This window comes from Salvia hispanica, chromosome 2 (genome assembly GCF_029641045.1).
Source record: "Salvia hispanica isolate PSC_SH4W2 chromosome 2, Shi_PSC_v1, whole genome shotgun sequence".
NCBI lineage: Eukaryota > Viridiplantae > Streptophyta > Magnoliopsida > Lamiales > Lamiaceae > Salvia > Salvia hispanica.
In genome coordinates this window covers 62031973-62168545 of record NC_142693.1, presented here as the reverse complement: position 1 = coordinate 62168545, position 136573 = coordinate 62031973, and the positions used below count along the sequence as shown (strand labels likewise).

At 34.2% G+C, this 136573-nt stretch overlaps 12 protein-coding genes, 3 long non-coding RNA genes, 1 other non-coding gene and 1 pseudogene across 37 annotated transcripts; 8 read left to right on the top strand and 9 right to left on the bottom strand.

Moving 5' to 3' along the window:
- Nucleotides 1–4253: 4253 nt before the first annotated feature.
- Nucleotides 4254–7226, bottom strand: LOC125212852 (homeobox protein knotted-1-like 2). Its single transcript, XM_048113130.2, has 5 exons — nt 6569–7226; nt 6338–6463; nt 6007–6124; nt 4733–4989; nt 4254–4656 (listed from the first exon to the last, which is right to left on the bottom strand). The coding sequence occupies exons 1-5, from the start codon at nt 6896–6898 to the stop codon at nt 4447–4449; spliced, it is 1041 nt and encodes a 346-aa protein (XP_047969087.1). The 5' UTR covers nt 6899–7226; the 3' UTR covers nt 4254–4446.
- A 9545-nt stretch (nt 7227–16771) lies between these two features.
- Nucleotides 16772–18908, top strand: LOC125190683 (uncharacterized). The gene is made up of 3 exons (XR_007170952.2): nt 16772–16934; nt 17075–18445; nt 18523–18908. It is a non-coding gene; the product is annotated as an uncharacterized LOC125190683 (long non-coding RNA).
- Nucleotides 18909–22251: 3343 nt separating this feature from the next.
- Nucleotides 22252–23332, top strand: LOC125200945 (EPIDERMAL PATTERNING FACTOR-like protein 2). The gene is made up of 3 exons (XM_048098829.2): nt 22252–22539; nt 22662–22687; nt 22868–23332. The coding sequence occupies exons 1-3, from the start codon at nt 22470–22472 to the stop codon at nt 23126–23128; spliced, it is 357 nt and encodes a 118-aa protein (XP_047954786.1). The 5' UTR covers nt 22252–22469; the 3' UTR covers nt 23129–23332.
- Nucleotides 23333–24857: 1525 nt separating this feature from the next.
- Nucleotides 24858–27180, bottom strand: LOC125217953 (ergosterol biosynthetic protein 28-like). Its single transcript, XM_048119537.2, has 3 exons — nt 26912–27180; nt 25644–25850; nt 24858–25138 (listed from the first exon to the last, which is right to left on the bottom strand). The coding sequence occupies exons 1-3, from the start codon at nt 27024–27026 to the stop codon at nt 25071–25073; spliced, it is 390 nt and encodes a 129-aa protein (XP_047975494.1). The 5' UTR covers nt 27027–27180; the 3' UTR covers nt 24858–25070.
- A 648-nt stretch (nt 27181–27828) lies between these two features.
- LOC125201086 (protein NLP6-like) lies at nt 27829–31842 on the top strand. Of its 2 annotated transcripts, XM_048099003.2 has the most exons (6): nt 27829–28548; nt 28659–28709; nt 28788–29984; nt 30055–30120; nt 30220–31120; nt 31217–31842. In XM_048099003.2, the coding sequence occupies exons 1-6, from the start codon at nt 27910–27912 to the stop codon at nt 31648–31650; spliced, it is 3288 nt and encodes a 1095-aa protein (XP_047954960.1). In that variant the 5' UTR covers nt 27829–27909; the 3' UTR covers nt 31651–31842. The 2 variants fall into 2 exon arrangements, with proteins under 2 accessions (XP_047954960.1, XP_088921581.1); XM_089065455.1 differs by lacking the exon at nt 30055–30120.
- A 518-nt stretch (nt 31843–32360) lies between these two features.
- LOC125204198 (uncharacterized) lies at nt 32361–35121 on the bottom strand. Its single transcript, XM_089065262.1, has 5 exons — nt 35006–35121; nt 34564–34603; nt 34307–34451; nt 33122–33328; nt 32361–32581 (listed from the first exon to the last, which is right to left on the bottom strand). Exons 1-5 carry the CDS (start codon nt 35119–35121, stop codon nt 32466–32468), a joined length of 624 nt encoding a protein of 207 aa, XP_088921388.1. The 3' UTR covers nt 32361–32465.
- Nucleotides 35122–35612: 491 nt separating this feature from the next.
- LOC148932864 (peroxidase 64-like) lies at nt 35613–36712 on the top strand. The gene is made up of 4 exons (XM_089065261.1): nt 35613–35678; nt 35761–35949; nt 35999–36113; nt 36555–36712. The coding sequence occupies exons 1-4, from the start codon at nt 35613–35615 to the stop codon at nt 36710–36712; spliced, it is 528 nt and encodes a 175-aa protein (XP_088921387.1).
- Nucleotides 36713–37192: 480 nt separating this feature from the next.
- Nucleotides 37193–41814, bottom strand: LOC125198503 (uncharacterized). Of its 16 annotated transcripts, none has more exons than XR_016135664.1 (8): nt 41537–41814; nt 40330–40385; nt 40176–40243; nt 39604–39738; nt 39442–39476; nt 38757–38840; nt 38490–38597; nt 37193–37768 (listed from the first exon to the last, which is right to left on the bottom strand). It is a non-coding gene; the product is annotated as an uncharacterized LOC125198503 (long non-coding RNA). The 16 variants fall into 16 exon arrangements; XR_016135665.1 differs by having other exon boundaries at nt 40176–40203; nt 41537–41812; XR_016135666.1 differs by having other exon boundaries at nt 39604–39701; nt 40176–40203; nt 41537–41810.
- Nucleotides 41815–42502: 688 nt separating this feature from the next.
- Nucleotides 42503–43473, bottom strand: LOC148932863 (uncharacterized; the record flags this gene model as incomplete). Its single annotated transcript, XM_089065260.1, has 2 exons — nt 42503–42952; nt 43252–43473. Coding segments are annotated over 2 exons (426 nt in total), but the record flags the coding sequence as incomplete, so codon positions are not given.
- Nucleotides 43474–61642: 18169 nt separating this feature from the next.
- LOC148932862 (uncharacterized) lies at nt 61643–65534 on the top strand (annotated as a pseudogene).
- A 7322-nt stretch (nt 65535–72856) lies between these two features.
- Nucleotides 72857–76390, top strand: LOC148932861 (uncharacterized). 3 transcript variants are annotated; one of them, XM_089065456.1, is made up of 6 exons: nt 72857–73562; nt 73646–73696; nt 73776–74972; nt 75045–75110; nt 75394–76036; nt 76127–76390. In XM_089065456.1, the coding sequence occupies exons 1-6, from the start codon at nt 72948–72950 to the stop codon at nt 76243–76245; spliced, it is 2691 nt and encodes an 896-aa protein (XP_088921582.1). In that variant the 5' UTR covers nt 72857–72947; the 3' UTR covers nt 76246–76390. The 3 variants fall into 3 exon arrangements, with proteins under 3 accessions (XP_088921582.1, XP_088921583.1, XP_088921584.1); XM_089065457.1 differs by lacking the exon at nt 75045–75110; XM_089065458.1 differs by lacking the exon at nt 76127–76390 and having other exon boundaries at nt 75204–75696.
- A 10638-nt stretch (nt 76391–87028) lies between these two features.
- LOC148932860 (protein NLP6-like) lies at nt 87029–92107 on the top strand. Its single transcript, XM_089063970.1, has 7 exons — nt 87029–87725; nt 87809–87859; nt 87939–89135; nt 89464–89529; nt 89639–90494; nt 90587–90988; nt 91730–92107. Exons 1-7 carry the CDS (start codon nt 87087–87089, stop codon nt 91951–91953), a joined length of 3435 nt encoding a protein of 1144 aa, XP_088920096.1. The 5' UTR covers nt 87029–87086; the 3' UTR covers nt 91954–92107.
- Nucleotides 92108–97463: 5356 nt separating this feature from the next.
- On the top strand, nt 97464–100928 carry LOC148932859 (uncharacterized). 2 transcript variants are annotated; one of them, XM_089065925.1, is made up of 6 exons: nt 97465–98186; nt 98281–98331; nt 98405–99598; nt 99671–99736; nt 99827–100696; nt 100788–100928. In XM_089065925.1, exons 1-5 carry the CDS (start codon nt 97548–97550, stop codon nt 100670–100672), a joined length of 2796 nt encoding a protein of 931 aa, XP_088922051.1. In that variant the 5' UTR covers nt 97465–97547; the 3' UTR covers nt 100673–100696; nt 100788–100928. The 2 variants fall into 2 exon arrangements, with proteins under 2 accessions (XP_088922052.1, XP_088922051.1); XM_089065926.1 differs by lacking the exon at nt 99671–99736 and having other exon boundaries at nt 97464–98186.
- Nucleotides 100929–105033: 4105 nt separating this feature from the next.
- LOC125201421 (uncharacterized) lies at nt 105034–107249 on the bottom strand. The gene is made up of 2 exons (XM_048099516.2): nt 106479–107249; nt 105034–106200 (listed from the first exon to the last, which is right to left on the bottom strand). Exons 1-2 carry the CDS (start codon nt 107105–107107, stop codon nt 105456–105458), a joined length of 1374 nt encoding a protein of 457 aa, XP_047955473.1. The 5' UTR covers nt 107108–107249; the 3' UTR covers nt 105034–105455.
- Nucleotides 107250–112039: 4790 nt separating this feature from the next.
- Nucleotides 112040–115804, bottom strand: LOC125200955 (auxin-responsive protein IAA8-like). 3 transcript variants are annotated; one of them, XM_048098805.2, is made up of 7 exons: nt 115647–115804; nt 114560–115017; nt 114322–114488; nt 113920–114146; nt 113687–113828; nt 112886–112947; nt 112040–112370 (listed from the first exon to the last, which is right to left on the bottom strand). In XM_048098805.2, exons 2-7 carry the CDS (start codon nt 114941–114943, stop codon nt 112333–112335), a joined length of 1020 nt encoding a protein of 339 aa, XP_047954762.1. In that variant the 5' UTR covers nt 114944–115017; nt 115647–115804; the 3' UTR covers nt 112040–112332. The 3 variants fall into 3 exon arrangements, with proteins under 3 accessions (XP_047954762.1, XP_047954764.1, XP_047954763.1); XM_048098807.2 differs by having other exon boundaries at nt 114560–114982; XM_048098806.2 differs by having other exon boundaries at nt 114560–115010; nt 115647–115802.
- A 7046-nt stretch (nt 115805–122850) lies between these two features.
- On the bottom strand, nt 122851–122938 carry TRNAM-CAU (transfer RNA methionine (anticodon CAU)). The gene is given in 2 exon segments: nt 122851–122886; nt 122901–122938. It is a non-coding gene; the product is annotated as a tRNA-Met (tRNA).
- Nucleotides 122939–126628: 3690 nt separating this feature from the next.
- On the bottom strand, nt 126629–130391 carry LOC125202348 (uncharacterized). Its single transcript, XR_007173082.2, has 3 exons — nt 130250–130391; nt 130130–130167; nt 126629–126979 (listed from the first exon to the last, which is right to left on the bottom strand). It is a non-coding gene; the product is annotated as an uncharacterized LOC125202348 (long non-coding RNA).
- Between the last annotated feature and the right edge of the window lie 6182 nt (nt 130392–136573).

The window sequence follows — 136573 nt, the reverse complement described above, 5'->3', positions numbered from 1 at the left end:
AAAAAGTTCAAAAATCAAACAAATCAAAATATGAATTATTGTGGAAAGTCAAAATTGAAATCGCAAGTATAGGACTAGAAGCTAGTAGAATAAAAGAGAATGATGTGTATGGCTACTTCCAAAAAAGATGGATTAATGATATAATATGGATATTTATAACTCTCTTTTTTTTCTCATGAAAGGATAGAGTGACAATCTTGTATACATTCATGAACCATAGCTAAGGTGTCCAGCTCAGCCAAACTCTGGAATAACAATCTCATAATTGACCTTTTTATTATTTTGGCTTTTTCCTTCTATTTCGTGGGAACTCTAAATATTAATAGTAGTAATATATAACACATGGATATTATACATATTTATTTATAAAATACTTGAAATAGGTGGCGATGACGGACGGTCCTCACAAACTCATCAAAAGGCTAACATCATATCCAATCCTAATCTTAGAAAAGAGAGCAAAACGATATAGACAACCATTAGAACATGGGGCAGAAAGAAAATGGGTAAAAAACATTATAAGCAAACAAGACCTTAAGATCAAATCATAAAACAAACACAATAGAACTAGAGACATAACATGCACTTTATACATATACTATTAAATATCAAGAACTTGAAGTAAAATCAGTATAATAAGATATTTCTCTTTTTCTAACATTATTCTCTCTTTTATTTTCCTATTTTTCCACTTTAACTATTTATTTTTATTTTTATAAAACGAGTGCTCAAATGTAACTGAGACTGCTTAAGTAGGACGGATGGAGAATTAAATATTAAGAACTTGAAGTGAAATCAGTATGATAAGATATTTCTCCTGTAATTAGTAGGCCAGAGTTCCAAACAAATAGAGATATTGATTGATTTGCTTTTGTTTGTGTGACAAGTGTGTGCATCTATAACTTTAAATGGTACTGTAGTATCTTTTTTTCCGCTAAAAATGATCAAATCTAAATGAAAGCAAAGAAGATAGTAACAATACAAGTAAATGCATGGAAATATAAGCAACAATAAAAAAAAATAATGACATAAACCTAAAGTAAAAATCAAATAGTTTATAAAAACCCGACTATATATATATATATATATATATGAAAAGCAACGAGGAGCATCACACATCCCGGTGTCATCTGCTAACCTATCCCGAACACAAAGATAACGTGACTCTAACAAGTACTCCACTTAAAAACTATTTAAAGACAAGACTTGCTAACTGAAATTGGATTTTTCCAAAATTAGGAGATGTGGTTTTTTTGGAAAGTTCCTATTGTAGCACTGGATATTGATTATGATGATAATAGTTTAATAGGCCATTTTTTTCCTCCAAAGATGGCAAAAGATTAGTAGAAAGCAATTTTCACATTTATGATAAGAACTTTCCCCAAAGAAATTTGATGTTGATGGGTATCTGCCGGCGCCATTAATTGTCGAACAGGAGAGTAATCAATTGTTGACTCATCATTTAATTGCTAACTACAACTAATTTAAAATCATAGGATTTTAGAAAACTTATGGGCTACAATTTGTCGCGTGTAATTTTCGTTTTTATTAATTAAATAAAAAAAGATAAAAAAAGACTTACCAAATTAGGGTTTTGGATGAAAATGTCAATATAGTATTTCGAAAATATCAACACAATACTTTAAAAATGTTAACACATTACTTATATTGACATTCTACATTTATTATATTGACATATTTTATATATAATGTTGATATTTGTGTTGTACAAAAAATTAAAAAAATTTGAATTTTTTTTTCAAATTTTGGCGTCGGAACATATGCAAGTGAGATCTCGTTAGAATCCTCATGAAATTATCTTTAATTTGATATATGTTTTCCGGAAAAATAATTTAAATCGAGAAAGTTATAGCGTTTCAAAGTTGTAGGATATTTTTCAAAAGTTAGTTACAACTAATTTTTTTTAAATTGACCTTAATACCCTTGTTGACATTTTTTATTGGTCGTATTGACATTTCAGATTGATGATATAGGCCATTAATTTGAATATCTAATGATTATTATTTAGTTATAGTTAGCAATTAAGTGTTGAATTAGCAATATAACACTCGCCACAATTAGTACATCTCTTTGAACAACTTGACTAATTTGGACAAAGAAATTTATTTTACTTGAAAAAATAACAAATTTGTGCATATGGCTAGTTGATTTTTAATTTTGTAGTATAACCTAAGTTAGTTAACCTTAAAAATACAATTTTAGGTTTCTAATAGAAAATCTTATATCAATGTTTATATTTATTTAAATTTCATTTTTGTCACAATAGTGTATCTAGCGGAAATAATCATGTCAGGTACAAAGTTATTTCTAATTTATGGTTACATATAGACAGGTCATTAATTAGTTAAGTTTTTAGTCAGAAGGTTATAATCTCATAGGTCAAATATATAATTAATATATAATTGAATAAAAAAAATTATTATATATATACTCTATAACGTGTTTGGTTTCTTAGATTAATTAATTAATTAATAATAATAATAATAATAATAATAATAATAATGTACTATATTAGTATGACTTTAATTAAAATATTCTAGTACTAAATAATTCAAATTTATTAAGTATATACTCTACAACGTGTTCGATTTGTTAACTTAAATAACAATTATAATAGTATGAGATAAGTCATAATTAAATCCAGAAAAAAAATATTTGGTTGACTTTGCAACTTTAATATGATTTGAAACATGTTTAATTTGCAATAAAATTATTTAGTGTCAAGTTAATACTATATATTTACTTGTACACCCTAAAAAATTCTCTCTGTTCCTAGTTGATTGAAATATTTTGTTTAGCATCGAGTTTAAGAATAATGTGTTCAATAGATGGTGAATAAAGTAAGAGATAATAACGTTAAAAATATGAAGAGATAATAAAGACTATGCCGAAAATCGCAAAGACCACATATCGTAGATGATGTCTAATTAATTTAAGTATTGGATCCAATTTTACAGACCAAACATGAGCGAAGTTATCTTTGGACATTTACTACAAACCAAATTCCACTTACTAATAGTTGGGCCTGCATAGGTTGTTTTACTTGTTGAATTAGCATACGCATTTATATTGGGCCTCCAAAGCAAGTCTGAATCTTTTCAATTTGGACTATTTTATGATTGGGCTTGCATAAGAGAACCATTCAATTTGGATTATTTTATGGAGTAGCACAAGCATTTCAGGGAATAAATAACAAAAACATACTGTTACTACTTAATAAAGATCAATACATAAACAAAAGTAAATGCCTTATTCAATTTGGAAGGTGCATGTTTAATTTCCAATAGGCAAATCTTTGTGTGTTGAAAATGTCCTATACAGGTATTATGCGGCATTCATACTCATACCCATTCCAACCAAAACGTAAAAATTTCTAATTTCAATAGGCAAATCTTGGTATATTACTGGTATACTGCGCATTCATACCCATACTCAAACCTAAAACTATGAATTTTAACCATTTTTAATCATGATGATATATTCAAATTTTCTATTTGTAATATGTTAATGATCTGGTTACTCAAAGACGTGGTTGAGTTATTTGATAAATGTGTTAGAGAAAAACCTTAAAATTAAGGACTTGTCTGGTACTCCCTCCGTTCCATAGTAATGAAGTCATTTTGCTATTTTGGTACGTTCTATAGTGATGGAGTCATTTTGTTTTTGTAAAAACATATTTCTTTTCACTTACTTTATTATCTCTTACTTTGTTCTCTCTTCATCTCTCTGCATTTTTTCTTTCTTACTTTATTCTTCCTTTACTTAACACACTTAACACGATTTTTCTTAATCTTCGTGCCTGAAAGAAATGCCTCCACTACTATAGAACGGAGTAAGTACTTGCAAAATCCATGATTTTCCTCTTGATTTGTCCTAAATTTATTAATTACAATTAATATTTAATTATCACACATTCGATTCCAAAGGAATTAACTCGAATTTTCCCTATGTCACCGTTTATTGGTAGAGTTTTTTTTTTTTTTTTTTTTATCGAAACAAAGTCCTTATATATAATGTCTCAACTCACATTTCACTGAAATAATAATCTGATCTGTGAAAGCATATTCAAATTATATAAAATTTTGTCACAAGCTTTGCAAATATCATCTCAATTCAATTATTTGCCAAAAACTTTATCTAAGGCTTCATATAAAACACCCTCAAAAGCGAAAGCAACACCTAGCTAGGGTTTTTCAAACACATAATTTCACCAAATAAAGAATATAGTCAAATAAACAAATAAAACTTATTATATGCACACCAATCTCATAGAATAACACAACTAGCAATCCAATAACAACAATATAAATACAAGATTCAGCTGTCAAAACACCACCAATCACCAAAATCAGCAGCAGCAGCAGCTCTCATTCAAAACACAACCAACACCACAAGGCAGAGGAAGCCGAGACGAAAACAACGTCGTCACGGCCCCAATCTGTAAGGCCCATCACCCATGTAATGGCCCTCCATGTAAAGCCCCGGCCCAGCCTGGGGGTGCTGCAGCCCATCCATCACCATGAACTGCATATCCTCGGACGGCTTCCAATGCCTTTTCCTCTGGTTGATGAACCAGTTGTTTATCTGCTTCTGGTCAAGCCCTGTCGTCTCCGCCAGCGCCAGCTTCTCCGACTCCTGCACCAATACTCATATTCAACACGACGATGATGATGATGACAATGATCATGATTCATGAAAACGATATGTGTACCGAAGGATAAGGCCACTTGTAGTGAAGCTCCCACCAGCTGAGGAGCTTCTGCCTCGCGTCTTTGGGGAGTTTCCCTTTCTTCTTCTTCTTCGAGAGCTCCTGCTTGAGGCTGCTCAGGTAGCCGCTGTACTTTTTCAGGAGATGGTTCTTCAGCTCCCGGTCCTCGGCTCTTGGATCGATCTTAGCTACTTCTGTTGACTCTCCCGCGCTGTGGTCGTGCTCTTCTTCGGACGAGGCGCCACCCTCGTATTTTTCCTCTTTTGGTAAAAAGCAACGAACACTGGTGTTAGAAGTTAGAATGTTGGAGTAGATTTTATACACTCAATAACCATAACCGAACAAGTTAAATTTGATAGTATTTTGTAAGCTAATACACATAACAATATAACATTGTTACTCTTCCAATTGATACTAAAATGAAGGGAAAAATCATTTCCATCGTTTCAAATTAAACCGATACAATACTTTTGAACGAAATATAAAAGAATCTATCTAAATTGCCAAGAATATAAATACCAATTAAAAACAAATAAGAACAGACTAGGTGTTGCTTATATTCGTTGATTTTGATTTTGTTTTCGGGCTTTGCCCGCTTTTCATACCAAAAAAAACAAATAAGAACATAAAAATTGCCAAAAGAGAAAACCAAAGATTTCCAATAAGGAATACTTTTCCCCTTCTCAACGATTGTACATACTATAAACAGAACGGATGTGCATCGATTTCACCTTGGTTTGCAATTTATTTATTTTTCCAAAAGTTGTCATTCTCAATTTAGTAATCCAACTTTGTATAGAGTTTACATAATTTGGCAATTAGTGATTAAAAAAAAAGTGATGAAACAACAGACTAAATCATAAAATATGGGAAAGAAAATCAAATGATATTGTTATCTTCTTATAGTATGCCCTCGTGATTAGGGTTTCATCTTTTACTACTCCATGCTCAAAAGAGTGTACTAATATCGAAATAAATAAAGTTTGGAGCATTTGGGCACTAGTGACAAAGCGTTGGAAAATGATTGTATCAGTCAAAGTTTTTGTTCTCTAGGAAAATATAGTCAGTAATAAATGAAATGAAAGGTGTAATTCCTTGCACACAGAGGAGAGAGAAAGAGAGTCAAACACAATTCGGATAGTGCCCCAGTTTCAACTGCCAGTTTTTCACTGCAGGCAATATTATCACTGGATATCTTATCCGTTAGTAGTACTAATTAAACTCCACTAATCATCTATATTCTCACCCTCACCAAAATCTATAGAGAGAGAAAATACCAGAATTTTTAGTGAGAAGGCTGAGCTGCTTCTCAATCCGTCGCATGAACTCCATGGCTTCATGAATCGGCTTCGTCAACTCCTCTCTATACTTCACTAACATATCATAATATGCTTCCTACAAATCCAATCAAACATTCAAACTCAATCTCTTAATTTTGAATTTTTTATCCTGAAAATCATAAAATTTGGTCAAATTCTGGTTCCTACACCTTTAAAAATCGGCTAGAAAAACCACGAGTGAATAAAGTTCATTATTTTTTAGATTGATTTTTAATGTTGCGAGACGAAGCAGAATTTGATAATTTGCCGTTTATATAGAGATATTCACCATGAACTGGTCGAGTTCCGGATCCTTGGAAACATCTCTCCCGGCCGCCACCGCGGCTCGCTGGCTGGCCTCAAACTCCTGCCGCACTGCCGCGAGCCGCGCCACCACATCCGGCGGCGCTCCAACCTGTATAAATTTTAGTTTTAAGACTTGAAAAATAATGCATGTAAATTGAAAATGAAAATTAAAAAACAAGTACATATATATCTCTTCTCTCTAAAAATATCTAACCTTTTGGCAGTCCATGTAAGCATCCAAGAGGCTCGAATACTGAGGGTGAGCGATAATTTTAGCCTTGATAGACTCCGCTTCGCCGGAATCGTGATTCTCCAGCCTCCGATCGTGGCGGCGGCGGTGGTCCTCCGCCGCCGCCGGAGCGTAGTGAAACCGATTTCGCGATTCAGTTTTGACCGTTGGATGCTGATGCTGCGGTTCCGATTGATCGTAGCAATCCGGCGATTGGATGTGGAAGGCGTTCCTTCCATACACTGAGGAGTCTCCGTACACAAAATTGCACCTCGAATTCGAGCTTCCGCTCATCTCATGATTGTATTCCTCCATTGGAGGAGAATTGGAGATCGGAAAATTCGAAATCGAGAAGAAGATGGAAATTGAAACCCTAGGTAGAATCTGGCTAGGATTGTAAAATTGTGATCAAATCAAGTGAATCGGAGGTGTTTTTTGTGTTGTGAGAGTGGAGGAGAAGAAGAGTGGTGTGGCAGCATGGAGATGGAGTGCGGCGGAGGGAGGGCGGAGGTGCGGTGGTTGACAAGACGGAGATTTGTTGAGTGAAATTGGGAGAATTATTGGAAAGGAAAGATGACAGTACCGCTTTGACAAGAAGCGATTGACAACTGAAGCAATTCTTTTTTTTGTTTTCTTTTCCTTGTTTCCCACTTACTTAGTTTCATAATTCTAATAAATAGGGATTAATTAACACTAAGTAAATATTCATAAGCATGATGTTGCAAATTGTTAGTATACCTTGAACTCCGTATGGTATGCCGCTAGTCGAACGTGGGTCAAGGGGGGCGACGCCCCCTTGCCTGGAGTCCGGGGGCGGACATGTGTCTTTTTTAGGTCTTAATTTTGTATTGGGTCTCACCAGTTGTCTGTGTGACTATTTATATAGAAGTTGGGTGCATAACTCAATACTCTGAAAACAATCTGAATACAATATGTTCCCCATTTCCGCCCGTGGACGTAGCCAACGCAACGTTAGTGAACCACGTAAATTCTGTGTATATTTACATTTCTGTTTGTCTCGATTATACAATTGCTCTATTGTGTCACAACGCGAATCGTTGGACACGATATGCTTATACTATGCAAGAGTGTAAAAGCATGTCACTTACCGCTACCTATGTCGCTCAATTAGCATTGCGTGTGTAGCACATGTGTGGGGTGTTACGTCTAAGTGTGAAAAGTCCTATTTATAAAAACACTACTTTAAAATCTGAATTTTTGAAGTTAAAACTTATTTTTACCAGCCATTGGAGTCCAATTGACACTCTTCCACTTTACATTTTTTTTTTGTTATCTTATTTTCATTAATAAATAACTTTATTAATCAATTTCATTTTTACAATGCTAAACAAAGAATTTTTAGTGTTCATAAACTATCAGTTCGTTAACTGAAAAAATGTATGAATTGTGTGTGTGAAAATAAAATAGTGGAAAAGCCGTTGTGAATTAAGTGAACTTCAGTCAAATTCATTATCACCTGGATAAATTAATTGGATAATTGGTAGAAATATTAGTTGATTTAATTTATACTAGTAGTAGTTAATGGTACAAAAAGTTTTCAGTTGACGTGTACATTGATTAGACTGATTAAAAATATAAAGAAATCGTATTGTTTGGATTGGATAAATAAGAATGTTTTCAACTATATAAAATAAAGAGATAAAGATTGAGTATGACAAAAGTTCTGTTGGTTATAATCTGTTCTACTTTAGTTTTTTAATTAAGATTCCGCGTAATACCAATATGATGCTTAATTAAAGTTTAAACTAATCTGTCTATCCCTCATGTAAAAGGAGTAAAATGTAGGTATATAATTACTATAATAATTTTATTAATATGCGGACCCATTGAAGCAAGAGGTGACATTTCCTATCATTTCATTGCTCCCTTTTATCAGCTTTAATTTCCCTCTCTTCACTTCTATGTCAATACAACGCATTTCCAACTGCTAATCTTGCATTGAGATATGACACCCCCATGTTTTCTTGTCACTCTCACTCAGTCTCTCTCTCTTCGCACAACCGTAGCCGCCGGTATATATACGTTTTAACATTACATGACCGACTTGTATTTTAAAGCAAAATTGATAACAAAAAATGATAGAGAGGAAAAAAAGTGATTGAATGTATCATTGTATTGTAAGTGGAGACGATCCACACGCAAGTCCATTTAACTTTCATTTGCTTATTTCAAAGCATACACTGTGTCAAACGACGACGACATTTATTATGTCTGATCTCACAAATTCAGTTTCCTATATTCGCACTGCTAGTCAAATTTTTTATTCTTTATGAAACACATCAATATATCAATGAAGAATTGATCTTGGATTAGATTTATTTAAGTTTTTGAGCGTTTGACAAACTAAATTCCTTCTATATATAGATTTACTTGCTTCCTCTTTAAATTACAATGGACATAGTATATATGATGTTCACATTACCCTGAGATTTTGATAATTGTTACTCTGTTCATACGTCACTTCACGAACTATAAAAATTAATTTGCTCTTTAAGATTTTCAGACATGCACAATAAATGGAATGAATAATTAGCTAGGGAAAATAAAGAACTGCGTAAAAGCAACGTATATGTATGAAACAAGTTTTAAATCTACTGCCATCAACGTCAATTGATTCAATTGCCTAATAAATTAAATATCTCTCCATCACAATAAATAGTGTTCTATTATAAGCTAATGAAGATAGGATACAGTAAAATAGAAGAAAATTTATATGTATCATCGATTAAATTTGAGATGAAATTATGTAGTATTAGAGCGAGTTTTTCAATTGTGAGATGAAACTTTAACTAACCGAGCAGTATATAAGAGCGGAAATAAAGGGAAAATTCATTGACCAACATTATGTTTGAGCGTCGAATTTCCAACCGAATCAGGTGAAAAATCCAACTCATTCAATGTTCTTAAGTGGTTTGAGGGAAAAATGATAGTACAAAGAAAATACTACTGGTATCATTATCTTTGTAAAAGAATAATTAATATCATCTATTACAAAACTCATCAGCAACTTGATCACTTCTGATCAATTGATTATAAATTAAATGGAATCTCATGTATTTATATCAATATAAGTGTGAAAGTGTTAACTCAGTTTGATACCAGCGGCATGCTCGTCCTTCCGTGTCGCTGGCAAGGACACGTTCGTCCGTTCCAGCGGCACGACGCTGCTCTTAAATAAGAGCACGTCCGTGCCGCTGAGCAGCCTTACGTGGCGGCACGCGATTGGCAACGGCAATTTCATTTTTTTTTTGTAATTTTTTTTAAATTCGAATTTAATTTTAAAAAATCATTTTTAAATAATAAAAAAAATATTTTCCCACTTCTCAATAAATTATACTCCCTCCATTCCATAGTAATGGAGGCAAAACTTTTCGGCACAGAGATTAAGAAAAATTGTGTTAGATGAGTTAAGTAAAGAGAGAATAAAGTGGAAAATGAAAAAGGTAGAGAGATGAAGAGAGAAAAAAAGTAAGAGAGAGTGAAGTAGGTGTAGAAAAATGTGTTGACTTTTACTAAAAAGGGAAACGACTCTATTACTATGGAATGGAAGGAAATAGAAAAACGCCCCTATTACTATGGAACGGAGGGAGTATCCGTTTTCTACACACTTTTAATTTATTTTCAATTTGATTTCCCCAAAACTGACATTTTAATAATGTATTTTTATTTTTTAGGATTTTAATTATGTAATTTTTATTTTTTAGGATTTAATTATGTAATTTTTATATTTTAATATATTTTTATATTTTTATATTGTAGAAATGTTTTTAGTAATTGAAGTATTTAAATTGAATAATAGAATAGGGGATCCTTGAGCTTGTCCTTGCGGAAGAGCACGAATGTGGGTGTTGTGCTCTTGTCTAAGGACAAAGAGTAAAAGTGGGTTCAGGCCCACCTCTGTGCTCTTATTTAAGAGCTCTTATTTAAGAGAACGGATGAGGATGTTCTAACTGAATTGATTATTAATATTGATTGATTATTAATATTGAAATGATAGTTTAATTTAATTTTTCTTGTATCACGTGTTATGTGAATTTTTTTTTTAATTGTGCAGTGATTTTTCCTCTCTACACAAGTCGAATTCTATATTTAAAATATGAATCTAAGTCAAGGAGACAATTAGTGGCTAATCCAACAGTAAAATGAGTAATCCCTAACAAAATAACACAAAGTATAATTAATTAAAAGCATCTAGCAAGAATCCAACAAGACAGATGGCTAATCCTACAGTAAAATCTTACGTGGTTTAGCATCTTTCACATAATTAATCCAATTATTTATTTAATTGGTCCAGCTGCTGAGCATTATTAATTGGCTAATCCAATCCTAACCCTTTTTTTAGTTCAAGTAATGATGAATACTTTATTATTACTTGAACAGGAAAGGCAGTTAAGTCTACAGGAGAATTGACTAAAAATAGGAAGATAGTAGTATTAATTAATTAGGAGATATATCCCTTTCTAGGTTTTGACATGATATCAAGGTTAATATGATTAATTAATATGCTTCATGTCGTTGATTTTCTTTTCATTTTCATCTTTAATGGTTTTACTTTTGTTTTTCCTGCCGATAAAATTCTACTAATATGCACAATTTTATTCGTATTAAACGTATGAGAAATTTGCCTAAAATTGTGAAATTTGCTCATTTTACTTTAATGGTTTTCCTTTTGTTTTTCCTGCCTAAAAAATTGTGAAATTTTCAAATTTTAAAATCAACTGAAAAAACTACAGTACATATGAATTTTGGATTTTAATGTATACTAGTAGAATGATAGAGTCACAGATAAGAGCATTAAGCAATTTTGTAACTATGGACATACATTAAATTATGGTGTTATTCGGCGGCTATGAATAATAGTTTAATTATCTAAAATTAAATTGTAAATGTATTTTTTTGTTAGAGTAATAAGCTAATATAACTAATTATTATAAAATTATTCCTTTAAAATTAAATTATATAATTTGATTTTATAAATCAAACATAGTACATGCATAATACTATAATCTTACAAAACTAAGGTCACCTAAATTATACATTTAACTTTGCTCATGAGAAGGAGTCGTCATTGTACAGTCGTCATTATCATAAAAAAATAAATAAAATAGTGAGTGGTGCAGGGAGTGAGAGAGTAGAGGTGGGAGTGGGCCCCACCTATCTGGAGTCGAGCGCGCGAAAACAGCGCGGGAGCTGTCCCCCAACATACGTACAACTCCTTTACCATCTTAATAATATTTAACTTCGAAACACTATTGTGATTACCTCATAAAGTGAGAATTTATTAAATCAAATGATTTTTTAATTTATGCAATACTAGTACTTTTATGATGGAGAAATTGGAGTTCTAATCAAATTAGAGATTAATATTATGAATAAGGGGTTAATTAGGTTCTCAAGTGAAACAATACGTACGTATCTATTAATAGATGTACAAATGAGATATCGAACAATTCATATATAGTTGTTAATTGAAAGGTGATTAATATTATTTCTTTTGCCTGGTATCAAGAGTTTTGGTTTATCATTTTAGTTTATTTTAATTTGTTTAATATTACGAACATCAATTTACTTTTATTATTAATAGTATATTAATAGCAAGTGAAGTTCACATTTCATTAACTTATAAAAGTATTATATGCATTTTATTGTAAAATTAATCTACTATACGAAAATGAGATTCTAATTTCATTATTATTTTTTTACTTATTATTTTTTATGTTTATTAAAATATGTGTGAACTTACTAAATACCTACAATCATAGATAGTGAAAATATAGTACTACTCCACTATATTTGATCACTTAGTGCAAATTAAAAAATATTTATACAAGTAAATGGTCATGAATTTAGCATATGGACACAATATAAATTATATATTCTGCAATTGTATCAAATCAAAAAAGTTATTACAACTGTTGATTTGATGGTGGTGGACCCCCACTCATTTTGTGAGTTCCAATAGATATTCATTGGACATGGGTAAATATTTTAAAACTTTGAAATTGAATAGGTGAAGTTTAGTTAGATAAACATAGTATTCTCTTTTTAAGAAATTAAATTTAAGAGATATTGTTTTATCATTTGTATATTAAGTGGAGAAAAAAAATAATAATACTATATTTATATAAATATGAGAGATTTTTTTTTTAAAGAAAATATAATATCTTTTGTAGTGCAAATTAGAAAGAATAGTGTAACATTTATTATGAGACGGAGGAAATAGATAATTAAATAGAGATATTTTATAAAAATAAAATAACTCATTTTAGTTGGGACATTTCAAAAAGAAATATGAGTTGCTTACGATAAGATGGAGGGAGTAATATTTTGTTATACTCCATTCATTATTTAATATTGTTCCCACAATTGAAAAGTAAATATTTGGGATGTACTCCCTCCGTTCCCTAATAATTGGCACCGATTAACTTGATACATTTTAAGAACTATTGTGGAAAGTAGGTGGAAAAAGTTAGTACAACGTAAATTCTATTTTATATGTATATCAATTTTATAATAAAATATGAGTTTAATGAGTCAGTGGAATGTATGTTCAATTACTAAATGTAGTGAAATGTAAGGATAACCTTAATTGGGGATGAACGAAAGAAGAAAATTAGCGCCGATTAACATGGTGCGTAGGCAGTATTAAAATGAAGGATAATGCTATGTAGCCACATTATGGCCATCCACACAATGGTATAATGGTATTTAAACATTATTAAAATATTAGAAAAATTAAGCCTAGTTGTTAGTGCCAACTAGTGCATAAGTTTACATAATAGCCCTTTCCCTATAAAGCTCTATATTTTCCATTAATGTCCGACCCTTTATTCTTCCACCTTCCGGACCAAATTCTATAAACTAATGTGATTAGTTTGATTAAGATCGATAATTTATATAGTTTGAGTTAATGATGATTTATAGATTCAGATATAATTTATACGATTGATAATAGTAATAATGTTAATAATAATAGTGATATTAACAATATTAATTATTACTATTATCATTAGATTGTATCACTCCTTTAAATTACTCTATTATTTTATAAAATATAATAGGATTATTATACTTTTATATTTTAATATTATTAAATGTAGTATGTTATACTTATAGTTTTGCAAATTAATATATGTAGTACTAATTATTATTTTTATGTATATTAAATAATAAGTATAATATGTTTAAATTGTTATATTTTAATGTTATTAATCGACTGAATAGATACTTAGAGGTTTTATTTGTTATCCAGTTCAATTGAATTGAACAATTTATGATTTCTAAACACGAGGTATAACTTAAAGCTACAGTGCACACCAATAAATTAATTTATTATAATTATTCCTAAACATAAATGTTTAAAAATTATTTTCTAATGTCAAGAATATTTATAATGTAACTTCAAAACTTAACTCACATAAATAAATAAAAGTACATATATATATATATATATATAAATTGGAACTCCTAGTTATTTAATTGAATTGAATATCAATTGAATGAAATTTACTAGTATAAACTAAATTACAAACTTATTAGATTAAAAATAGAGTATTAATTTTCCCATCAAAATAAATATAATAAATTAAAAAGTTAGTACTAAAAATAGTAAATAAATATTCATTTTCAAGATTATATTTCGAGATTAAATATATATTTTGTTTGGTTCTTGAGATTAAATCCCACAACTCAATCCTAGATGAATAATCATGTGATAACTAGTAATGGTCACTCCCCCTTCTAACTAAAATAATCTCACAATTCAATCCTAGATAAACATCTCATGCTTATTTTGTCTAACAAACCAAACAACCACGATGTATATTATGTACTACTATTATATTAAGTTCTCCAATCATCCAACCAAATGTAAAATTAATTAATATTCCAATTATACAAATAAATCAAAATCAACTAACTCCAAGATTATTATCAATTAGAAAAATATAAATAAGATGCAATTGTTTAACGAACGACAATATAACACTACAACGGTATATAGTTAGTATTTATATTACATGCGCTAATTAGTATAAAAATACAAAATAAACAACGCTAAACATGTATCGAACGAGAGTATGGAGCTCGCATAAGGTTTGTAGCTTATTCCGATTGTATACTATATATATTTAGTACACAAATTAATGATTATTGTATAACTATAAAATCATATTATTATAATTCATATTTTTAAAAGTAATTGATAAAATCAAAATATGATAGTGCCCTAATCATATGAAATTTGTAAATTAATAGTAGTATTATTTTAAACAATTAAATGTTATAACAATAATTATTATTATTTGTTAATCTTTTTGATATTGTCTTATTGATTTTATTACAGTGTCGTAACAGTATTTAAAATTATCCTTAACAAGTGTTAACTATGTATTTTACTTATATCATATACTTATATTATACTCCCTTAGTCCCATAAAAATAAGGGTAATAGGTATGACACGAGAATTAAGACAAAATTAGTAAAGTAAGAGAGATAAAAAGAATGATATAGTAAAGTAAGAGAGAGGAGAGAATCATAGTTAAAGTAGCGTTAGTGGATAGTGAGACTTACATTATTAAATTGATATAATTTTCTAAAAATGGAATGCACATATTTTTTCAGGACGAACGAAAATGAAAAGTGCATATATTTTTATGGGACAGATGAAATATTTTATTAGTATTATTATTTAATTATTAGTGTAAAACATGACACTACACTATAGCATGTACGTATATATAGTAATAAAATTTAAATATTTAATTATAATATCTATGCTATAATACTGTTAATTCTTATTATAAAAATCTGGAAATAAGAAGAAAGTATACGTATATCTCACAATATTATTTATTGATGAATTAACACAAAGGGTAGAATAGTCCTGAAAATTTTAATACTTTCAAAGTGCATTAAATTTGATGAAAGGGAGCTCAAGTTTCTGTTAAAAATTAGATTATGGCTGGCCATAATGTGACCATTTATATTACAAAAGGAGCGAGTAATACTGTATTCGAATGTATTCTGATTTCAAGATTTATTGATGATGCATTATCCATCTTTTGGAGAATTAATTCTACAAAGAAATAATTAAATCTTTGAAATATAATCTTAAGCTTATGAGCCACATATGTCAAATTCGAGATTATCTGGTTGAGAAGTTAAAAGGAATTCCATTATAAAGATTATGTTCCGCTTTTACCTAACATATCCTCACAACAAACCTAACTTCAAATCATACGCAAACGCATAATAATATGCTTAATATCAACTAAAACATCTTAGTATCTTACTGTGCCCATGGAGGGATGCATAAATTTATTTTAGTAGAAGCTACATATTTAAAAAATTTGAGTTAAGACTTCGATATAGTACTTAATATTTTTTCTACGTTTCGTTATGATAATATATGCTTTTGTACAATGATTCATACTAATATTAAAAATTAGATAATGTTTTAGAATTATAAAAAAGATTTTGTTGGGATGATATGGACTTATAGGTGTGTCTATTATGCGTTCTTGATCTCGTTTGCCATCATACTTGCTTTATGGTTGCTATCTTGATCTAGAGTTCTTCGTCAAGTTGTTTGATTCCGTGGTGCTCATTTTGGTTTATTTGGAGTTAGCTCGAAGTATAATATTTTTCAGATATTTCTTAATTTTTAGCTTTTAATTTCTTGGTTTTGTACTTGAAAACTGAAGTTAGTGCATACGACTATATTACTATTGCTTATTATTAACGAGTTATATTATCACTTTTCTAAATAAACTACATTAGTTATACTGAGCTAACTATAGATATTTCATGATTTTTGGTATTATAACTTTCATTTACTGAAAATAATCTAATTAATTAAATTTAAAAAGTAGTATGATTTTTGGTATTATAACTTTCATTTACTGAAAATAATCTAATTAATTAAATTTAAAAAGTAGTACTAAAAAATATGGAGTAGATACTAAAATATTATTAAAGAAATCTATATATGGACTAATATAGAAGTTGATAAATATAAAAATAAGTAGAATTAATTTGTGTAGTAAAAATAAATACAAAATTACTTAACAAAATAAACCTTACACGCAATTTATTTCTAGTAATTTTATTAAAAACACTCCATTTCTGGAGGTCGATCATAACCTTTTTGCCTTTGAGAATTTGTTTAACTAATAACAATATCCAATATAATCAATAAATAAATTTAATAGGTTTCAAATAATTGCAAAGAATTGTCAATTTTCTGTTACAAAGGATGATATAGAGGCTGCGGGATAGCAAAAAATCACGAAATTAGAGATGGATTATGGTCAACGGAATTCTTGGAAGGTTTGATGTTATAGAGAATGTTTAGTCAGTTGTAGTTAAATTGTTTGATGAAATGACTGTTTTGATTTTGCTATGTTTATGCTTTCAGAGTAATGATTTTTTGGCTAATCTAACACGATTGTTGCTTCAAATCTGTGCAGTGCTCAAAAACTGGAGATATGCAGTGAGGCAATTTGTGAAGGCTTTTCCTAGTGAAGACGTAGTGCATTGTGAGTGTGAATGTTGTTTAATATCGCTTTTTCTTTTGTTTGATGTTATTACTAATTTGTTGCGATTGTTGCTCATTATCATCAAACAAGCTGCAAATTCTTGATCATGTTAGCTGGTTATAGTTTAGTTTTGATGTCGAAGGCCTCAAAGCTTAGTGAATGTGGTAAATTATGTGTCTTGACTCTTGATTTTGTAGTTAACAATGCCTCAATGTGTAAGTACTAGTCTCTGTGGTAACATAGTGTTTAACTCTATTGCTCGAGCATGGAAAAACGCACATTTTTATAATGCTTATGGGATTATATAATTCTGTACTAGATAGACCTTAATTAATCAAAATTCTGAAGCTATGTTTATTTTATTCTTTCAAACAAAACTTGTTTTGCTGTCATGGCTAGAAAGTAGATGAATGAAGCCAAAGGTTTTAAATGTTATCAGAAATGTTTCAAATCAAGTTGCTATATCTAGGCTGTGAATCCAATTCTACAATGTTGACACTCGGTGGAGTTGATGCTATAGGAAAGAGATTAACCGATGTGGTCTGTTTGTATCCTACGAAAGAGTCTTTTTTCATTATATATCGTAATCTCCTCATGAATCATCAATATATGATCAACTTAGTTCTTGTTTTCACCTTTTATCCATCAAGCATACGTGACTAGTTCACTAGAGCCTTCACTAGATCAAAATCTCCTTTAGAAATACAGCTTAAATCATCGTTTTAATGACTGAATATCAAGGTGATTTCTGTTGTTGTTCGTCATTCAAATCTTGAGAAGACGTGAGCTTAGAAAATCCCCTTTAGAAGAGAAACAAGAGGGATAATAGGTGGACTTAAACCTATGAATTTCGTGACCTCCGCAACACCTCATCTTTGAGCTAGAGGTCGCAGACAGGTTGTTCTCGTTAGGTGTCTTCTCTTTCTCTCAGAATGGATTTATTGCAATTTTCTTGGACCGTCTTATGCATCAGTTGGCCTCGAAAATTTGCTGGATTGCTTTCGACAATGTGTACTTGATATATGCATGATCTAAATTATGCATCTCTTGTGTAGATTTATCTTCTCTTTCTGAGAAATTCTATTGCATATCACATGCCTTGTACTTGATCATTTGATCGGTCATTTAGATTGCTTCTATGCTCGAATCGTTTGCTTTCTCCAAGCGGTTGCATGCTTGAGAAATACTGCGCAGGACAGGGAAGCACTTATTCTTGAAGGACAACAACAACGGGAGTCCTCCTCCTCTTCTGCTTCAGATGACCAATGATTCTGAATTCTGATGATCAAGTTCATGTCACTTGTGAGTCGCCTTTTCTTCCAAGTGTTGAATTCTTATATAAAACTACTGAAACTCCGTGATCCTTGATGTCGTTCCAGATTTGCATTGCAGTCGTTCATAAGGCGCGTGGCCTATGCAACCACCAGTTTTGATCGTATCCTTGTTTTATTCTAACCATCATGATCTCTTTAAGTATATCATTTTTTCTCAGATTGGTTGCAACCATGACAGGTTTTACATAGGTTTCAGTACAAGTATACAAGGGCCTCTCGCCTACACCACGATTCAGGCAAGTAATCGGACAATATCACGTGATCGTGTAACATATGGAGTATTGTTTTCTCGAGCCAACGAGGAATGAGTTACTAAAGTAATGGTGATTTTTGCCTGCTAATGTGATATATACAACATATGATTGTCCACTTCCAGTTTAACAACTACTGTTAATTTTGTTGAAAAGGTAATTTCTTATGTGAGAATTAAATTAATCTATTGCTCTGTAGACGATCTAAGATATGTCAAGCTCGCTCCTTGTTAAAATTTAGAGGCATGAATTGTAGTATCTAACTCAGTCTAAACATATCCTTCATTTATTGGGGACATCTACCTAGAGATAGTTTAGTGTAAAAAAATTCTAACTAGAGTAAGTTAATCCAAAGTGTAAAATTTGATCCCCAATAAGGTTCTCATACTATCAAACTTCATGATTTTTAACGATCTTTAAAATTAATAAAATATGCCAAACTTTGTAATTTTTAGAATAAGTTTTATAGCTTGTCCAACTTTTACAATGTTTACCCTTTCACTATTTCATATAGTACTACTTAATATAGTTTGTCCTTACTACTTTCTACTTCCTCCGTCCTATAAAAAATGTCACACTTGAGGGACGACACGAGATTTTAGGAAGTTTTGTTTTGTGTGTTAAATGGAGATAGAAAATATAATTTTTATATTTATGTGAGAGAGAACTTTTTTCAAAAAGGAAAATATGACATCTTTTGTAGGTACAAACTAAAAAGGAAAGTGTGACATCTTTTATAGGACGGAGGGAGTATTAATTTTAGTACTCCCTCCGTTCTATAGTAATGGAGGCAAAGTTTTTCGGCACGGAGATTAAAAAAAATTGTGTTAGGTGAGTTAAGTAAAGAGAGAATAAAGTGAAAAATGAAAAAGGTAGAGAGATGAAGAGAGAAAAAAGTACTCCCTCCGTCCTGCTTAAGATGACACGTTTTCCTTTTTAGTTTGTCCCAACTAAGATGACACATTTCCTTTTTTGGTAACTTTCTCTCTCCAATTAATACACTCAATCACTTTTTCTCACTCCTATTAAAATATCCATCTTTCTTTATTTCTCTACTTTAATACTTACACTCACCTTCTCTCTCTCCAATTAAACAATTTAACCAATAACTCCTAAAACCCCGTGCCGGCTAAGCAATGTGTCATCTTAGCCGGGACGGAGGGAGTAATAAAGAGTAAAGTAGGTGTGGAAAAATATGTTACTCCACTTTTTACTACAAAGAGAAATGACTCTATTACTATGGAACGGACGGAAATAGAAAAACGTCCCTATTACTACGGAAAGGAGGGAAAAATATAAGGAGTACTTTTAACTTTTAAGTGAGTCGCTAGTTCCCGAAAAATGTCGTAATAGAATTAATGTGTGGACATATGGGAAATTGGGCTTAGACATATAGGGTTTATGATGATAAAAATTAAAAATAACATCTCTCTGTCTTTTCGTTTTCTTTTATTGTCTTTAAGGATTTGCAAGTACAATTTCAATGCTTTTACACCTAATCCATTGAAATAACTTTTACACTTGGATATATAAATTTTTCTAGTTATGACTTATGAGTAGGATATGATTAGTGTACATCGACACATTACTTGTCACATACAATTACCTATTCTATCTATTGAATGCTGACATACGCATATGGGGTTTTCAGTTGGAAATGTACATAATTATTGTGTAGTTTCATCATCGTTGCGTCCACTCTGATCACCTATATCTCCCACATGACATAATTAGTTATCGATAAATAAAAAAACATTTTTGCTAAAACGATAAAATTTCTAGTATTTGAGGTATCTCCCTTGCATATTTTACAACCAAAAGTAGTGTATTGTCTAGCTATAATATGGACACTATTCATAAAATATTTCCTCTCAATTCATGAAAATGTGCGATATTAAACAGTTGTTTTTTTATTTATACTACCGTTGAAAACAAATACGGAGTATATTTTTATTTTAATTGATAATAATATGGTTGAATAAATTTAACACTGTAGTAGTATTCATCTTTATTTATTTTATTGTTCAAACATTGACGTTTATATGATAATGATCAAATCCATAATTAAAGCTTAACTTGAACGCGATCTGTTAAAGTGATTATCAATCTGAATATGAATATGAACTGCTATTTTCAAACTAGAACACAATTTGCACATGACACAATATAATTTGGATTAACACGACACGATAACAACACAATAAAAATATGGATCCAATTTACGGGATTAAAACCTGATTTTTGAATCTAATTTACACAATTAAAATTTAGACAATTTATTTATGATTTACATTAATCTAATTAATAAAATTTAATGTATAATCATTTATAAAGAATAATACTGTATTGAGAGGAAGGAGATTACACTAGAGATGCGTAAATTTGCAAATAAATCGAATAAAAATGTTCAAGTATTGAAGTATGGGAACTTTAAATAATTGTAGGATTAGTTTGTGACGAAAGCAATGAATAATGGCGTGGATTTGGAGAGTTGCATTGCCCCTACCTACACACTACATTTGCAGGCTACACCTATATTTATATCAACACTCTTTCATAAATTAATTAATTAATTAAAAGAAAATAAATGCAATAATAGTACAAATAAGCAATAGGTACAAAAATCTGATGAAAAACCAATTTCAACAGTGTTACATACGCTGATACGAGGGAGACAGAATGAAGAGTTAGAATCAATGGAAAATGAAAGCGAATAATATATAGTCCCACCGCACCTTACCCTGCACTAATACTCACTCACATGTCCCTTTCTCATATCAATTTCTTTAAATTATTATACACTATATTTAAAGCCTAAATTGTCAAATATGTGAACTTTATTTTTATAATGTTTGAATTTGTTCACAATTATCTCACTATATTATCGATGTTTTTCCGTGTCGTTTTCTACATAACGTTTAGCTCATATGCGGAGATGTCCACTAATGAATTTTACGGATGTTATAATTTTATCAAAAAAATTGTTTTGAGATACTTGCTAACAAATTTGAGTTTTATAATTTATTTTTGTTTAATTTTGATTGTAGAGACAAAAAGTTATTTTTTTTTTAATTGGAGGCTATTTAAATACTTAACGGAGAGTAATTCAAGTCATGTCTCAATTAACTCTAGAACCTAGCTAAATCCCCAAATCAAGCCAAGCACAATTACCATCTCACTTTCAATTTCCTAAAACATACCCCATCGATTCCACAACGGAGTCATTTTGACATTTTAATTACGTCCCTATAGTAGTAAAGTAATATTCTTTTAGTAAAAGTCAACGCATTTCTTCTCACTTATTTCACTTTATCTTCATCTCTCTATCTTTTTTTTTTCCCATTTTATCCTTCTTTTACCTAATTTACTTAACACAATTTTTTTTTAAAATTGCATGACGAAAGAAATACCTCCATTGCAATAGAATGGAAGGAGTACACCGTAAATACTCACCCTAATCCGTACATCACAAATAAATTTCAGAAAAGCCCCAAATATAATAAAGCTATGGTTGCTTAACCCTTTCTTTGTTCCATTACATGTACACATCCGTTCACTTTTCTGCACAAACACAGACACACCACTCTCTCTCATCTCATCCTCACATAATCTGGGCTCATTAATCGAGGAACAAATCTCACATATCGTCTTTCCCTTTTCCACCCTTTTTCTCAACTCCCTTTTTCACAATTTCAAAACCATGGCTTCTTTTTCTCTCTAGAGCTTTTCTCTTCATCAACAATGGCCTGCATGAATTCCATCCCAATAATCCTTCTTGCTTCTGCATTTCTCCTCATCTTCATTGCTCATGGTATATTTGTATATATATGTATAGTTTTTACATATTCACATTCTTCACTTTTAATCTTTTATCATACAAAATCAAGAAAAAGTTTTATTGACTTATCTCTCTCTCTTTGCATGTTTAATCAGGTAGACAATTCCCCAATAATGACATGGTAAGATTTATACATATACTACTACATTAGTTCTATTTCGTTACGGGATTTTATATAGTGTTATTTTATATAGTGTTATTTAGTGTAATTAATGAATAAAGAAAATGGAAAATGTGTCATTTTGAGTGAATTTTTTGCATTTAGCTCTAATAATTTTGATTTCTTGTTGGATAAATTCAGGTGAAAAATGAAGAAATTGGAGCAAGAATGATGAGGGGAGTGATAGGATCAAGGCCACCAAGATGTGAAAACAGATGTAGGAATTGTGGGAAGTGTGAGGCAGTGCAAGTTCCAATTGCACCAGCTAAGAAATTCTTGGATTCACAAATATTTGGGAAAATTGCAGCAAATACAGTTGAATATTCAAGAGGGGATGGTGTCTCAGGGTACAAGCCAATGTGTTGGAAGTGTAAATGTGGGAATTTCATCTTTAACCCATAGGTTTTTTCCCCATACTACCACATTAATTATTGATTTTTTTTGGCATGATAATTTCTTTTTTTGCAACCTGTGAAGTGTAATGAATCCTTGTGTACAGAGGGAATGTTGTGTTGTGCTTGGTTATGATATGTGATGACTCAATTTTTGCCATGGTATTTGTAATTTGTTTTATCCTTTGATTTTATTTTTGATGGAATACACATTACTGAATTTTAGGGGAGGCTATAGCTATGATTTATTAATCAAGTTAGTGATTAGAGCGTGTTTCAATAGAGCATTTGAGTTAATTTTCTTTTACTACTATATAGTTTGATGTACGATAATTTATATACCACTCCTATGTAAATATCTTGGATAACAGGATATATATCACAGTCAGTCTTCTAATAATGAGTAAGTACTATATTAACAATCAGAAAATTCTAATGTACTGTATTTAATCCCATTATAATCTGCAACTACTACAATTTTTGAAAGTAGAAGTACAATTTTTTGTATAAATGCAACTACAATTTTTGTGACTATATAACACACTGAATGCTACAATTCTACAATCATTTGTATTTTGTTGAATTTGTAGAGGAATGACTATGGACATATTTCACTAAAAAAAGGATAAAAGAAAGAGAGGTAACAGGGTTTGACAATTCCAAAGCAAAAAAAGAGAATTAATTACGAGAGCAGAGCACTGTTGATTTCTGTAGGTTCTGCTTTTCGTATTTTACAAGATTTTCAGTCCCCAAATCCAAAATATTGTAGTGGAGGTTTTGAGTCTCAAATCCAAAAAACCACACAAAAAAACTGTTTATGTTTAATTCCACCAATAAATAAAGGAGATATGGGGAGCCACTCCACATCATGGGAAAATGAGTTATGGAAAAGACATTGAACCAAACGTGTATACTGCCACAACAAATATTTTACATTTACAAATCAAAACTCATTAAAAATCACTGTATTGCAACTATTTCGTACTCACTCCGTCCCGTCTAAGATGACACATTTCTTGGCCGGCACGAGATTTTAGGAGTTATTGATTAATGTGTTTAATTGGAGAGAGAAAGGGTAGGTGTAAGTATTAAAATAGAGAGAGAAAAAGAGAAGAATATTTTAATAGGAGTGGGAAAAAGTGGTTGGATGTATTAATTAGAAAGAGAAAGTTTCCAAAAAAGGAAATGTGTCATCTCAATTGGGACAAACAAAAAGGAAAACGTGTTATCTTAAATGGGACGGAGAAAGTATAGTATTTGTATGCCAATTTTTAACAAATCGTTTGGTAAAAGTAAGATGAGATATTCAATATAGAAGCATGTGAATTCCGATTTTCACGCAACTTTATAGTATTGCATGAATTTCTTCTGAAAATTTTTAAAGTATAGTGTAGCATATCATTGTCACTGTTTCAATTGAGTAGCTAGCTATAAAATATTCTTTCTAAATCCATATACTATAAAAAGAAGTTCACTACAGTATTCCTATTTAATATCCAATGGTTACATACTTCACATTTGATTACCCATTGATAATGTTAATCACCACATCAATTGACATATGTGAATTATTCAGCATATGTGAATTAAGTTAACAATAAAAAAATTTATTTGGTACGTGTGAATTCTAAGAAAATGTAAATTAATAGTAATAAATTCTAAGGAGTTTTATTTCAGCTTGTATTTCATTTTTTATTGTTATTAAAATTTAATGATTAAGCAATTTGTAAGAGCATTAATTAAATAAAATTTCCTTAGATTAATCAACAGAAAATCAGATACAGTAAGGAGCTGATTTGTGCAGAGAGTCATGGACAAAATACAAAGAAGAACAGCTCAAAAATTGTTACAGATAGGATGATGAACATCACTACAATTGGTATGCAATGTTTTCGAAAGAATAATTAGATTACCTTTGCCCACACGAAGCATTGAAGAATCAACGATCTATCTCACTGAGGCTTAGCCTTGGCTGGTTGATGTGAACTCCACTGCAACAACATCAAAACAATCGATGTTCCTGAGGAAAAGAGAACATAATGAGTTAGGTCGTTGTGTAAACAGACATCAATATCATACGAACAAATTGGACTTAGAATACATGAATGTGCCTGTGATGTTGGTGTCAACCCAGAAAAGCAAGACTGGAATATCAAAGATAGTCGTAGATATCTTATTTGTAACTAAAAGTTATACGAATCCCTATATAAGATTAATAGGAGTAGGCAATTGTGTTCCAAATAAGAATGAAAGACGAGTTGATAACAGCCACAACTGCATATCCTAATTGGCAATTACATTAGAACCATCACGCCTCTGGTTTTGCCATTTTAAATAAATCCAAAATACTTCTTATAGTGTCCTGTGATAGGCATGTTCCGGATTTTCATTTCTATTTTCATATGGAACTAAATATAAACAAACGCAAGAGGAAAGCTTATGGCATGATCTCTAAACAAGAGTGATGATAAATCTTGATCTTTAGTTAATGGTGTATACATCAAGTTACAAACAGGGAGCATTACCAGCAAAGATGCCAACAGTTGTTAGATTTCCAATAGCCATTGTGTGGTAAATCAGATACTCCGACAGGAAATGGCCGAATGCGTAGATGAAGGATAGGAATGTGGCCAAATATAGAGGCTTGTTATCGAGGTTGAATGCACAGAGATAGCAAAGAGTGCAAGTCAAGAGTGTCCAAACTCCAAAAGTGCGGCCATGAACTTCAGTCACTACAATGCCATAGAAAAGATGGTCAAAGTTATGATAAGAGATGATCAAGACACAATTTTGGAAAATCAAGCAACAAAATCTTGTTTTAAATGCCAACGATGGCAGAGAAAACATATACACATAGGAAAAAATAAATGTATCCACATTGTATGTAGATCTGCATAGAAATAACATGTGTAGTTAAACATAACTTCATTTTGATCAAAAGCAATGAAATGTAGGAAAACTTGAATTTTGGAGACAATAGAGCTAGGCGAAAAAGAAAGACCATGGTTTAGGAGAACTAACCTATTTTTGTTACATAGACAAGTACTAGTTGTTAACCGTTTATAGGCACAAAGTTAACTGGTGAAGTGGCGATGGAAACACGAATTAACACAAACCATTTGGTGTCTCAGGAATCTCTTAATAGGATGATTCTATTCTTCTACAAACTAGTATTTCTCAACCAGATCTTGACTTAGTTCATTGATGATTATCTTTAAACATATGTTTGAAATCTTCACTCCCTCTGTTTATATTTCAGGTTATAGTTTCAATTAACTCTAAAGAAAAAGGAAACCACAAAAACCAGATATTGCTCTCTCAAATTTAGCATAAACTTTAAAAGAAAATATTGCTAAAGCGTTGTTCATCAATACATACACTGAAATGTAGATCCACTGTGCTAAACTCTAAATCAGATAGTATTAGCCAACATCATATAGTTCCAACTTCCAAGTGCAATCCTCAGCTAAAATTCAAAAAATAAAATACTGACAGAACAGAGTCCCAAATCTCCACCATTGTATTTTACACAGATTTATTCACAATAAAATCGCTACAAAAAATCATGAAAGTGCGATCTAGAAATAACACAGATCCTTTTAATTATGAACAATGCAGCATGTATAGAATAGGAGGAATATCACGACAACTTCATATCTACTTCAATAAAATCAAATCGAATCCAATTAGCAAACAATAGTGAGTGCTGTGAATTTCCATTGATCAATGAATTGATCGATTGCATTAATCACTGATGAATAATGGAAAAGCAAGGAAGGAAGCATAATAATACTGGTGGTATTGGAGTAAACGGCGAGGCGAAGAGCCCAAATATCGAAGAATCCGAACCACACCGAAACTAATCGGAGAGTGCCCACGAAAATCAGCCACCACCCTACCAACTTCATCTCTCTCACTCAGCTGCTTTTTTTGGAGTGAGAGATTCAATGTCTGTGATTCACAGAAAAAACACACTTCAGCCACCGCAATGCATAAAACGGCGTCGTCCTGTTTTGTTTCTTCCGCAATTTCCACCGAGCAAAGCTCAAGTTAGAGAGAAAGCATCTTTTTTCGAATAAAAAGGCTTTACTAATATAATAACCACAATTCAAAACTTTTATACTAAAAAAAAATGCGAATAAAACTAAAAAAATCTAATTAGAAGTCCAAATTATATGACTATATGATTTGAAATATAATGTTTTAAGCATTTTTGTACATTAAACACTTATTTAAAGTTTCTTAAAAAGACTTAAAAATATTAATCTGGACTAAATTGAAAATCCGTGTCTATTGGGCTTTGTCAAGCCCAATAGTAAAGAGACATGGAGTTGATGTAACATAAAGCAACCAAATTTTATGGACTTTAGCTGGAATTGTTTTTTGAAATGTGTGCAAAGATAGTATCACGAATAGTATCATGTAATCATACTATAATATAAAAGAATAGATTTATAAAATATTTTGAAAAATAAAAAATGCAAAAGGCCAATTTCAGGAAAAAAAATTGACTAGGATAAATTAGTGCAATGCATGCTTGAATTTTTTTCGGTTGAGTAGATTTATCAAACTGATAAACAATAGCATTTGAATAGGCTACACGTTATATTTCCTGAAATAATAATAACAATAACAATAATAATATATGAGTAGACATATAGGCGGAGTATGATAGTTGACTGATAAGTATGGATTTAATAATTCAACTCCCACCCAATTGTTTAAAGCATTACAGATATTTACAACCATTTTTCACTTTCAAAACACTTTCTCTCAATCATTGAGTTTGAGATGGATGATGAACGCAGAGGTGTGTTGTCAATCTTAAGCGGCGGAGACGATTGGTTTGCCTGGTATTCTTCAATAACAGATTTCAAGCCGAATTTGGGAGAAGAGGATTTGATACATGAGGAATTAGCAGGAGGATGGGTTTTGTATGAGACACCATTAAGCCAACTCAAGATCATGTCTCTGCTCAGATTCATTGCATCTTCAAGAAATTGGATGGTACACTTCCATTGTTTGATGCAATTTTGGAGAGTCGTGAAAGTGGAAGGGAGCCATCACCATCTCTCTTGTTCACACCTTCCTTTTTATGTTACAAGTCTCAACAAGGGATTATGTAGGCTCCGGAAGCTATGTATCAATCAGGAGTATGTTGCCGGAGGAGATGATGAGAAGCAGCTTGGAGGCGTGGGATGGGTGTACCGGAACAGGCTACCCGAATCCACACCGGATCTAAGACTATACTCCACCCATGAATTTCCGATGCGGGATGAAGCTGCTCGCTGCGGTTTCAGAGCTTACATGGCACTGCCTCTATTTGATTCCCACACATTTCAATTCTACGGTGTGTTGGAGATCTTTCAAAGATATAATTCTCTTCATAAGATGAATCATTTGCTATCTGTGCTGGATGGAGCACTGCAGGTACCTTATTTCCTTCAACCAATTAATTATAACATGTTAGCGTCTTACTTGCCAATTGAGTTGCGCTTTATCGTCATTTATAACATGTTAATTCAATACTCATGCATCAGTTCGCAGGGTTGAGATCCAATCACAAATCCATTGCTATTACAAAAGAAATGGTAAACATAGTACTGATTGATTAAAATGAACAATTTCAGTGACTGCAGTTTCTCATTTCGTAACCTTCATATAAGCAGAGGCAGCCTGGAAGTGAAATATCACAGGTACTTGAATTGGTTATGGCGACAATCCCGCGAATATATCTGGCACAAGTTTGGATCCCTTGTAACAAGCAGTGTGTTAACATATTCACCAACTTATGTTGCATGGAGATGGTATCCTTCATAGATTCTCAAACTAAGATATTCAATTCGTGGTCTGATATTGATGTTGATATGCATGACTATCTTGAAGCTTGTGAATTTCACAATCTTCAAATAGATCTTCACAGTTTCCATTCAACTTTATGTGGTCTCACCATATCTGAAAATTCAACGGCCCACTATGTCCAACGGGCTAGGATGTCCCATTTTATTGCAGTTTCTCATAAGAGCAATGACAATAACTTGTATTGCGTCATTCAATTTTTTCTTCGAGCAAAGTATACACGAGATGATCATTCTCTACACTTGCTCTTAAGGATACTAGAGATCAATCTCAAGAGTGTGAGTGTAATGTTTGTCTCTGGAAAACAACTTCTAGAGGAATATGTAAGGCCGAATGCAATTGAATGCGAGTCAATCGATACTTTCAGTTTGATCAAGTCTTACAAGCAAAACTTTTTGGAGTTAGATGTGACAACATACTTGAAGACGATCGACTCATGTTACCTAAAACCTTCCTCTACGGGTACGGACAAAGGATGGATTTTTTGCTTGCCAGCTGAACAAAGCGTATGCGAAGAACATGTTGAAAGTAACTCGTGGTTGGTCAAGATGAAGATGGAAGGTTTAATGGAGAAAATAGCAACAAAATCTTCGAAACACAATAATTGGATAGTCCAATTTTGGGCGCCCAAAATGGAGAATGGTAGGTGTTGTCTGAAAACTTTATATCAACCTTATGCTGTTAGCTATCTTGCAAAGGGTGTAGCTTCCTTTAGGAAACAATGTATGGAAAATTACTATTTTGTTGATGACGAAGCCAAACAAGATGAACTCGGACCCCCTGGACGTGTCTTCAGATTCAAACATCCTGAAATTAGTCCCGATCTCTTCTACTACACTAGAGAAGAATTTCCAATGAGAAACTTTGCTATGGTTTGTTGCAATCGAGGATACTTGGTTTTACCCGTATTTGAGAATGAAGGTATAGGAAATCACAAGATTGTGGGTGTGCTAGAGTTCCTAGGATTTTATCATTCTGACCTTCCAATCATCGAAAAACTAATGAAGGTACTATCTCTTGTCATTTTTGAATTATTATTATTTAGTCTTTGTGAAAACAATGTACCTGCCAATGCAGGCAACAAAACTATGCTCGACTCACATAGACTACCACCCGAGATTCTTAGCAAATGAACCTGCCAATGTATGCTTTAATAGTACAATTTAAGCTTTGCAAATCTGTCACCAACATGTATGTATGCATGTCTTTATTCGAGTTAATTTGTTCTTTTTTTTTAATCAGATTTTCAATGGCACGGAAAAAGCTTTGCGAGAAATCCGTAATGTCCTTATCCTAATCAACGTCATTCCCCAACTCTATATGACAAATGTTTGGGTCCCTACGAGAGATTGTGGTGGTACTACTAATAGTAACAGGAGTTGCATGGAGCTGACATTTTCTACTAATGATTTCATGAAATCTATGGCTACAAATTCAGTTCACGGGATTCATGTTCAAGCCAGAAAAGGAATGATTGGGATGGTATTGGCATCGGAAAACAAATCATGTTTTTGTCCAAATTTAAGTGAGTTTAGCATAGTTGACCACCCCATGTCACACTATGACATGAGGGATCGACGTGATGTTTGTTTTGCAATTTGTTTGCAAAGTTCAGATACCGGTAACCTTGTTTATGTTATGGAGTTTTTTCTCTACCAAGGTCCTGCAACACGTATGGATGTTGGGTCCTTCTTGAGCCTTCTATTGCCAATAATAAAGCATGCATTAAGATCATTTAAGCTGGCATGTGGGAAACATCTAGGAGAAGAGCTGGTGGTTGAAGTTATTGAATTTTCTGATGCAAACAAACTTGATTCCTCTGAATTAGAGCCAGCATGTGTGTATCCAATCATATTTAAAAGTGTGCAGTACAATCTAAAAGGATGCCATCACACTGAAGTACAACTACCGAATGAGTATCATCATATCGAAGAAGAACAACATGCAGAAGAATGCAATGAAGAACAACAAAATGTGTACCATCATGCCGAAGAAGAACAACACGCCAACGAATGCCCCGTTGAAGATTCATATTTCAATGCACGAGAAAGAGAGAAGCGAAAAAACTCTCTCAATCTTAGCACTGAGGTTCTCGAATCACATTTTGGGAAGAAGCTAAAAGATGTTGCAAAAGAGCTTGGTGGTCAGTATATAGTATAACCTATATATGGTTTAGTCTGTTATGAAACAAAATGTTGATTATCTACTTACGTGAATGAGTATTAACTTGTTCTTACAGTTGGAAGGTCAACAATAAAGCGTGCGTGCAGGGAACATGGCATTCGGAGGTGGCCAAATAGGATACAACACAAGAAAAATCCAACCCTTATTGGAGAACAAAGTGCTGCAGATTCAGAGCAAGACATGTTGCCATCAACCGACAACTTGCATCCATTGGATAATGTGACACAAACAAACACGGGAAAGGTGATTGTAAAGGTGAAGTATAAAGAAGATATAATAAAATTTGAGTTGTCTCTATCATTATTAGGATTGGCAAAGCTTAGTGAAGAAGTGGCGAAGAGTCTAAATCTGGAGATGGGTAGTTTCAAGTTGAAATACATGGATGAAGATGGTGATGAGATTTTAATAAGCAGAGATGTTGATTTGCAACTCTGTCCAAAGACTCGAACGACAAAAGGCGAGACACTCATCCAACTGTTGGTTCGATGACTAAGCTCTACTTTTTTCTTTCAATCCATTTATGAACAAGCGTCTTTGTAAGTTTCTGGACTGATTTGGCTTACACATTCTGCTCTGTCAAAACTTTGTTTGTATCTTTCTCTTTATAGGATCTACAGTATTTTACAATCTATTACTCGAACAGATCTTGAATTAGTTCATTAACGATTATCTTTATACATATGTGTATCGGTTTCTAATCTTCAAATAAATGTTCTTCCTCTGTTCAAATAAATGTTCTTCCTCCTATGCTATACATGCTGCATTGTTCATAATTAAAAGGATCTGTGTTATTTCTAGATCGCACTTTCATGATTTTTTGTAGCGATTTTATTGTGAATAAATCTGTGTAAAATACAACGGTGGAGATTTGTTTTATCAGTATTTTGTTTTCGAATTTTAGCTGAGGATTGCACTTGGAAATATACGCTGTTGGCTATATCTGATTTAGAGGTTAGCATAGCCGATCTACATTGGTTAATTTTTCCTTTTAAAGTTTATGCAGAATTTGAGATTCCTATTTCTCTTGAGCTGATAGCAATTTATATCCTAAAATTCAACAGAGGGAGAACACTTTATTTGAAGATTTGGAATCCACACATATGTGTAAAGAGAATCTTCAATGAACTGATTCAAGATCTGGTCGAGTAGAGTAGTAGAGTTTAGAATAGATCCTCTGAGGAGATTCATGAGCTATTAAATGGTTTCGTGTTAATTCGTGTTTCCATCACCAGTTAATTCGCCTTTGTTCCAACAAACGGTTTACAACTACTTGTCCAAAAGTTGTTACAGATAAGGATGAATAATTAGATTACCTTTGCCCACACGAAGCATTGAAGAATCAATGATCTATCTGACTGAGGCTTAGCCTTGGCTGGTTGATGTGAATTCCACTGCAACAGCATCAAAATAATTGATGTTCCTGAAGAAAAGAGGACGCAATAAGTGAACTCGCGTAAACAGGAGTCAATATCCTATTTGCATGGTGGAAATGAAAAAGTCGGACTTAGAATACACGAATGTGCCTGTGATGTTGGCGTCCACCCAGAAAACAAGACTGGACTATGACCGTTTTTCGTCTAACAATGCTGAAACCTCAAAGATAATCATAGATAACTTATTTGTTACTAAAAGTTTAAGAAGCTCTGTATGAGATTAATAGGAGTAGGCAAAGGTATTCTCTAGTCTGTCTGAGTTCCATAAAAAAAAATGAAAGACGAGTTGACAACAGCCAAAACTGCATATCCTAGTCGCATACGAACCATCATGCATCTGGTTCTAACAATTTAAATGAATCCACGAATGTTTCTTATAGTGCCCCGTGTGATAGGCATGTTCCAGATTTTCATTTCTATTTTCATATCGAACTAAATGAGTATAAACAATCATGGTCTCTAAAACAAGAGTGATGATAAATCTTGATTTTCAGTTAACAATAGTATTTATCAGCAGGGGGCATTACCAGTAAAGATGCCAACAGTTGTCAGATTTCCCATAGCCATTGTGTGGTAAATCAGATACTCCGACAGGAAATGGCCGAACGCATAGATGAATGATAGAAATGTGGCCAAATACAGAGGCTTGTTATCGAGGTTGAACGCACAGAGATAGCAAAGAGTGCAAGTCAACAATGTCCAAACTCCAAACGTGCGCCCATGAACATCAGTCACTACAATGCCATACAAAAGATGTCAAAGTTACGATAATAGATGATATCAAAACACAATTGTAGGAAAAATCAAGTAAAGGAATCTTGTGTTAAATGCCAACAATGGTAGAAAAAACATACGCATATGTTATTTCTAAACTCGGTTACTAAATGACATAACATGTGTAGTTAAACATAACTTCATGTGGATCAAAAGCAATGAAATGTAACAAAACTTGAATCTTAGAGGAAATAAAGCCACGTCATAAAAAGGATGGTCGTGGTCTAGGAGAAAACTCGCCTACTTTGGTTACATAGACAAGTAGTTGTAGACCTTCTGTGGGTACAAAGGCGAGTTAACTGGTGATGGAAACACGGATTAACACGAAACCATTCCGTATCTCTGGAATGTGTTCATAGGATTTATTCTATCGTCTATAACACGGACCAGATCTTGAATTAGTTAATTGACGATTATCTTTTCACATATGTGTGTGAATTCCAAATTTTCAAAGAAATGTTCTCCCTCTGTTTACATTTTGGAATTAAACAAGATATTGTTCTCTCAAATTTTGCTTAAACTTTCAAAAACAAAAATTACTAAAACCTTGTTCAGCAATACTTACACTCAAATGTAAATCCAATATCCTAAACTCAAAATCAGATATGACCAACTGCCAATAGCGGTAATTCCAATTGCAATCCTCAGCTAAAATTCAAAAACAAAATACTGATAAAAACAGAGTCCCAAATCTCCACCATTGTATTTAACACAGATTTATTCACAATTAAATCGCTACAAAAAATCATGAAAGTGCGATGTAGAAATAACACAGATCCTTTTAATTATGAACAATGCAGCATGCATGTATAGCATAGGAGGAATACCACGACAACTTCAAATCTACTTCAATAAAATCAAATCGAATCCAATTAGCAAACAATAGTGAGTGCTGTGAATTTCCATTGATCAATGATTTGATCGATTGCATTAATCACTGATGAATAAAGGAAAAGCAAGGAAGGAAGCATAGTGGTGGTTTTGGAGTAAACAGCGAGGCGAAGAGCCTAAATATCGAAGAATTCGAACCACACCGAAACTAATCGGAGAGTGCCCACCAGCATCAGCCACCACCCTATTAATCTGTCATCCCACACACATAGAAGCAAGCATCAATATTGCTCAAAAGTTATATTTGTTTCCTCAAAATCGACTTCATAAACATCACAAATGAAAGCATGAAAATGGTTCATACTACAACAGATGATGTCCTGTTATTCGTCAGCATCGAATATCTAAAAAGCACAGACCTACTTATGTAAGAGCTCAGACCTTCTTATGTAATAAGAGCTCATCGAAGCATCATAACAAAAACGATCAAAATGGAAGTTCTTCAACAACATATGCAACTAACTAACAAAGCAATCATGAATTTCAACAAGATACTGAACAAGAAGGAATCCACTAGTTCAACGCCTTTTTCGCATATGACATAACAATTCATCAGAGGCCGAAGAGAAAACAAATATCTAAAAAGCACGACCTAAGAGCTCAACAAGGCATTATAACATAAAGACTTATGTAAGAACTAACAAAGCATCAAGGTGAAACCAGTTTTTAATACCATGAACCGAAAGGGCTACTCGTTCAACGCCTTCTTGGCAGCGTTCTCTTCTGCTTTCATCTTCTTCTCCTACCTTCTCTTCTTGTAATCATCCAACATCTTGGGCATCTCTTCCATCAGTCGAGCAGTATTGGCTCGCTTCTCAGCAGCCAACCTAGCAACCTTGTGACCTTTCCTCTTCATCTTCATCTCCTTCCTTTCTGAATCAAATTCCCAATCACCTCCAGCAAGGAGGACCTCTTTGCGGATCTGAGCTCGGCGGCGTGCACTGATAGCTAGTAACTAACCAAAATTCCTCTTAATTCCATGTGCCTCACATTGAACTACTTATCAAGTCACACTTAATTATAGCAATTAATCCAAGTTCCAACTACATTATTTCATTCTCAAGCATAATGGCTTGCAATATAAAGCTTACTATAAATAATATTCTTATCTTCCCTTAACCACTACCTTACACCTCCTGTCCCCCTCTATTGGAGGGATGGGGGGTGTCCTTACAAATACTTACTCAAGGTCAAAGAATTGTATAAACAAAAAAATGGCTTCCTTGATCACTATTCTTCTCATAATTTCATCTATTTTCATGAGCTCTTCAAATTCAATGAGTATGGACTACTATATATAAGCAAACATGCCCGGAGGCGGAGGCGGTGATCTCCAAGATTGTGAATAAGGGCATGATCAATGACAAGACTGTGCCATCAGCTCTACTTAGAATGCACTTCCATGACTGTTTCATTAGGGTATAAATAAATAAATTTCTTTTTTTTTTTCATTCTTGATAGAATTGTTATACATGTGTGTCACTTTGTGTATGTTTTGAAGGGTTGTGATGCTTCTGTGCTGCTGAATATAAGTGGGAAAGAGAAGGCTGAAAAATATGGTGCTCCAAATATTTCATTGCATGCATTTTATGTGACTGATAATGCAAAGGAGGAATTGGAGAGGATGTGCCCTGGTGTGGTCTCTTGTGCTGACATTTTGGCTCTTGCTGCTAGGGATGCTGTTGCACTTGTAAGTTCATTTAAGTTATTGTGATGTGGTGCTTCATCTTAATTATTAGGGAATTTTGTCGAAAACCATGAAATTTGGTTATGGGAGGCCCGTTGCGATTTCCGCCAACTATAGATCAAAAAGTTGTACCGCTTTACTTATTCAAGGTTGTTTCACGGTGTCAGGTTCGTCATGGCCATCAAAAAAATATTTTTTCCTATTAGTTGGGTAAAACTTCGATGACATTTATATCCTACCGTGAACACCAACGTCATTAACTAATCTAGCTCCTTGAGATAAATTTAGGAATTTAGATTGCGATGTTATTCAGTAATTTCGGAAAATTTTTTTAAGTAATTTAGGAAGTTATATTATGTAATTTATGACTTTGACTTATGTAAGTATGTGAATTTAAATTATGAAAATTTTAGTCATTTTATTTTGAGTTTATGATTATCATGTGTTTAGATGTGACGGCTTCCATTGTTGGAAGATATGACAACCCAAAAATAGAGTTGCAATATCTTTTTCTCCATCATTTTACTAGCAAAAATAGAGTTTTTTAATAATAAGTTCTCATGTTTAGTCTGACCATATACTATACCATGCATAACATATTTATGCAGGAGGGCACACACTTGGATTCTCCCACTGCTCATCCTTCCAGAACAGGATCCACAACTTCGACAGCTTAAACGACGTCGACCCAACAATGGACTTGCCCCATGCACAACAAGGTCAGGAGCGCCGGAGCCAACATGGATTCTACACCAATTGTATTTGACAATGCTTACTAGTTACTACAAACTGCTTCTTCAAGGAAAGAGCCTTTTCTCTTCCGACCAAGCGCTGCTCACAACTTCTAAAACCAAAATACAGTTGTTGTTATATCACTACAAAAAACACGCTAATTACCAACGGAAATATCCGTGGGTAAAATCAATTTATCCGTTGGAAAACAGCATTACCAAGGGATTACCAAGGGATAGTAGCCATAAGTAAAAGCGACGACGCTAATTTTTTTACCAAGGGATATTATCCCTTGGTAAAATTTCCAACGGCAAATCCCTCGGTAAATCTAGCTCAGGGTTTAGGGAATTTCCAACGGCAGTTATCCGTTGGTAATTGCTGATTATGGTTTAGAGAATTACCTACGGCAAGTGACCGTTGGTAATCTGCAGAAATTTTTTCCATTTCACATTTCATCATGCCTGTACAATATCGTTTTTCTAGCAATATAATTAAATCAATAACCAATAAATAATGACCACCAAAATGAGAATTAGGATAGATAAACCTCAGAATTCTTCGTCAAAACATAACAAATACTGTACGAATCAAAAAGAAACATAGAGTATAAAGTTTAGAAGTTAGTTTGTGAGACACCAATTCTAAGTAGTAGCAGTAGCATCATCATCATCATCAACAACAGGATTTTGACTTGATTGTTGGAGTTCCTTTAGTTAGTTTGTGAGACATCAATTCTAACTAGTAGCATCATCATCATCATCTGCAGCAGGAGTGTGACTTGATTGTTGGGGTTCCTTAGACATGAACCGCTTCATCATCTCTTTCAGCTCCAGCCCTTGCTTAGGAAATTCTTGCTGCATTTTGGCCATCACTTCTTGTTGCATTTGATCTCGCATCTGGTCTAGAATGGAAGGATCCAAGCCAACTGAGGGGTTTTTGTCAAGTTGTTACATATGAGGCGTTTTGCAAAGTTCCCTGCCCCTATCATCCTCTTTTTCTTGTCTAGCTTGCCTCCAAGAACATCATCTATGAAAATCTTGCTCAAATTTGGATTGTCACCCTTTGTTGCAGCAATAGCTTTCACTTTAGCCTAAATAATAACAAATTTATACATGTAAAATTAGCATTCGAGGAATATCAAACTTACACTTGATATTAGTTTAAGAACAAAACTATACGTGTAAATCTCATGACTTGAACATCGGCCCTTCGCTACTAATCAGATGTTTAAACTAACACAACGTCAACCATAAGAGGAGTATTCACTTAACCTCACCAAAATAATTCATCTGTTTACAATCTGCCAATTCTACACTTAACTTTTCATTTGATTTCAAATCTTGACATGCAAATTTAGTTTTTAATATCTTTGCATGTTCGTATGTCCTTGCTCATGAAGAAGCCCCTTTCTGTCTAATTATTATGATTGTGAGTAAAAAAATGGGCTTAATTGTGGATTTTGTAAATTAAAATGTTGCATTCATCTCTGTTATTGGACAGCTGATACCACCAGATTTTTGCATTAGTCCATCACTAATCCCATCACTAATTGCAACTTTATATTATCCTTTCCTTTTATATTTGCAGATAAGAAAATCGCAAAACAAAAGAGGCAAAAATAGCAGAGTGCCGTGAAGCTCAATTTCAGCAATTCAATGAAAAAAAAGGCTAAACTTTTGTCAAGAAAATTGCTAAATATAGGAAAAGATAAATCAGATGGCAGCAAAACGAAAAACCTATTGATAGTAAATTGAATCTACCACATATCTCAGTTACAATAGAATATAGCAAGTTCTGGTTGTAGAACTTACATCAATATCAGCAGCCCTTTTATATGTGTAACTCCCGTCCTCGTAAGTGTGTAGTGAGTGGAACGATTCATACATACAATCCCTCACTGAGACACCTCTCTCGGCTGCCTATTAAAGAAGAATTAAATAAAACATGAGTTAATTTAACATCATGAGTTAATCATGAGTTACTGATTACTGCCTATTAAATAGCACAAAATCAACATATCCAGTCACTTCTTCACAACATGTTCCATGATAACTAAAATAAAAATAAAAGAGATTTACATTTAGATCTTATATCTTCACTTCAGCTTTAATCTGTAAATCTCCTAAATTTGCTCCTCAAATAAAATCTCAAGCACAGATCTCCTGCAAAGTTAATACACGCAATAAACTTTCAAACGACAATATACTTTGATATCCACAAATCTCCACAGTTAATCCTACAATAAACGGTTGATACAGGTATTTTCTCTACAACAATATCTCAAGCAATAGGAACGCTAGGAAGATTAGAAAAGAGAAGAACCAAAAAAGAGTCAGTCTTATTCATCTTCTATACACACTCAATTCCAATTCCAGTTCCAAGTCACTGTTACACAAAAAGGTAAACACCACACCATTCTTATAATTCCTTTGTATCAAACTAGAACATTATAAATAAGACAGTTTTGCAAACAACAGCAGTCTAAGGATTAAAGTCTTGAACGTACCTAGCATATGTTGTAATTCTTGAACAAAAATCAACAAATAATCCTGACTTCTTTTTTATTCTTTCAACTCAAATTAGAAAAGGTAAGAAAGAAGAAAGAAGAATGAGCACTTAGCATTTGACAAATTTGACCAATAAAACCAATAATCAGGTACATTTGACAAGCATCACCAAAATCTCAAGTTATGACAAATAGGTAATAGACAAAGTGTTATAACACAATTAGCATTACAAGTTACATAGAATATTATATTTTACCTATTCTAGCAGCTTTCCAGAAAACCCCTTGAAATCTGCCATAACAAAAACAAAATCAGAATGGAAAGAGACTCATGTTTATGGAGATCATGAAATAAGAGTGATCACATACAGGGGTCTGAAAGATTGAGAACCAAATAAAAAATAATAAGAAAAATTTACCTAGAGTCTAATCTAAAACACCAAAACCAAAAGAAGTCATAGAATGGACCATCTCTATTTGATCAAGCAGCTGGCTTTTTCTCCTTCTTCATTCTTCACTGCATCAAAGAGTTCAAATAATAAAAGCAAGAATATCTGCTAACATAATTAAAGTTAATGATTAGCAGCAACAAATAATCAGTAGTACAGAAACTAGAAAAGACCAACTCTGCTATCAAGTTTATTTAGTTTACAGGGGAATGGTGGTCTGTTAAACTCATATTTCTGTGTGATATCTTTGTGAATACTACGAAATTGTCTTATAAAGCCAAATATAGAAAATTCTTTTTCTAAACCAATTCATTTCCTTATAAAGCTAGGGACAACATGGTTTAGAGTTCTAGAATAACAGTCAAAGATTTGTGTTAATAATAGTCAAAGAAGAGAGCTAAAAAGGATATTAATGGGGTGAGAGTCAGACAGATGAACAGGCATTGGGTGTTTATAAGCATTTAGAGCAGTGGATGAGTATATATTTTGCCGTTGAACAAAGTGATGAGAAAGAAGCAAACATCTGAAACAACTACTACTACCTTTGCATCTTGTTAGTTTTTATTTGACCTGTGCAATAACTAAATCAGAAGAGGCGACACAGTTTTATCTGTGCAATAGCTAAATCAGAAAGGGAGAAGTAAATCTATTCAACCATGGTTTTAGCCAAAAAAAAGAGCCTAGATTTTACTTTACCTAGAAAAATAATTGTCCCATCATCTTAGTTTAGGAACAGAGTTACATAGGTGAACCTGTAACAAATTACTCAGAGATTCAACTAGATTCAATGCTGTAACAAATTACTCAGATTCAACTAGATTCAATGCACCTAACTTTTACACACACGTACAAATGTTGGTGTGTGTGTGATTGATACTCCAAATTTCCATCTCCACAAATGAATCCAACAAAGTCCAATTATAAGTCATGAATAATCCTCAAATACATTTATTCAAAAAAGAAAAACATGTGACCAAATGATCAATAGACACCAGTCCTAATCATACAAGACAGGGAAAACAAAACTACAACAATGCCAATCAGTTTGCATCCAACATTCATCTTAATCTTTAATCTACGAGCAAAAGCAATGCAAACAAGGGCATTCTGCCGAACATGCATTCTACTGCCAACTGAGAAATGTTTGTGAACAACACAAGCTTCTAATGCAATGTATACTTGATAGTTCATAACTTGGTTCTCATGTATCATGTAGTTTGGATTAAATTTTGCACTTTTTGGCAGATTTTAAACCCCAATCGAACTAAGAGAAAGCCTTCAGAATTACACTAAAAAGTTAATAGTGCTAAGATCAGCCATGATTAGTTGATTACAGTGAGCTCAGTATAAATAGTGAAGGCATAAGACATAAGAAGGTTGAGCTAAATTGCCACATTCCCTTTCCTCAATATGTAACCGATACATCAAATTAAATGCCCTAGCTTCTACACTAAACTGTAAAACAAGATTTAATTAGGATATTTTGTTTCCTACTTTCATTAACATCATCATAATCATCATAGCCATATAAAAATTGCAACAATTAAATCACATCAAACTAAATATTAGTGCAAGCACACTCAATCAGAGTTGGAGCTACACTCAATCCTTCCATTCTAAATCAAAAAAGAAACATGTAGTTCATAGTTTGACCCAAAATCAACACTAATTCTCAACTAAAAATCAAATGCATCAAACTATATGGTAATTGCATAGTTGAATATAGAGAATGGGAAAATGCACGCCAACACTCATGGACGAAAATTGAACCAACACTCGTGGACGAAAATTGAAACAAATAAAGTGCGGGGAAATTAACAGACTGATGTGGAGGAAAATTGAACTCCATACGAAAATGTGGAAAATTCCTAAAACAAACCACACAAAAGAAGAGATAAATCACCGCTACAGAATCAGTGTGGGGGAAAAACGACAGCTCCCTCTCCTTTCTCCTTCCTCGCAGTTGTGGCTTGTGGCTTCAGAATCACCTCTACAGAATCACCTCGCAACTTCCACGGACTGAGGAGATTACGAGCTGAACGGTCGAATCGAGCTAGGGTTTGGAGAATTTCAAATAGCTGAACGGTGAATCGATCAATTTGTGAGATTAGAGGAAGGGTTTATTTTTTGGTGATGAAGTGGAATCACTTATGGAATAAAAATTGTTTAAAAATCCAAGAATATAATTGTGTAAAAAGCGGATAAATTTTCCCACGGATGTTGGCCGTCGGAAATTAATTATAATCGCAGCTTTAAGTTTCCAACGGATATTGGCCCTCGGTAAATGATTTATAAAATAATTATTTTTAAAAAATAATAGCTTTACCCACGGAAAATTCCGTTGGTAAAATAAACTGACATAGTCCGTGACGAAAACGTTGGAAATAACGTCGGGAAAATAACCAACGGTAAATCCCTTGGTAATCCATTGGTAAATTCCGATGGAAATTATGTGGTTGGTAAATCCCTTGGTAATTAGCGTTTTTTTTTGTAGTGTATGAGTAACTCTAATAAATAGCCCTCCACCAACTATGATCTAACTTCACCAAAATAGATTTCAATTTACACATCAATGCTCATTCAATCTCACTATGAATTTAAATGATTCGTTAAAAATTATTCGTGGAAATTTGCCTCTTATTTGTTGGACTAAGGAGCCCGATAGGAAAGCGAATTAATCCATAACAGTGAAAAATGCTCAAACTAAAAAATCACAAGAGTAGTAAGCATATGTGTCGACTTTGTAGTAAACAGCAAATCCAAGTGACACTTACATGGAAAACGATACAAACTACTCAAACCGAGATCCGAAGACTACAAGTAGCAAGAAAAAGAAAATCCATGAAGGAAGACAAAAGCTATACCAAAATTCTAAAATTATCTACTTTAATCGATATAGTACAAGTGAAATGAGTCCAACAATAACTGACGGATCAAAACAACAAAATGAAATGTGTGATCAAGGTCTAGGCTGACACACATGATTCATATATCTACTTACATATTCTATAATCTACAGTACTTGATATTTATATATACTACTCTCTTTTATCCAAAGTAGTAATACATAAAACTAGCTAATCCTAGCCCAACTATTGACATTCATATAAACTATTCACTTAACCATCTCTCTTACAAGAAGCCTTTTGGATCTATCTATGTCCAAGAAACACAAACAAATCTGTCTCTCCAACTCCTCCAACTGTTCCACTAAGCAAGACTCATGCACTTGAAACTCCCTCACCACTTCCCTCAACGTCTCCTTCCTCCCTTTCCTAACACAAACTGTTGAAAAGTAAAATGCAGAAAATAAAAGACGCTAAAAGCTTTGAAGACTACATTGTATTAGGCTTGAATTATTATTGTTGATACATAGTACATCTCTATTTATAGGACTAGAAAAGTAATGCACCTAGGAACAATACAATTGGAACTATAACACTATTAATGTCATGTTCCTTGAAAATCTAAAGTGACTCTTTCCAATATTCTTGAGACTCTAATAGTCTATTTACAACACAAACATCCGCAACAAACCTCCTATGCTCAATCTCATCCTCAAGCCTCTTCACAATCCCTCCAGCCGTTTCTCGTCGCAGCTCCGCTCAAGCCGCCTCATCTTCTTAATGCACCGAATCCCATCAGAACCAGACTGGCAAGAGATTTCTTGATGGTCAAAGTTTGCCTCTTGAGCTTTTTGCACGTGTGTGTCAGACCTTGGAACATGGCCACGTGGCATTCGCGTAAATCAAGGAATGAATTAGTATAGTACTTATCAATTTCAGAATAAATTTGGAACGATAAAGAGTTCAACAAGCATAAAATATGATAAATTGTTTGTTATTTCTTTAAAAATCATTCATATAATTAGTTAAAGATATGTAGACATCTAATTATAACATAAACCATGAAACTCTTAAAAAGTGAACATATTAAGCTAGTTGTTAGAAAAAAAATAGGATGAACTTATTTAATAAGTAAAGGACTAACCGTTATTTGCAAATGGTATTTTGAGCTTACAACATATGATCTTTCTCATCTTAATCCGACAAACAAATGATCCTAACAAATTAATGGATAAGAAAATTTATTTTCCAAAAGAAGAAGGCCAATTTATAGTTTTCTTGGTTTAGTTGGCAACTAAAATCCTACACCCACAATTATAGTCTTTCACATGTTTTGTGTGCATTCCTTCCACGTTAACATTGTGTACGTGTAAGATATACAGAAGCTTCGGTAACATTATAACGGTTTGAATTTAAAATTTGAAGATATATTTTGAGCCAAAAATCAAGGAAATATTTAGAAGAATCAAATCAAAAAATACTCATTAGAATAATGATCCAATAGAACATGCACGGTAGAGCCTCAGGGCGCGAGGTGGAATCGCGATCCTAGTGTAGGATTGCTATGGGAGACCCGTTGCGATTTCCGCCAACTATAGATCAAAAGGTTGTACCGCTTTACTTATTCAAGGTTGTTTCACGGTGTGAGGCTCGTCGCGATGACCATTGTCATTAACTAATCTTAGGAAGTTAATATTATGTAATTTATGACTTTAACTTATGTAATATGGGAATTTAAATTATGAAAATTTTAGTCATTTTATTTTGAGTTTATGATTATCACGTGTTTAGATGTGACGGCTTCGATTGTTGGAAGATATGACAACCCAAAAATAGAGTTGCAATATCTTTTTCTCCATCATTTTACTAGCAAAAATATTCCGATGTTTTATAAGTAGTAAAAAACATTTTGATATTTATAGTACTTTATCTAAAAAAAATCTAAAAGTGTGCTTATTTTAATAAACAGACAAAAATAATAAAAAAATAGTTTAAATCTTAATTTCTAGAATAAATCTAGAAAATTTAAAAAAAGCTAGAAAATAAGCTAAAATGCCAAGGTGAGAGAAACACCAAAAGAGAATGAGGAATCATAAGCCTTGTGTGTTACCTTTAGGGTATGACCATATATAGAACCAAATACTTCCTTCGTCCCATTTTAGGAGTCTCATATAAGTATGATACGAATTTTGAAATATATAAAGAAAAGTTGGTGGTAAAGATAGTGTAATACTAATCCTATTTTATATAAGTGAAAAAAGGTTAGTGGAATAAAATGTAAGTGAAAAAAGGTTAGTGGAATGTGGGCCTATTAACATTTATGGAATATTTCAATCGGAATTTCTAAAGTGGGATATCTAACAATAATAAACCGAGACTTCTAAAGTAGGACGGAGGAAGTACTCATTAGCTATCTTCTTGTGTACGTGAATCACGGTATATGTTACAGGCAACTAGAAACATAGCCCCGATAAATATTTGGTCAGATAGATGATTATATGCTACGTGCATTCAGTTTAATTCGATTATATAAATAAAATCTACAAAATGTCAAAATTTATGTATTTAGATTTTGTAAATTAATAGGCAAATCTGTTATGGTCATGAATTTTGACGCAGATTGCCTAACAAATTGATAAAATAGTTTGGTAAAAAGAGTTAAAAAAAACATAAGAAAGGAAATAAAAAAAAAGGTTGAAAAGTAAAATAAATAAGAAAAGAAAGAGAGCTAACCGTTTGTTAATTCTTTTGCCCTGTTTTCTCTTCAACCGTTATATATTGATCCTCTCACACATTCACGCCAGAGACGAAGCCAGAAACTTTACGTTGGGGGGCCCGAGGCTTAGGTATTTTTTAGTACTGGCATTGTCGAAATTTTTTTTAGCATCAGCAATGGAGAATTGCAAAAGATATAGTAGATGAATAATGAGAGGAAAAAAAAGAGAATGCATAATAGAAATTAGAATTATGCTAGTACTATATGTGCTTATTATCGTTATAAAACAAGGTGCAAGTAAATTAGAGTAATATAAAACTAAAAGTTGGATATATGCAAATAAAATAGCAATTAGAGTAAAACTATTAGACATAAAAGTGTAAGAAAATAAAATAAGGATATTTTTTTTTATTTATAGGTAGAAGGATTTGAACTTGGAAAAAAAAAATATACTCTGTAATTAAGAAACTAAAACAAATTCTTGGAAGTAAAAGTGTAAAAATAATGATTTGTTACTTAATGAATTGAATTTTGGGAACATTAAACAAACTCCTAGATATAAGAGTGTAAGAAAATAAAGCAAACAAAAAAAATTGAATTTTAGGCTAAGGGGGGTGACTTGGGAGCATAAAATTGCAAGTAAATTGTGCAAAGGATAAAAAAAGGAACAATCTGCTGGCTTGGGGATTCTAACTCGAGTAGTGCAAAAACAATGACTTGAGCTGAAACCAACTGGGCTACTCACAATCTTTGTTAAACTTTTAAACATTTTTGTACTTTTAATACATATTAATTTTTCTTAAAAAAAGAATTTTAATAATATTAATCTGGACTGAAAATCCGTGTCCAATGGGCTTTGTTAAGCCCAATAATAAAAAGACATGGAGTTGATGTCACATAAAGCAACCAAATTTTATGGACTTAAAACTAGCTGGAAATTTTTTTTTCCTGAAATGTGTTCGAAGATAGTATAGCGAATAGCATAAGTACTCCATCCGTCCCACTTTAAAAATCCCGATTGAGTTTAGCATGAGTTTTAAAAAATATAAAGGAAAGTTGGTGAAAAAAAAAGTGGAATGTGGATCTAATTTTTTATATTAGTTTTATAATAAAATATGAGTGGATAAAGATTAGTGGAATATGAGGCCTCATACCATTTATATAATATTCCAACCGGAACTCCTAAAGTGGAACATTAAAAAATGGTAAATCGGGACTCCTAAATTGGGACGGAGGGAGTACTATAGTAAACGATTAGATTTACAAAATATTTGAAAAATAAAAAAATGCACAAGGCCATTTTTGGAAAAAAAAATGTTTAGGATAAATTATTGCTTGAAATTTTTTTCGGTTGAGTAGATTTATCAAACAACTACTTGGCTACTCCTATTTAAGTTTCGAACAGATTAACACAGTACTATCATTCGAATAGGCTACGCGTTATATTTTCGGTATCAATTCCTAAAATAACAATATAGATAGAGTTTGGTTTCCTAAATAAAATAATATCAAGATATAATCTAAAATTAAATAATGAAATTAATTTAGTTGGGAAAGGTAGACTACGACTGATTATCATGATTATCCATTTAGGATTGAGTTGTGAGATTCATTCTCACGACACACCGATATAATTTGGCACACCGATAACCTCGTTTTGTTATCATTGTACAAGTATTCTATTTTGGAAACCATTTACTTTCCTCCGATCCTACAAGAACAACAATTTGACTATGACTGTCACTTTGCATCAGTCATCAGACAAAGAAAAACAACGGAATTCTGTTTTGTATAAATGATTCAAGTAAAGCAAGGACAACATGATAGTTGACAGATAAGTATGGATTTAATAATTGTTTAAAGCATTACACCTATCTTCCATTTGGGATTAAAAGATTCTAATAGTTTATTCATTTTATTCATTATTTGCATTGTTAAAAGGTCTCATGTCAGTTTTCAAAAATAGGCACGATCATCGTGCCTAACACGGGATAACATAGGATACTACCACGATTCCTTATTTAATTCTATTGTAAGATTTCAGATTTGCTCTCATAAATTTTTGTTTGTTGTATTCAAAGATATTAATATACACACTCGTTTGAGACTAATTTTTTGTTCACATTTACTCCAGATATTTACAAATTTGTTATGCATGACCCACCATTTTTCACTTTCCACGTGCTATAAATTGAGGGAACATCTTTTTTAATACATCAACTATCTTAAATGATCAAATTTAATCCGTAACATATCATAATATCTTTTGAAGTCCATCAACTATAAGTTAATATCAAATAACTTATGTGGGAAATTGTTATTAATATTCTATTACTATTAATTATTTATGTTTAGTTTTACTTATTTGTAGGAGTAATATTTTAAATCATTGTACTATATTTAATATTAATGGTGAAATAACTTATGTTTAGGGTTTAGGGTTTAGGGTTTAAAGGAGTATCAAAACAGAAATGATCAAATAACTTATGTGGGAAATCATGAATTAGGGTTCTAATTCCTTAAACATGATTTATTTGTGTTCTTGAATGCAATTTGATTTGTTTAACATGTAGATAATTAATCCCATAATCGGTCAAATAGATCTGTATATCTGATTTATTTGTGTATGCGTCTTCCGCTGTGCAAGGGACTCCAATCCCCAGCAATTGGTATCAGAGCCAATTTTTGGCTCTGATTATGTGGATTAATTTCATGTTATGTGAATTGTATGATCAGATGTGTTTTCGTTGCTCGTTATTTTTTTTAAAATATGCAAAGTTCGAGAACCCTAGATCGAAGAATGCAATCGATCTTCGGCGTTGGAAGTTTCCGCCGGTTTATGCGACAGCAACAATCACCCAAAATACTTTTTGTTAATGGGTGAATTCAATTATATCCATGTAATCATGACATGGATATAATTGAATTCACCCATTAACAAAAAGTATTTTGGGTGATTGTTGCTGTCGCATAAACCGGCGGAAACTTCTTCCAACGCCGAAGATCGATTGCATTCTTCGATCTAGGGTTCTCGAACTTTGCATATTATAAAAAAAATAACGAGCAACGAAAACACATCTGATCATACAATTCACATAACATGAAATTAATCCACATAATCAGAGCCAAAAATTGGCTCTGATATCAATTGCTGGGGATTGGAGCCCCTTGCACAGCGGAAGACATGCATACACAAATAAATCAGATATACAGATCTATTTGACCGATTATGGGATTAATTATCTACATGTTAAACCAATCAAATTGCATTCAAGAACACAAATAAATCATGTTTAAGGAATTAGAACCCTAATTCATGATTTCCCACGGTTTAGAATTACCGATCTGATTCTCCAAAGAATTGTCGATTGCTTGCGCCTTCTCCACGAGATGATCTTCGTACTCAACCATAAATCTTCTAATCTGTATTCCGAACTCAGATTATAACCTTTGGGTGGGCAAAGCTTGTCAGAATCGAAAAGGGCTTGATTAGAAAGAAGACAGAATATCAGTTTTGTCAAAAACCGATTTTTCGTCCACTCCCAGAGGGGAGCACGAAAATTAATGATTAAAATTCAATTAAGTCTCCTTTCTAATCTCCTTTTATATTGAGTTAAGGTGGGCCAGATTAGGGATCCATGGAGGTTGGACTTGGGCCAAACCTGTTGGACTTTTACTAATTAAATTGAGCCCCAATTTAATATAAGTCCAAACAGAATATTATTATCATCCACTATAGTATAATAATATTGACTGCCCGTCCAATCCCAAATTACGAGTAATCCGGGCTTTTACCTCTTTAATTTATTATTTCTTGTGTTTAAGATATAAATATCCATTAATTAATTTAAGTCTGCTATTTGACTTTAATTAATTAATATCTTTTTCCAAGAGTTGTCTAGTTCAAAATCTTTATTTATTATTCTGGAATAAATTCCAACCGGCCGGGTTTCTGAATATTAAAACCTTTTCCGAACACCTCTTGAGGATATTATCAAACTGGACTCACCCAGCACACGATTCATTGCAATAACAATACTAGCACCTCTAGACATTGATCACCACTAGCTACGCAAGATATCAAGATTCTTGGATTGCGAAAAATCCGCACCATTTGATAAATCAAAGTAGTGCATAATCAATATCGTATGCTCAATGTTATGTCAACAATGATTAAGAAATAACAATCACCGAGACTTCGTCTTTCGGTAAATAGCAAGAAAGACTTATCTCATCCGTTAGCAGTGCTATACCACACTAGTGTCGTTTATTTCCTAAGGTAAGGAAATATGCGGACTGACACTGCAACCTTTCACGATAGGTAGCCAAAGCCTATCTAGGTTGTGAAATTCTATTTCTCTTCTACAAAGAACCAACTGCGTCACCTTCTGTGAACGTCGTTCACGACCAGTCTACTATGTAGAAGAATTAGACTTATTTGTGTCTTATACATTTAAATGTTTGAGAAACATCTTGTAAATGCACAAGCAAACATCAATTCAATAAAATTACTACTTCTCGCCTTGGGTTAAAAGTGGATTGTAGAATTTATTGTATCCAAGCAATTCTATCCGTGCAACATGCTCGAAATATGCTTTTAAGTATACCAATCCTAACAATATATTAATAATAATAGTATAAGAAACTATTAAACTTAATTCCAAATAAATTAGAAGAAAGAAAAAAGTGGATGAATAAAGAAAGAAACATACCTCAATGAAAATGAGAGGATAAATAAGTTGAATTGTCTTTCATGGCCTTAAGATTACTTTGGTTATGAAAATATTAGAAATAGAAAAAAGTAGTTGAATTAATATTAACTTATAGTTAATGGATCTCAAAAAATATTATAAAATGTTATGAATCAAATTTGCTCATTTAGAATAGTTGATCTATTAAAAAAGATACTTCCCTCTTATAAATTTATTACGCATGACCGACCATTTTTCAGTTTCTAACACACTATACCTAATAAAAGGGGCATTCTTCTCACTTGCAATATAATTTGCTTAATATATCTACTATCATCATACATTATGGAAAAAGGAATCCAAAGTGCATGACATTTAAAATTAGGAAAAAGTTACAATCTAGACTACTTCTTCCATCCATAAATAGGAGTCTCATTTTTTCATTTTATTTGTTTACAAATAAGAGTTTCGTTTCACTTTTACCATAACTAGTAATAGAGACTCACATTCCACTAACTCATTGCACTCACATTTCATTTAAGACTAATAGTGAGACCTATTACCCGCTAACTTTTTTTCACTCACTTTTTTTTAACATTTTATTAAAACCCGTGTCGTTAGGAAATGAGACTCCTAATGGCGGACGAATGGAGTATGTCATATTAGCAAATTTATTCTAACCATTGATATTATTATTTACTATACAATAGAAATACACCAACTTTATGAAACCCGGCAAAAATACAAGGTTGCTTGATTAAAACCAACTCAACTGTTTTTCACAATGCAAATCCGTGTACTCATAGCCAAATAGACCCACAACAACTGAAAATCTACAATCAATATTCATCAAAGATGAATATCATAAACCTAACTACTCTCTCCGTCCATGAAAGTTCGTCCCGGTTTGACCGGGCACGGGTATTAAGAAATGTAATGGAAAGTGAGTTGAAAAAGTTAGTGGATTGTGGGTCCTACTTTTAAAGTATTAGTTTTATAATAAAATGTGAGTAAGAATGAGTTAGTGGAATATGAGGTCCACTACCAAAAATGGTAAAAGTAAAATGAGGCAAATTTTGGGAGACGGACGGAAATGGAAAACTGAGATAAATTTTCGTGGACGGAGGGAGTAATATTTATCATACAAATTTGAAGAAACAACACCAACAAGAATGGTAAAAAAAAAAAAGCCTCACACTATGCAAAAAACACAACCGATCTACTCATTTTATATATTTTTTTATATCTAAACAAATTCTTGAAAAACTAAAAGTAATTAGTAATCAATAGTTATAGTAATTATTAATTAGACTATAAAGATATAGAACTATAATGCCTCTTTCATATAATGTTGCTAAAAAGACTTTTCAACTATTTCATGATCTTTTTATCTTTTGGTATTTTTTACCGATGAGACATTTTTATACTTTTGCAAATTGCAACTATTATTATCTCTCCGTTTTTTATATTGTTGGATAATTCAAAGACTAAATTTGTAGTTCTTTTAGTTGTATATATACAAAAATGTCCATTAGATCGAAAAAAGTCAAAGAAATAGTAGTAAATAATAGTATTACATTAAATGTTAAACCCGGCTGAGAATAATTTTAAAGATTGGAGTCTTGGAGATCGTGTTTGGTATTACTACATAGTTTTTCAACTAATTTTATCGTAGTTCTATACAACGGAGTATTATTTTCGTCTTATGCTACTCGCACTCTTTTCTTTTTAGACATGTTTCAAACTACTTGCAGTAAAAATTAGAGTATTTAACTAAGAAATTAGAGTTAACTAGTTTTACCACTTGTGCTATGCACGGGCCATAAAACTTGTAAAAAATTCTAAGATAAATGAAATTAAAAAATATAGATGATAAATATTGTATAATTGTGCTTGCAGGCAGGCAGAGAATAAATGTCTAATTAAAAAGCACATTGTAAATATCATGACAAATTTTACTATATATCTATTTCCAATGAACAAATAATTTTTTTGAATTTTAAACGCAAATATGAGTGGAATAAATAAAATATATTACAGAACGAAGATGAGATAATGATGATTATATACATACATTTTCTTTATAAATAGTAAAATAAGTTCATTAAAAAAAACACAAATATTCATAAATAGGAACTTACACAAAATCAACAATTCAATACTTCATAAGTTTTAAAAAACTTCTTTATAAACAATGTTAACAGTAGAATCACCATTGCTTTCATCTTCTTCATCTTTACACACCAAAATCTTCAAACCTTCACGACTTGTGACTCTTGATATAACAACGTACAATTGTCCATCAAGAGCATCATCACTTATAACAATAGGACTTTCAAAGGATCCACACACATCAGCTACGAAATATAGAGCAAAATTAGTAAAAAAAATAGTACACAATATATAATTAGAGTATTACTTTCCAAATTAAAAGAATACAGATAATTTAATAACCATAATTTAATTACACGAATTACCCAATCTTTAATTTATGACCTAAAAAAAAGTGCGAATATCATAGAAAGGAGGGAATACTACTCACTGCATCCCACTTTAGGTGTCCCATTTGAATTCGACATGAATTTTAAGAAATGTAAAAACTAGTAATTAGAAAATGATAGTAAAATATGAGTCTCACTTTATATATTACTCCCTCCGTCCCAGATAATTTAGGACACTTTGACCCGACACGGGTTTTAAGAAATCTAATGGAAAATGAGTTGAAAAAGTTGGTGGAATGTGGGTCCTACTTTTAAAGTATTAGTTTTATAATAAAGTCTGAGTAGGAATGAGTTAGTGGGATGTGGGGACCACTACCAAAAATGGTAAAAGTGAAATGAGACAAATTATGTGGAACGACTCGAATTATCTGGGATGAAGGAAGTAGTTTCATATAAAATATCAGTTAAATGAGTTTTAGTGGAATGTGAGTCCTATTACTATTTATAAAATATTCTAACTTAGACTCTTAAAATGTGATAATACAAATTTGAAGAAACAACACCAACAAGAATGGTTAAAAAAGCCTCACACTAAACAAAAAACACATCGGATCTACTCATTTTATATTTTTTTCTATCTAAACTAATTCTAGAAAAACTAAAAGTAATTAGTAAACATTAGTTATAGTATATCCTAATTAGACTAAAAAGATTAGAACTATAATGCCTCTTTCATATAATGTTGCTACACAATAAAAGGACTTTTCAACTATTTCATGATCTTTTTATCTTTTTGGTATTTGTTTTATGAGTAAAGGTCAAAATTGGTCCTAAACATATAGCCAGAATACGAATTTGGTCTAAAACATTAACTTTTTGAAAATCGGGTCCAAAACATTTGAAATCGTTATCGAAGTGGTCCTAAACATTTGAAATCGTTGTCGAAGTAGTCATTTTCCGTCAAAAACTAACTGGCAAAGCCTAATTAATGATTTTTTAAACTTAATTAATATACTAATGTATAATTAATTAAACAAAATTAAATATTAAATTAATAAAATGCTAAGAAATTTCAAAATCGACTATTTCTCCCTCTTTTTCCTTCTCTTCCACCTCTTCTTCGTTCTTCCAAAATTGGAATCTCTCTCTTCTTCTCTCCGGCGCTCAACCTCGTCGCGTCTTTCTCTCTCTGCTCGCTCCTCCACAAATCGTCGTCATCGTGTGTTTCTCCGCATTGCTGCTGTCCGAGATCAAAACCGTCGTCGTCCACCATTGTTGTCGCCATCAACCCCAATTTCTTTCGGTCTTCCTCATCTCTCTCTCTCAATTTTCTTTCTAGACGGTCCGGCGTTGTTATCACCGCCGACTTGGCCGTTGTTGCTGGAAGATGGTTTCGCTTCCGTCGCCTCTGCCTACTCGTTGTCAGTTGAGAGAAAGACGCGACGACGTTGAGCGCTAGAGAGAAGAAGAGAGAGATTCCGATTTAGGAAGAACGAAGGAGATATGGAAGATAAGGAAAAAGAGGGAGAAATAGTCGATTTTGAAATTTCTTAGCATTTTATTAATTTTATATTTAATTTTGTTTAATTAATTATGCATTAGAATATTAATTAAGTTTTAAAAAATCATTAATTAGGCGTTGACCGATAGGTTTTAACGGAAAAGGACCACTTCGACAACGATTTCAAATGTTTAGGACCACTTCGATAATGATTTCAAGTGTTTTGGACCCGATTTTCAAAAAGTGAATATTTTGGACCAAATTCGTATTCTGATTATATATTTAGGATCAATTTTGACCTTTACTCTTTTTTTATCGATGAGACATTTTTATACTTTTGCAACTATTATTATCTCTCCGTTTTTTATATTATTGGATAATTGTATATATACAAAAATGTCCATTATATCGAAAAAAGTCAAAGAAATAGCAGACAATAACTTACAATAAGAGCATCCACAATGGCGGCTAGCGCATCGGCTAGCCGATTAGCATCGCTAGCCGGTCGGCTAGCCGAACAGTTAGAGGGAAAGGCTCAAGGAGGCCTGCGAATACTTCGCCCAAAATATTGATTCCCAAAGATGATTTTCTCCACTTTGAGTCTCTCTATAAATAGGCGATTACAATGTTAAAATAAAGGAACAGAATAACAAATTTGACTAATGAATAAAGACTTCTTGACTGCCGAGATTTGATGCTAATGCAACAACTTTACTCCTCCATTTCCTCACTTTCAGTTTCTTAACCTCTTCCTCAATATCCTCAGTTTCAGTTGGGTAAACCACCCTCCTGCTTCCACGTGTATAAACCTTCCACACTCCTTCGTTACCAATTGCTCCGTCGGACAAAGAAGCCTTGCCCCCAAGGCGGAAGTAAGGAAACTGTCCGCGTACGTCAGCCACGTCCATCCATGTGGCCTCATCTTCTCCCAGACCTTCCCATTTAATCAGAAAACCTGCTCCACGGTCATGCCATCACGAGCTGTTGACCGGCGATCGAGAACTGCCTCAGGTAAGAATGGAGGATCAGCCTCCAAAAGACCATCTGGAAGGGACTGTTCTGGTACTGCTGAGCCAATTGCCTTCTTCAAAAGGGAGACATGAAACACTGGGTGGATGCGACAGCCATTGGGAAGCTTCAATCGGTAAGCCGTCTTGCCCACCCGCGCCTCAATCGCAAAAGGACCAAAATATCGTGGAGCCAGCTTTCTGTTAGTGGAAGTAAACAAGGTCGAGTGGTCGACTGTCTGTAAGGTCTGAATTTCAAGAACACCGAGTCGCCTACTGTATATTCAACATCCCTTCGATGTCGATTAGCTGCCATGGTCATACGGTGCTGGGCGCGCTGTAGATGGTGTTTCAAAAGGGCAAGAGCCTCGTCCCTGGAGCGAAGGCTGTCGACAATGGCCTGTGAACGAATCTCGCCAGGTAGGAAGTTGTGAAGAGTCGGCGGCGGACGACCATAAACAACCTCAAAAGGGGTCGTGCCCGACGCAGAGTGTGCACTCGTATTGTAACTATATTCAGCCCATGCCAGCCAACGGTTCCAATTTTTTGGATGATCGGAAGTGAAACAGCGTAAGTAAGTCTGTAAACAGCGATTTAGTACCTCCGTTTGGCCGTCCGTTTCTGGGTGATATGCTGAGCTCATCTTGAGTTTGGTTCTCGTAGCTCGAAACAACTCCTGCCAAAACGAACTCAGGAAAATTGGGTCACGGTCCGAAACGATGGATCTTGGAATGCCATGAAGCCGCACTATCTCTTTAGTGAACAGGTCTGCGATCTGTTTTGCTGAAAATGGGTGGCGGAGTCCAATAAAATGGGCGTATTTGGACAAACGGTCCACCACCACGAAGATGCAGTCCATCCCACCCGCCTTGGGAAGACCGGAGAGAAAATCCATACTAATATCTTCCCAAATTCGCTCCGGAATAGGGAGGGGTACCAGCAGCCCTGCAGGTGACTTCGTATCAGACTTATGGCGTTGGCATGTTGCGCAAGCTGCCACAAAATTGGTGACCTGCTTCATCATTCCCGGCCAGTAGACGTTGTTGGCGAGGCGTCTATAGGTGCGGTATGCGCCAGCGTGACCTCCACTTGGTGTGAGATGAAATTCAGCTAGGAGCTTAGGAATCCAAGAAGAATGGCTTGGTATCACGATGCGGCCTTTGTAAAACAGAACGCCATGGATTAGTTCGTAATGGGCTGCTGCCGGCCGATCTCCCTCAAGGTCAGCCTTGATTTTCGCCAAGAAGGGATCAGCTGATATTGTGGCTTGCATCTCGGACCAGGCCGGCCAGGTTGGTCGTGATAAGGCGGAGAGTTCGAAAGTCTCCTCGTCTCTGCGAGACAGCGCGTCAGCAGCTCGATTAAGCCTCCCGTCTTTGTACAATATGGAGAAATCATAGCCAAGAAGTTTGACTGCCCAATTCTGTTGTGCCGGAGTGGTAAGAGGTTGTGCCAATAAGTGCTTCAAACTTCGCTGGTCGGTGCGAACCACAAAACTGCGCCCCAATAAATATGGACGCCAATGGTGGATGGCCAGAACTAGAGCCATCAACTCCTTCTCATAAGCTGATTTAGCGAGCCAACGACTAGACAAGGTTTTGCTGAAATAAGCGACCGGCTGTTGGTCCTGCTTGAGAACGGCGCCGAGACCATGGCCAGATGCATCACACTCGATGACGAATTCCTTCAAGAAATCAGGCATACGAAGGAGGGGGGCAGAAGTTAGGGTTGCCTTCAGATCAGAGAACGCCCTCTCAGCCTCAACAGGCCAAACCAACGCCTTTTTCTGGGCTCCTATCACATATTTCTTCAAAAGTGCAGTTAGGGGAGCTGCAATCTTGCCATAGTCTTTAATAAAACGCCGGTAATAGCCAGTGAGGCCTAAGAATCCACGCACCCCCTTAAGAGTTGTTGGAGTCGGCCAGCGCAGCACTGCTGAAATTTTTGAAGGATCCATTTGAACTCCTTCGAAGGAAACTATATGGCCGAGATATTTCACGCTGTCACGCCCTAGCAAACACTTCTTTGGGTTGACCACCAGCGCGTGCTCCTGTAGTAAATAGAAGACATGTCGAAGGTGACGAAGATGGGCTGACCAAGAATCGCTGTAGACGAGAACATCGTCAAAAAACACCAAAACAAACTTGTGCAAAAATGAGCGGAATATGTCGTTCATGAGTCCTTGAAATATGGCGGGAGCATTGGTGAGGCCAAAAGGCATCACAAGGAACTCGTAGTGGCCCGAGTGAGTGCGAAAAGCAGTCTTGTGAACATCAGCAACAGCGACGGGGATTTGGTGATATCCCGCTTTGAGATCAAGCTTGCTAAACGAACGCGCTCCATGTAATTCATCTAATAATTCTTGAATCACTGGAATAGGGTATCTGTCGGGCACCGTGTGTTTATTCAGCTCGCGATAGTCCACGCAAAAACGCCACGAGCCATCCTTCTTACGGACGAGGAGGACTGGGCTCCAGTAGGGGCTCGTACTTGGCTGGATGACCCCTGACGCCAGCATTTCAGCGACGAGCTTCTCCATCTCATCCTTCTGCAGGTGATTATAACGATAAGGCCGCACCAAGACTGGCTGGGACCCCGGCTGGAGAGGAATTTGGTGGTCAATCCGGCGCACCGGAGGCAGTGCCGTCGTTGCACAGCTGACAGTGGGGAACGCTGCAATGATATTCCGAAGCTGGTGCTGTGCTGTGGCTGAGAGTGTCTTGCTGAGGCCGAAACTTGCGGTATCTGCATTGCTTTCCAAGGACCGCAGACCCAGCAAGAGTCGTCATCCGTGATAGAATTGATGTCGTGCGAGGATCAGGCCCGTCGAGTTAGAGTAGGATCTCCTTGAATAGTAAGCAATCGGCCCTCCACCGAAAATGTCATCCGCAAGGTCTGCCAATTTGCAGTCACATCCCCCAACGCTGCTAGCCATGTTATTCCCAGAATGACATCCACATTTCGAAGGGGAAAAACGTAACAAGACAGACTAAAATCTTTAGAAGCCATAGTTAAAACCAAGTCGTAGTATATCTCGGCCGCCTGCACTCTAGAACCATCGCCCAACATCACCGAGTAAGGTAAAGTCCGCATGACTATCAGCTTGAGGGCGAAAACAACTTGGTCTGAAATAAAACAATGGCTCGCGCCGCTATCAACCATTATCTTTCCTTGGTGTGGACCGATGGATCCAAATAGCTTCAAGGTGTGTGACGTGTCAAGCCCATTTAAAGATAACTCAGAGAGCTGCAATTCAGTCTCCTCAGCCTGGTCATCGGACTCGTCGGAGCAAAGGTCGTCCCCCTCACCCACCAATACATTCAGCGTCTTTGGAGGGCACCTGTGAGTAGGTCCAAACTTCAGACCACACTTGAAACAAGTCCCTGCAGCAAGGTGCTTCTTGTATTCCTCTGAAGACATAGTCCTAAAACGGCGCGCCGGAGATCGAGAGGACCCCCCTGTTGATTGTGAAGAAAAGGACTGTGAATATCCTTTTGAGAATGATCTCCCCTGACCTGTCACAGCCGCAGGCGCAGGTTTGGGGCATGGATCTGCCGGTAGATTCCCCGCTGCTTGGTCAATGTCCAGGGCTAGCTGAACCGCATCAGCATAGTCGGCGATCTTGGCCGCCTTCATCTGCAAACGAACCTCCGGTCGAGGGCCTGCCAAGAAAAATCCCAAGTATTGATGGTAAGCCAGATCCGGAACCTGCGCAAGGTGAGATTCGAAGGTTGCTACGAACTCCGCAAGGGTCCCCGTGTGGCGTCCTGCTGCGAATGCCTCATATTCGTCGCGAGCTCCATTGTTCCCAAATCGTTTCAGAAGTTCACGGATAAACTCCGCCCACGAGAGCGTAGGGCAGCGCTTAATCAGCAGCTGGTACCAAGGCAGAGCCTTCCCTGCCAACACCACCATAGCCACCTTCACCCGGTTCTCCGATGGTGTTTTCTGGACCAAAAAATACTGCGCCGCTCTGGCTAGCCAAGCCATTGCGTCTGAGCCATCAAATGTGGGCATAGTTAAAGACCCGCTACCCTCTGTAGTAGCTGTGTTGGGCTCGAGATTTTCGCCGGAGCCTTCAACAGTGGGCCCTGTCTTTGGGCCAGATTTGTTGTTGGAATGGTTCGCCCGTAATTCCTTAACCAGTAGGTCGAGTTGAGACTGGATCACCTTGACCTGTACGGTCAGATCAGCAATCGACTCATTGGCCGAGTCGACCCCTTTCTCCAAGTCTCCGGTCGCCTTCTTTAACCTATCCAGTCGCGAGTCCGTGCTTCGAGTTGCAACCATTGTCACCGCACCAATTTGTTAGAGGGAAAGGCTCAAGGAGGCCTGCGAATACTTCGCCCAAAATATTGATTCCCAAAGATGATTTTCTCCAATTTGAGTCTCTCTATAAATAAAGGAACAGAGTAACAAATTTGACTAATGAATAAAGACTTCTTGACTGCCGAGATTTGATGCTGATGCAACAACTTTACTCCTCCATTTCCTCACTTTCAGTTTGCTTAACCTCTTCCTCAATATCCTCAGTTTCAGTTGGGTAAACCACCCTCCTGCTTCCACGTGTATAAACCTTCCACACTCCTTCGTTTTGACGAACCATTTGACCGGCCAGCGGCATTTCGCTGAAAAAACAGGCGAGCGCACGCCGATTTCCAGGCGCTGGCCGCCATTGTGGCGTGCCGATCAGCGAGCGATCGGCCAGCGCCATTTTTTATTTTTTATTTTTTGAAAATTTTTGAAACACTATATATACGTGATTTTAGTTTCATTTTCATTTGCACCACTTTCTTTTAACGAGTTTTCTCTCTCTAAATTTTTGTACAAGAGCAACATCGCGAAATGAGTAACACGGGTGGTAGCAGTGATTAGTGGTGGTAGTGATAGGGATGCTGAGGAGCAAGAACGGCTAATGAACGAGGCTATGGAGGCCTACATGAACCGCGAGATAGAGCGGTACATGCAAAGGGTCGAACAGCAGGCGGTACCTCGCCCTAGACCCGTTGTCCACCGCCAAATAGTGATTGATCGAGATCACGTAGCTGCACATCAGCGGCTATATGACGACTACTTCTCAGAGAACCCACGGTTTGGGGCCAACCTGTTCAGGCGGCATTTTAGGATGCGCAGGGAGCTGTTTATGCATATCGTTGACGCTTTGGAGCGTCGATATATGTGCTTCTGCTTCAGGCACGATGCGGCTGGCAGACCCGGCCACACCCCTATTCAAAAGTGCACGGCGGCAATTAGGCAGTTGGCCTACGGAGGCGCGACAGACATGTGGGATGAGTACCTCCACATCGGTGAGACGACTGCCCTGGAATGTCTGATGTTTTTCTGTCAGGGCATGATTGAAATATTCCGTGATCAGTACCTTCGAAGCCCTACCCCTAACAATGTCAGGATCTGATGCAGATGCACGGAGAGCAGCATGGGTTCCCCGGGATGTTAGGCAGCATAGATTGTATGCATTGGGAGTGGAAGAACTGTCCGACTGCCTCGAAGGGGGCCTACACGACCGGCTACAAGGGAAAGAATCCCACGATGATCCTAAAGACTGTAGCTGATTACCGGCTGAGGATCCGACATGCGTATTTTGGGGTAGCCAGGTCGAACAATGACATCAGCGTCCTCAACTCGTCGCCCCTCTTCAACGAGCAGTGTCAGGGCATTGGTTCGACGATCAGTTTTGTAGCCAACGACAACCGGCATGATATGGGCTACTACTTGGCGGATGGGATATACCCTAGGTGGCCCGTCTTTGTGAAGACGATCAGGCACGCAAATGATGACAAGAAGGCCTTCTTTGCGGAACGGCAGGAGTTGGCGCGCAAGGACGTGGAGCGCGCATTTGGTGTGCTCCAGTCTCGATGGGCGGCAATTAGGGGTCCAACGCGATTGTGGCATGTCAACTGCATTGCCGATATAATGTACGTCTGCATTATCATGCACAACATGATCGTCGAAGATGAAGGTGTACAACTGACTAATTGGGCCAATGACGATACTGATACAGCCGGTCCAAGCCACAGAATGGCCACCCCTAATGTACGACGTGGGGTACCTCACGATGAAGCCGACCGCCTCCAGGCACATGCCGACATGCGCCAAGTGGAAGCTCATATTCAATTCCAAAAGGATTTAATTGAAGAGTTGTGGGCACGGAAGACTGCACGATGATAGTTTTTTTCTTTATTATGTACTCCCTCCGTCCCACAAAAGATGTCACACTTTCCTTTTTAGTTTGTCCCACAAAAGATGTCACATTTCCCTTTTTGGAAAAAGTTCTTCATTTCCCTTTTTGGAAAAAGTTCTTTCTCACATGAATATAAAAATTATATTTTCTCTCTCCATTTAACACACAAAATAAAACCTCCTAAAATCTCGTGCCGTCCCACAAGTGTGACATCTTTTGTGGGACGGAGGGAGTAATTTTTTTTTGAATGAATGTACTTTTTTTAAAATGAAATTAATGAATTTTTCCGTATATGTCTCGTAAATTAATTCCGTAATTTATCGTAAATTTAATTCCGTAAATGTAGTTGAATTGAATTATTTTATTACGGCTAGCCTGTGGCTAGCCTTAGGCTAGCCTATTTGCTTAAAATGATGATGTGGCAGGTGTAATTTTAGTGCTGATGACGTGGCAGAGAGGGAGAGTGGCTAGCCTGTGGCGGACCTATTGCCATTGTGGATGCTCTAATAATTAAGCTAAAGAGTAGAATTATAGCTTAATTGGTGGAGTACTACTTTATAGCTTATTGATGTTGCAAAGACACCACCAAAGTCAAAGTCACCTTCCATGGTAGAATTAATCGCTGCAAAACAATTTCCCTCAATCATTGAGTTTGAGATGGATGATGAACGCAGAGGTGTGTTGTCAATCTTAAGCGAAGGAGACGGATGGTCTGACTTGTATTCTTCAATAACAGATTTCAAGCAGAATTTCGGAGATGAGGTTGTGCTACATGAGGAATATGAAAGTGGATGCGTTTTGTATGAGAACCCATTAAGCCAACTCAAAATCATGTTTCTGCTCAGATTCATTGCATCTTCAAGCAAGTGGATGGTACACTCCCAATCTTTGATGCAATTTTGGAGAGTCGTGAAAGTGGAAGAGAGCCATCACTACCTCTCTTGTTCACACCATCCTTTTTATGCTAGAATTCTCAACAAGGGATTATGTAGGCTGAGGAAGCTATGTATCGATCAGCAGTATGTTGCCAGAGGAGATGACGGGCAGCAGCGTGGAGGAGTGGGACGAGTGTATCGGAACATGCTACCGGAATCCACACCGGATCTGAGACTATACTCCACCAATGATTTTCCGATACGGGATGAAGCTGTTCACTGCAGTTTCAGAGCTTACATGGGACTGCCTCTATTTGATTCCCACACATATTAATACTATGGTGTGTTGGATATCTTTCAAAGATATAATTCTCTTGAACCGATGAATCATTTACTATCTCTGCTAGATGGAGCACTGCAGATACTTTTAATTATAAGATTTGCTAACTGAGTTGCGATTTATCATCATTTATAACATGTTAAATCATTACTCAAACTAAACGGGCATACATCAGTTCGCAGGGTTGAGATCCAATCACAAATCCATTGCTATTACAAAAGAAATGGTAAACATAGTAGTGTACAATTAAAAATGAACTATTTCAGCCTCCGTAGTTTCTCATTTCGTAACCTTGATATTAGCAGAGGCAGCCTAGAAGTGAAATATCAGAGGTACTTGAATTGGCATGAAGACAATCCCGCAAATATATTTGGCACAAGTTTGGATCGCTTGTAACAAGTATTGTGTTAACATCACCAACTTATGCTGCATGGAGATGGTATCCTTCATAGATTCTCAAACTAAGATATTCAATTCGTTGTTTGATATCGATAATGATATGCGTGACTATCTTCAAGCTTTTGAGTTCCACAAACTTCAAATAGATCTTCACAATTTCCATTCAACTTTATGTGGTCTCACTATATATGAAAATTTGATGGCTCGCTATGTCCAACGGGCTAGGATGTCTCATCGTATTGCAGTTTCTCATCAGAGCAATAACAATAACTACGTCATTCAAATTTTTCTTCGACCAAAGTATACACGAGATGATCATTCTCTACGCTTGCTCTTAAGGATATTGGAATTTAAATTCAAGAGTGTGAGTGTAATGTTTGTATCTGGAAAATCACTTCTAGAGGAATGTGTAAGGCCTGATGTAATTGAATGCGAGTCAATTGATAGTTTCAGTTTGTCAAAGTCTTACAAGCAAAACCTTTTGGAGTTGGACATGACAACATACTTGAAGACGGTCGACTCATGTTGCCTAAAACCTTCCTCTGTGAGTACAGACAAAGGATGGGTATTTTGCTTGCCAGTTGAACAAAGCGTATGCGAAGAACATGTTGAAAGTAACTTGTCGTTGGTCAAGGAGAAGATGGAAGGTTTAATGGAGAAAATAGCAACACAATCTTGGAAATACAATAATTGGATAGTCCAATTTTGGGTGCCCAAAATGGAGAATGATAGGTGTTGTCTGAAAACTTCAGATCAACCTTATGCTGTTGGCTGTCTTACAGAGGGTGTAGCTTCCTTTAGGAAATAATGTATGGAAAATTACTATTTTGTTGACGACAAAGCCAAACAAGATGAACTCGGACCCCCGGGCGTGTCTTCAGATTCAAACATCCTGAAATGAAATTAGCCCTGACCTCTTCTACTACACTAGAGAAGAATTTCCAATAAGAAACTTTGTTATGCTTTGTTGCAATCGTGGATATTTGGTTTTGCCTGTATTTGAGAATGAAGGTATAGCAAATCACACGATTGTGGGTGTGCTAGAGTTCCGAGGATTTATCATTCTGACGTTTTATCAAAGAACTAATGTAGGTATCATCTCTTGCCATTTTTTATTTGTTATTATATGGAGTACTAAAATTGTTGTGAAAACAATGTACCTGTCAATGCAGGCAACAAAACTATGCTCGACTCACATACACTACCACCCGAGATTCTTAGCAAATGAACCTGTCAATGTCAATGTATGCTATAATATAATAGCTTGTAATTCTGTCACTAACATGTTTGTATGCATGTCTTTATTCGAGTTAATTTGTTTTATCTGAATCAGATTTTCAATGGCACGGAAAAAGCTTTGACCGAAATCGATCATGTCCTTAACATAATCAAACCCATTCCCCAACTCCATATGGCAAACGTTTGGGTCCCTAAGGGAGATTGTGGTAGTACTACTAATAGTAATAGTAGTTGCATGAAGCTGACATTGTCTACTAATTATTTGATGAAATCCATGGCTACAAATTCAGTTCACCATATTCATGTTCAAGCTAGAAAAGGGATGATTGGGATGGTATTGGCATCTGAAAACAAATCATGTTTTTGTCCAAATTCAAGTGAGTTTAGCATAGTTGACCAACCCACGTCACACTATGACATGCTTGATCGACGTGATGTTTGTTTTATAATTTGTTTGCAAAGTTCAGATACTACTTGATCAGAAAGTCACATGTACTAATGATTTACTCCCTCCATCCCCGAATAAGAGTTACTAATTTCCATTTTGGTTCGTCCCCAATTAAGAGTAGCACTTCATATTTACCATAAATGGTAAGTAGGTCTCACATTCCTCTAACTTATTTCACTCACTTTTATTATAAAACCAATATAAAAAAGTGGGTCCACATTCCACTAACCTTTTCAACCAATTTTTCTATACATTTTTTAAAACTCGTGCACAGTCGAAGTGTTACTCCTAATGGGGGACGGAGGGAGTAAATGCTTTCCGTACTGTAAACAAGTGAGTGTGTTCACTATAGGTGAGATATGCGGAGATTCGTGAAAGCGGAGTGGAGACTAAACTGCTTTTTGATGGGGATGGGGGTGCAGTGGACGGACTAGCTATTGAACCTGGAAGCCCTCACATTTTTTATACATGTAACTCGGATGGGGTTCAGCATGTTAGTGTTCGTTTCTAGTTTTCACTTAAACATATGCTACAATAACATTCTACAATTCTTTCTTTACACTGATATTATTTCATTTGTCAGTATACTCCTTCAAACTCTTCAAAATGCATTTTGGAGGGGTTGAATTTTTTTGATCGAAATGGATCAACCTTCCATCAAACTGGAAAAAATTTGAAATCTAGATATATTATTCGGTACAAATATATAATCATTTTTTGGCATTTTTGTTTCATTTGCAGATGCTCTCATTCGAATCCTTTAAGGCGCTGTTTTTTTTTTTTGTCTGATTTAGGACGTGCACTCTATCAAATATACCCAAAATCCATTGCATCATTCGTTTTATTTGATGGGTCAGTTCTATTTAACACACTTTGATATTATGATAGAAATTCATATAGTATCTTCTTAAAATCAATTAGTGAAATGTGAAGTAGCTCAAAAAATATATTCTTGTAGATATTTCATATTTGTTTGTTTCATTTGTCATATATTATTGATTGTATTCTACTACTGATAAGCTAAATTAATATCTATTGTGCAGTTTGACCTGAGAACTCAAAAAGCTACTACACTTTTTATTTGTGAGCCTATTGCCATCGATGTACCTTATCCTTATTCAATAGCTCTAAATGCAATCACCATTGATCCGAGAAATCCAAATATGGTTGCAACTAGAGGAGATGATCCATTTGCTTGAGTTTATGACATTCGTAAATATAAACGCGATGGAATAGAACTGTTCAAATGGATTGCGAAAGTAAAAATTGTTTTACTTTCGCTTTCAAATGGATCCAATTAAGGGCAAATTGCGAAAGTAAAAATTAAGTGTTGAAATAGAACTGTTCAAATGGATTGGGATTGCGCCGTCGGTAGGCTTTTTTGCTGAATTATACGTATATTCAATGGGACCCACCACATATTCCCATTTATTAGCCGGTTAGTTAAATGTTACTACCCCTGTCCACCAGAATTTTGATATATTTCTTAAATAGGAAATATCACATTCTCTGTTTTTTTCTTTCTCTAATTTTATTTTCTTCGTTTTACTCACAAAATAATTCTATATAAAATTCAGTGTCGAATTAAAAATACCCCATTTAGAATGGGACGAAGGAAGTACGAGTGAGTAAGTTTGAGCTTATTTATTATTGTATCGTATAAATATATAACTATATAGTACTACTAGTATTTTATTAATTTATCAAAATACTCCATTCGAGATAAGGACACTTTCCTTTCTTAGTACTTCTCTTATAAAATTATATCTTATTTCTTATGGAAACTTCTCACAAACTAATTACTCATATATATGTTAATATATTTACAACTTAAGTATGATTAGAGTATAAAATTATATCTTATTTCTTATGGAAACTTCTCACAAACTAATTACTCATATATATGTTAATATATTTACAACTTAAGTATGATTAGAGTATACTACTAAACAATAAAGATAATTTAGATCCTACTATCTAGTAATACATTTGAATTTACCATTCTCCTTTATCTATTTTACTGGATCAATCATACATTAATTCTCGTACTTAGGTGTCCTTAATTTTTTTTAGAACAGAGGGAGTATGAAGTAAATGGGGCAAATCGTAAATTTGATCAAGATCAATCTCATCACTTACAGAAATAGCAAATCATATAACAACTTTGAGTCTTTGACATATTATCTCACTAATTAGGTTTGGGGAAAAATTATGTAAAACTTTAGCTTAGTCTTATATTTTATATATTTATACTAAGTCAATAGTTTTTGTGAGTGATATGCAAATCTAAAAAAATAATATATATGTATATTCAAATTAATCTAAATTAATACCCCTTCTGTCCTACAAGAATATGGAATGTTTCATTCATAGTCTGTCCTACGAGAATATGTATTTTCTAAATTTGAAAACTTTTTTCTCTTAATGAGATGAAACATTTTCTCTACTAACAATTATTTTACCAATTGTGTATTAAAATATGTGTTCAACTAAAAGTGCATATTCTTGTAAGATGAATGGAGTATGACAATTGAAAAAAAATGCCAAGAGTTCATAAAATTGGCTATTTTAGAATGTAATGAAAGTGATGAGAATTTGATCAAAGTTCATCTCCGAATATATAATGCCACAATGAGGAATAATTAACTTGACATTTATCTCATCATTGTACAATCTTTCAAATAATGATACCGAGTATATCATTAATCTATAATACCATAGTAAATGCATCTAAATATATTCCACGTAGCAATATGTACTACGATGTACTACTATCTCACAAAGAAAACGAAATGGAACAGAATGAATATCTTGATTCTTGAAAATCATGCATAGTATTAAGTCCTTGACGGTGCTGTAGATAAATATTTAATGCTAATCACCAAAATAGTAAATTAAACGAATTCTGTCATCATGCCCTCCCCATGTTCGCTTCACATGGATTTTGACTTATTGTTTAATAACACGTCTTTTGCTGAGTAAATGTATTTTTTTTTCTCCTTTTCATATCACTATTTGCTTTATATAAAATAAATGCCAAATTTTTCTTCTATATTTGATAAAAAGAATTTGATCGGCTAAATGTTTTGGCTTAAGACAAAAATTCACGAAGATCGTATCAACACAATCCAGCAGAGATAGTAAACGATTCATCTTATGAAAAGAATTACATCCTTGAAAGATCTCCAACACACCGTAGAATTGAAATGTGTGGGAATCAAATAGAGGCAGTGCCATGTAAGCTCTGAAACCGCAGCGAGTAGCTTCATCCCGCATCGGAAATTCATGGGTGGAGTATAGTCTTAGATCCGGTGTGGATTCGGGTAGCCTGTTCCGGTACACCCATCCCACGCCTCCAAGCTGCTTCTCATCATCTCCTCCGGCAACATACTGCTGATCGATACATAGCTTCCTGAGCTTACATAATCCCTTGCTGAGTGTTTTAACATAAAAAGGTTGGTGTGAACAAGAGAGATGGTGATGGCTCCCTTCCACTTTCACGACTCTCCAAAATTGTATCAAACAATGGAAGAACTCCAGCCAATTGCTTGGCAATGCAATGAATCTGAGCAGAGATACGATTTTGCGTTGGCGTAATAGTTCCTCATACAAAACCCATCCTCCTGCTAATTCCTCATGTATCAAAGCCTCACCCCCCAAATTCTGCTTGAAATCTGTTATTGAAGAATACCGGTCAAACCATTCGTCTCCTCCTCTGCGTTCATTATCCATCTCAAACTCAATGATTGAGAGAAAGTATTTTGCTGCGATTAATTCTACCAAGGAAGGTGACCCGTGACTATGACCGTGACTTTGGTTGTGTCTTTGTCAACATCAATAATTCAGACTAACGATTGTACTATTATTTGTTGTTAACATTACTTTTATTTACAAATTACTCCCTCCGTTCCCTCATAGTTGAGGCAGAACTTTTCGGCACGGAGTTTAAGAAATGAATGTTGAGTGTGTTAAATAAATAGATAAAAAAGTAAGAGAGAGAAAAGGTAGAGAGAATAAAGTAAAAAGTGAATAAAGTGAGAGAATAAAGTAAGAGAGAGTAAAGTAAGAGAGAGGAAAAAATTACTATAAATGGAAATGACTCAACTATGAGGGAACTTCCCGAAATGGAAAAATGACTCAACTATGAAGGAACGGAGGGAGTATTTGGTTTTTCAATTTTAGCTGAGGATTGCAATTGGAATTACCGCTATTGGCAGTTGGTAATATCTGATTTAGAGTTTAGGATATTGGATCTACATTTCAGTATAAGTATTGCTGAACAAGGTTTTAGTAATTTTTATTTTTGAAAGTTTAAGCAAAATTTGAGATAGCAATATCTGGTTTTCTATTTCTTTTGAGTTAATATCAGTTTATTTCCTGAAATGTAAACATAGGGAGAACATTTCTTTGAAAATTTGGAATCCACACACATGTGAAATGATAATCGTCAATTAACTAATTCAAGATCTGGTCAGTGTGATAGACGAGAGAATAAAAGACATTCCAGAGCTGAAATACAAGCTGAAATTAAACTCCTTAGAATTTATTATATTAATTTACATTTTCTTAGAATTCACACGTGCCTATTAAAATTTTTTATTGTTAACATAACTTAATTCACATATGCTGAATAATTCACATATGTCAAATTCATGTGATAATTAACATTATCAATGGGTAATCAATGTGAAGTATGTAACCATTGGATATTAAATAGGAATACTGGAGTGAACTTTTATACTCCGTCACGCTTAAAATGACACGTTTTCATTTTTTATTTGTCCAAACTAAGATGTTCTCTTTTTGGAAACTTTCCATCTCCAATTAATACACCTAATCACTTTTTCTCATTCCTATCAAAATATTCATTTTTCTTTCTCTCTGTATTTTAATATTTACACTCACCCTTTCTCTCTCCAATTAAACACTTTAACCAAGTAACTCCTAAAATCTCGTGCCGGGTAAGAAATGTGTCATCATAGCCGGGATGGAGGGAGTAGTAGTTTATATGGAAAGAATATTTTATAGCTAGCAACAAAGTATAACTACTCAATTGAACGGTGACAATGCTTTAAAGTTGCGTTGAAAATCGGAATTCACATATGCTTCCATATTGAGTATCTCATCATAGCTTTCACCAAACGATTTGTTTACAAATTAGAATTATCATAAAATGTTTCGCGGATATATTAACGCAGGAAACTAGATAAACAACATAGTCCTCAATATGTTTCGCGGAGTATAATTTATTCCTAATTTTTAATCTTGTACAAGATTTCCAGTTTAAACAGTTGCATTCTATACGTATCACTATTTTTTCATACATATAAATACTCAACGCAAGAAATTGACAAACAACAAAGTAGCAATATATACTGTTGAAATTGAATGAGTATTGATTCGTAAATGTAAAATATAATTGTTGTGGCAGTATACACGTTTGGTTCAATGTCTTTTCCACAACTCATTTTCCCAAGATGTGGAGACCCCAAAAACTAGATATTGCTCTCTCAAATCATGCATAAACTTTCAAATATAAAAATTGCTTATATGATTAGATAGATTAAATAAAATGTTTTAAACATTTTTGTATAGTGGTAATATTAAATTTGCTAATACTATGAAATAAAAAAAAAAAAAAAAATCTATTGGGCTTAATAAAGCCCAATGCTAAAAAGACATGGAGTTGTTGTACTCTGTCTGACCCATAAATTTTATGAATACATAGCTGGCAAAAGTTAACGAATATAAAAGCTTAGGTTTACAAAATATATAGAGAAAATAAAAAAAATACACAAGGCCAATTTCCGGAAAATTTTCCTAGGATAAATTAGTGCAAGAATATTTTCGATTCGGTAGATTTATTAATATATTCCTTCCGTCCCTAAAGAATATACACTTTGAATTCGACACGCATTTTATTGCAAAATTGGTAAAGTTAGAGAGATGCAGAGAGAAAAAGTAATTAAAGTATTGTTAATAAGGAATAAATCCCACCTCACAAAATAGAAAAAAGTTTCAAATTAGAAAGTATGTATTTTTATGGGACAGACTAAAAAAATATTGAGTATGGAACAAATGGTATACTAGTAACAACAAGTTCAATGTGATTGTCACTTTACATCAGACAAACAAAAACAATTTAATTAAATTTTGTAAATGATTCAATTAAAGCAAAGACAATATGATAGTTGACTGATAAGTATGGATTTAAAATTTAAACTCCCACCTAATTGTTTAAAGCATTACAGCTATCTTCCATTTGGAATTAATAGTGTCTAATTGTCTAATTCATTTTTCATTCATTATTTGCATAGTTAAACAGGCCTCAGTTTGAACAAAATATGCACGCCAATCCATCATCGTACCCAACACGGGATAACACAGGAATACCACTACGGTCCTATATGTAATCCTATTGTAAGATTTCAGATTCGCTCTCATAAATTTTCGTATGGAGTATTCAAATAAATTAATATACACTCGTTTGAGACCAATTTTTATTCACATTTTCTCCAGATATTTACAAATTTATTATGCATGACCCACCATTTTTCACTTTCAACACACTATACCTAATAAAATGGGCATTCTTCTCCACTTGCAATATAATTTGCTTAATATACCTACTATGTAAACATGTGTACTTTGTCTCTATAGACTCACATCATCATCATACATTATGGAATTTAATTTTAACCGAAGAATACAAAAAAGGAATCCAAAGTGCATGACATTTAAAATTAGGAAAAAGTTACAATCTGGAGTACTCCCTCCGTCCGTGAATAGAAATCTCATTTATCTATTTTAATCCGTCTAAAAATAGGAGTTTCAGTTCACTTTTACCTTAAATGATAGTACTCCGTAATAGGGTCTCACATTTAACTAACTTATTTCTCTCACATTTCATTTAAAACTAATATATATATAAGTGAGACTCATTACCCGCTAACTTTAGTCTACCCACTTTTTTTAACATTTTATTAAAACCTGTGTCATTAGGAATGAGACTCCTAATGACGGGTGAAAGGAGTGTATCATAATTATAGCAAATTTATTCTAAACCATTTATTTACGATATAATAGAAATACACCAACTTTATGAAACCTGGCAAAAAATACAAAGTCGCTTGATTTCCATCGAATGGAAATCTTGCAGAAATCTTGCAAATCCCAAGTTGAGTAAAACCAACTCAACTGTTTTCCACAATGCAAATCCATGAACTCATCCATCAAAAACTCATAGCCAAATAGGCCCACAACTGCTGAAAGTCTACAATCAAGATTCATCTCATCAAAGATGAATATCATAAACCTAACTAAAACTAACAAAACATTGTATGAAGAGTTATCATACAAATTTGAAGAAACAACACCAACAAGAATGGTAAAAAAAAGCCTCACACTAAACAAAAAACACAGCGGATCTACTCATTTTATATTTTTTTCTATCCTATTTAGACTATAAAGATATAGAACTATAATGCCACTTTCATATAATGTTGCTAAAAGGACTTTTTAACTATTTCATGATCTTTTTATCGTTTTGGTATTTTTTTATCGATGAGACATTTTCATACTTTTGCAACTATTATTATCTCTCCAACTATTATTATCTCTCCGTTTTTTATATTATTATTGGATAATTCAAAGACTAAATTTGTACTAGTTCTTTTAATTGTATATATACAAAAATGTCTATTAGATCGAAAAAAGTCAAAGAAATAGTAGAAAATGACTTACAATAATAATATTACATTAAATGCTAAACCCGTCTGAGAATAATTTTAAAGATTGGAGATCGTGTTTGGTATTGTTACATAGTTTTTCAACTAAATTTGTACTAGTTCTCTCTGATAATTAATACTACAATGGAGTACTATTTCCATAATATGCTACTCCCATTTTTCTTTTTCGCAATGTTGCAAACTGGAGTAGTAGTAAGAATTAGAGTAATTAATTAAGATATTAGAGTTAATTAAGTATTTTTCTTATTACACCTAAAAAATAATACTAGTAATTTAATTACACTGATTACCCCGTCTTTAATTTACGACCTAAAAAGAAAAGTGTGAATACCATAGAAGAATACTATTCCCAGTATCCCACTTTAGGCGTCTCATTTGAATTTGACACAAATTTTAAGAAATGTAAAGAACAATAATTGAAAAGGGATAGTAAAATATGAGTCTCACAGTCTCACTTTTATATACGAAGTATTAGTTTTATATAAAATGTGAGCGAAATGAGGTTAGTGGAGTATGAGGACGATTTCCATTTATGGAATATTTTAACTGAGATTCTTAAAGTGGGATAGACTAAAATAGAAAACCAGAACTGTAAAAGTGGGATGGAGGGAGTATTTAAAAGGAGCGTGATGAGATAATGCATATGTAGCATATAAACTGAAAAAATGAAACCCCGAGTCAAAAATAATTTGTAAATAAAAGTACTCCATTGTTCACAACAAATAATACAATCGTTATTTTATTGGTTCACACTACTTTATAGTTTGAATTATTGTTGTTGCAAAGACACCACCAAAGTGAAAGTCACCTTCCTTGGTAGAATTAATCGCAGCAAAACAGTTTACCTCAATCATTGAGTTTGAGATGGATGATGTATGCAGAGGTGCGTTGTCAATCTTAATCGGAGGAGACGAATGGCGTGACCCATATTCTTCAATAACAGATTTCAAGCAGAAATTGGGTGAAGAAGCTTTGATACATGAGGAATTAGCAGGAGGATGGGTTTTGTATGAGAAACTACCAAGCCAACTCAAAATCATATCTCTGCTCAGATTCATTGCATCGCCAAGCAATTGGATGGTGCACTCCCATTGTTTGATGCAATTTTGGAGCGTGAAAGTGGAAGGGACCCATCACTACCTCTCTTGTTCACACCATCCTTTTTATGTTAGAAATCTCAACAAGGGATTATGTAGGTTCAGGAATCTATGTACCGATCAGCAGTATGTTGCCGGAGGAGGCGTGGGACGGGTGTACCGGAACAGGCTACCCGAATCCACACCGGATCTAAGACTATACTCCACCCATGAATTTCCGATGCGGGATGAAGCTGCTCGCTGCGGTTTCAGAGCTTACATGGCACTGCCTCTATTTGATTCCCACACATATGAATACTATGGTGTGTTGGAGGTCATTCAAGAATATAATTCTCTTCATATGACGAATCATTTACTATCTCTACTGGATGGAGCACTGCAGGTACCTTTAATTATAAGATGATATCTTCTTACTTGACAACTAAGTTGCGCTTTATCGTCATTTATAACATTTTAATTCATCAGTTCGCAGGATTGAGATCCAATCACAAATCCATTGCTATTACAAAAGAAATGGTAAACATAATAGTGTTCGATTAAAAATTAACTATTTCAGCGACGCTAGTTTCTTATTTCATAACCTTAATATATGCAGAGGCAGCCTGGAAGTGAGATATCAGAGGTACTTGAATTGGCTATGGCAACAATCCCACGAATACATCTGGCACAAGTTTGGATCCCTTGTGACAAGCAATGTGTAGACATCTCCACCAACTTATGCTGCATGGAGATGGTATCCTTCATAGATTCTCAAACTAAGTTATTCAATTCGTGGTTTGATATTGATGATGATATGTATGACTATCTTCTAGCATGTAAATTTCACAAGCTTCAAATAGATCTTCACAGTTGCCATTCAACTTTATGTGGTCTCACTATATCTGAAAATTCGATGGCTCACTATGTCCAACGGGCAAGGATGTCTCATTGTATTGCAGTTTCTCATAAGAGAAATGACAATAACTTGCATTACGTCATTCAGTTTTTTCTTCGACCAAAGTGTACAGGCGACGATCATTCTCTAAACTTGCTGTCAAGGATACTGGAGATCAATCTCAAGAGTATGAGAGTAATGTTTGTATCTAGAAAATCACTTCTAGAGGAATATGTAAGGCCTGATGCAATTGAATGCGAGTCAATTGATAGTTTCAGTTTGATCAAGTCTTACAAGCAAAATTTTTTGGAGTTGGACATGACAACATACTTGAAGACGGTCGACTCATGTTGCCTAAAACCTTCCTCTGCGGGTACCAACAAAGGATGGGTTTTTTGCTTGTCAGCTGAACAAAGTGTATGCGAAGAACATGTTGAAAGTAACTCGTGGTTGGTCAAGATGAAGATGGAAGGTTTAATGGAGAAAATAGCAATAAAATCTTCGAAGCGCAATAATTGGATAGTCCAATTTTGGGCTCCCAAAACGGAGAATGATAGGTGTTGTCTAAAAACTTCGGATCAACCTTATGCTGTTGGCTGTCTTACAAAGGGTTTAGCTTCCTTTAGGAAACAATGTATGGAAAATTACTATTTTGTTGATGACAAAGCCAAACAAGATGAACTCGGACCCCCTGGACGTGTCTTCAGATTCAAACATCCTGAAATTAGCCCTGACCTCTTCTACTACACTAGAGAAGAATTTCCGATAAGAAACTATGCTATGCTTTGTTGCAATCGTGGATACTTGGCTTTGCCCGTATTTGATGATGAAGGCACAGGAAATCACAAGATTGTGGGCGTGCTTGAGTTCCTAGGATTTTATTATTCTGACCTTCCAGTCATCGGAAAACTAATGGAGGTACCATCTCTTGCCATTTTTGACTTGTTATTATCTAAAATCGTTGTGAAAACAATGTACCTGTCAATGCAGGCAACAAAACTATGCTCGACTCACATAGACTACCACTCGGGATTCTTAGCAACTGAACATGTCAATGTATGCTTTAATAAAATTTTAGCCTTGCAAATCTGTCACCAACATGCTTGTATGCATGTCTTTATTCGAGTTAATTTGTTTTATTTGAATCAGATTTTTAATGGCGCTGAAAACGCTTTGAGTGAAATCCATAATGTCCTCATCCTAATCAACGTCATTCCCCAACTCCATATGGCAAATGTTTGGGTCTCTACGGGAGATTGTGGTAGCACTACTAATAGTAATAGGAGTTGCATGGAGCTGAAATTGTCTAATAATTATTTCGTGAAATCTATGCCTACAGATCCCCGTTCACCGGATTCGTGTTCAAGCCAGAAAAGGGATGATTGGGATGGTATTGGCATCTGAAAACCAATCATGTTTTTGTCCAAATTCAAGTGAGTTTAGCATAGTTGACCAGCCAACGTTACACTATGACATGCTTGATCGACGTGATGTTTGTTTCGCAATTTGTTTGCACAATTCAGATACCGGTAACCTTGTTTATGTTATAGAGTTCTTTTTCTACCAAGGTCCTGCAACACATATGTATGTTGGGTCCTTCTTGAGCCTTTTATTGCCAATAATAAAGGATAAATTGAGATCATTTAAGCTGGCATGTGGAAAGCAATTAGGAGAACAGCTGGTGGTTGAAGTTATTGAATTTTCTGATGCGAACAAATTTGATTCCTCTGAATTAGAGCCTGCATGTGTGTATCCAGTCATATTTAAAAGTGTGCAATACAATCAAAGGGAGTACCAAGTACAACCACCGAATGTGTATCATAATATTGAAGAAGACCAACACGCCAAAGACTGTCCCGTTGATTATTCATATTTCAATACACGAGAAAGAGAGAAGAGAAAAAACTCCCTCAATCTTAGCGCTGAGGTTCTCGAATCACATTATGGGAAGAAGCTAAGCATTGTTGCAAAAGAACTCGGAGGTGAGTATATATAAACTATGGTTCAATCTTCTCTGAAAACTAAATGTTGATTATCTACTTACATGAATGAGTATTAACTTGTTCTTACAGTTGGAAGGTCAACAATAAAGCGTGTGCGTGCAGGGAACATGGCATTCAGAGGTGGCCAAATAGAATACTACACAAGAAAAATCCATCCATTTTTGAAGAACAAAGTGCTGCACATTTAGAGCAAGACATGTTGCCGTCAACCGACAAAGTTCTTCCATTGGATAATGTGACACAAATAAACACAGGAAGGGTGATTGTTAAGGTGAAGTGTAAAGAAGATATAATAAAATTTGAGTTGTCTCTATCATTATTAGGATTGGCAAAGCTTAGTGAAGAAGTGGCGACGAGTCTAAATTTGGAGATGGGTAGTTTCAAGTTGAAATATGTGGATGAAGATGGCGATGAGATTTTATTATCCAGAGATGTCGATTTGCATCTCTGTCCAAAGACTCGAACGACAAAAGGCGAGACACTCATCCAACTGTTGGTTCGATGACAATACTAGCTCCACTTTTTTCTTTCAATTCAGTTATGAACAAACGTCTTTGTATGTTTCTGGACTGATTTGGCCTACACATTCTGCTCTGTCAAAACTTTGATTGTATCTTTCTCTTCATAGGAACAGATCTTGAATTAGTGTTTCAATTTGAACAGATCTTCAAATAAATGTTCTTCCTTCTATGCTATACATGCTGCATTGTTCATAATTAAAGGGATCGTGTTATTTCTAGATCGCACTTTCTTGATTTTTTGTAGAGATTTTGTACAATGGTGGAGATTTGGGGGTTGGGACTCTGTCTTTATCAGTATTTTGTTTTTATGAGCATGAGGAATCTCACGAGAACTTCATCTCTACTTTAATCACATTGAATCAAATCAAATCGAATCCAATGCTAATGGATAACAAACAATAGTGAGTGCTATGAATCTCAATTGAACAATCATTTCATCGATTGCATTAATGAATGAAATGGAAGAAAGTGGAATTAAAAAGGCAAGGAAGGAAGCATAGTGGTGGTTTTTGGAGTAAACGGCGAGGCGAAGAGCCCAAATATCAAAGAATCCGAACCACATCGAAACTGATCGGAGAGTTCCCAAGATCATCAGCCACCGCAGTGCATCAAACGGCGTCGTCCTGTTTTGTTTCTTCCGCAATTCCCACCGAGCAAAGCATAGTTTCTTGTTTTGTTTATTGATCATCTCATATTTTTATTGAATCAAGATTCTTCCAATGCAATCTAGTGGAACAACAATATGATAACCAGTGAAGATAATAGCTTTTCTTCGGATTTGTTGGTGCTCTTGTGTTAAATAAAGCTTGTAAATCTAACCTATTGATGCATTCACTTTCAGAATGAATGATACTATTGTTGTAGTTGTACCCTTGTGAATTTTTTAGATCATTTTGAAAACTCTACTGCTAACCATCTCTGTTGATTGTTCATTATGAATTAGGTTTACCTTATATAGAGAATAACTAGCCTATAAATATGTAACTATGCATTATACCGTTCAGTGAATAAGAATGAATCCTTTCTACTGAATTTAACACAAAGTTATGCAGGAGGGCACACACTTGGATTCTCCCACTGCTCATCCTTCCAGAACAGGATCCACAACTTCGACAGCTCAAACGACGTCGACCCAACAATGGACTTGCCCCATGCACAACAAGGTCAGGAGCGCCGGAGCCAACATGGACTCTACACCAACTGTATTTGACAATGTTTACTACAAACCGCTTCTTCAAGGAAAGGGCCTTTTCTCTTCCGACCAAGCGTTGCTCACAACTTCTAAAACCAAAGGTTTGGTCAGAAAATATGCAGCCTCTCGGCAACACTTATTTTGAGGCATTTTCCAAGTCCATGATCAAGATGAGCTCCATTAGTAGTGGTGGTGGGACTTAAGATAAGGTTGAATTGCAGAGTTCCTAATTGATTTATACTGATCAGGATGTTTCGTTTGTTATGCTATGTTACTGTTGTATAGATTGGCTTTGTCGGTATAGATGCTTGATATGTACTGATGAAATGCGATTGTGATTTGTAAATGCATCATGAAAAGATATTGGGCGTTTATTTCTTTTGAATTTGTTATATGAGTAATACTAGTAATAAATAGCCCCCCACCATAACTTCACCAAAATAGATTTCAATTTACACATCAATGCTCATTCAATCTCACTATGAATTTCAATGATTCGTTAAAAATTATTCGTGGAAATTTGCCTCTTATTTGTTGGACTAAGGAGGCCAATAGGAAAGTGAATTAATCCATAACAGTGAAAAATGCTCAAACCAAAAAATAACAAGACTAGTAAGCATATGTGTCGACTTTGTAGTAAACTGCAAATCCAAGTGACACTTACATGGAAAACGATACAAACTCCTCAAACCGAGATCCGAAGACTACAAGTAGCAAGAAAAAGAAAATCCATGAAGGAAGACAAAAGCTAAACCAAAATTCTAAAATTATCTACTTTAATCGATATAGTAAAAGTGAAATGAGTCCAACAATAACTGACCGATCAAAACAACAAAAGGAAATGTGTGATCAAGGTCTAGGCATCAACAAACATGATTCATATAATCTACAGTACTTGATATTTATATATACTACTGTCTTTTATCCAAAGTAGTAATTCATAAAACTAGCTAATCCTAGCCCAACTATTGACATTCATGTAAACTATTCACTTAACCATCTCTCTTACAAGAAGCCTTTTGGATCTATCTATGTCCAAGAAACACAAACAAATCTGTCTCTCTACAAAGCAAGACTCATGCACTTGAAACTCCCTCACCACTTCCCTCAACGTCTCCTTCCTCCCTTTCCTAACACAAACATCCGCAACAAACCTCCTATGCTCAATCTCATCCCCAAGCCTCTTCACAATCATCCTCACCACTTCCCTCAACGAGTCAACGTCTCCTTCCTCCTTCACATTTGGCTTTGTGGTTAAGCTATTTCCATACTCTTCTTTTCGATTTTAACCTAAAAAACCATACATTTCAAAGTTCTAAATACATACATACATACTCCATTTAAAACATAAATTACGGACTACAAGAATGAATTAGTATAGTATACTTATCAATTTCAGAATAAATTTGGAACGATAAAGAGTTCGACAAGCATAAAATATGATAAATTGTTTGTTACTATTTCTTTAAAAATCATCCATATAATTAGTTAAAGATATGTACACATCTAATTATAACATAAATATAAAACTCTTAAAAACTGAACATATTAAGCTAGTTGTTAGAAAAAAAAAATAGGATGAACTTATTGAATAATTAAGTAAAGGACTAACCGTTTTTTGCCAATGGTATTTTGAGCTTACAACATATGATCTTTCTCATCTTAATCCGACAAATGATCCTAACAAATTAATGGATAAGAAAATTTATTTTCCAAAAGAAGAAGCCCAATTTATAGTTTTCTTGGTTTAGTTAGAGTTTACTCCCTCTGTCCCCTATTAGGAGTCACTCTTTGACCGGACACGGGTTTTAAAAAATGTAAAGAAAAGTTGGTTGAAAAAGTTAGTGGAATGTGAGACCCATTTTTTTATATTGATTTTATAATAAAATGTGAGTGAATTGAGATAGTAGAATGTGAGACCTACTTACTATTTATGGTAAAAATGAAGTGTGACTCTTAATTGGGGACGGACCGAAATGGAAAAGTGTGACTCTTAATGGGGGACGGAGGGAGTATAAGAAAGAGAGACGTGAAGTATTTATGAACCAGGAATTAGTTGGCAACTACAATGCTACACTACACCCACAATTATAGTCTTTTACTACATGTTTTGTGTGTATTCCTTCCTCGTTAACATTGTGTACGTGTAAGATATAGAGAAGCTTCGGTAACATTATAAAGGTTTGAATTTAAACTTTGAAGATATATTTTGAGCCAAAAATCAAGGAAATGTTTAGAAGAATCAAATCAAAAAATACTTATTAGTATATTTTTTATGTATAGTTATCATAGTTAGTTTGATAATTAGAATAATGATCCAATAGAACATGCACAGTAGACCCTCATGGCGCGAGGTGGAATCGCGATCCTAGTGTAGGATTGCTATAACTATAGATCAAAAAGTTGTACCGCTTTACTTATTCAAGGTTGTTTCACGGTGTGAGGCAGCTGCGATGGCCATCAAAAAAAATATTTTTTTCCTATTAGTTGGATAAAACTTCGATGACATTTATATCCTACCGTGAACACCGTCGTCATTAACTAATCTAGCTCCTTGAGATAAATTTAGGAATTAGATTGCGATGTTATTCAGTAATTTTGGGATTTTTATTAAGTAATTTAGGAAGTTATATTATGTAATTTATGACTCTGACTTATGTAATATGGGAATTTAAATTATGAAAATTTTAGTCATTTTATTTTGAGTTTATGATTATCATGTGTTTAGATGTGACGGCTTCCATTGTTGGAAGATATGACAACCCAAAAATAGAGTTGCAATATCTTTTTCTCCATCTTTTACTAGCAAAAATATTCCGATGTTTTATAAGTAGTAAACAATATTTTTATATTTATAGTACTTTAGTTAAAAAAAAATTCTTAAAGTGTGCTAACTTTAGTAAACAGACAAAAATAATAATAAAAAAAAACTGTTTAAATCTTAATTTCCAGTATAAATCTAGAAAAATTGACAAAAGCGTGAAAATAAGCTAAAATGCCAAGGTGAGAGAAACACCAAAAGAGTACGAGGAATCATAGGCATTGTGAGTTACCTTTAGGGTATGACATAGAACCAAATTCTTTATCCGTCCCATTTTAGGAGTCTCATTCAAGTATGATACGAATTTTGAAATATATAAAGAAAAGTTGGTGATAAAGATAGTGCAATGCGAATCTTGAGGTGTGTTATATTGCTAACTATTTAAGTTGTTAACTCTATCATCAATGCAGTGTATTAAAAATGTCAACATGGTGACATTAAAATGTCAACACATGCATAATATCAAACCATTATATTTAAGTTCAACAAAATTATGTGTTGACATTTTTAATACACTGCGTTGATGAGTTAACAAGTTAGCAACTTAAGAAAGTTAGCAATTGATCACACCCTAGCGAATCCTATTTTTATATACTGTGTTAGTTTTGTAATAAAATGTGAGTGAAAAAGGTTAGTGGAATGTAGGCCTACTAACATTTATGGAATTCAATCGAAATTTCTAAAGTGGGATATCCAAAAATAATAAACCGAGACTTTTAAAGTGGAACGAAGGAAGTTCTCATCAGTTGTCTTCTTGTGTACGTGAATCGCGGTACATGTTAAAGGCGCTAGAAACATAGCCCCGACAAAATTTGGCCACGTTGATGAATAGATGCTACGTACATTCAGTTTAATTCGATTATATAAATAAAATCTATAAAATCTCAAAATTTATGTATTTAGATTTTGTGAATTAATAGGCAAATCTGTTATGGTCATGAATTTTGACGCAGATTGCCTAACAAATTGATAAAATAGTTTGGTAAAAAGAGTTTTAAAAAAATAAGAAAGGAAATAAAAAAAAGGTTGAAAAGTAAAATAAATAAGAAAAGAAAGAGAGCTAACCGTTTGTTAATTCTTTCGCCCCTCTTTTCTCTTCAATCGTTATATATTGATCCTCTCACACATTCACGCATTTAGTTTTCACTTTGAAAATTCCAAATTTCTTAATTCTTATATGCCTATTTGAATCGAAATATTGAAACTTTTAAGCATTTGTACATTTAATACATCTTAACTTTTCTTAAAAAAAGAATTTTAAAAATATTAATCTGGACTGAATTGGAAATTCGTGTCCACTGGGCTTTATTAAGCCCAATAGTAAAAAGACATGGAATTGATGTCACATAAAGCAACCAAATTTTATGGACTTAAAACTAGCAGGAAATTTTTTTTTCTGAAATGTGTTCGAAGATAGTATAGCGAATAATATCAAGTAATATAGTAACCGATTAGATTTACAAAATATTTGAAACATAAAAAAATGCACAAAGGCCATTTTTGGAAAAAAAATGTTTAGGATAAATTATTGCAATGCATGCTTGAATTTTTTTCGGTTGAGTAGATTTATTGAAGCAAAAGGCGAGTCTGTCGCCTCGGCGGCCCTCACACTCCAGCCCGACATCATATGAGGGGTGTAAGTCAGGGTAGGCCTTAACTCACTGGCTCCCAGAAGTCCATCTCCCAAGGTCTCGCACTATGCATGAGAAATGGAAGCAACTACACGACAGCAGTGAGATTTGAACCCAGGCTCATTGAAGCAAGATCTGCCCCTCCGTTGCCAACTGCGCTACGCCCCTGCAGGCTGTTAAGTAGATTTATCAAACAACTACTTGGCTACTCCTATTTAAGTTTCGAACAGATAAACAATACAACTATCATTCGAATAGGCTACGCATTATATTTTTCGGTTTCAGTTCCTAAAATAACAATATAGGTGTGGTTCGATTTTCTAAATAAAATAATATCATGATTATCTATTTAGGATTGAGTTGAAAGATTCATTCCCATAGCCAAACATATTAGTGTACATATTTAATCACAAGATGTAATTTGGCACAGCGAATAACCTCGTAGTGTTATCATTATACAATAATTCTATTTTGGAAACCATTTACTTTCCTCTGATCCTACAAATGGCATTCCACATTCAACAACAATTTGAATATGAATGTCACTTTGCATCAGTTATCAGACAAAGAAAAACAAAAGCAAGGACAACGTGATAGTTGACAGATAATCATGGATTTAATAATTGTTTAAAGCATTACAGCTATCTTCCAACTTTATGAAACCAGGAAAAATTACAAAGTTCGCTTGATTAAAACCAACTCATCTCTTTTTCACAATGCAAATCCATGAAAAAACAAACACAACGGATCTACTCATTTTATATTTTTTTTCTATCTAAACTAATTCTTGAAAAACTAAAAGTAATTACTAAACAATAATTGTAGTAATTAGACTCTAAAGATATAGAACTATAATACCTCTTTCATATAATGTTGCTAAAATGACTTTTCAACTATTTCATGATCTTTTTATCTTTTTGGTCTTTTTTTTATCGATGAGACATTTTTAAACTTTTGCAACTATTATTATCTCTTTTTCACAATGCAAATCCATGAACTCATCTACCAAAAACTCATAGCCAAATTGACCCACAACAACTGAAAATCTACAGTTAAGATTCATCAAAGATGAATATCATACAAATTTGAAGAAACAACACCAACAAGAACAGTAAAAAAAAGCCTCACACTGAACAAAAAACACAGCGGATCTAATCATTTTATATTTTTTTCTATCTAAACTAATTCTTGAAAAACTAAAAGTAATTAGTAAACAATAATTATAGTAGTCTATCCTAATTAGACTATAAAGATAAAGAACTATAATGCCTCATTCATATAATGTCGCTAAAAGGACTTTTCAATTATTTCATAATCCTATTTATCTTTTTGGTATTTTTTTTAACCGATGAAACACTTTTATACTTTTGCAACTATTATTATCTCTCCATTTTTTATATTATTGGATAATTCAAAGACTAAATTTGTTAGTTCTTTTAATAGTATATATACAAAAATGTCCACTAGATCGAAAAAAGTCAAAGAAAGAGTAGAAAAAGACTTACAATAAGTATTACTACCTCCGTTCCAAGATAAATGACTTAGTATTCCTTTTTGGGGTGTTCCACTATAAGTGACCTATTTTCATTTTTAGCAAAAAGTCATCTCTCTTACTTTATTCTCCACCTACTTATTCTCTCTTCTCTCCTCTACTTTTCCCTCTCTCATACTTTACTCTCTCCACCTTAACTTATTTAAATATCATTCCTTAAATCTCGTGCTCAAAAGAAGTAAGTCACTTATCTTGGGACGGATAGAGTACTACAATAAATGTTAAACCCATCTGAGAATAATATCAAAGATTGGAGATCGTGTTTGGTATTATTACATAGTTTTTCAACTAAATTTGTCGTAGTTCTCTCTGATATTTAAAACAATGGAGTACTATTTCCGTCCTATTCTATATGCTATTCGCACTTTTCTTCTGTCCTATACTAGCATTTTTCTTTTTGTGCCATGTTCCAAACAACTTATAGTAGGAATTAGAGTATTTAATTAAGATATTAGAGTTAATTACGTATTTTACTTATTACACCTAAAAAAAATAATTTAATTACACTAATTATTCAATCTTTAATTTACGACCTAAAAAGAAAAGTATGAATATCATAGAAAGTAGGGAATACTATTCTCTTAATCTAGGGGTGGCAAAATGGGTAGCGGGTAATGGGTAATTTCATCTCGACCGGCTATCCGCCGGGTATTGGGTACCCGCTACCCAACGATAACGGGAAACGGGGCGGGATCGGGTAGTGTGTTTTAGAGTTTTGCGGGTAGCGGGTATACCCACTACCGGTGCGGGTATACCCGTTAGTCCCGATATTACCCGTCGTTATTAGTATTAGCCATATTCTATCTTTTAATACTTCCTCCGTTCCATATTAATAAAGGTGTTTAAATAGTTAAAGTAGAGAAAAAAAGTAAATAGTTAGATAGTATTTACTTAATAGTCATATACGCACTCATTTCGAAAAATTAAAAATAAATAGTTAGAAAGGAGAAAAAATAAAGTTAGAGAGATAATTATGTAGAGAAGAGTATTTCTATTATTATATTTCCAAAATGAGGGAAGAAATTGAAATGCTTCTATTAAGGGGGAATAATGAAAGTACTTTATATAATCAAGAGTTCTTTTAAAACATTTTCATATTCCAACGAACATACAATTGAAAACTCACCGGAATTAGCTATAAAGTGTCCCCTCACTTTTATTCTCAATCTATTAAACATTACCATCGATATTAATAAAGTAAATTAGGGAATGTTGACGGTTATTATGGTTTTCAAATTTTTTATTAGGATTTTGGTTGGTACGGGATATCCGACACGGGTATCGGGTAATCCCGGTATGCCGCGGGGCGAGTATTGGGACAATAAATTTGGCTAAAATGGGTACGGGTACCCTACTTGTCGGGTGCGGGCACCCACGGTTAACCCGTTTCGCCACCCCTATCTGCATCCCACTGTAGGCCAATGTTTTAAAAATCGGATCGGCCGGTGAACCGGTGAGGCTACTGGTTCACGGTACAACTGGTCCGACCGGTTCAATCACTGGTCGAACCGTTTTACCTTGCAAAAATAAAATTAAATATGATCTTACAAAATATATTAAATTTAGTGAGTAATATATTACAATTAATATTAACATATAACAAAAATATATATTAAACATTTTAAGTATATTAAATATTAAGAGTATTTAAAGTAAGTGAATGGTAAAATATAAATATTTATTAAATATATAAAATTTTAATTAATGTAGCCAAAAAAAAGTACATATTTTACTTATAATAAATAGATAAAATTCATATTATCTCAAAACATTTATATGGTTAAATAATATTATAGACAATATATAAAACTAAATATCAATTTTTAGTTAATTTGGATAAATATACACTATAATAGTATTGTTAGTTATTACATAAAATTAAACTTGAATTATTAGTAAATATGGAGTAATAAACTATATTAATAATATATACTCCATATTACATCAATAAAAATAAAATTTAGTGGCTTATAATTAAAATTAAACATATCATAACTAAAAATTATTTTAGAGTATAAAACTAAACACAAATTATTAATTTGTGTGGACAAAAAATTATAGAGTTAATATATAACAATAATTAATGTTCACAATATTTCATTCAAGACCATGTGGTGGAGTGGTTGAAGTGTTGGTTTCTTACCTAGAGGTCTAGGGTTCAATTCCCTCAATTATCATATTTTGAACAAGCTTTTAAATATAAAAACCGGTTCCCGGTTACCGGTTCAACCGGTCCGACCGGCCGGTTCCGGCGGTTCAAGGCAGCTCAGCACACGAACGGTTTTAGGGGCCGAACCGGACTGGACCAGCTGCCGGTTCGCAGTCCGACCGGTTGAACCGGCCGGTCCGGTCCGGTTTTTAAAACACTGCTGTAGGCGTCTCATATGAATTCGACACAAATTTTAAGAAATATAGTAAAGAATAGTAATTGAAAAAAGACACTCCCTCCGTTTTTTAAAAGTAACAACTATTTCCATTTTGGATCGTGCCTTTAAAATAGAAATTTTAAAATCTTTCTATTAAAGGACATGGACTCACAATTCACTAACCCTACTTTCACTACTTTTTCTCTTCATCTCTCTTACTTAACTCATTTTTTTCTTTTCATCTCTCTTATTTTACCAATTCTTTTCACTTATTTTACCAATTGTGCATTAAAATCCGTGTCGTTTCAAATGTTTCTAATTTTTTTTAATACAGAGGGAGTAGTAGCATATAAGTCCTACTTATATATAAAATCTGAGTGGAATGAGATTAGTGGAATGTGAGGTCTGTTACTATTTATGGAATATTTTAACTGAGTTTTAAAGTGGGATAGACTAAAATGAAAAATCGGAACTTTTAAAGTAGGATGAAGGGAGTATTTAATAAGGGTGTGATGAAATGCATATGTGGCATATAAAATGAAAAAATGACACCCAAAAATAATTTGTAAATAAAAGTACTCCATTGTTAACAACAAATAATACAATCGTCATTTTATTGGTTCATACTACTCTCCCTTTGTCCCAAGGAAGATGATCCCTTTCTAGAGTGGCACGGGATTTTAGGTAGCTTTATATTGTGTGTTAAGTAGAGAGAATAAAGTAAGAGAGTAAATAAAATAGACATAAATGTATTTACATTTTTAGTAATTAGTCATCTTGACTGGGGCATGTCAAAAGGGAAAGTTGGTCATCTTGAATATTAGGACAGAGGAAGTACTTTATAGCCTGAATTATTGATGTTGCAAAGACACCAACAAAGTCAAAGTCACCTTCCTTTGTAGAATTAATCGCAACAAAACACTTTCCCTCAATCATTGAGTTTGAGATGGATGATGAACACAAAGGTGTGTTGTCAATCTTAAACGGAAAAGACGAATGGCTTGACGAGTATTCTTCAATAACAGATTTCAAGCAGAATTTGGGTGACGAGGCTATGCTACATGAGGAATTAGCAGGAGGATGGGTTTTGTATGAGAAACCATTAAGCCAACTCAAAATCATATCTCTGTTCAGATTCATTGCATCTTCAAGCGATTGGATGGTGTACTTCCATTGTTTGATGCAATTTTGGAGAGTCGTGAAAGTGGAAGGGAGCCATGACTACCTCTCTTGTTCACACCACCCTTTTTATGTTAGAAATCTCAACAAGGGATTATGTAGGTTCAGGAAGCTATGTATCGATCAGCAGTATGTTGCCGGAGGAGATGACGAGCAGCAGCTTGGAGGCGTGGGACGGGTGCACCGGAACAGGCTACCCGAATCCACACCCGATCTGAGACTATACTCCACCCATGAATTTTCGATGCAGGATGAAGCTGCTCGCTGCGGTTTCAAAGCTTACATGGCACTGCCTCTATTTGATTCCCACACTTATCAATACTACGGTGTGTTGGAGATCTTTCAAGGATATAATTCTCTTCGTATGACGAATCATTTACTATCTCGGCTGGATGGAGCACTGCAGGTACCTTTATCTATAAGATGATATCTTCTTACTTGCCAACTGAATTGCGCTTTATCGTCATTTATAACATTTTAATTCATTAGTTCGCAGGATTGAGATCCAATCACAAATCCATTGCTATTACAAAAGAAACGGTAAACATAATAGTTTTACATTAAAAATGAACTATTTCAGCGACTGTAGTTTCTCATTTCGTAACCTTAATGTATGCAGAGGCAGTCTGGAAGTGAAATATCAGAGGTACTTGAATTAGCTATGGCAACAATCCCGCGAATACATCTGGCCCAAGTTTGGATCCCCTGTAACAAGCAATGTGTTAGCATCTCCACCAACTTATGCTGTATGGAGATGGTATCCTTCATAGATTCTGAAACTAAGATATTCAATTCGTGGTATGATATTGATAAGGATATGGATGACTATCTTTTAGCATGTAAATTTCACAAGCTTCAAATAGATCTTCACACTTGCCATTCAACTTTATGTGGTCTCACTATATCTAAAAATTCGATGGCTCACTATGTCCAGCGGGCTAGGATGTCTCATTGTATTGCAGTTTCTCATAAGAGCAACGACAATAACTTGTACTACGTCATTCAATTTTTTCTTCAACCAAAGTATATACGCGATGATCATTCTCTACACTTGTTGCTAAGGCTACTGGAGATCAGTCTCAAGAGTGTGAGTGTAATGTTTGTATCTGGAAAATCACTTCAGGAGGAATATGTAAGGCCTGATGCAATTGAATGCGAGTCAATTGATAGTTTCAGTTTGATCAAGTCTTACAAGCAAAACTTTTTGGAGTTGGACATGACAACATACATGAAGATGGTCGACTCATGTTGCCTAAAACCTTCCTTTGCTGATACCAACAAAGGATGGGTTTTTTACTTGCCAACTGAACAAAGCGTATGCGAAGAACATGTTGACAGTAACTCGTGGTTGTTCAAGATGAAGCTGGATGGTTTAATGGAGAAAATAGCAACAAAATATTCGAAACACAATAATTGGATAGTCCAATTTTGGGCTCCCAAAATGGAGAATGATAGGTGTTGTCTGAAAACTTCAGATGAACCTTATGTTGTTGGCTGTCTTACAAAGGGTGTAGCTTCCTTTAGGAAACAATGTATGGAACATTACTATTTTGTTGACGATGAAGCCAAACAAGATGAACTCGGACCCCCTGGACGTGTCTTCAGATTCAAAAATCCTGAAATTAGCCCCGACCTCTTCTACTACACTAGAAAAGAATTTCCAATAAGAAACTTTGCTATGCTTTGTTGCAATCGTGGATACTTGGCTTTGCCCGTATTTGAGGATGAAGGCACGGGAAATCACAAGATTGTGGGTGTGCTAGAGTTACTAGGGTTTTATTATTTTGACTTTTCAGTCATCATAGAACTAATGGAGGTACCATCTCTTGCCATTTTTTACTTGTTATTATATACTCCCTCCGTCCCAGATAATTCGTTCCAGTTTTCCATTTCAGTCCGTCCCACATAATTTGTCCCACTTCACTTTTACCATTTTTGGTAGTGGACCCCATATTCCACTAACTCATTCCTACTCACATTATATTATAAAACTAATATATAAAGATAGGACCCAATCTCCACTAACTTTTTCAACCAACTTTCCATTACAATTCTTAAAACCCGTGTCCAGTCAAAGTGACCCGAATTATCCCAACGGAGGGAGTACTAAAAGTGTTGTGAAAACAATGTATTTGTCAATGCAGGAAACGAAACTATGCTCGACTCACATAGACTACCAACCTGGATTCTTAGCAAATGAACTTGTCAATGTATGCTTTAATACAATTTTAGCTTTGCAAATCTGTCATCAACATGCTTGTATGCATGTCTTTATTCGAGTAAATTTATTTTATTTGAATCAGATTTTCAATTGCGCAGAAAACGCTGAGTGAAATCCATAATGTCCTTATCCTAATCAACGCCATTCCCCAACTGCATATGGCCAATGTTTGGGTCCCTGCGGGAGATTGTGGTTTAAGCCCTACTAATAGTAATAGGAGTTGCATGGAGCTGACATTGTCTAATAATTATTTCGTGAAATCTATGCCTATACATCCAGTTCACTGGATTCCTGTTCAAGTCAGAAAAGGGATGATTGGGATGGTATTGGCATCTGAAAACAAATCATGTTTTTGTCTAAATTCAAGTGAGTTTAGCATAGATGACCAGCCCACGTCACACTATGACATGCTTGATCGACGTGATGTTTGTTTTGCAATTTGTTTGCAAAGTTCAGATATAGGTAACCTTGTTTATGTTATGGAGTTCTTTCTCTACCAAGGTCCTGCAACACATATGTATGTTGGGTCCTTCTTGAGCCTTCTATTGCCAATAATTGAGCATGAATTAATATCATTTAAGCTGGCATGTGGAAAGCAACTAGGAGAAGAACTGGTGGTTGAAGTTATTGAATTTTCTAATGCAAACAAACTTGATTCCTCTAAATTAGAGCATGCATGTGTGTATCCAATCATATTTAAAAGTGTGCGGTACAATCACAAGGGGTGCCATCACACAGATGTACAACAACCGAATGAGTATCATCATACCGAAAAAGAACAACACGCAGAAGAACGCAATGAAGAAGAACTACATGCAGAAGAAAGGGTTGTTGGTTATTCACATTTCTGTACACAAGAAAGAGAGAAGAGAAAAAACTCCCTCAATCTTAGTGCTGAGGTTCTCGAATCACATTTTGGGAAAAAGCTAAAAGATGTTGCAAAAGAGCTTGGTGGTGAGTGTATAGTATAACCTATGGTTCAGTTTGTTATGAAACTAAATGTTTATTATCTAATTACATGAATGGGTATTAACTTGTTCTTGCAGTTGGAAGGTCAACAATAAAGCGCGCGTGCAGGGAACATGGCATTCGGAGGTGGCCAAATAGGTTACAACACAAGAAAAATCCATCCCTTTTTGAAGAAGAAAGTGCAGCAGATTTAGAGCAAGACATGTTGTCATCAACCGACAAAGTTCATCCATTGGATAGTGTGACACAAATAAACACAGGAAGGGTGATTGTAAAGGTGAAGTATAAAGATGATTTTATAAAATTTGAGTTGTCTCTATCATTATTAGGATTGGCAAAGCTTAGTGAAGAAGTGGCGAAGATTCTAAACCTGGAGATGGGTAGTTTCAAGTTGAAATATATGGATGAAGATGGTGATGAGATTTTATTATCCAGAGATGTTGATTTGCAACTCTGTCCAAAGACTCGAACAACAAAAGGTGAGACACTCATCCAACTGTTGGTTCGATGACAATGCTAGCTCCACTTTTTTCTTTCAATGTAAGTTTCTGGACTGATTTGGCTTACACATTATGCTCTGTCAAAACTTTGTTTGTATCTTTCTCTTCATAGGATCTATTCTGTTACTCGAACAGATCTTGAATTAGTTCATTAACGATTATCTTTATACATATGTGTGTCAGTTTCTAATCTTCAAATAAATGTTCTTCCTCGTATGCTATACATGCTGCATTGTTCATAATTAAAGGGATCGTGTTATTTGTAGATCGCAATTTCATGATTTTTTGTAGCAATTTTGTTGTGATTAATCTGTGTAAAATACAATGATGGAGAATTGGGACTCTGTTTTATCAGTATTTTATTTTCGAGTTTTAGCTGAGGATTGCACTTGGAATTATATGCTGTGGGCTATATCTGATTTAGAGTTTAGTTTAGTGGATCTACACTTGACTATATGTATTGATATACAAAGGTTTTGTTCATTTTTGCTTTTAAAGTTTATTTAAAATTTGAGAAAGCAATATCTGGTTTTTGTGGTTTCCTATTTCTTTAGAGTTGATAGCAATTTATATACTGAAATTCAACAGAGGGAGACAGTTTAATTCAAGATCTGGTCGAGTAGTAGACTGTAGAATAGATCCTCTGAGGAGATTCATGAGCTACTAAATTGTTTCGTGTTGATTCGTGTTTCCATCACTATCTTTTCTATGGCATTGTAGTGGCTGAAGTTCATGGGCGCACGTTTGGAGTTTGGACATTGCTGATTTGCACTCTTTTCTATCTCTGTGCGTTCAACCTCGATGACAAGCCTCTGTATTTTGCCACATTTGTATCCTTCACCTATGCGTTCGGCCATTTCCTGTCGGAGTATCTGATTTACCACACAATGGCTATTGAAAATCTGACAACTGTTGGCATCTTTGCTGGTAATGCCCCCTGCTGATAAATACTATTGTTAACTGAAAATCAAGATTTGTCATCACTCTTGTTTAGAGGCCATGCCATTGCTTTCCTATTGCTTTGTTTATATTTAGTTCAATATGAAAATCTGAAACATGCCTATCACACAAAGCACTATAAGAAGTATTTTGGATTTATTTAAATTGGCAAAACCAGACGCATGATGGTTCATATGTGATTTGGAACTCGTCTTGACAAACAACATACTCCTCTTTAATTATAATTTCTTCCTAATTTTTAATCGTGTACAAGATTTCCAGTTTAAACATTTGCATTCTATACGTAGCACTATTTTTTCATACAAATAAATATTCAACGCAAGAAATTGACAAACAATAAACTAGCAATATATGCTGTTGAAATTGAATGAGTATTGATTTGTAAATGTGAAATATTCACGTTTGGTTCAATGTCTTTTCCACAACTCATTTTCCCAAGATGTGGAGACCACAGAAACAATATTGCTCTCTCAAATCATATAAAAATTGCTTATATGCTTCGAAAGATTAAATAAAATGTTTCTAAACATTTTTGTATAGTACTAGTAGTATTAAGTTTACTTTTACTACTTTGATTTTTTTAAAAAAGAAATCTATTGGGCTTAATAAAGTTCAATGCTAAAAAGACACGGAGTTGTTGTACTCTGTCAGGCCCATAAAGGAACGAAATTTTATGGAATAAATAGCCGGCAAAAGTTAACGAATATAAAAGCTTAGGTTTACAAAATATTTAGAGAAAATAAAAAAATACACAAGGTCGATTTCCGGAAAATTTTCCTAGGATAAATTAGTGCAAAGAATATTTTCGGTTCGGTAGATTTATTAATATATTCCTCCGTCCCCAGAGAATATGCATTTTGAATTCAGTACGAGTTTTAATACAAAATTGTTTAAGTAAGAGAGAGGTAGAAAGAAAAAGTAATTAAAGTATTATTAGTATGTAGTAGGTCTCACCTTATTAGAGAGAGAAAAATTTCAAATTAAAAAGTGTATACTTTTGTGGGATCGATTAAAAAAGAAAAGTGCTCGTGAAACGAAGGGAGTATATATCACTAGAATAGGCTACACATTATATTTGTCAGTATCAATTCTTGAAATGACAATAACAATATAGTGTTATCATATATTACAAGGTTTCTACTCCCTCTGTCCAATTTAATTGTCACTCTTTCCATCTCGGTCTGTTAATTGTCACACTTCATTTTTACTATAAATGATAAATAGGTCTCACATTTTACTAACTTACTCTAATCACATTTTATTATAAAACTAACATAAAAAAATAGATTTCACATTCCACTAACTTTTTCAATCGACTTTCCTTTACATTTCTTAATACTCGTGCCCACTCCAAGAATGACAATTAAATTGAGACGGAGAGAGTATTTGGGAACCATTTAATTTCCTCCTGTCCTACAAATGGTAGTACTACTAATATTTAACAAGAAGTTCAATATGAATGCACTTTGCATCAGACAAAGAAAACAATTGAATTAAATTTTGTAAATTATTCAATTAAAGCAAGGACAAATATGATAGTTGACTGATATGTATGGATTTAAAAATTCAACTCCCACCCAATTGTTTAAAGCATTCAGCTATCTTCCATTTCGAATTAATAGTGTCTAATTGTCTAATTCATTATACATCATTTGCATAGTTAAACAGGCCTCAGTTTAAAAGAAATATGCACGCCAATCCATCATCATACCTAACACTAACACGTTGGCATACTAGGATACATTACTACGGTCCCTTATTTATTTATTTTGAGAAAATACTACGGTCCCTTATTAATCCTATTGTATTTCAGATTTAATCTCATAAATTTTTGTTTGGAGTATTCAGATAAATTAGTACTTTGAGACCAATTTTTTATTCACATTTTCTCCAGATGTATACCATTTTTTTTATGCATGACCCACCATTTTTCAATTTCCACCACACACCATAGCTAATAAAAAAGTTTCCAGATATTTACAAATTTATCATGCATGACCCACCATTTTTCACTTTCAACACACCATGCCTAACAAAATGGGCATTCTTCTCCACATGCAATATAATTTGCTTAATATCTATTTAGATATGTGTTCTTTGTCTCTATAGACTCACATCATCATCGGTAATTTAATTTTAATCGGAGAATACAAAAAAATAATCTAAAGCTCAAGAATAGTGGAGTACTTTTGTCAAAAAACGCATGAGTCATGACATTTAAAATTAGGAAAAAGTTATAATCTGGAGTATATCATAATTTTAGCATATTTATTTTAAATTATTGATATATACCACGTTACAATATAAAGATACCAACTTTATGAGAACTTGCAAAAATACAAAGTTGCTTGATTTCCATCGAATTGAAATCTTGCAAATCCCAATTCCCAAGTTGAGTAAAACCAACTCAACTGTTTTTCACAATGCAAATCCATACGAAAAACTCATAGCCAAATAGACCCACAACAACTGAAAATCTACAATCAATATTCATCAAAGATGAATATATCATAAATCTAACTAAAACTAACAAAACATTGTATGATGAGTTATCATACAAATTTGAAGAAACAACACCAACAAGAATGGTAAAAAAAAACGCCTCACATTAAACAAAAAACACAGTGGATCTACTCAATTTAAATTTTTTCTATCTAAACTAATTCTTGAAAAAATAAAAGTAATTAGTAAACAATAATTATAGTATATCCTAATTAGACTATAAGAGCATCCGCAGCGGTCAAGAGGACGCTGCTCGTCCATCCCTGCCGCTGAGCACGGTGCCGTCCGTCCGCCGCTGGAGCTTGTCCGTCCGTGCCAGCGGCACGGCGCTGCTCTTAGCTAAGAGCACGTCCGTGCCGCTGAGCACAATTACGTGGCAGCTTCTGATTGGCCAACGGCATAGCCGTTGGCAATTTCGTTTTTTTTATTTTTTTTTTAAAAAAAATTCGAAATTTATTTTAAAAAATGTTTTTAAATAAAAAAAAATATTTTCCCACTTCCCAAAAAAATATATCCGTTTTCTACCCACTTTTAATTTATTTTTCAATTTTTTTTCCCCAAAATTCACATTTTCATCTATAAATACCCCCACTTCAACACAAAAAAAAATCACATTCTCATCTATTATCTATACTATCATCATCTACATTCTCTCATCTTTTTTCCTCCTACTCTATCATCTAAATTCCCACCACACTACACAATGTCCGGCTCCGGCGATCACCCCTCCGGCAATCGCGGTTGGAACCACGATTGGTTCGACTCCGAGGCCGGATATAGTCCGGAAACCCAATTTACGGCCCCTCCTCAAACCCAAGGTTCGCAAGCTCCGGGTGGTTACCGTCCTTACCCGCTGCACGACCTAAACGCCCCCGGGTTCGGGTGGACACCCGAACCCGGATCGGGAGGGAGCAACAGCTCTACTCCTACTCCTACTTCTGGTCCTACTCCTCCTGTTCGTGGCACCCGCACCCCGTACACTCCGGCTGAGATGATAGCGATGTTCAAAGCCTATTTGGCAGTCTCCGAAGATCCGGACGTCGGCACAAACCAAACCGGGAAAACTTATTGGTGGCGCATCACTCGCCTCTACAATGAAACCCGGCCGGAGGGAACCATATATCGCAATGATAGTATGGTTCGCAATTGCATCTACAGATGCAACGAGACAATCGGGAAGTTCCAGGGGATTTACCTCCAGGAAGAGCGGTCGGCGGGGAGCGGCACGAACGAGCTCGACATCATCACTGCCGCCTTGGCGGCATACCAACGGGAGGAGTACAAACCGTTCAAGTACCTCGATTGTTGGCAGGAGGGGCGCCAACATCCGAAGTATAGGGGCGGCATAGCAGCATCCTCCTCCAGCTCCTCCAGCAAACGGTCGAGGTCGGTAGCTCTATCCTCCTCCGATGATGTGGCTACCCAGCTTGCCGGAACTAACTTGGGTAGCCCCGACGCTGGCCCGAGCGGTTCCCGCCGCCGCGCCCCGACTCCATCCGCCGCCGCCCCCGCTCCCTTTGTGCCTCCTCCACCCCCGACCAACTCGTTGTGGGCCATCTTGAGTCAACTCCATATGACCGATACGTCTCATATGACTCCGGAACAACTTGCAACACATGAGCAATTGATCCGGGGTCTCAAGAGGCAATTGGGGTTGGAGGAATAGTCTTCCACGTTTGTAATTTTTAATTTGTAGGATTTTAATTATGTATTTTTTATTTTAATTATGTATTTTTATTTTTAGTATTTTAATTATGTAATTTGTATTTTTTAGGATTTTAATTATGTAATTTTTATTTTATAATGTATTTTTATAATGTAGAATTTTTTTTAATAATTGGAGTATTTAAATTGAATAATAGAATGGTGGGACCCTTGAGCTTGTCCTTAGCTAAGAGCACAGATGTGGGTGTTGTGCTCTTAGCTAAGGACAAGGAATAAAAGTGGGTCCGGGCCCACCTCCGTGCTCTTAGCTAAAAGCACGGTTGGGGATGCTCTAAATATATAGAACTATAATGCCACTTTCATATAATGTTGGTAAAAGGACTTTTCAACTATTTCATGATCTATTTATTTTTTTGGTATTTTTTTTTTTTATCGATGAGACATTTTTATACTTTTGCAACTTTTATCTAATCCGTTTTTTTTTATATTATTGGATAATTCAAAGACTAAATTTGTAGTTCTTTTAATTATATATATACAAAAATGTCCATTAGTTCGAAAAAAGTCAAAGAAATACTAGTAGAAAATGACTTACAGTAATATTACAGTAAATGCTAAACCCGTCTGAGAATAATTTTAAAGAATATTGGAAATCGTGTTTGGTATTATTACATAACTTTTCAACTAAATTTGTAGTTCTCGCTAATAGTTAATACTACAATGGAGGAATATTTCCGTGTTCTATGCTATTTGCACTTTTTTTTTCTCGGCATGTCTCAAACTACCTGCAGTAAGAATTAAAGTATTTAATTAATATATTAAAGTTAATTAAGTATTTTTTTTATTACACCTAACTTAATTACACTAATTATCCAATCTTTAATTTACGATCTAAAAAAAAGTGCAAATATCATAGAAAGGAGGGAATACTACTCCATGCATCTCACTTTAGGCGTCTCATTTGAATTTAACACGAATTTTAAGAAATATAAAGAACAATAATTAAAAAAAGATAGTAGTAAAATATAAGTTTCACTTATATATATAATGTGAGTGAAATGAGGTTAGTAGAGTGTCGGGCCTATTACCATTTATGAAATATTCTAACTGAGACTTTTAAAGTGGAACAAACTAAAATGGAAAACCGAGACTGTTAAAGTGGGATGGGAGGGAGTATTTAATAGGAGCAGGATGAGATAATGCATATGTGGCATATAAACTGAAAAAATGAGACAAAAAAATAATTTGTAAATAAAAGTATTGTTAACAACAAATAATACAATCGTTATTTTATTGGTTCATCAATACCTTTATAGTCTGAATTATTGATGTTGCAAAGTCAAAGTCAAAGTCAGCTTCCTTGGTAGAATTAATCGCAGCAAAACACTTTCCCTCAATCATTGCGTTTGAGATGGATGATGAACGCATAGATGTGTTTTCAATCTTAAGCGGAGGAGACGGATGGACTGACTTGTATTCTTCAATAACAGATTTCAAGCAGAATTTGGGTGAAGAGGCTTTGATACATGAGGAATTAGCAGGAGGATGGGTTTTGTATGAGAAACCATTAAGCCAACTCAAAATCATGTCTCTGCTCAGATCCATTGCATTTCCAAGAAATTGGCTGGAGTTCTTCCATTGTTTGATGCAATTTTGGAGAGTCGTGAAAGTGGAAGGGAGCCATCACCATCTCTCTTGTTCACACCAACCTTTTTATGTTAAAACTCTCAGCAAGGGATTATGTAAGCTCAGGAAGCTATGTATCGATCAGCAGTATGTTGCCGGAGGAGATGACGAGCAGCAGCTTGGAGGCGTGGGACGGGTGTACCGGAACATGCTACCCGAATCCACACCCGATCTGAGACTATACTCCACCCATGAATTTCCGATGCGGGATGAAGCTGCTAGCTGCGGTTTCAGAGCTTACATGGCACTGCCTCTATTTGATTCCCACACATTTCAATTCTATGGTGTGTTGGAGATCTTTCAAGGATGTGATTCTTTTTATACGATGAATGATTTACTATCTCTGCTGGATGGAGCACTGCAGGTACCTTTAATTATAAGATTTGCCAACTGAGTTGCGCTTTATCGTCATTTATAACATGTTAATTCATTACTCAAACTAAACGGGCATACATCAGTTCGCAGGGTTGAGATCCAATCACAAATCCATTGCTATTACAAAAGAAATGGTAAACATACTAGTGTTCGATTAAAAATGAACTATTTCAGTAGTTTCTCATTTCGTAACCTTAATATTAGCAGAGGCATCCTGGAAGTGAAATATCAGAGGTACTTGAATTGGCTATGGCGACACTCCCGCGAATATATCTGGCACAAGTTTGGATTCCTTGTAATAAGCAATGTGTTAACATCACCAACTTATGCTGCATGGAGATGGTATCCTTCATAGATTCTGAAACTAAGGTATTCAATTCGTGGTATGATATTGATGATGATATGCATGCCTATCTTGAAGCTTGTGAATTTCACAAGTTTCATATAGATCTTCAGAGTTGCCATTCATCTTTATGTGGTCTCACTATATCCGAAAATTCGACGGCCCACTATGTCCAACGGGCTAGGATGTCCCATTGTATTGCAGTTTCTCATCAGAGCAATGACAATAACTTGTGCTACGTCATTCAAATTTTTCTTAGACCAAAGTATACACGCAGTGATCATTCTCTACACTTGTTGTTAAGGCTACTGGAGATGAATCTCCAGAGTGTGAGTGTAATGTTTGTATCTGGAAAATCACTTCTAGAGGAATATGTAAGGCCTAATGCAATTGAAAGCGAGTCAATTGATAGTTTCAGTTTGATCAAGTCTTACAAGCAAAACCTTTTGGAGCTAGACATGACAACATACTTGAAGACGGTAGACTCATGTTGCCTAAAACCTTCCTCCGCGAGTACAGACAAAGGTTGGGTTTTTTCCTTGCCAGGTGAACAAAGCTTATGCGAAGAACATGTTGGAAGTAACTCGTCGTTGGTCAAGGAGAAGATGGAAGGTTTAATGGAGAAAATAGCAACAGAATGTTGGAAACACAATAATTGGATAGTCCAATTTTGGGTTCCCAAAATGGAGAATGATAGGTGTTGCTTGAATACTTCAGATCAACCTTATGCTGTTGGCTATCTTGCAAAGGGTGTAGCTTCCTTTAGGAAACAATGTATGGAAACTTACTATTTTGTTGACGATGAAGCCAAACAAGATGAACTCGGACCCCCTGGACGTGTCTTCAGATTCAAACATCCTGAAATTAGCCCTGACCTCTTCTATTACACTAGAGAAGAATTTCCAATAAGAAACTTTGCTATGCTTTGTTGCAATCGAGGATACTTGGCTTTACCTGTATTTGAGAATGAAGGTATAGGAAATCACAAGATTGTGGGTGTGCTAGAGTTGCTAGGATTTGATTATTCCGACCTTCCAATCATCGGAAAACTAATGGAGGTACATTCTCTTGCCATTTTTGACTTGTTATTTTCTAAAATCATTGTGAAAACAATGTACCTGTCAATGCAGGCAACAAAACTATGCTCGACTCACATAGACTACCACCCAGGATTCTTAGCAAATGAACCTGTCAATGTATGCTTTAATATAATTGCTTTGTAATTCTATCACTAACATGTTTGTACGCATGTCTTTATTCAAGTTAATTTGTTTTATTTGAATCAGATTTTCAATGGCGCGGAAAAAGCTTTGAGAGAAATCTGGAATGTCATTGACATAATCAACGTCATTCCCCAACTCCATATGACAAATGTTTGGGTCCCTACGGGAGATTGTGGTAGTACTGGTAATAGTAATAGGAGTTGCGTGGAGGTGACATTGTATACTAATTATTTCATAAAAACTATGGCTACAGATTTAGTTCATCGAATTCATGTTCAAACCAGAAAAGGGATGATTGGGATGGTATTGGCATCTGAAAACAAATCATGTTTTTGTCCAAATATAAGTGAGTTTAGCATAGTTGACCAGCCCACGTCACACTATGACATGCTTGGTCGACGTGATATTTGTTTTGCAATTTGTTTGCAAAATTCAGATACCGGTAACCTTGTTTATGTTATGGAGTTCTTTCTCCACCAAGGTCCTGCAACACATATGTATGTTGGGTCCTTCTTGAGCCTTCTATTGCCAATAATTGAGCATGAATTAATATCATTTAAGTTGGCATGTGGAAAGCAACTAGGAGAAGAACTGGTGGTTGAAGTTATTGAATTTTCTGATGCAAACAAACTTGATTCCTCTGAATTAGAGCCTGTATATGGGTATCCAGTCATATTTAAAAGTGTGCAGTACAATCAAAAGGGGTGTCATCCACTAAAGTACAACAACCGAATGAGTATCATCATACCGAAAAAGAACAACACGCAGGAGAATGCAATGAAGAAGAACAACATGCAGAAGAAAGGGTTGTTGGTTATTCACATTTCAGTACACGAGAAAGAGAGAAGAGAAAATCCTCCCTCAATCTTAGTGGTGAGGTTCTCGAATCACATTTTGGGAAGAAGCTAAAAGATGTTGCAAAAGAGCTTGGTGGTGAGTGTATAGTATAAACTATGGTTCAGTTTTTATGAAACTAGATGTTTATTATCTAATTACATGAATGAGTATTAACTTGTTCTTGCAGTTGGAAGGTCAACAGTAAAGCGCGCTTGCAGGGAACATGGCATTCAGAGGTGGCCAAATAGGATACAGCACAAGAAAAATCCATCCCTTTCTGAAGAAGAAAGTGCAGCAGATTTAGAGCAAGACATGTTGCCGTCAACCGACAACTTTCGTCCATTGGATAATGTGACACAAATAAACACAGGAAAGGTGATTGTAAAGGTGATGTATAAAGAAGATTTAATAAAATTTGAGTTGTCTCTATCATTATTAGGGTTGGCAAAGCTTAGTGAAGAAGTGGCGAAGAGTCTAAATCTGGAGATGAGTAGTTTCAAGTTGAAATACATGGATGAAGATGGAGATGAGATTTTAATAACCAGAGATGTTGATTTGCAACTCTGTCCAAAGACTCGAACGACAAAAGGCAAGACAGTCATCCAACTGTTGGTTCGATGACAATGCTAGCTCCACTTTTTTCTTTCAATATAAGTTTCTGGACTGATTTGGCTTACACATTCTGCTCTGCAAAACTTTGTTTGTATCTTTCTCTTCATAGGAACAGATCTTGAATTAGTTCATTAACGATTATCTTTATACATATGTGTGTCAGTTTCTAATCTTCAAATAAATGTTCTTCCTCGTATGCTATACATGCTGCATTGTTCATAATTAAAGGGATCGTGTTATTTCTAGATCGCAATTTCATGATTTTTTGTAGCAATTTTGTTGTGATTAATCTGTGTAAAATACAATGATGGAGAATTGGGACTCTGTTTTATCAGTATTTTGTTTTCGAGTTTTAGCTGAGGATTGCACTTGGAATTATATGCTGTTGGCTATATCTGATTTAGAGTTTAGCATAGTGGATCTACACTTGACTATATGTATTGATATACAAAGGTTTTTTTCATTTTTGCTTTTAAAGTTTATTTAAAATTTGAGAAAGCAATATCTGGTTTTTGTGGTTTCCTATTTCTTTAGAGTTGATAGCAATTTATATACTGAAATTCAACAGAGGGAGACAGTTTAATTCAAGATCTGGTCGAGTAGTAGACTGTAGAATAGATCCTCTGAGGAGATTCATGAGCTACTAAATTGTTTCGTGTTGATTCGTGTTTCCATCACTATCTTTTCTATGGCATTGTAGTGGCTGAAGTTCATGGGCGCACGTTTGGAGTTTGGACATTGCTGATTTGCACTCTTTTCTATCTCTGTGCGTTCAACCTCGATGACAAGCCTCTGTATTTTGCCACATTTGTATCCTTCACCTATGCATTCGGCCATTTCCTGTCGGAGTATCTGATTTACCACACAATGGCTATTGTAAATCTGACAACTGTTGGCATCTTTGTCATCACTCTTGTTTAGAGGCCATGCCATTGCTTTCCTGTTGCCTTTGTCTATATGAAAATAGAAATGGAAATACGGAACATGACTATCACATTACACTACAAGAAACATTCTTGGATTCGTTTAAATTGGCAAAACCAGAGGCATGATGGTTCGTATGCAACTAGGATATGCAGTTTTGGCTGTTGTCAACTCGTCTTTCATTTTTATGGAACTCCTATTAATCTCATACAGAGCTTCTTATAACATTTAGTAACAAATAAGGTATCTATGATTATCTTTGAGGTTTCAGCATTGTTAGATGGAAAACTGTTGATATTCCAGTCTTATTTTTCTGGGTGGACACAAACATCACAGGCACATTCATGTATTCTAAGTCCAATTTGTTCATTTTACAATGCAAGTAGGATATTGGCATCTGTTTACACAATGACTTAACTCATTATGTACTCTTTTATTCAGGAACATCGAATGTTTTGATGTTGTTGCTGTTCTTTTTTTTATTTTGTACATGAATCTCTGCACAAATCAGCTCCTTACTGTATCTGATTTTCTGCTCATTAATCTAAGGAAACTTTATTTAATTACCCCTTAGAGAAACTCTATTAGTATTACCTTATTAAATAATACTACTAAATTATTTATCATAAAATTTGTCGAGGATATATTAATGCAGGAAACTTTACAAACAACATAGTCCTCTCTAATTATAATTTCTTCCAAATTTTTAATCGTGTACAAGATTTCCAGTTTAAACATTTGATTTCTATACGTATCACTATTCTTTCATACAAATAAATAATCATCGCAAGAAATTTACAAACAAAGCACGTTTGGTTCAATGTCTTTTCCACAACTCATTTTCCCAAGACAGAAACAAGATATTGCTCTCTCAAATCATGCATAAACTTTCAAATATAAAAATTTTTATATGCTTCGAAAGATTAAATAAAATGTTCTAAACATTTTTGTACTCCTAGTAGTATTAAATTTACTTATACCACTATGATTTTAAAAAGAAAAAAAAGAAATCTATTGGGCTTAATAAAGCCCAATGCTAAAAAGACACGGAGTTGTTGTACTCTGTCTGGCCCATAAAGGAACGAAATTTTATGGAAAAAATAGCCGGCAAAAGTTTACGATTATAAAAGCTTAGGTTTACAAAATATTTAGAGAAAATAAAAAAAAAATACACAAGGACAATTTCAGGAAAATTTTCCTACGATAAATTAGTGCAAAGAATATTTTCGGTTCGGTAGATTTATTAACATACAGTATAACATTGGAATAGGCTACACATTATACTTGTCAGTATCAGTTAGGGCTGGGTCAATACGATATATCGTATCAAAAATTTTGTTTCGTTATCATACCGAAAATATCGATATGAAAGAATTTCATATCGTTATTGTTTCGAAAGTTTCGGTATACCGTTTTTCGGTATACCGAAATTTCGGTATGGAAAAAAACTATACCGTTACCGTTTCAAAATTTCGGTATATCGTACCGAACTTCGGTATACCGTTCTGAACAGTATATCGATATTTCGTACGATATACCGAAATTTTATACCATTTCGAATACCTGTATACCAAAAAATATAATTTCAAAACCGAAAAATAAAACCAAAATTAATATAATTTTAACATAATAAAATAAACATTGTCCACATCTTCATAATCAAAAAATATATAATTAAGTTATATGGATATATTTATGATTTAAACTTTTAATCTTAAAAAAATAAATTATATTATTATCATCATCATCATCATCATCATCATCATCATCGGTATAAACGGTATAAACGATATGTATCGATAATTTGATACGTATTGATTTTCGATATATTTCGGTATATCGATAATATCGATATATATCGTATATTCGATATAAAACGGTATACCGCGGTATAAGAAAATTCATATTGTTATCATACCGAAAACTTTCGATATGGTATTATATCATACCGAAAGTTTCGGTATACCGAAAATTCGATATTTTTTAATATTTTTCAATACGATACGATCGTTATACCGTTTTTTCGGTATATTTATCCAGCGCTCGTATCAGTGACACTATGGACTTATCAATATATACAAGAATTCTATTTGGGAACCATTTAATTTCCTCCGGTCCTACAAATGGTGTAATTAACAACAAGTTCAATATAAATGTCACTTTGCATCAGACAAAGAAAAACAATTTAATTAAATTTTGTAAATGATTCAATTAAACAAGGACAATATGATAGTTGACTGATAACTATGGATTTAAAAATTCAACTCCCACCCAATTCATTGTTTAAAGCATTACAGCTATCTTCCATTTGGAATTAACATTGTCTAAATGTCTGATTCATTATTTGAATAGTTAAACAAGCCTTAGTTTAAAAAATTATGCACGCCAATCCATCATTGGATACTAATACGATCCCTTATTTAATCCTATTGTAAGATTTCAGATTTGCTCTCATAAATTTTTGTTTGGAGTATTCAATTAAATTACTAACATACACTCGTTTGAGACCAATTTTTTATTCACATTTTCTCCATACATTTACAAATTTATTATGCATGACCCACCATTTTTCACTTTCCACACACTCTACCTAATAAAAAAATTCCAGATATTTGCAAATTTATTATTCATGACCCACCATTTTTCACTTTCAAAACACTATACCTTATAAAAAGGGCATTCCACTCCACTTGCAATATAATTTGCCTAATATTGTTACCATTCGGACATGTGTTCTTTTTGTCTCTTAGACTAGAATCAGCATCATATATTATGGAATTTAATATTAATCCGAGAAAATAAAAAGGAATCCAAAGCTCAAGACTACTACTGTCACAAAACGCATGTGTCTTCCCATGACATTTAAAATTATTCTAAACTATTGACATCTCTCCAACTAACAAGAATACACCAACTTTATAAAAACTTGCAAAAATACAAAGTTGCCTGATTTCCATGGAATTGAAATCTTGCAAATCCCAAGTTGAGTAAAAGTGTAAAACCAACTCAACTGTTTTTCACAATACAGACCCATAAACTCATCTACCAAAAACTCATAGCCAAATATACCCACACCAACTGAAAATCTACAATCAAGATTCATCAAAGATGAATACCATAAACCTAACTTAACTAAAACTAACAAAACACTGTATGATGAGTTATCATACAAATTTGAAGAAACAACACCAACAAGAATGGTTAAAAAAAGCCTCACACTAAACAAAAAACACAGCGGGCCTTCCTTTCCTTACCTCCCCTTTCTATACATTTCTCCTAATCTTCTTGGTTAGTCCTAAACAAATTCCACCATTACCAGTCAAAACAACATATCTTGCGGCGGCGGAGGGCACAGCTCCTTCCCCAGCTTCTGAGAGAAAAGCCTGCAAGCCTCCATGCTCAAGTCCAACGCCGCCGACAGCGCCACAAACGCCGCCGCATCCTCCGTGCAGCTCACTTGCTGCACCCCCACCTCCACCAGCGGAGGCGCCCCCGCCTTCTTTCCGCTTCCCCCCTCCCCTTCCACGGTGGCCGACATCACAAACCCTCGGTACATACAGTACGGCCACAGCCCGTAGCCGAAGTCGCCGCTGCTCCGAGGGCTGCAGCCGGGCGACGTCGCGGTGCTTTTCGGCGTCGAGGCGCTGGAACTGTTTCCATTTCCGTTCAAATCTATCACGAATTTCCCGCCCTTGCTGCAGCTGAGGTTGGACTCGGCTAGGACGATGCCGGAGGAGGCCGAGTCGGGAATCAGCTCGAACCGGTAGCCGAGCCCGTCGGCGGAGCCGCGCTCGCGCCACGCCTCGAGGCGGCCCCACGGCTTTAGCGTCCCGTCCCCGGGGCGTAGGATGAGCCAGCAGCCGGGGTTGGAGCGGCTCACGCGGTCTGAGCCGGGGGATGCGACGAAAGGGGTCACCATCGAGGCGACTGCAACCGGTGAGCCGGAGAGATCGTGGACGGTGATGGACCATCCTTTTCTTTCTTTACCAGGCCTTTCTCTTTCACTTCCGAACGAGCTCAACCAACCTCTTGCACCACTACAACTAGCCTCCAATGGCAATGACCTATCAATCAACGCCATAATCTACTGTTAATTTAACCATACATTCATTCTAAATCATCAATTACATATCGTATTAGGGATTTCTGGAGATGAATGCGTGAATTGGGGGATTTTCTACAGGCAAAGGCAGAAATACTTTCTAGACTATTTGAATAGAGAGATATCAGAAACAACTTTTTCATAACCCTAGATTTGAAATTATTCAATTCAATCATAAAATTTCGATAATTAGGTCAGAGAAACTTCAATTCGTATGAAATACGGGAGCAAATTATTCACCTGCAGCGTTGATTCCGGTCAGCTGCGCGTAAACTGAACTTGCAGGTGAAAACCGGCTGCCGAGTACTGCCGCGAATTTGGAAAACCTGCGGGCTGCATTCGGGAGATCCGTCGAACTGGAACACGAATCTCGGATCGGGCTCGGCCCGGACGTCGAGGTGAAACTGCGCAGCCTTCTTCGTCTCCTTCCCCATACTAATCCATCCGTTGTGGAAAACCGCCGCCCTGGATTCCGCCGCTACCAAATCCAGCGGCACGGAGATTGTCCCCAGCAACCTCCCGGAGCTGAGTCCGCACGTGGCGCCGCCGCGGCCAGAGTAGACCGAGATTTTGAGCTGCGGATTCTTCGAGGTGGAGAAGAGAGAGGATTTGCCGGTAAGCCTGTCGAGATCTGTTTTCGTGAGGTGGAATGTGGCCGCCGGAGCCTGAGAGGCGGCGTCGGGGAAGGTGCCGTTCTCCGGCGGAATGTAGGAGACGACTGCGGTCTGGACGGGGAGGTTTTTGAGCTTGATTTTGCAGAAACACGGCGAGGAGGAAGGGTGGACGGCGGCGCGAGCAGGCTTGGCAGCGACGGGGAACTTGAGCGCCAAATGCCCCACCGTCAGTCTGACGAAAGGGCAGGGATCCATGGATCCAGCTAATGCGAATGTGCGTGGAATTAGTTGATTCTCAAGGAGGAGGAGCAAGGGCAATGGCGGCAGAGGAGGAAGAGGAGTTTGTAGGTGTCTTCTTCATCGCCGTGGGATTGGAGGTATGGATGACAGCTGTTGACAGCCTTGATTTCATCAATTTTTGACAGTGGGAGAGAAGTTGACGGGCCCTGAAATTACGAATCTGCCCCTTATCCGCTTATTTGACGGTTTTGCCCTTGTCACGTTTTGTCATTTATTAGAGCTGAAATTCCATCTCTTAGCTAAGAGCACGGAAGTGGGTCCGGACCCACTTTTACTCTTGTCCTTAGCTAAGAGCACAATATGGGTGTTGTGCTCTTAGCTAAGGACAAGCTCAAAGGTTCCACCATTCCATTATTCAATTTAAATACTCCAATTATTAAAAACATTTCTACATTATAAAAATATATTCAAAAATAAAAATTACATAATTAAAATCCTAAAAAATAAAAATTACATAATTAAAATCTTTAAAAATAAAAATACATAATTAAAATCCTAGAAAATAAAAAAATACATAATTAAAATCCTACAAAGATGAGAATATGAGAAAAAAGATGAGAGAATGTAGATGATGATAAAAAAAATGAGAGAATGTGATTTTTTTTGTATTGAAGTGGAGGTATTTATAGATGAAAATGTGAATTTTGGAGAAAAAAATTGAAAAATAAATTAAAAGTGGGTAGAAAACGAATATAATTTTTTGGGAAGTGGAAATTTTTTTTTTTTTATTTAAAAACATTTTTTTAAATAAATTTCAAATTTTATAAAAATAAAAATAAAAAATCGAATTAGCCGTTGGCCAATCAGACGTTGCCACGTATGGGTGCTCAGCGGCACGGACGTGCTCTTAGCTAAGAGCATGTTCGTGCCGCTGGCACGGACGGACGAGCTGCAGCGGCGGACGGACGACGGGTGCTCAGCGGCACGGACGGACGGACGGTGCTAAGAGCACCGCTACGGATGCTCTTAAGTCTTATCACTTTTTGAAATTTTGGGAAAAACATAAATATGAAGTGATTGAATTAGGAGGTCTACGAGTTAAGAGGTAAATGGAGAGATAAACTAATATAATTATCATATTTATCTTTTCTTCATGAAAGAGGTATTTGAGAAGGTATTATATCTTTTCTCATTTTGAAGAGGTATCTTTACCTTTCCATTGATGGAGAGGTAAAATCATATAACCACCATATTTATCTTTTTTTTCATAAACAATCTCCAAGGAAGAAGGTATTACAATTTATGTTTTTATAATGCTTTTGTACTATTATTTTATTTTTTTTAAATAATATACCTTTCTATATACTTTTTATTTTTGGAGTTTATTGATTTTTGGAAAGGTATATTACATTTTTTTGAGAATGTATAAACATGATATACTATTTTCATTTACCTTCTTCCCTTGAAGTTGTTCTAATAAGAAATTGTTAATGGTGAAATGCTAGTGTTTTTTCTTCACTTATAGTAATACCACATCATTAATATGGTTTAAGGGATCTTCAATTAGATGGCTCTCAGATTTTAACAATACGATTTGCATTATGTTATTAAATGTATTGCATTACATGGCTGAATTTGTCTACTACCAAAAAAATCTGTCAAATTATATATATGGAAATACCTATAATTAAGGCGTCATATAATATTGTAATGAAATAGGTTGGTGTGTATAATGTATAACGAGGTTATTGTATAATGGAAATATGATAACATAATAAGAACTTAATGCCATATCTGTTGAAAATTATAAAAAATCAATAATTACCTTGTTAAGATATAATTATGTACTCTCTCCGTCCCATTGAAGATGACTCACTTTCCTTTTTAGTTTGTCCCAGCTAAGATGACCCATTACTTAAAAGGTAAACTGCCTCTAAAATCATGAACTTTCACAAAAGTCTGGAATTTCCCGTGAACTTTAAAAGTTACATAAAAAATCACGAACTTTGCCGGGTTGTGCAAATTTCCTGAATGACCCGACCCTGAAATTTTCCGGCATAAACTCATCTTATGTGGCAGCCGGAAGTGTGACTAGGCAGCCGGGAGACAAAACGACGTCGTTTTGTGTTTGTTGAGAAAAAAAATTGAAAATTTGGAGATGAGAAACAAAGGGAGAGAGAAGGGACAGTAGGTGGAGATTAATTGGGACGTGAATTGGATGGGGGAGATGAATTGGGGCGGTTGGCGGTGGATGGTGATGATGGGGGCGAAGCAGCGAGGGGAAGGGACGGAGGGCGACGGAGCGCCGCCGCAAGGGAGATGAATTGGGGCGATCGGCGGGGGATGGTGATGATGGGGGCGGAGCAGCGAGGGCAGAGGACGACGGAGCGTCGCCGCCGCCGCTAGGGAGATGAATTGGGGCGGTCGGCGGTGGATGGTGATGATGGGGGCGGAGCAGCGAGAGGAGCGACGGAGCGCCGCCACTCCCACAGCGGCGGCGCGAAGAGGCTGAGAGTGGGAGAGATAAGGAGGGGGAAAGAGAGAGAAAGGAGGGAAAGAAAGAGAAGAAGAGGAGGAGCAGGTGGTGCGCTGGAGCGGCTGCCGGCGGTGGCGCCGGAGGTGGTGGTGGTGGCGCTGGAGTGAGAAAGGAGATCTTTCTTTTTTTTAAAAAAAAAATTTAAGGTTTGGGTAAATGAGGTGGAAGAAGAGTAGAATGAAAATGAACACACTAAGCATCCAAATCATCGTCCATGTCAGCATAAATGCCAACATCATCACACTGCTTAGCCGGAATACCCGACTCGGGAAATCGGCACACGAGAGTAAAGTTCATGATTTTTTATGCAACATTTAAAGTTAACGGGAAAAACCAAACTTTTGTGAAAGTTCATGATTTTAGAGGCAGTTTACCCTTACTTAAAATGGAAACACCTTTATCTCTACTTTATTCACTCTCTCTTACTTTACTCTCTCCTCTCAAAACACAAAATAAATTTGCATAAAATCGCGTGCCGCCCAAGAAAGGAGTCATCTTCCTTGGGACGGAGGGAGTAAAAAAAAATAGGATTTAGAGAGAATTACTACATTCTTGGGCATGAGCTAGCAAGTTAGATTTAAGGACAAAAGTCAAGACTAATTAATGGTCAATTTCCCTTAATTAGTTTTGAGTGGTGAATTAAAATATTAGTACTAGTAAGGGGCAAAGTTGTTGGAAAATTGGAAATATGGCATGGCTTTGGATGCTGTTTGAAATTGAATACTCCCTCCGTCCCAGAGTATTAGACCAACTTTCCTTTTTGGGATGTCCCAACATATTAGACTCATTTCCTTTTTTAGCAAAAAACATCTATCTTATTTTATTCTCTACCTACTTTTTTCTCTCTTCTCTCCCCTACTTTTTCCCTCTCTCATACTTTACTCTCTCCACTTTAACTATTTAAATATCACCTCCTAAAATCCTGTGCCCAAAAGAAGCGAGTCTAATACTCTGGGACGGAGGGAGTATCAAAATTTTCAGTTGAACTACTGCCGTTCAAAAGATTTGGGTGGAATGGAATGGCTGACACGTGGAGCCTCTTCTGCTGGACCCTCAACGTGCTGTGCAGTCAGAACTTATCAATTTTGAACTTTCTTGTTCAATGTCTTACATTTCATAGTAGTAGTAATACAATTTTCAAATATAAGTTCACTATATTTTTCTGAAAAATTTCATATTCCATTTCCACTTGTTTTTATATCTTATTCGATTGTTGAAATTCTCTTTCATATATATGCTCATTATTGGGGCTGAGTCAGATACGATATGTTGTATCGTACTCCCTCCGTTCTATTAAATACGGAGTATGTAACATTTGATAATCGCCACGTAATTTTATGCAGTTGTGTTTTGCGAGTTAATAAAGAGAGAAAAATAAGAGTGGTGAAAAAGTAGAGATAAAGTTATTTTCATTTTAGAAAACGTTTCATTTTTCATATGCGGTGAGAGGGCGTTAGTCGTCCGTTCGTCCGCTATTGTGCTGACGCAACGGACGAGCGCAATTTTTATTTATTTATTTATTTATTAATTTCAACTCTATATATATGGCTCGTTGCACTTCATTTCATTTCATTTCGTTCGTCCGCTATGGTGCTAAGCTATTATTGTGCAATATTTGTCCAAAGTGCAATGATTAGTCCTAATGACGTGGCAGGAGGTGCTTTTGGTTAGTCATTGTGCTAGGCTAGTGGGATGTCCACGTTAATGTGGATGTTCTAAGATTTTTGGCGGACTGGAATTGGGTTTGAAAATTGACATGGAGTTTGGTAGAGATCGAAGTGTGTTTGCCGTGGATAAGAATGGTATGAAATGAAGAAGTCATGTCATGGCTAGTACAAGTGTACAACTGATGTGGAAACAATCGTGATTAATTGAACCTTAGCTCACATGTGTGATGGGTCCAAACTCTAAACTATATTAATGTCAAAAAATCATTTTTCTATTGTCTAATCACTAGTATTAGTAATAGATTGCTTTGTTTCTTAAGTGAGTTATATTGAAATTAAATGGCATTTAGTGGGCTTTCAAGTCCGTTTCCCTAATTAATTTTCTATTAATAAAACTTTAGCTCTTGTACAATTGGTTGAAACCTCACGTCAGCTCAAAAAATTCAATTCCATCAATAACTAACCATAATATACACAAGTTCAAAGTACAAAACTACACCATTCGGAATTTGAAATATTTATAGCCAATTTACTTAATAGAGAGAATACATATCAGTCAAATTTTAATCTTATTAGTATTTTCGATTGAATTGAAAAAGTGTGACGGTTAATCTCGGAACAAGGTCACGTCACGTAGGACTAGTCTTAGCTTTCGAATCTTAGGGATCAATTCAATATCGGGTATCTCGGGATAAGTTAGTCTTGAACTACACTAGCCGATCCAAACTCCCAAAAGCATTTGGCTAACAAACACCAACAGTCTTTGAATTGGACACATAATTAAGTTCGTAAAGAGATGCAGTTTACACAAGAAACATCTACATTCTACACCACACAATAATTAAAGTATCACATCACATTAAATTTTGTAGCAAAGCAATATAACAACGAAATAAAGCACCTGCTGGCAATCCGCTGTCCAAAAACTAACAATATATATGGCTCACCGTGCATTGACAAGAACCCTACAACGAGTTACAAACTTGTCGAATATCATCACATACTGCCGGACCAGACAGATCATTGCACGACAAGCATCATTTCTTGCCTTGATATTTTTGGACGGCCCTCGGAGCTGCACATAAGTTTGTCAATGTCATAGAAACATCATGTTTAAGTGAGGAGCTACTGTAAAATGCTTCTACTTGTTCAATTACATTACTTGGTTCTTACTGAGGTTATGTTTTCTTCGATAATCAACACTATTTATGATCAATCATACGCAAATGAGTAAACCAGCATATGAGTAAACCGAATGTGTCCTATAAAAACGAACTAACTACCAGATCAAACTATACAACATAAAGACACCCCCAAAGTGAATTTCTCAGAAAATTTCTGACAGACAATTTGGACATATATCAGATATTTAAAAATAATTCGTCTAAGACACTGACGGATATTTAAAATTTAATCACAAGGGACCATCCGCTACCGATTTGCATAATTATACACATTAATTGGCATGAATATCTAGAAGTACAATATGATTTCTGATTGATGACTAATTGATCTTGAAAACATCCATGAAAATGAGAAAAGTTGAACAGAGCAAGATTCTATCAAACTATGAACAAGAAGTGAACTCACCTAGCCCAATTGCATCTGAACTCTTCATGATCCTCAGCCTCTTACATGTGTCAATAAACATCCTGTAAGCAAAGCAGAGTGATGCCATATTACACAAATTACTAAAAGATGGTAGTATCTTTCGAAACATATTTCATGTCATTAATAGGGAAAGCGTGAAACTTAAGGCAAAAAATAACCAGAACAGTATCTTAGGACTAGACAATCTAACAACCAGATCATATTTTAGGCTTCTCCAATCAATGATCAAGAACAGTATCCATGGTATGACTCCCTAAGTTCATTAAGTTCACCACAGCAACGTTCATTCCCCTGATGGAAAAACTATCAACGATGTTCAGCTAATCTTACTTAGCTGAACTTACCTGACCGAGGTTGTAGGAAAACTCAGTACTTGAACTCTGTAGTGCTCCAATAAGAAATTAAACGGAAAGGAAAATGCATTACAAACCTACTTTCTGAGGTATGTTCTATGGCAATTGCACTAAACTGAAGTGCTAATGGTAGTTTAAGACCACAACTTTTATTTAGTCTTTAAATGACGTCAACATTGCAATTTTTATCAATTTTGTATCAATCTATGGCACGCAATGAGTAGAAGCACTAAAAACATTATAGTGCAAACTTCAGAAATTCATTCAAAATAGCTAACCTACTTCAAATATGCATCTTGTGCAATTGATGAAAGGTAATAAGATAATGTTCAGAACTATCAAATTAAAATCATCAGTATATAAGTATTAATAAAACTAGCAGATCAATGCCAATTAAACGAATAGAAACAAGGCCAATGGATCTTACTCCCATGGAACATCACCAACAAGCATCCAATCGCCATCTTTATCCTCGTAGGTTAGAACATATTCAGATCCGTTTAGCAAGTCCTTCATTTTGCTCTCACTCATTATCTCCGCCCCAGGAGCACCATGGGAACCATACTGGCCTGCATCATGCAATGGCAGTGACTTTTGCTTCTAGAAAGAACTTAAATCTTTAACTAGTAAAGAATCGACCCATGCAGCAACATAACTCACCTATCGTAAAGCAGCTGAACATCTTCTCCAGAGCAGATGAGAGTCCCTGGTAGGCAGAGTAAGTTCTGAGGTCGACCTTCCTTAGGTATGGAGCACCATCCATACTCACTTTCACAAAGGATGCGCCACTTGGTGTCTTACCATCTACCTCTTCATTGTTCTTTGAGGTAGTTGCCAGAGTATTCTTTCTGAATTGTCTGACAGGTGGCCACCCAACAACTTGTGCCCTGGCATGAGACGAGTGAGTATAAGATCGCGAAAATGAAATCACAAAATTCACCATCTTAAAGCCAAATTATCCAGTACTTTTCCTAACATCTGTTAGGCATCTAGTGAATAGCTGTGACTTGACACTGAATGCCATTAGAGACGAGCCAGACATTGCTTATAATTAAGACTTACTTGGTAGCAGGGGTACTAGCATCGTTATTTGTAGCAGCTTTGTAAACTGCTTCTTTCACCTTAGTTGGTTGGGCTGCAGAGACTTCATTCGAAGCTTTGATACTTGGGTTCGAGGAAGGTCTAGGAGAGAACATAGTATCAACTTCCGAAGCGAGGACATGTTTCCCCTACATGACATGTTTCAGATTTACAACACTAATCAGGAAAAAAAAAAGGGTAATCACGCTTCACCATTTACCTGCGAGGTTCCATTCATAGCATCAGAAAACACTCGTTTATTGCCTGTAACCAGTGCCTTCAAGGGATGAAGAGGAAACAGCAGCTTCTCATCTACTGCTGTGGAACTCTCAGGACAACCCTCTGAACCCCTCCCCAGAGACAGGGTTCCCGGGGGCCCAAGCCTTAGTTCTGTGGCCTTTAAGTTCAGACCACGGCAACTGTAGTCCGAGGTGCTGGATATTGCCGAGCTATCAACAGATGAACAGTCAGATATCCCCATGTAGTTACGCTCCTTGAGTTCTGATCCATTTTGACACACACTTTCTAAGGAGGTTGGAGAAGCCAGCAGGGTAATGTTGCTTTGGTACTCGTCCCCACCAACACCGAGAAGAGGTGCAGACATCAAGATTTAGGTTACAGTCCAGTTCTTAACTCAGTAAAGCTACGAAAACCAAACTTCTTAAGAAAATCTGAAAACTTGTAGAACAAAATTGTTTAGGTAGGTATCACACAGATCCAGCAACCAAACTAAATGCAAGCCTTTATCAGAATTAGATTCATTCAAGCTCAAATTGGACACTGCAATTAGGCAACACAAAACCTCAAAATCCCACCCTGGCATAACCTAAGCTCGGATTTACTTAAAATGAAAGTAATTTCACAGTCTAATCCTACAATTTCAGTTTATGAGACCGTAGCAGAAAAGTTTAGCTCCACAGTCATGCCAACACCCTCATGCATAACATAGATTAAGCAGGAAACAGAACACTTTCTAAAAATCGAAAAACGAAAGCTCGCAGAGGCTATCTTATCAACTGTTAACAATTACATTTACTACTAGTTTCACAATTAAACGATTCAAATATATTTAAGAGCTGATTCCACGGAAATGAACTAACCGCAAAAATAAATAAAAAAAATCACAACATAGACACGAAATTGGGGAAATTAGCATATTTAGCAACACGCTATAACACAAAATCCAGAAAATTTCTCCAGAAATAGTGGTGCAGTAGGTAGTAACATAGTTTCATAGCTAGCAGATGATAAAACCCCCAAAATTCAAGCAGCTCGTGTACTCAGTCGCTTCGAAAGAAGAAATTTACCAGAAAATTAGCGGAAGAGAGGCTGGAAGTTGAGATTTGCTGAAGAAATTGGGAGAAAAACTAAGGTTCTTCCATGGTTGATAGAGAGAGAAAAGTTGATTTTGGTGTGGGAGACAGAATTAGACTCTTTGCTTAATAAATTAACATGTGTATTTCGAAAAAAAAAGTGGAATTGAGGGAAATGTAAAATTATATGGAAAAGACAAACTTTAACATCATAATAATAATAACTACATTTCATAATTGCATAACTTAATTTAATCGTAATATTAGTTATATAAAGTCTCGTTTTGATTCCATGCATATTTAGATAATGTGGAGAAAAAATGTGTGACAAAAGTGAAATGCCTGTTTGGCTTTTATATATTCAATCTGTCTTGTCTCATTTTAATTTAAGACGTTTTTCTTTGTGCCATTGTAGTCTTTAAAATTTAAGAAAATGATAACTAAAGAAGATATGAATTAAAATTTAAGAAAATGATATTTAATAAACTAAAGAAGATATGAAAAAGCATGTTAGTGAAAGTAGATAACTGAAGAAAAGTTAAAATAATTGACAAATTAAAATAAACCATATTTAAATATATTGATATTTATTATAAGTGAAATGATTCAATTATATTCAAATGATAAAAAAAGAGTGAACTACGTTAATCGTTAATCGCATCTAAATTTTCATGTTTGTTATTCCATATAAATGGCCCTTGAACTTTAACGATATCATGAATATTTCCTAGACTTTTTAAATCTCTCTTATTTGTTTATCTAATTCCTTCTCTTTTCAATTAAATAACTATGCACTTTTCTTAAATCTGGCGCTAAAATAAAACGTCTCGAATAACTTGAAAAATTACACCACAACATTCATACTATAATTTAGGAGTTAGGACTACCCAATTTTTTAGTTCAAATAAAGATTTTATCATTCACGCAGCTTAATGACATATGTATCATATAAAGACTGATAAAAACAAATATAACTACCAAAATACAACTAATACGATATAACTACTCAACATTATTAAAATGTTAAAACAAATTTATTCAAAGCCCGTCATCATATTTGTACCATACAAACATAATTATCAAAATGATGACTCCCCCATTTTAAAAAGCATATGATAACTCTACATAAAATAGCATATGATATTCTTTCAAATGATTAGTATAATCTACTGTATAATATGATAATTAGCAAAATATGATTTGTAATGGAGCCCACAAAAATGCTGTCAAATGCTGTAACCCACTACAAAAAAATACCAAAACCCAATTATATTATTTTTATTTCTAGAAATTATTTTAATGTCCTTAATCTCTGGCTTTATTATTGGGAAATTGTTTTTTTTAAAAGAAATTATCGCGTATGGTTACTATGGTATTAGAATTGAACTACTTAGTTCGAACAAAATAATTTTTAATGACCAGGAATAATATGTTACATATTTATGTGAATATCGTCAATAAAGATCATTCTTACTATATCTATGACTCTATAAATTTGTTTTGTTCTATACTACATCAATTTAATTTTGGCACATTAAAATTGATATAGTTTGTACAAAATAATGATGTACCTTAGATATTATAATATACTACTACTATAAAATAAATATATAAAGGTTAACATAATAACATGTGACTAAAATGAGAGCGATGATTACGATTTCTTTTAACTTTTATTCATCGAATGAGTTGTTTTTATAAGAGCATATATAAAATGATATAAACTTGTTGAAGAAGACTGAAGAGTGAGATTTTTTTCTTCAGGTGAAATAATAATGGCTGCCACTTTTGCTAAAAACATTAAATGTTTTTATTGCATTTGCGACTTTTGATTATTAAAGGAACAATCATTTTAAAGCGTAACGTTACATGTACCAAATTAAATTAATTCTAACTTGAAATATACCCACTCCATAAAATTTCGATTCTAGATATATTTCTCTCATTGTTTAGAAATTATTGTCATAGCATTGGTCAGTTATGGAAAATATGTCCATGTTTGATGTTTACTTTTTTTCTTTTTGTATAAGTCCAATATATAATTTCTAACGCGTAGGTATTACTAGCTACAACATCCAATGGGACTTAAAAAAAAATTTATGCGTAAATCTGAAAAATGAAAACAATTTATGTTACTTCAAGGTAATTTGTAAGTCAGGTAAGTTTAACATAAGTTAGAGGGTAATAAAAGACGTCATGCAAACTAATACAGCCAAACTTCTTCAAAAAGATTAATGATAATAAATCCCTGATTTGCGAAAGTATAAGAGCCGTGATTTATATAATTTGGGGACTTTAATTATGACACCTACTTATTTCGTTTGGACTCCTCTGAATTCCACTTTTGTTTGAAGCCAAAGGACAACCCAGGTAATGTTCTTTGGTTCTGAGTGACCAACATTGTTGATGACGAGAAAGAGACCGAGAGAGACAGGCGAGACGAAGAAGAGAAATGAAATTTATGTGGAAAGAAAAGAAATACTAATAAAAAAAATATTTATACAGAAAACAATATCATTTTAAAAATTTCCAAACGTCGCCATTCTGAACAACAAATGTGTTGTCCATGTAGGATTTCATGGATGTAATACCATCATCGAATTCATCAAAATTAGTCATCATTGTTCGTTTTGAAATGTTGTAGGATTAATTAGAAGTTAACATAACTTGGTGATATAAATGAAATACATTAATATTTACTCCACTCCCGTCACTTTATACTAGTCCCTGTGTCTCAACAAAGATGATATTGGTCTCGACGTTCGAATAAAGATGATTTATTTTCTGAAAGATGCGTTATTTTACATGGTGTTATTTGATAGTATTTCTTATTTTAAAAAATGTATCCTTTTTGCTGGGAGATACTATTAAAAAAAAAAAAGTGAGTCATTCAATTGAGACAGGAAAAATATTTTTTAACTACTATTTTAAGTATTCATATCCAAGAAAAATACTCCATCTGTCCATTAAAAATAAAATATTTTTTTTTGGATCCCATTAAAAATGAAACGTTTTTTAGTAGAAAAACTTTATTTCTATTTTCCATCTCTCTTACTTTAATCACTTTTCATTAACTCACAAAATAATATTATGTAAAATTTCATGTCGAAAATCAAATATTTTATATTTACTAGTGCGAAGGGAGGGTGTACTATATCATAAATAATGAGACGATGGAAATATTAATTAAAAGCAATGTGTGTGGGAGAGTGGAAATATGCAAAGAGGAGACAAATTGAGAAGTCGTCGACTCAATTTGGAGACAATAAACCTACTTTTCCAACCTCTTTGCCGTATTCTGATTGCGACATCTAACCTATTGCACAATTTTCTCCACATGCCGCTTTAATATTTAAAATAAAAAATACTCCCTCCGTCCCATAAACATAGTCTCACTTTGATCTGACACGGGTTTTAAGAAATGTAATGAAAAGTTAGTTGAAAAAGTTGGTGGGATGTGGATCCTACTTTTAAAGTATTAGTTTTATAATAAAATGTGAATAAAAATGAGTTAGTGGAATATGGGTTCACTACCAAAAATGGTAAAAGTGAAATGGGACAAACTTTGTGGGACGGACGGAAATGGAAAAATGGGACAATCTTTGTGGGACGGAGGGAGTATACTACTATTATAGTTGTAATTAATATATTTTGTTGGAAACAAATTTGGAGGTACTTGGCCTGTGTCCCGATGGCGAGTCCGCGCGAGTGTGTGAGCCGAGGCTAGTGTCGTGCACATCGCACTGGGAAAGTGCACATATCGGACTCGAACTACCGGCACCCATGGGCGGGCCCACCAATAGGTGGAGTTACTTAAGCCCCACATAATTTTTTGATTCATTATTTCTATTGTTATTTTTGTTGAATTTGTCCCAAACCATTTTTGGCCCTTACAAAATTGATTTGAATGAAAGAGCAATTGCTAGCGATTGAAGGACTAGTACTAGGCAGTTGAGATTAGAGAAATAAAAAGTAAAACTCTTGCAAAAAGATTAATTTGAAAAAAATGAAAATGTCAGCATAGGAATAGAAAATAGAAGAATAAAAGTCAACAAATGGTCTTACATAAACCAAGTTCATTGATTTTGAACTTGGATACTTGTCTTTCCAAATTCCAACTATTCATTGATTTTCAATCGAATATAAAGATACTTATATATAATTTACATGGTCGAACGACTCGAACTGTTGATTCCAAATATACAATTGAATTCCATTAATTACAATTGGATACACTACAAAACATTATGGTTTTACAAAGCTTTTTCACAAATCATATATTTCCAATAATATATTTATATTTGTAGCTACCTTCCAAATTTCATGGCATGTATCGTTCTAATATATATTATCCATGTCCATTTCTGATAACGTCATTTATTCCATATCATGTTTCAATTACTAAAAGCATCTTTTACGTCTCAAGCTTCATTATTTAATCATTTTTATGTATTACAAGTGTTACTAATAGGTTTGGGTCAAGAAATCATGGTGCATGTCAGGTATATGTTGGAGTCGGGTTTGGGTCGGATCGGGTCTACCGTTTTTTCCATTATATCAGACAAAAGTTTTCATTTGTTATTTTAAATCTATTAAGGATACTTGCATATCAATATTAGGGGCCAAACTATCGTTGTTGCATCGCCTCTACCTTCTAATACTGATGACAACATTTCGTATTGTATTCAACTCATGAGTTTTCATTTGTTCTTTTAAATCTATTAAGGACACTTGGATATCAATATTATGGGCCAAACTATCGTTGTTGCATCGCCTCTACCTTCTAATACTGATGACAACATTTCGTATTGTATTCAACTCCTGAGTTTTGTTTGTTCGATCTGGGTGACATATTTTTTGGCAAACATAAAAATAAAAGGTATTTGCATTTAATATAATATTAGGAGGGATCCATGACATGTTCAAAATCTTTTACAATATGCCTAGTTAAAACTCATATAATCCCTTGACATAAAAAGTTGAGCAACAAAAACGATTATTACATTTATATCAATTGGCCATCATAGCTTGCATTCTCCCACCCTTGAACATTAAATTATGCTTAACAAAAATGATATGACATACATTAGCTTTTGCTGGGAAATTGTCATAATCACAATGCATCATCATCCACATTATGATGCTATAATCATGTTGCCTCTTTGCTCCTACGCAATCGTGTTGTCATCATCATTGTCATGGCCAAGGCATGCCCATCCACCCATCATGGGATGCCACTTCATCACATATACCACATTTTGGCATACATTCTTGTTTGAAAATGTCACATTATACCTTCTCACTCTTCACTAATGGAGAGACACATGCTAATATGTCCTAGTTGGTTTTATTTGTCGCCTAAGGAATGGATTCATTCTTTCAAAATTATTTATTTCTCACTCAAATTGTCTCATATTTTATTTTCCATCTATCTGAAATTAATTGTCTCATTAAGCTCTCAGTAATTTTGATAAATGAATACCACATTTCACTAACTCAATTCTCTTATATTTTTTTTAAATTAAAATATGATTCACTTCCTGAGTTCCACTATTTTATTGCACGCGTACACTTTTCTTTATATTTCTTAAGATATAAGTTGAGTCAAAGTAATATAATTATTCACTAGAGTACGTTCTTGAGTTTTAGGCATGATGTAATCAGAAATTTGTTTTGGGATATATGAGCTATATTTGATCAATTTCGAGTTTGAAATTTCGAAATGATAATTTTCCTATATCTCATTGTGATGATATTGTTTTTTACAAAATGATTCACACAAAATACTTAGTATTCAATTATGTTATATGAATAAAAAAGTTTATTCCATAGGTGCTTATAACAAATAAGCAAAAGTTTAAAAGCATTTACTATCTTTGAGCTACATATAACTCCATTAATCAACGTGAAAACTAATAAGTTAAACCGATTAACCATAAAAAAACGACGAAATATGAATTAAATGTTTTTGTAAATGACCTCGATAGCTAGAGATGGTCGACCATGTCTATTGGAGATCGAGGTCGTTCATGTCTTCACTACTGTCTACCAATGATTTGGAGACATTTGTCTCAATTTGATTAGCTACTTGAATTTTGTTTGGATATGGAGGTAAAATTTTATTCTCCCCTTTTTCCTGAAAATTTGTCACATATTTTTTTTTCGTTCATTCCTAACAATTTGTCACCTTTCACTTTGTGATAGGAGTGATAACTCATCTAGGGATGGAAATCCATGAAAAAAAATGACATTTTTGTTCATGGATTTCCTTTTATCACTCCTATCAAACATGGCCTTTACTATTTTTGGTAATGGACAACACATTCTACTAACTCATTCTCACCCATATTTTATTTTAAAACTACTAATATATAAAAGTAGGATCACATGCCACTAACTTTTTCAACTCACTTTCTATTACATTTCTTAAAACTCGTGCCGAGTCAAGTGACGAATTTTGAAGAACGGAGGGAATAATATTTTATATTTGTCCTATTTAAGATTAATACGGTTTTCTTTTGGTCATTCCAAAACAAAAATATTCATTTTCTTCTTTTGTAAAAAATTGAAATTTTAAGCAAATTAGACATTACTAATTGCACAGCTGGTTACATTTGTTTCTAATTGAAATCCTATATATTATAACAATGAAATATTCTCTATATCCTAATTATCTTTATTTTTAAAAGAGGATCAATATTTTATTCTCATAATTAATCGAACCATCGACCTATTAAATTTATGAGAAATATATTATCATATAAGTTGCGTTTTATCGTTAACAATCATTCTCTCTCAACCTTTCCTCATTGCCGACCTTTCTTGCCAATTTGCATCCGTAGATCGATATCGCTCCCCTCTCTGTGCTCTCAGACCTCATCCCACTTGTCCCTTTAATTTCATTTTCCCCAATTCACAGTTTCTATTAATTTTCCGTCTCACATCCTTCAACTAAGGAATCTAGGGTTTTCGAATATGGAGAATTCTTTCGCTTTGGAATGGTCCACTAGCATTAGGTGAACGAAAAAAGCATGAAGATAAAAATGATACGACTATAAAAACAAATACTATATTTATTGTATATGTGTGAATATTTCAAAATTCTGATAAGAGTAGTTTATTACTCCTTGTTTTAAATTAATGTAACTATTTTTGCAAAGGAAAAAAATTGGCTAGTAATGAAATGTTAAAAAAAAAATGGGGTGAGAGAGGCTCGAACTCTCGACCTCAGGATCACTCAAACACAGCTATGAGACCTACGCGCTAGCCAACTGCGCCACCACCCCTTATGTTCAACGCTGATATAACTATTCTAAATTAATATGGCTAAATTACAAAGTGAATGTTGTATTTTGTAAAGATATCTATCTTCACTTGAAATCAAATCCATCCAATGCCAATAATTTATTCATTTTCCAGAAATATTTACGTCAATCTTACAAATAAGAATCTTGTAGTATCACTTTTTTATTTGTATTTTATATTTTATTACAAAATTCTTAAATATTCTCTCATTGCTTCAATTTCGGCAAACAGTCAATTACCATGTTGCGCAATCATTCTATCTCACCAATGACATTTCCTTATTGGATGTGAGCAAATTTTGTTCACCATTTTAGATTTTTTGTTCAATAACAAACAAGTGTCTCATTTATCTTGTGAACATTAAAATCGTATTATAATGTAACTACCGAAAAATAATAAAAATGTATAATGCAAGTGCCCCATTAATTATATACTACTATACTATACTATACTATGCTGTACTATACTATACTATATTATACTAGTGACACGCCTATGCGATACATGGTTCATTTTATTTTTTCATAATATTTAATGCTGTAAAATGATTTTATAAAATGATAAGCAAAATAATATTATATTCTATATGTTAAGATTTATGGCCTGAAAATGGATCGAACCCGCGACCTCTTCGGGATAACTCCAACGGCTACATTGGAGTTAGTTGATCTAACTAACTTGATCGACGACGGTGGAGATAAAGAGATTTGTCAAGATCGATCTGGACCATAGATCTCGATGTTGAGCTGATGGAATTGATCCGGTTAAAGGCTAGAACATAGGAGGAAGAAGTAGATTTAATTAATTTGAACTTATTTATTACAATAATTTGGATTCAATTTTAAATAAATAAGTAATTAGTTAATCCATTAAATAAAATATTAATTAAAGTTTATTTAATTATTGGGAATTAAAAAACATTTTAACAGAATAACCACATTAATCTCATTAGTTAAGCAATCAAAACATATATAAAGAGGAAATTTTGAAAATAATACTATTAATGAAATTATTATAAATTTATAATTACATAATTTGTTGCAATTTAAAATGTTTTAAACAGAGAAATTAAAAGGTATTTTTGAGGAACAATATAAAATCAAATTGATTAAATCAAACCTTTCCCTACAAATTTAATGTTATCTAAGTATTAATGACATACGCTAATATCGGTAATTAAACTGGAACCGTCAACTTTCTATGGAGTCTTATTCGTACATTTTAAATAGAAGATTTTTAGATTACTTTTTTTTTTAATATAAATATATATTATTTTATTTTTCCAAATTTTCCCCAGTCATCTTAGTGTAGAAATATAGTTATAAGCTTTTTTTGACTTCCATTACAAAAAAAACTCCCATTTTCTTTTACTCCCTCGGTTTCATAAAAATATGCACACTTTTCATTTTCGTCCGTCCCATAAATATATGTGCATTCCATTTTTGGAAAGTTATACTATCAGTTTAATAATGTAGATCCCACTATACGCTAACATTACTTAATTTAACTAGCATTCTCCTTCTCCATGTCATTCTCATCATCTCTCTTACATTATCAATTTTATCTTAATTCTCGTGTCATATCCATTGTCCATATTTTTATAGAACGGGAGGAGTACTTTTTACTAAATAAAAAAGCCCGAATCTATTTCTCTTATTTCAAGCCCAACACACATTTCAAACATTTCAATTCAAGCTATTACAATGTCACCTCTTTGTGCATGATTATTACAACTATTATTACTGTTACATCCATAATAAAATTAATAATCGATTGGGATGGTATAATTATTAACCAAAGTAGCAATGTTCCCATAAAGTTTTAGCCCTATAAACTAGGTCTTTGAAGGGCAAGTCGCAAACGTGAAGATTTGCGTATTCCATAGTGATTACATTAATGAAGCATTCATTAAAATTTCTATCAAGAATGTAGATGCAACATGGATTAGATAAGACTACTGGGTCAAGTACATCTTTACATAAATTATTCTGAAATTCAATCTTACATTCTGGTGTAGGATCTAGACATTGTGCTGTTGCAAATTGGGTATCCATCACAACAAAAATTGCAATTACTACCAACAAAGTTGCAGCCCGAATTATCGTCAGATACATATTTGTTTTGAATATTTCTAGCTATATTTACATTCTTATAGAGTAGTAGTTTGATGGAAGTTAGGATAATTTATTGCAACATTATTTAATTCATGAAACCAACACTTTCTTGTAGCGTAAGTTTTTTTTTTTTTGTTTTTTTTTTATCGGTAATTAATATGGTGGGTTCAATCCTTGGGATTAATCACATTCGAAGCTGTTGGAAAATATAATGCGAAAAATAAAACACTAATGCAAAAAATAAAATACTGGAAGAACTAAAGACTAGTATAATTTATTATGATGGGTCATGATCCATCATGAGTCATGACCCCTTTAATATAGGGAAGGTATTATCATATTCCTAATCTTATTTATAATCCTAATCTTATTTGGTAGTTATACAAAATATGGATATCTATAAGTTAGTAATAATTAATCTAAATAAATCTATTCATGTCTTTTTTTTTTTAAATATATATCTTCGAACACTTCCCATCAACTTAAGTATCAGATTTCGATGCATAACTTACACTCTCTTTAATTTGATAAATAGCTTATACTCATACTCAAGAGTCCTTTAATTTATTTATTTTTGATAGATTTATTCGTATTATAGTGCGTTTTCAATTCATTATTCATAGTTTAATTAGATACATATAAATAAATTTAAATAAGAAATCAATACAAAAAGATGGAATCTTTTATATTTAAGAGAATAGATGGTGGCTGTGAGTGTTATTTCTAAAATAAATAATAAGGTAAACGATATTGTTGGATCAATAAATAAAGAAGGGATGGAATAATATTTAATGACATACTACTGTCAACCTTAAATAATAGTGTTGATGAAAATACATCATTTAGAAAACAATATTCCAAATATCATCACACTATTCTCTAGTTATTGCACATTAGACGCATTTACTAGCATCTAATAGGACAATGTTCACTGTCTATAATTTGAACACTATTTCTATCAAAACACCAGTCTCCAATGGCCTTCTGAATTGTCTGAACATCACCAACATAAAAATATGATTATCTATTAAACATAAGATGATTTTATATTTTATAGTAGTACAAAATTAGTTCAAACAATGTTGAGTATTTATGTTACGCCGGGAGATATGTCCAATTTATCTCCCAATTTATTTATAGAGAAAACTTATACTATTCACTATAAAATCAACCTGTCTATTCACTATAAGAAAACCATGTTTACCAAGCACCAAAGTGCTAAGAAATATAGCATTTCCCAAGCACTTTTCCGAGCACAAATGGTGCTAGGCATATGCTTCCGGGGGAATTGTTTCCGAGCACAACACTAGATTTTCCGAGCACATTCACGTGCTCAGAAAAAGTGGTCAACAAGTTCCGAGCACCACCAAGTGCTCGGAATTTTTCCGAGCACAAGTGGGTGCTCGAAAGGTTTCAAATCAGCCATGATATATGCCGAGCACATATATAGGTGCTCGAAATTCTGCCATTTTTTCACATTTCATTATTTTTTATATTTTTTTATTATTTCAATTTTATTTTAATTCTTTTCTGAATTGCTAGTATTAAATATAGGAATAAAGTAAACAAGTTAAAATGACATTAAATTAACTAAAATTGTTTTACAATTCATTTGAATACAAAAATGCTTGAAATATATATATATAGTTCACCTAATTTTTCACTCTTCATTTGTTCTATAAACAACTCCCTTTGCTTATTCGACTCTTCATATACTTTTTTCAGTTTCCCCTCTGCAGCTTTTTATTCATCTCCATCTCATCTCATTCCTTATCTCGATCTTCATCTCACTCTTTATTTGGTCGCGAGCTTCTTGAGGTCGTTGCTTGAAGAGCTCCTCGAGCCACTGTGCTCCATCTCATGTGAATCCAACATAATGAATCGTATTCATTTTTTCACATAAGGCGCCTGAAAAAAGAATCGCGTATGAATCCCAATTAGAAATTTCAGTTGCCTTAAAATGAAACCAATAAGCTGGTTTGATATGCTCAACAAGATTCACAAAAATGTCATTAACCAAGAACAACATATAAGGGTCTGTAAGAACACTTGAGCATCATCAGCCCTAAACTAAGAAGAGTTGCTCGATTAAAGTACTCTTCTCACACCTTTGGGAATGTTCAAGGACTTCATAACTTCAGCTGGAACAGAGAAAACCAACGAGAGGGAAAACAAGATTAAAGAATCAGAAAACAAGGACATCTACGAGCAACGCAGGACCTGTCCAAATGCATAATTCATGCCATTACAAACCATCAAATGCGGCATATCTACATAATGCAGAAGTTTCTTAAAGCAACCTAACTTAACTTCACAGAATTTGGCTCGTTAGCTTGTGAGCAAGTTTCGTAAGTAAGAAAACATTAAAAATGTGAACAAACAACTGGAATCCTAAATTGTTCATATAAGTATAAGGAATATCCAATGAAGCATAAATTAGTAAACCAATTCGAGAGAAACTAATCAACTAGAGATTCAAAGTGATAACCTAATCTGCCAGTTAAATTGCTAAATACAGAGATCATGATTATGAACAGTAGATTCAAAGTAATAACCTAATAAATACAGAGATCATGATTATGTATAGTAGATTCAAAGTGATAACCTATCTGCAGTGTATAATTCCAATTGGAGCAGGAAATCAACAATTACACATAATGAATTGATGAATTTTACCATTGAGTACTCTGAGGTCAAGGGTATCGACGTCAAAGAGGGCAGACATGGTGCCTGTACCTTCTCATGCTTTTTTAGGAGTATTACACTATTTTTTCGATCATGAACTAATTATAATATGTCTGTTTTCTTGGAATGCAGTGCTCTTTTTCATTGGAAGATCCATCACAGGTAATTTTATGGCTTTTGTGCTGCTTTACTTTATTTTTTATTTATATTTCCAAGGAATGTATAGGTGTGAACATTTTTTCTGAATTCTTCATTTTAGAGGTTTTTTGTTCCATTTTAGTCGAAAACTTTGCTCACTCACATTTTCTTCTTCTCAAAAGCGAGAATTTTGTTTTGATGATCATTTAAGGATTTAAATCATTTAATTGTCAAACTAGTTGTAAAATAATTGATTGACCGTTGATAAGATAGAATGCCTACTATCATTTTGAGAAAATTTGATCTTAGTTTAGGATTTTATGGTTTTGTTTTGCCTAATTATAGTGTCAATTTGAACTTCAATGAATCTAATCGGTTGGAAATTGAATACTACTCCATCACAACAATACTTTTTTAGATAATGTGTTAGGTTTGGATTCAAATTATATTTTTCAATCGGTTTGGATTAGTCAAAAACTAGTCCTAAAAAGAAACAAAGCAAGTTTTTATGTCCTCTTCTAAAATGTATAAATGTGGAAAATACATGCTGCAATTTCCCTATTTCCTTACCCTTTAACTTTTGGAGAAAATTAAATTTTAAAAATTTTAAACCTAATATGGTCTACAATGGTAAAATTGAAACTTTAAATTATTGGATAAAAATTGACATGGATATTGGGTGTGCTGGTTGATTCTGGGCCGTTGGATCTTGATGATCGGCGGTGTAGTGAAAAATTGGGATTGGAGTATAGCATAGAATCTTCAATCAATGATTGTAGCTATTTCTCATAAATTAAAGATGAACAAGAGAAATGAATGCAACTTTTGTTTTTTCTATTCTTTTTCTTCACGAAGGATGAATACTCACAATCAAATCAAGGCTATCATAAGGTTGGAGATACTGTTTTATATGTTCATGTTGATCAAATCTCAAGCCATTGATGACCCGCTATTCAATGTTACTTTCATCACTGATGCTGCAACAAAGGAAGCTCGTAATAATTATAATTTTCCATTAAAATAATAATTATTATTAATATTTTATACTTATAATATACTCAAACATATTTCTTTGACTAGTTTGCTTAGATGGAAGCCCAGGAGCATATTATTTTTCTCCGGGATTCGATGATGGAGTTGATAATTGGATTGATTTTCTTCCGGTCAGTACTTATACTTTATCCGTCCATAAATAATAGTCACATTTTTTTTAGCATTGTTTCTAAAAAATGTGACTATTTTTAGTCACATTTTCATATAGAAAATGCTAAAAGAAATGTGACTATTTTTTGTGAACGAACAAAGTATAAGTATTGATCGGAAGAAAAACAATCCAATTATCAACTACATCATCGAATCCCGGAGAAAAATATTATGCTCATAGGCTTCCGTCTAAGCAAACTATCAAAAAAATTTGTTTCAGTATATTATAACTATAAAATATTATTAATAATAATTAATTTAATGAAAAACTATAATTATTATGAGTCCGCTTTGCTGCAGCATCAGTGATGAAAGTAACATTGAGTAATGAGTCATCAATGACTTAGAAATTTGATCAACGTGAATAGATAGAACACTATTCCCAACCATGATATAGTCTTGATTTGACTGTGAGTATTCATCCCTCGAAGGGAAAAAAAAAAAAAAAACACAAAATCATCTTTAATTAATGACAAATACTTACAAAATCATTGATCGAAGATTCTCAGTCACCAAATCTATGCTACACTCCAATCCAATTTTGGCCCACACGGCAGATCATCAGGATCCAACGGTTCATGTCAATTTTATTGCTCTTATTATCCAATAATTCAAAGTTTCACTTTTAGGTTTTTAAAATTACAAATAAAATTTAATTTTATCCAAAAATTAAAGGGTGAGGAAACAGGGAAATTGCAGCCATTTACGCAATTAAAATTGTTTAAAATAATAAAAGAGGACAAGAAAACTTACTTTGCTTCTTTATAAAATTTTCCACTTTGAAATTTGGACTAGGACTAATTTTTACCTGTACAACTAGTTTGACAATTAAACGATTTAAATCCTTAAAAAATCATCAAAACAAAATTCTCTCTTTTGAGATGAAGAAGATGTGAATCAGCAAAGATTTTGACTAAATGAAACAAAAAACCTCTAAAATGAAAAATTCAGAGAAAATGCCAACACTTATATATCCCATGGAAATGAAAAAAGTTAAAATAAAATAACGCAACACATAAGCCATCAAATTACCTGTGAGGCTGTGATGGATCTTCCAACGTAAAAGAGCACTGCATTCCAATAAAACAGACGTATTATAATTAGTTTATTAATTGAAAAATAGTGTAATAATGAAGAAGAATGAGAATTTACAGGCAAGTGAAAGGCTGAAGGGAGAAAGGTAGAGTGTAGCAGTTTAGCTCTTGAGGTGGACTATGTGAATTGTGAAAGATAAGGTGAGAGATGTAGCTCGATGAAGTAAAGAGCACAGCTTGTGCATTGAAGCTTTAGAAGGAAAGAAGAAGATGACCATTGGTGATGACTTTTGATGCCAGCTGGATTAGTATACTTATTCCCTCGATCCATTGAAAATGACCACCTTTCCTTTATTTTTTTTTGTCTCAATCAAGATGATCATTTTCTTAGAAATAACCTCATCTCTCCTCTTTCCTGATTAAAATATTCAACTACCTTTTTCTTATTACTTTATTCCACCTATCAACGCTTCTTAAAATTCCGTGCCACTCAAGAATATGGCCATCTTAAGTGGGATGGAAGGAGTAGTTGATAGAGGAGTTATCGTGTGTGACGCACAACTAGCTTTATTCACAATTGTAGTGTAGCTAGTATAAATAGGTCATAGCTCATTGTTTGTACCAATTCGAGTACTTTCTCTGATAAATAAAACCTCCCCTTTTCTCTGTGTTGTCTTCTTTGTTGTCTTCTCTATAAATCAAACCTAAAAATCACATAATTTTTTAATGTGCATGAAAAATAACAATAGAGATAAAAATACAAACACATTGTCACTTCAACACCATTAAAATTTATTTCTACCGAATTCATTAATTTATTTCTATATCATATCTATATTTCTAGGTCACTGGATGGAATGACCATACTTACTTTTTCAGTCCTTAAAATCAACATACACCAATACTCCAATAGGCCACTCAGATGGAATGACTCATACTTACTTTTTCAGTCCTTAAAATCTACACACACCACTTACACCATGTGCCGTGAAATTGAAAATAATTGAGTTTGCATATTGGTATATGTCAAATCTTAACTTCCAAAATCGGCAAACACAAATTCCAATGAAAATTAACACTTTGTAAAAAAAAAGATGGGCAGTATAATTAGATCATTCTAACAAATTCACAAAATTTGTGTTTGGATTGTCGACCGCAACGACAGTTTTATATTGTCCCCCGCATGGATTTATTTGCGGATCATTTCTATAAGGCCTCAAACTAATTAGGGTCGGACAAGAATTATATACACCTTCCAACTTTTCTCAGACACCCGATGTGGGATGAGTTTGTACTCACAAACCTCATCCTCAAAGCAGATTATATCGGGAATAGACAGACGCACACTGGCGGACCCACATGTAAAGGAGGAAGGGCTTTAACCCCTAATGAACCTAATTTTTCAATATTTTTCTATTATAATATTTTAAAATTTATTCATATTTTGAGCATATTGATATATAAAAGCCCCTAATAATAATTTAAATTACATGAAAATTTAATTTTACATAAAATTTTGAAAATTTAGCCCCTACTCATATTTATTTCTACGTCCGCCTATGCAGACGCAGTCGACGCATCGAGACACTACGGGCCTGACTCGAACTTGAGTCTTCCTAGGCCCCACTCGATCTGGCTCTGATACCACTTGTTCGGATTATCAACTGCAACAACAGTTTGATATTGTCCGCTTTGGGTCAAGTCCCCACGGATTGTTTTTTGGGTCACTCCCAAAAGACCCCAAACTAATTGAAATTGGACAAGAACTACATACATATTCCAACTTCCCTCAGAAACCCGATGATGTGGAATGAGTTTGTACTCAACATTTTGGATCAACCCTACTTATATGGTTTGTTCGATCAATTATAATTGTAAAAGTATTCTATATTTCTCGCAGTTTGTTCGATCAATTATAATCGTCAAACAATTATAATAGTATACTATATTTCTCACTTTCAACAATTGTGATTGACCAAATACAAGATATATAATATAACTGAAACTTTGTTTTTTACTTTGAACTCTATGCGATAATAAACTAAGTAAAACATGAGTAAATTTAAAATTATAATCATGTTTGGAATACCTTGTGTTAGAGAAGTTATGCTTTAATTTGATTCTGATCTAAGTAGTTTGATAAATACTCATTTCGACGATGCAGGGCTGATGCGTACAACTTTCTGAATATGCCACTACTAGTACTCCCTCCGTTTTGCTATAGTTGAGGTGAAACTTTTGAGCGAATTTTAGAAATGAATGTTGGGTGTGTTAAATAAATAGATAAAAAAGTAAGAGAGGGGAAAATGTAGAGAGAATAAAGTATAAAGTGAATAAAGTAGAGAGAATAAAGTAAGAGAGACTAAAGTAAGAAAGAAAAAAAAAGTTACCAAATATGAAAATGACTCAACTATGAAGAAATTTTCCGAAATGGTAAAATGACTCAACTATGGCGAAACGGAGGGAGTATTTTTTTTATGAGATACATGCTCATGAAGCATGCGGTTGAGCCTCATTTTATGAATTTTATTTTATTCTTTTAAATTTTATTTTCAATATTTTTTTGCGTTTAAAATGATTTTGAAAACTAAAAATATACTATATGTCATCATTTGCAAAAATTAGGTGCTGGGGGGAAAATGAAAATATAAAATTGTATCTTTAATAACTTTAATTCACGTGAGTGAAAAAGAAAATCAAATAAGTTTTAATACTACTACTATATATTAGCAAGATTATAAAAATAATTAATTGTTAAGAAAATTAATATTTACTTGTCTCATCATGCCATGACAAGTAGTAAAACTTAAGAGATCCTAATTTTTTCAACCTGAAATTAGGTGTCGAGGGGAAAATGAAAATATAAAATTGTGTAATAATCCATGCTGAAAATATAAAATTGTAATAATCCAAGCTGCCTTTGGCTTGCTACTTGTAATTTCTGCAACAGCTCAATTCAATGCCCAAGCAACCAGGTAATGTCGCCAACTTTCTTTTCTTCCTTTTTTTTTGTTTTTTTGTTTTTTAAATATCTTTGTTTGATCTATAAATATTTATTAAGCTAGTTATAATATAGATCAAACCAACCGATTAATTTAAAATGGACCCAAACTTAGATAAAACAGGCCCCCAGTAACAAAACTAAATCCAAGAACCTCTTACTTAATCATTTAATCAATATCACTCGGCCGAAACAGAGAGTAAGTATTTAAGCCCAACTTCTTACAAAAGTTCATTACAATGTGGCTTAAATTAAAATGGAACCAATCTTATACATATATAAAGAGGAAAATTTGAAAATAATAGTACTATTGAAATTATTTTATTGCAATTTAAATATTTTAAACAGAGAAATTAAAAGGTATATTTGAGAAACAATAAAAAATCAATTTGTCAAATTAAACCTTTCCCTACAAAATTAATTTGAGCTAATATTAATGACATCGGTATCCTTGTATTGCTTGGAGGATGCATTTCTTAGTCCTCTCTTGGTTACTTTTTGTTTAGCTTGCTTGTTTTAGTTTGAGGTATTTTTTCTTGTTCTTTATTTTTTTTAATTAATTATGTATGTTCTGAATTTTGGTTCCTTTGCTCACGAATCTTAATATAGTTCGAGCCTTTTCTCTCTTATAAAAAATAAAAAATAAAAAAGGGTAAACTGGAACCGTCAACTTTCTATGGTGTCTTATTTGTACATTATAAGTAGGAGATTTTTAGATTACTTATTCTTTAAATAAATATTTATTTTACAAAAACTTTCCCCGGTCATCTTGATATAGAAATACAGTATATGCTTTTTGTGACTTCCGTTTAAAAAAAACACTGCCATTTTTACTGGAATCGAAAAGCCCAACATACATTTCAATCGAAGCTATTACAATGTCACCTCTTGGTGATTATTACAACTATTATTATTGTTACATCTATAATAATATTAAGGGACATTGACACCTAATATTATGGAACTTTAAAAATGTTAGATTTTTCCCACAAACTTTAAAATTGACAAATAATATCACGAACTTTATCCTAAGTTTGTTATTTCCCTCCAATGAAAAAATTTCGGCAAATAATATTATGATATGATTTTTTTTTTTTTTTGTAATTTCTCGACATCAACTTCGAGAGCTTAAGTTTTTCAATCTTTGAGGATAGTTTTTCTTGAAGCACACCCTCCAAAATTGTTATTCAATCTATTAATTTAGTTGGAATTTTTTCATTGGTGGGAAATAGGAGTAACAAACTCGGGGTAAAGTTCGTGATAATGTGTCAATTTCAAAGTTCGTGGGAAAAACTCAACTCTTTTAAAATTTTGTGATATTAGATGTCAATTAGTTCAAGTACATCTTTACCTTAATTCTTCTGAAATTCAATCTTACATTCTGGCATAGGATATACATCACACTGTGATGTTGCAAATTGGGTATCCATCACAACAAAAATTGCACTTACTACCAACAAAGTTGCAGCCCGAATTATTGTCATAGACATATTTGTTTTGAATATTTCTAGCTATATTTACATTTTTATATGGTAGTTTGGTGGAAATTAGGATAATTTATTAGCGATATTATTTATTCATGAAACCAACACTTTTTTGTAGCGTAAGTTAATTTTTATATCGGTAATTAATATGGTGGGTTCATTCCTAGGGATTAATCGCATTCGAAACCGTTGGAAAATATAAGGCGAAAAATAAAATTCTAATGCAAAAATAAAATTCTAATGGGGAGTGTTAGAATATATAACTAGAGCAGTTTTTGTCAGATTTGGAGTGGTATGGCCCACTAATGCTGAAATGAAGTGAGTGTTATTTCTAAAATAAAGAATAAGTACTTAAATGGTATAGTCGGATCAACAAATAAAGAAGGAAATAATGGAATAATTTCAATGACATATTGCTGACAATATAAAACAACATTACAAGTACCATTACACTACTCTATAGTTAATACGCATCTAATAGCAACGGATAGGACTTGAATTACACTACTCTATAGTTAATACGCATCTAATAGCAAAGGATAGGACTTGAATGTTCAATGTCTATAATTTGACCACTACTTCTTTCAAAATACCAATTTCCACTGGCCCGCTGAATTGTCTATACATCACCAACATAAAAAGTAAATTTGAATATATTTTAATCATAAGATTTAAAATTTTATAAAAAAATAAAAATAAATACAAAGGTAGTTCAAACAATATTGAATATTTATGTTACACCGGTAGATATGTCCAATTTATATTTAGAGAATGTTGGAATCAAATTAATGATTCACGTAAATAATCACATAAATCATTCTATGTCGAATACGATTGACAAACATAAAGCGGAAGCCTACATGAATTCAAATTCATTGTGTTTGATGTTCTTGAAGATTCTGAAGTATGAAAATTAGCCTTTCAAGGATCAATGAATTAACAGATTCTCTGTAATATAGTATGAAGTAGTATTATACGTCTGATCAATAGGAATGGGATTCCATTGACTTATTTATAGGTTACACTTGGAGACCATAACCATGTCTTTAGAAAACAAGTTCATAACTTTATTATAACTTTAACTTCACCCATAACAAAATTAAAGTTATCCAAAGTAGCATCTGTACAATAGTCCTCGTACTTTTATAGATAATCGTTTTGACCATATAAGTTATATAACCTTAGTAGATCACATAATTGGGTCACCAATAAATAGTCATAAATATTATACAATATTTAGACGATTATGTTGGACCAAACAATCTCACACTTAGGCCAACATAAAAGTCATCAAATAATTGTACATTACTGAAATTGCGCGCTTCCTATATATATCAATCATCTTTTGACTAAACGTATTAGACATATATTTTTTGGTTTATGCTAGCATTCAAAAAGTTATACTCCAAAAACACCATTTTGAGATCATACATACTTTACCTAATTTTGAAAGGTGGTTGTTCCTTGCCATAACTTTGGATGATAAAAAAGATCACGAAGATAGCATAAATTAATGAATAATCCTTGTGACGGATTATCATCGAGACCCTCCAATGTTTTGAGAATGTGGTCCGAAGATCTAAAAATAAACACAAAAAATAATTAAATAAAAAAAATTATAGTAATAAAAAGTTGAACTACTAGTAGTAATTAATTTGGATTACCTATTATGAGTTGTAATTGGTTGGTTGTGCAGTTCTGAAGTGTGGTAAACTGTGATCAAGTACAATATTCCAATCCATCCTCATCTGAGTGATTTGGATATGTGAAATTGGCTTATCTAAAAGCGTTTAAACCATAAAAAATATCAACATTTATTTAAATAGGACCACAAAAAAAATTAATATCTGTTACTTAATCTTAAAACAGAATCACAAAAATATCATAAATTCAATATTTTGGTTTAAAAGTTCCAATGGGGTATCAAACTGAGAATAAGAACACCAAGATTAAGCGG

What these genes read in the sequence shown, in the direction of transcription:
- LOC125212852 (XM_048113130.2), bottom strand. Translation starts at nt 6,898, where the DNA reads ATGGAGGAATACAATCATGAGATGAGCGGAAGCTCGAATTCGAGGTGC. An exon ending in CGGAACTCGACCAGTTCATG is followed by an intron (nt 6,125 to 6,337) that starts GTGAATATCTCT and finishes TTGGATTTGTAG; the next exon opens with GAAGCATATTATGATATGTT. An exon ending in CCTTCTCACTAAAAATTCTG is followed by an intron (nt 4,990 to 6,006) that starts GTATTTTCTCTC and finishes TTTTACCAAAAG; the next exon opens with AGGAAAAATACGAGGGTGGC.
- LOC125200955 (XM_048098805.2), bottom strand. Translation starts at nt 114,943, where the DNA reads ATGTCTGCACCTCTTCTCGGTGTTGGTGGGGACGAGTACCAAAGCAAC. An exon ending in GCTAGTACCCCTGCTACCAA is followed by an intron (nt 114,147 to 114,321) that starts GTAAGTCTTAAT and finishes GTCTCATGCCAG; the next exon opens with GGCACAAGTTGTTGGGTGGC. An exon ending in TTCAGATGCAATTGGGCTAG is followed by an intron (nt 112,371 to 112,885) that starts GTGAGTTCACTT and finishes ACTTATGTGCAG; the next exon opens with CTCCGAGGGCCGTCCAAAAA.
- LOC148932864 (XM_089065261.1), top strand. Translation starts at nt 35,613, where the DNA reads ATGATCAATGACAAGACTGTGCCATCAGCTCTACTTAGAATGCACTTC. An exon ending in CTAGGGATGCTGTTGCACTT is followed by an intron (nt 35,950 to 35,998) that starts GTAAGTTCATTT and finishes CTTAATTATTAG; the next exon opens with GGAATTTTGTCGAAAACCAT. An exon ending in AGGTTGTTTCACGGTGTCAG is followed by an intron (nt 36,114 to 36,554) that starts GTTCGTCATGGC and finishes ATATTTATGCAG; the next exon opens with GAGGGCACACACTTGGATTC.
- LOC148932860 (XM_089063970.1), top strand. Translation starts at nt 87,087, where the DNA reads ATGGATGATGAACACAAAGGTGTGTTGTCAATCTTAAACGGAAAAGAC. An exon ending in GGCTGGATGGAGCACTGCAG is followed by an intron (nt 87,726 to 87,808) that starts GTACCTTTATCT and finishes TTAATTCATTAG; the next exon opens with TTCGCAGGATTGAGATCCAA. An exon ending in AAAGACTCGAACAACAAAAG is followed by an intron (nt 90,989 to 91,729) that starts GTGAGACACTCA and finishes ATGGCATTGTAG; the next exon opens with TGGCTGAAGTTCATGGGCGC.
- LOC148932861 (XM_089065456.1), top strand. Translation starts at nt 72,948, where the DNA reads ATGGATGATGTATGCAGAGGTGCGTTGTCAATCTTAATCGGAGGAGAC. An exon ending in TACTGGATGGAGCACTGCAG is followed by an intron (nt 73,563 to 73,645) that starts GTACCTTTAATT and finishes TTAATTCATCAG; the next exon opens with TTCGCAGGATTGAGATCCAA. An exon ending in TTGCTATTACAAAAGAAATG is followed by an intron (nt 73,697 to 73,775) that starts GTAAACATAATA and finishes TAATATATGCAG; the next exon opens with AGGCAGCCTGGAAGTGAGAT.
- LOC125200945 (XM_048098829.2), top strand. Translation starts at nt 22,470, where the DNA reads ATGGCCTGCATGAATTCCATCCCAATAATCCTTCTTGCTTCTGCATTT. An exon ending in CCTCATCTTCATTGCTCATG is followed by an intron (nt 22,540 to 22,661) that starts GTATATTTGTAT and finishes ATGTTTAATCAG; the next exon opens with GTAGACAATTCCCCAATAAT. An exon ending in AATTCCCCAATAATGACATG is followed by an intron (nt 22,688 to 22,867) that starts GTAAGATTTATA and finishes GGATAAATTCAG; the next exon opens with GTGAAAAATGAAGAAATTGG.
- LOC125204198 (XM_089065262.1), bottom strand. Translation starts at nt 35,121, where the DNA reads ATGAAGATGAAGAGGAAAGGTCACAAGGTTGCTAGGTTGGCTGCTGAG. An exon ending in GATGATTACAAGAAGAGAAG is followed by an intron (nt 34,604 to 35,005) that starts GTAGGAGAAGAA and finishes TGTGCTTTTTAG; the next exon opens with ATATTCGATGCTGACGAATA. An exon ending in ACAGGACATCATCTGTTGTA is followed by an intron (nt 34,452 to 34,563) that starts GTATGAACCATT and finishes GTGGGATGACAG; the next exon opens with ATTAATAGGGTGGTGGCTGA.
- LOC125217953 (XM_048119537.2), bottom strand. Translation starts at nt 27,026, where the DNA reads ATGAAGTTGGTAGGGTGGTGGCTGATTTTCGTGGGCACTCTCCGATTA. An exon ending in CGTTTACTCCAATACCACCA is followed by an intron (nt 25,851 to 26,911) that starts GTATTATTATGC and finishes ATGGCATTGTAG; the next exon opens with TGACTGAAGTTCATGGCCGC. An exon ending in AACTGTTGGCATCTTTGCTG is followed by an intron (nt 25,139 to 25,643) that starts GTAATGCTCCCT and finishes TCTTTTCCTCAG; the next exon opens with GAACATCGATTGTTTTGATG.
- LOC125201086 (XM_048099003.2), top strand. Translation starts at nt 27,910, where the DNA reads ATGGATGATGAACGCAGAGGTGTGTTGTCAATCTTAAGCGGCGGAGAC. An exon ending in TGCTGGATGGAGCACTGCAG is followed by an intron (nt 28,549 to 28,658) that starts GTACCTTATTTC and finishes CTCATGCATCAG; the next exon opens with TTCGCAGGGTTGAGATCCAA. An exon ending in TTGCTATTACAAAAGAAATG is followed by an intron (nt 28,710 to 28,787) that starts GTAAACATAGTA and finishes TCATATAAGCAG; the next exon opens with AGGCAGCCTGGAAGTGAAAT.
- LOC125201421 (XM_048099516.2), bottom strand. Translation starts at nt 107,107, where the DNA reads ATGGATCCCTGCCCTTTCGTCAGACTGACGGTGGGGCATTTGGCGCTC. An exon ending in GACCGGAATCAACGCTGCAG is followed by an intron (nt 106,201 to 106,478) that starts GTGAATAATTTG and finishes GTTGATTGATAG; the next exon opens with GTCATTGCCATTGGAGGCTA.
- LOC148932859 (XM_089065925.1), top strand. Translation starts at nt 97,548, where the DNA reads ATGGATGATGAACGCATAGATGTGTTTTCAATCTTAAGCGGAGGAGAC. An exon ending in TGCTGGATGGAGCACTGCAG is followed by an intron (nt 98,187 to 98,280) that starts GTACCTTTAATT and finishes GGCATACATCAG; the next exon opens with TTCGCAGGGTTGAGATCCAA. An exon ending in TAGCAAATGAACCTGTCAAT is followed by an intron (nt 99,737 to 99,826) that starts GTATGCTTTAAT and finishes TATTTGAATCAG; the next exon opens with ATTTTCAATGGCGCGGAAAA.